Source organism: Rhipicephalus microplus, chromosome 4 (genome assembly GCF_043290135.1).
Source record: "Rhipicephalus microplus isolate Deutch F79 chromosome 4, USDA_Rmic, whole genome shotgun sequence".
NCBI lineage: Eukaryota > Metazoa > Arthropoda > Arachnida > Ixodida > Ixodidae > Rhipicephalus > Rhipicephalus microplus.
Window position 1 is genome coordinate 213149048 of NC_134703.1, and position 144179 is coordinate 213293226.

General features: G+C 45.1%; 2 protein-coding genes and 1 long non-coding RNA gene across 4 annotated transcripts; 1 reads left to right on the plus strand and 2 right to left on the minus strand.

The window, feature by feature from the left end:
- Positions 1-24230: 24230 nt before the first annotated feature.
- On the minus strand, positions 24231-102904 carry LOC119167577 (uncharacterized). Its single transcript, XR_012895062.1, has 6 exons — positions 102566-102904; positions 101967-102045; positions 96970-97165; positions 92872-92922; positions 82274-89407; positions 24231-28662 (listed from the first exon to the last, which is right to left on the minus strand). It is a non-coding gene; the product is annotated as an uncharacterized LOC119167577 (long non-coding RNA).
- Positions 102905-107844: 4940 nt separating this feature from the next.
- On the minus strand, positions 107845-111477 carry LOC119170822 (uncharacterized). Of its 2 annotated transcripts, XM_037422082.2 has the most exons (3): positions 110181-111477; positions 109531-109648; positions 107845-109178 (listed from the first exon to the last, which is right to left on the minus strand). In XM_037422082.2, exons 1-3 carry the CDS (start codon positions 111237-111239, stop codon positions 107911-107913), a joined length of 2445 nt encoding a protein of 814 aa, XP_037277979.2. In that variant the 5' UTR covers positions 111240-111477; the 3' UTR covers positions 107845-107910. The 2 variants fall into 2 exon arrangements, with proteins under 2 accessions (XP_037277979.2, XP_075750097.1); XM_075893982.1 differs by lacking the exon at positions 107845-109178 and having other exon boundaries at positions 109260-109648.
- A 132-nt stretch (positions 111478-111609) lies between these two features.
- Positions 111610-115716, plus strand: LOC119170823 (BEN domain-containing protein 5). The gene is made up of 11 exons (XM_037422084.2): positions 111610-111941; positions 111999-112138; positions 112233-112334; positions 112612-112867; positions 112984-113031; positions 113723-113761; positions 113847-113891; positions 113994-114071; positions 114156-114193; positions 114871-115090; positions 115559-115716. The coding sequence occupies exons 1-11, from the start codon at positions 111749-111751 to the stop codon at positions 115699-115701; spliced, it is 1302 nt and encodes a 433-aa protein (XP_037277981.1). The 5' UTR covers positions 111610-111748; the 3' UTR covers positions 115702-115716.
- The last annotated feature ends 28463 nt before the right edge of the window (positions 115717-144179 follow it).

Consider the following 144179-nt stretch of genomic DNA (forward strand, 5'->3'; position numbering starts at 1 on the left):
GCTTGGAGGCCAGTTGTGACCAAGTGGCGTTGATGGCAGACCTGAAGTCCTTTATCCGCGAGGAAATCGCGCGTCAGTTCTCGCTCCTGCCCTTTGCCCACCAACCTGGTGTTCAACAATCGGCTACTACCGTTCTCGCTCCCATCCGCCGAGCGATTGAACAGGAAATAGTGGAGGTAATGCCTGCGTACCACCCTCCACAGCCTCCGGCTCCTGCGCCCCTGAGTTACGCGCAAGTGGTCGCCAGGCCACCCCAAGTCGTTCCAGCAACCGCCCCTCTGACTTACGCCGAAGCTGCCACTCGACCTCCGTGCTTTGCAGCGGGTGTGCCCGCTACGTATGTTGACGTAACCCCTCAGCCTCAGCTTCAGTCTACCATGCAGCCACCGTTCCGTCCATCAGCCCTTGCGACATGGGTGAGACCTACCCCGGTGAACAGATGGCGCACACCCGACAACCGGCCCATCTGCTTTGCCTGCGGTTACGCCGGTCACGTGGCCCGTTATTGCCATCGCGTACAGCCGGCTCCAATTTCTTCACCTGTTGCTGGCCAACTCAGCCGTCCTTATCGCGAAGAACCGCCGTCTATACCACCTCGATCTCGCCAAGGTCCATCTCGAAGATCACCGTCTCCACGACGCCGTTCCCTGTCTCCCATGCGGCCAAGTGCGGCAGCTCATGAGCGGGAAAACTAGTCATCGCAGTCCCTGAGGCAAGGACTGCGACGCTATCGCAATGTGAAAGCCCTCAGAGCAGCCCCTCGAATGTCATTGACGTGCTTGTGGACGGTGTTTGTGCATCGGCTCTTATTGACACTGGAGCTGCCGTATCAGTTATGGACGAAAGCTCTGCCGCTTACTTCGAAAAGTGACGACGCCACTTTCTGGGTTATCCCTCCGTACTGCAAGTTTGCACCGGATTCATCCTACAGCAGGGTGCACAGCTCGCGTTGTCATCCAGGACGTTCTGTATGTCGCCCAGTTCATCATCATTCAGGCATGCTCTCATGACGTCATCCTGGGATGGGACTTTCTCTCCCGCCATGACGCCGTCATCCATTGTGCTGCCGCCGAAATTGAGCTCTCACCCTTCTCGCATTTGACGCCAGAAGACAGTCCCCCGACACTGAGCAAGATTCTAACGAAAGACGATACAACAGTGCCTCCAAACTCGACGACGGCTGTGTCTGTCTACTGCGCTGGTCTCTCCGACACCATTGGACTTGTTTCACCATCTGACCGTGCTTGCACCAGGAAAGGGTTGCTAGTACCTTTCGCGACCGTGCAGGTCAACCAGGGCAACACTGCTATTTTTGTAACCAACCCGTCCCCGTACGCTGTTACCTTGCTTCGAGGGGAATGTCTCGGCAGAGTGGAACCAGTCGACGACGCACAAGTCCTGGACGTACCCGATGACACGCGCGCTCCAGGTCGTGTACCATCAATGCTGTTTCCACTTCTGATTCGTCGTCTGCTGATGTATTTGGCCCCTCCATCGCTGACAACCTTACGGCCGTACAGCGTTCCCAACTTCTCGACTTGTTACAAGAATATCGTTCTTCTTTCAATGTCGGGCGAAGTTCTCTCGGTCGCACGTCCGTTGTTACGCATCGCATCGACACTGGTGCCCATCCACCTTTACGGCAACGTCCATATCACGTGTCGCCTGCTGAACGTCGAGTAATTAATGATGAGGTTGACGATATGCTCAGACGCGACGTTATTCGGCCCTCGGACAGTCCATGGGCGTCTCCTGTTGTTCTTGTTGCGAAGAAAGACGGTTCTTTGCGGTTTTGTGTGGACTACAGACGGCTCAATAAGATCACTCGCAAGGATGTTTATCCACTGCCACGCATCGATGACGCGATTGACAGCCTTCATGGAGCCGATTTTTTTTCTTCTCTCGATCTGCGCTCGGGGTACTGGCAAGTACCCATGGCTGACGACGCTCGACCAAAGACCGCCTTCATCACGCCAGACGGCTTGCACGAGTTCAACGTCATGCCGTTTGGTCTATGTAATGCACCTGCGACCTTTGAGCGCATGATGGACACCGTTCTGCGCAACTTGAAATGGCACACGTGCTTGTGTTACCTCGACGATGTCATTGTCTTTGCTCCGGATTTCTCCACGCATCTCCAACGTCTGAAAGAAGTTTTCGCACCTGTGAGCAATGCCGGCTTACAACTAAATCTGAAAAAGTGCCGCTTTGCAGCACGGCAACTCACCATACTGGGGTACGTCGTGTCCAAAGACGGCATTCTTCCTGATCCTGCCAAGCTTCAGGCCATGGCCGAATTCCCCAAACCTGCATCTGTCAAAGAACTGCGTAGTTTCGTGGGCCTGTGCTCATACTTCCGACGCTTCATACGAAATTTCGCCACGATCATATCACCGCTGACGAAGCTCCTTGGAAGCAACGGGCCCTTCAATTCGTGGTCATCCGAGTGCGACGAGCCGTTCGCGAAGCTCCGCCATTTGTTGACGTCGCCTCCCATTCTACGCCACTACGACCCTACAGCCCCAACGGAGGTGCACACGGACGCCAGCGGAGTAGGCCTCGGCGCTGTCCTGGCGCAGCGAAAACCCGGATTCCCTGAATACGTCGTAGCATATGCAAGCCGTACGCTCACGAGAGCCGAGAAAAACTACACTGTCACGGAGGAAGAGTGCCTGGCGATCGTCTGGGCTCTTACAAAGTTTCGACCTTATTTGTATGGTCACCCATTCGATGTCGTCACCGACCATCAGCACTATGCTGGCTTTCATCATTGAAGGATTCCTCAGGCCGTCTCGCCCGTTGGGCTCTTCGCTTACAAGACTACGATATTCGCGTGCTGTACCGCAACGGACGCCAGCATGCTGACGCCGACGCCCTCTCGCGCTCCCCTCTGCCTGAAGGTGATGTGCTCTGCTCAGTATCCTCGGCTGCTGTTTCTGCCATTGATGTTGACATCATCGCTACCGAACAGCGAAAGGATAATTGGATCGGCCCGCTCATCGACATGCTCTCTGATACATCCGCAACGCCATCCACGCGTGCCTTGCGTCGTCAAGCTCGCCATTTCGCCATTCGTGACGGCCTCCTACACCGACGCAATTACGACGCCGACGGCCGGCAGTGGTTACTCGTGATATCCCGCAGTCTGCGGTCAGAGATATGTGAATCCTTCCATTCTGATCCGCAATGAGCACACTCTGGGGTATTCAAAACCTATTATCGCATTCGACAACGCTACTTCTGGCGCGGGATGTACCGCTATGTGCAGCAGTTCGTTCGCTCTTGCCTCACTTACCAACGCCGTAAACCGTCAGCCCACATGTCGCACGCCAGTCTACAACCGTTACCTTGCCCTGACCGTCCCGTTGGGCGGGTAGGTATCGATTTGTATGGACCACTTCCTCTGACGTCGGATGGTAACCACTGGGCCATCTTTGCCGTTTACCATTTAACGCGATACGCCGGAACCGCCGCTCTCCCTGCGGCTGCTGCGCGCGATATTGCGTCCTTCCTGCTGCAACGATTTATACTGCGCCACGGACCACCCCAAGACTTCTCAGTGATCGAGGCCGTGTCTTCTTGTCGGAAGTCGTCGAAGCCATTCTGACGAAGTGCCATTCTGTCCACCGCGAAACTACTGCTTACCACCCACAGACGAATGGCCTCACCGAACGCTTCAACCGCACCCTCGGCGACATGCTTTCTATGTACGTCGCTGCCAACCACACTAATTGGGATTATATACTGCCCTTCGTCACCTATGCCTACAACACCGCCCCTCAGAGCACGACTGGTTTTTCACCTTTCTACTTGCTGTACGGAAGGCACCCGTCGCACACCATGGACACGATCCTCCCGTACACGCCGGATCCATCTGAGTGTGCACCTATTTCCGATACAGCCGGGCTTGCTGAAGAGTGTCGCGAGCTTGCCAAGACTTTTACGACGCAAGAGCAAGAGCGGCAGAAGAGTATTCGTGATGGCTCCACCACTTCTGAGCCCACGTTCCTTCCTGGTGCGCTTGTATGGCTCTCGATTCCGACCTCTGCAGCTGGCCTCTCTTCCAAACTGTGTCCCAAATACGAAGGCCCCTACCGTGTCATCGAGCGCACCTCACCCGTCAACTATCTGATCGAACCCGCTCAACAATCTTCGGACATGCGCCGCCGTGGGCGAGACATCGTCAACGGGGAGCGCCTGAAGGCTTATTATGACCCGCTCATAATAACAAGCTGTTAGGTCGCCAGGCGGCTCCCTCTTCGACCCAGGGGTAATTGTAGCGAAGCCTCCGAACTCTGAAATGGGTCGAACTCTTGAGTACCTTCTAGTGGGGCTACCCAACAAGGACGCCGCTCGCGCTGAGAGCCCGTGCTTGGCTGTGACTGTCGCCATTGTATATTCTCGCTCGTTGCCGGCTAATAAATGCCTTAACACTGGAAGAAATCTACAGGGGATCAACTGCTACCATAGTGCTTCATAAAGAAAGCAACAGAATACCAATCAAGAAGGGTGTAAGGCAGGGGGCACAATCTCCCCAATGCTATTTACCGCGTGCTTACAGGAGGTTTTCAGAAGCCTAGAATGGGAACAGTTAGGGATAGGAGTTAATGGAGAATACCTTAGTAACCGGCGCTTCGCCGATGACATTGCATTGGTGAGTAACTCAGGGGACCAATTGCAACTCATAATTACGGAGTTACACAAGGAGAGCAGAAAGGTGGGTCTTAAAATTAACCTGCAGAAAACGAAAGTAATGTACAACAAGCTTGGAAAGGAACAGCGCTTCGAGATAAGTAATAGTGCACTTGAAGTTGTAAAAGACTATGTCTACTTAGGGCAGGTAATAACCGCAGAGCCTCACCACGAGATTGAAGTAACTAGAAGAATAAGAATGGGGTGGAGCACATTCGGCAAGCACTCTCAAACTATGAGAGGTAGATTGCCATTATCCCTTAAGAGGAAGGTATATAACAGCTGTATCTTGCCGGTCCTTAGCTACGGAGCAGAAACCTGGAGACTCACAAAGAGGGTTCAGCTTAAATTGAGGACGACGCAGCGAGCAATGGAAAGAAAAATGGTAGGTGTAACCTTGAGAGACAAGAAGAGAGCGGAGTGGATTAGGGGACAAATGGGGGTTAAGGACGTCATAGTTGAAATAAAGAAGAGGAAATGGACATGGGCCGGGCATGTAGCGCGTAGACAGGATAACCGCTGGTCATTAAGAGTAACTAACTGGATTCCCAGAGAAGGAAAGCGGGTTAGGGGGAGACAGAAGGTTAGGTGGGCAGATGAAATTAAGAAGTTTGCGGGTATAAATTGGCAGCAGCAAGCACAGGACCGGGTTAACTGGCGAAACATGGGAGAGGCCTTTGTCCTGCAGTGGGCGTAGCCAGGCTGATGATGATGATGATGAATATCGAGAATGCAGATCAATAGGTGTAAGTACTTGGTCCCTTGTAAACAGTCAAGAGCATCGTCGATTCGTGGTAGCGGGTAGACACCAATCTTCGTAATCTTGTTTAAGCGGCGAGAATCCACACAAAATCGAACGGTGCCATTTTTTTCTTTACCAGTACTACAGGCGCTTTGAGAAGACTGTATGACTAGTTACGAAAGACAGCGACGCCAACACGGTCCTGAAGGTGTCACTGCTCCAAATTCCGCCGACACTGTCACCAGCCGTTTGGTAAGCGTGTGTTACTCAGCTTGCGACTGCTTCTGCGCAGAGTTGATAGGCAAGCGGGCATTACAACGGTGAGTTAAGGCAAAATTTATGTAGAGCATAGAAAAGAAGGCATTACAAATTCGGCACTGGGGCCGACAGTTTAGGGACTCCAAGAGCCGAGATGTCTTCTCTCGCACGCTGTTACGAGGCGCACCGCCGACGAGGTTACGATGGGTGCCACGAAACTCGCCGCTGCCAAGGACACCGGGCGCACCGACTGCGAAGGCGCTCGAACCGACGAGAGTCTTCTCTCACGCATAGGTCAGCTGCCCGCGACACACCGCAGGGCTTTTTTATAGGCACTGGGTGGACTCTTTGAGTAACCAAATGTCCAACCAGAAGCGCCGCTGGCCGTGATGTCGGAATCCTCCAATGGGGCTCGCCGCTGGGCCACATCATGCTCATCAAATCCGGAGCCGTTGCACATGGCTGCACCCAAGGACGAGTGACGCCGCCGCGCATTGCGTAAGACTCGCCAGACTGGAAGGCGCCAATTGCTTCAACGGGCTCGTGGGCTGAGGGAGCTCGATGTGCGTTGCGAGACAGACCGGCGCCGCCACTTGATGACGTCGGTGAGTCAATCGTGTCAGGCGAGCTCGATTGCTGGCCTTGGCACAGATTGCCTTTGCAGAGGCACTGACGTTCAGTGTGGACTCGCAGGCGTAACAGCACCCCCGCCGCCAGACAATGCGCCGGAAAGACGCGCTGCTATCACGTGGCTCAGATGTCGGGCGCGCTCGTTCACCAGGTCCCTCCAGGTTCGCCTCCAGGGCCATGGGGAGAATGCAGCTCCAGACTCCGTTCCGTGAACACATCCGATTCTGGAGGACGGATTCCAGCTATACTGGCTTGTCGCCCAAACTTGCCGGCAGCTTCACTCGTCTCTTCTGGCGATTTTCGGTTTCAGCACTTGTCGATGGTTCTGCAACTTCCCAAGAACGGTTCGACAACAGACAGCACACGACACAAGCAAGTGTCCTTGGTCAACCAACAGAACACCAGACGAAGTATAGTAAAACATATACCTAGCTACGTGTCTATCGGAATTTTGTTCCCTCTACATCAAGAGGCACATGTGGGACACAAGACTCTTAAAATGAGAACTCATATTTTTACACGTGCTACAACGTAAGGAAATGGAACCTAACTTTAAGTTGGCTCCTTGAGATCCCTCTGGACGAGAGCGCTCAGCTAAGGCCATGGTGAGGACAGAATTTTGCCCGAATCGCCAGCGAGAAACCGAAAGGTGGACAAGGTACTAGCTAAAGCGCACGGCTCAATGCGTCTGCATTAGCATTTAGCTTTCCTTTTTTTTTTGTAGCGAACGTCAAAAGTTGTGCTGTTGGAGTATCATGCTCCACCTCAGTAACCGGCCACTTTTAGGCGACATGTTATTTAACCAGGTTAGAGGACAGTGGTCTGTTACGACCACAAACCTCGAACCGGAGACATAAAAAGCTAGCTTTTGAACAGGGGAACAACGATACGGCTTGCTACGGATTGGCTCCTCGCAAATTAGCTCGATATCGCGTTCAATCACCGTCGCGTTTCCGGGACCGTCCGAAAACACGCTTTTAAACTCAGACACAATACATGCCAGGTCCTCCTTCTGGACTTCACTTAACCTAGGCTCTAGGTTCCACTGCTCCAAGATTACCTCCGATCCCTTTTCGATTACATCACTAGAACTCAAAAGTTCTGCTCCCTCTTCCTCTGAAGCAAACAGCAGATTTACGACCGCTTGACGTTGAACGTATTGTTTCACAAAGTTACTACATGCGGTAAATTTTGTTCGGCCGCCTTCCTAATTTCACTTCATAATTATTATCAGAAAAGCTTCAATATTACTTTGGCAGGCCCTTCCCAATGAACTTCAAGCTTGTTCCTTTTGGACGGCAACAGCAGCGTTACCTGACTACCTGCTTCAAATGTGCGTTTCTTCGCCGAATTGTCGTAGTACTCCTTCGACAACACTTGTGCAGCCTTCCTGTGGCTTTCCACAAGATCTTTCTTTCTTCCAAGGCTTTGAAGGAGGTTCAGAACATACGCAACTACATTAGGGTCCTCATCGAACCCCTCCGAGGACTCGCGTAGTATTCGCAATGGTTTTCTCAAACTCCTGCCATACACAAGCTCTGCCGGGCTAAAACTAGTGCTCTCATGAGGTCATGAGGAGCTGATTTCAAAGCGAACATAGCGGGAGGAATGCACGCTTCCCAGTCGCATTTGTGCTCGTAGCAAAGAGCTCTCAGTATACGTTTCAGAACAGAATGCATACGCTTTACCGGATTAGATTGCGGCTGATGGATCGAGCTGTGCCCTACCTTTATTCCGCATTTATCCAAAAAGGTAGAGGCAAGGAAGCTGGTGAAGACACTACCATTGTGGCATTATATTTCAAAAGGAAATTCAACGCGTGCAAATAGAGATAGCAGTGCATCCGCGTCATGAGGAGAATTGTGCTACTTAAATGGTATCGCGTCCGGAAATTTTGTGGCTACACAAAGGGCCGTCAGTATGTACCGACAACCTTGCCTTGACTCCGGCAATGACCCGGCGATATCAATTACTAGGCGCCGACAAGGTTCTGTGATGATCGGCACAAGCTATCAGGGTGATTTCACGAGAGATCGACACGGGTCCAAAAGTTGACATTTTAGATTTCATTGAGTATTTTATATTTCGTGCACCTCTCACCAGGTAGCCCGGAAGTCAACTTCGTTTTATTATTAACGGCATAACTTACGAGAAAAAAAATATCAAACTTCACCAACACGGAGGCACCGATTTCGTCACCTGTCATTTTCGAAAATTGCAGATGCTATAAAAACACAAATATTTTTGTTTCAAGGATGATATTTTTTACATGAAATGCATGCCTAATGAAGAATAAATTCATACAGTTTCAAGTTTGTAGACCTTAAGAAAAAAGCTTTTAAAAATGTCTAATTTTGCGGCAGTTTAAAGTAAGTTACGTATTCCCCTTTTTTTTTCTCCGAAAGTAATGCAAGCAGCAGTTTCAAACTTGACACGTTTTAAGGACATAGTGTGTTCATTGCGCATCTAATTTATTGCTGCCGTAGGGCAAATGTAAATATTTATATACTGCCTCAAAATTCTCACATTGGCAAAAGTGTACTTCACTGAAACTTGATTAATAAAAAAACCCATCTTCGATTTTTCTTAAAATCTCATAAATAGACAACCGAAGGCTATCATACAGTAATATAGAAAAACATGTTGCATTATTTTGTTTGAGCGACAATATTCGTGGTACAAATCAGAGCTTTTCGAGAATGCGCTCATAAGTTGAGAAATCGAGAAATCGGAACGGAAAAACGGCATTAAGCTTCAAACGCGAGTAAACGTGACCGCATTTGGTGAAGAAAGGCTATTTTAGCAGATAGGAGTAACTATTTTGAACACTATATTCTACAGTATCTGAATTCACTCTTATACGTAGAGCACTGAGACTTCTATTATGTGGTGCCTCTCCATCGCTGACACACAGATGGAGCTGCTGTGATGGCCATGTGTTTGCAACACGTTGGGTAAGAGAATTGAATGTTGAATGAGTTCATAAAAGATTCATAACAAATTTTTATCATTTGGCGCACGAAGACTGCCGCATTAGACTGAAGAACACGCTTTAGGGCAAGTTGTCATCCGTCGTCTGCTCTCCAGATGAATTGCTGTGCGCCGCATCTCGGAGGCAATGCTATAGATCACATGGTTCAAAGTACGGACAAAGATTACGCCTTCCGTAATTTTATCGACAAAAACATTGTGAAATTCATTTTAACATACTATACTTCAGTTTTGCATTCGCATTGTGGATACTTGTACTTGTCAGTCATGTTGTGCGGTGGTCTCTCGACCAACTTACGAGAGTGGAGCTCCAGGTCTGCTTGGGGATATCAGCAGCCTCCACCAGGCGTGATGATGTTTATTCAACCAGAGAAGTCGCTACAAGGTCGCAACCAAAAATGGCCGTACTGCAAGTCTGACAAATGCAGCACAGGTTCTCGCACAATCAGAGCGCAGGGCTTTTCGTGCTCTTCCGAAGGCGCATGCGCGTTGGTGCATATGCCCCACTACACAACGAATAATCTGTAATATTCACAAGGTGGAGGTGATCTCAACAAAACGATATACTATAGCCTCGAGGCTTTTTGAACATCGTAGGTATGGTTTGCGCTGTGCGTAGTGTAACGCGATAGTAACAAAACTTGAATAAAGGAACGTGGCCATGCCCCCATCTGAAAAAGGGAATGGCCTGATGCTTTAACAAAAGACGAAGGCTCAATAATAAACACAATAAACAGTAAGTACAAGCAACGAAGAACAGTAACAACAACAAAAGAAATTCCTCAGATTTGTGCATGAAATGGCTTGAGAGGTACGACATGGACGGCTTCAGGTCAAGCACGACGCCGTTGAGAGTTCGTAATGCCGTCAGTAACAACCTCGTTGTCGCGTGGGCCGACACCTCTAACTTTTATGTACAATCCAAAGTACCGTCGTGGAAGTTTTTCACTGAGCCCACATCGGCGTATCGGTTTCCACACGCAGACACGGTCTCCGGACTGGTACTCCATGAAGCTTCGTCGATGGTCATAATGACGGCTGTCAGCCGCCTGCTGATTCTTGATGCGCAGGCGGACGAGTTGACGAGCTTCTTCCGTGCGTTGAAGGTAGACGGTGCCATCGAGGTTTTCTTCATTAGCGACGTTTGGCAGCATTGCGTCAAGCGTCTTGTTGGCAAGAACAAAGGAGTGGTGCATAAGGATTAAGCTTAAGTGTTATGACTATGTGTAATGGGCTTAAAACGGGCTAAATGTATGGGTTTTACAAAGTCACGCAGTGTCAGCATCGCAGTGTCAGCATGTTGGCAAGAACAAAAGAGTGGTGCATAAGGATTAAACTTAAGTGTACTATGTGTAATGGGCTTAAAACTGGCTAAAACTATGGGTTTTACGAAGTCACGCAGAGTCAGCATCGGTCCTTCTCAGGACAAGGAGTGCGTTCTGCATGACATTTGGAAAAGAAGTCTCCACGGTTTTTCAAGGATTGAGAAAGGGCTGAGATTAGTGAGAACATGCGATAGAATGTACGAAGCCAACATCAGCTAAGAACTTTAAAACTATTTTTGTGGGAAACATGGGATCGTCACCAAGAAAAAATAAAGGGTGAGGTGGTATGTGACACTTGTATAGCTTTGGGAAGTGACGCAGTCTTTCTGGTTCAAGCTACGGACACATAATTAAAACGTGATCGACAGATAGCACATCACCACTTTTTCTACAACGCGGTGCTGGAGAGTTGCCTAAAAGGTGCGAATGTATTGCATGTGTATGACCGATCCTGAGCCTGCATAATGCAACCTCTTGATGCCTGTTACATTTTTCAAGAACATATATATATATATATATCTCCCTATTCTTGGCTTCACTGTGTGCAATTGGTTTTCAATAGCTGCGTTCCAATCCTGTTGTCATTGCCAACGCATTCGGTTCTGGTTAGCGACCTCAAGTCCTTATACCGGATGGTGACTACGTCTACTGATGGGCGGAGTGCAGTGGACTTCGCAAGTCGGTCCACTGCCTCATTGCCAGCAATGTTACAGTGTCCCAGAATCCAGCATAGCGTGTTTTTAGGCTTGGATCTGTAGGCTGACATGAGGCAGTTTAGAAGGGTATTAATCACTGGATTTTTATGTGTCTTTGCGGAAGACAGCGCAGTCACTGCACTGAGTGAATATGTGTATATGATGGAGGCTGGTTCTTTCTTCTTTTAAATGTGCCTTATAGCAAGCAGGATGCCATAGCACTCCGCAGTAAATATGCTGGTGTGCTCGTTTATTGTTGCAGATTAAGAGTATTCTGGACCATATGCAGCACATGCGACGGCCGAGGACTTGAAAGCATCAGTGTAGTACTCAGCACACCTGTATTTTGCCTGCAAGTACATAAAATGCTGATCGATTGCGACTGGGAGGCCATGCCTTCCTACCTCTAGGAATTAATAGTCACAATTAATAGCCCGCATTTTTCACGGTGCCACAGTGTCCTTGTGGGAGCTTAGTTTAAGATTGGAGACGGGTATATGCAGATTTTCGAAGCGTGAGTCCACGCTGATGGGATACTAGCGCAGCTGATGGTTGCTTCAAGAACAGGTGAGTGTTTGGTGTATCCTGCAATAGCTCGTGCGATGGGTGGTCTACAAGGGAAAGCACCATTCGTTGCATACTTGATGCTTGTGAATTGCCTCCCGTGAACACTTGGAGGCTGATGAGGGTTTTCAATCAATAAATCAGTTAATTATCATGTCATAAAAGGATATTACAGGGAGTGGTGACAGGTACAGGTGCCCTCTCAGTTGTCTGTGTCATCCGCGAAATCTGATAGAGGTTGACCTGTAGGATTTGGATCGTCTGTGTTGTCTCCGCGGGGTCTGATGGAGGCTGAACTGCGGGATTTCGAACGTTGGTGCAGCCTGCAGCTGCTTTGTGGGGGCCGAGATGTGCACGCATCAGCAAAGCTGTACTGCGTGCGCTCCATTGCTAGACGCCGCCCGGCCCCCCGGCGCGCTGCGTCAGCGTACGATCTCCTGGAAAAGAAAGAGACTTTCCTCCGGGCTTCAGAGAATGTGATGTTTTCCGTTACTTTTATCTGGATAATTTCCTTTTCCTTTTTGAAAATTTCACATGTCCGCGAGTATGCTGCTTGCGGCCGGTGACAATCAGGGCACTCTGTTTGCGTGAAAGTACAGCCCTTGGTCGCGTGCTTATGATTACCACATTTTGCACATGTTTGTTTTCCAAGACAGGTTTTCGACCCATGTCCGTATTTCTGGCATTTGTAGCACCTTCTAGGGTTGCATATGTAAGGGCGGACTTCGCAGTGGAGGAACGCAGCTTTCACAGATTCGGGTAGGATGAAGCGGTTAAATGTTAGAACTATATGGGGCGTCACCACTTCTTCATTGTTTTGCCTGATGCTGATCTGATGGATGGCGACTACACCTTCTTCTCAAAAGCCTCCAAGGAAGTCAGCTTCGGTTTCTCGCATCGGATCATATTGTGAAATGACGCCTTAAACAGTGCTAAGACTGCAGACGGCGGTGATGGAAACGTCCAGGGGGGCAAACTGCTTCTGTTTCAGAAAAGTGTTTGCGTGCTGTTTCCAGCTTACTTCAACAAGAAGATTACTGGATGACAGCTTATTTGCGTCGTACTTTTTGCCTATTAGGATGGCAAGGGTTCTAGCTATCAGGAAAACCGACAGTCCTGAAACAGACACGTTATCTGCAAGAGAGTGTATGACTAGAAAGCGTGGGAAAGTGGTCACAATCGGTTCCGGTTCGTTTAGAGCTTACGTCGCAGTGGTTCCTTTTCAAAGACCGATAATTGAGATGGGGGAAATGTTTTACCATGTGGAGCATTTGATGCTCGGTGGTGATAGTGGCCACCCAGCACCGAGCCCAACAGGGGGACGCTACTTGGTAGAACACTTGAAGGCGCCAGTCATACATCGCCACTATAACCAGATATAACTACCCAAGTTTGGGTAACTACACAAGGTTAACCCTTGCTGCCAGAAAATTTGGAAGGAAATGGAAGATAGAAGATGACAGGATACATATAAAAGTAAGAAATAAAGACGAATATGAGAGAGGAGAGAGGTAGGAAAAGGCGACTGCCGATTTCCTATTGGTGAGTCAGCCCAGGGGTGCCATTTACATGAAGCCAGGGCCAAAGGTGTGTGTTGCCTCGGCCGGCGGGCTTTATAGGTTCAATCATCTGGTGTCGGCTCAACCCCCAGGATCCCGTTTTCCCCGGACATGGCAAAGCAACACACGGCTAGACGTGGCAGTGAGTCGAACCCCCCTCCCCGTTTGCTCGGGTCTGTGGTGTCGCTACACACCAAATGCCTCCTTGCGCCGACACCCCGGCGGGGGATAGTATTTCTCTTGTATTCTCGCGAGTGTGCGGGAAAAATTGAGGTGGCGAGCCGTTGGGTTATCATGAAGGGCCGGCATAATTTCCGGTCGCATTGCCAAAGGCACGATCATAAGGTAGCTTGGTCAGGCAGGAGAGAAGTTTTTCTTCACGAGGACATGGTTCTTCAAAAAATGACGTCAGTCCTCCCCTGAAGAATTTTGTAACGACGCCGGTTCGGCCCTCGAGGTATTCTACTAGCCTTCTCAGTTCCGGGTCGCCTCGCTATCGCTCGGTGAAGTCGTCGGCACCTATGATTACCAAAAACTCATTATACTGGCCGTCCCATGGTGGTGGATTGACTAGGGCACGAGGGAGGCAGTCGGCGTCGGAGTGTCACCCTTACGTGGTGGTCTTGGCCTGCAAGCACAGAAACGAGGTGACTTGAAAAGAAATAATCTTTATTTGAGCGAACTTGTACCCATAAAGAACTGCGTGAAAAAATTGTCGGCCTCGAAACGGCCTGTGCAGTTTAGCGTCGGCGGAAGGAATGCCCGTGCTATCTTCACCCATACGCATCAGTTCCTCCCATGGTCCCACTGCTTATCAAAAGCATGCCCGGCACGCGAGTGACGGAACCCCATGCTACCGACGCCACACTGTAGATAAGCTAAGAGTGGTGCTGCGCAAAGTGGGCACCAACATAAACGCGCGTGCCAGTGTTCCCACGAAAGAGCATTGTCCCGATGCTACAATGTACTCAATACAAACGAAACTGGAAGCTTTCGTAACGATTGATTGATTGATTGATTGATTTATATGTGAGGTTTAACGTCCCAAAACCACCATATGATTATGAGAGACGCCGTAGTGGAGGGCTCCAAAAATTTCGACCACCTGGGGTTTTTTAACGTGCACCCAAATCTGAGAATATGGGCCTAACACATTCCCGCCTCCATCGGAAATGCAGCCACCACCGCCGGGACTCGATCCCGCGACCTGCAGGTCAGCAGCCGAGTACCTTAGCTGCTAGACCACCACGGCGGGGCACTTTCGTAACAAATAGTGTAGGAAAGAATATACACATTACAAAATATTGTCCGTGAGTCCACTAATGCTGGAAAAACTTTTTCATGCGCACGACAGGCACGACTTCAGAGCACGCCCAGCGTCGTTGAGATTGCGTAACCCCGTCAGATACAACTTCATACATGAACTGCCCCAGATGCCGTGTGATCTTGTAAGGTCCAAACTAGGGACGGAAGATCTCTTCGCTAAGACCGCGACGGGGAATTGTTGTCCATATAATTACATGATCCCCAGGTGCGAAATCTTGCTCACGGCGTCGCAAGTTGTAGTGTCGGGCATCGGCGTGTTGCTGCTTCTTCATGAGTGTTCGGGCAAGCTGGCGTGCTTCCTCTGCACGTTGTAGAAACCCAGCAACATCTTGGTCGACACCTTCTCATCATCGACGTGTGGCAGCACGGCGTCCAGCGTAGTCGTAGCGTCTCGGCCACGAGCAAGTTTGAAAGGCATCATATGCGTTGTCTCATGCTGCGCAGTGTTATACGCGAACGTACCGTTGGGGAGAACTTTATCCCACGCCTTGTACTCCACGTCCACGTATATAGCGAGAATATCGGCAAGCGACTTGTTGAAACGTTTCATGACGCTATTTGTGGTGGTAGGCTGTCGTACGACGATGACAGGTGTGGCTGAAACGCAATATCTGTAGTGTGAGCTCCACAGTGAACGCCATTTCCCTTTCGGTAATAAGGACTTCAGGTGCGCCATTACTGAGAACGATGTTCTCCACAAAGAATCTTGTGACCTCTAGTGCACTCCCTGACGGTGACGCTTTCGCTTCGACTTCAGGTAATTCTGTAGCCACCATTACCCATTTGTTCGCGTTGGACGACGTCGGGAACAGACCAAGCAGGTCCATACCAATTTCCTTAAAGGGCTTTGTTGGAGGGTCACTTGGGTGCAGGTGTAAAAGCCGGCCTAACAGGTGAGGTCTTGCGCCGTAGACAGTCGCGGCAGAATTTTGCACAGTGAGCCACGTCGCTGTTGAGACGTAGCCAGTAGTATTTTTCCCGAATTCTTGATAAAGTACGACGGAATCCAAGATGTCCCAGCCCTACACGCCGTTACCATGACAACCAATGCAATGCCGACCTATGGCTTATCACGAAGCCACTGTGAAGAAGGCTGACCTTTGGCGGACACTAAACCGGCGCCCGTTATGCTTCCACTGTGACGAAGCTGGCCACGTGCTCCGAACATGTCTTTACCGCCAAATGGGCCTACGAGGTTTTAGCGTCAATACTACCCGGCCTCTTCCAGGTCAGTCGCCGCATGAAATCGAGGCATATTAAAAAAAAATTGAAGGGCAATCGTAGTCCCGCCCACGGCCGGCTTCACTGCAATCACGCCACCCCAAGTCGCCACACTCATCGCGCTACTACGGAACAAGAGGGCGATCTCCAAGCCCTCTTCAGGGAAACTAACGATAGCAACATGCGGAGGTTACGCCACTTCCCAGCGAACCAAGCATGACCCTCCAACAGCAATGCCTCGAACCGTTGCCGCAGCGCGACAACCTGACGAAGTGACGCCACGATCCGAGGCTAGGTCTCTACGACTTAACACAGCCACAATGCCATAGTTCGAAACTTGGAATCGACGAAGCCGTGACCAGTGCAAGCGACGCACCACACAATCGATCACTACTCAACCTCGAAGCCGTACGCTAACTGCTGACCTAGAGGTCATGATCGACGGACGTCAAGTAACCGCGCTCGTTGACACTGGCACCGATTATTGAGTTGCAGCGCATCAGAGGACCGTTTGCAGCGCATCTGAGGAAAGACAGAACTGCGTGAGACGAACCACAAAATCGTTCGGCAGGAGGGCATCTCGTAATGCTGATTGGATGTTGCACCGCGCGACTGATTTTTCATGGTAATACGTACCTATTGAACTTGGTCATTCTGCAATAGTGCTCACGCGCCATCATGGTGATATTTGTTTTTTTTGGCGCAAGAGCTATTTGATGGCCAAAAAGCGCCAAAATATTGGACTAGAGATGTGGACAATGATTGTGAATAGCGGCTGTATAAGGACCTTAAAAATCCTCGCGCTAAGACGGGTAAAAAGATAAAAGTAATAAAATCATGACCATGTCATGAAATGTGTGTAGTGTTTATGGGTAACAAAAGTTTGTGATAATAAAAACGATGCTGCACATGTATGGCATCAGCACAAGTGCCTCGATCGTTCACACCCTTTCGTTCAAGGGCCTGGAGCCAAGTGCTTTATTCAGTGTAGCCACCGCAGCGGAGACCTCTCTGGAGAGGTCGTGCTGCGGAATGCATGGGTATATGACGCGAAAAGTATGAACGTCTCTCAAGAAAGCCAACAATGATTTATGCGTCAAAAGTGGTTCCTTAACGACGAACATTGCAGGGTGAAGTGGTACCTGTCGTTGGTAGGGTAACGAGTATTGTTGTCTTCTCAGTGCGTCTAATTCTTTACACTGGATTAGAATGTGAAGTATGGTGAGTGTTTCTCTGCATCTGTCACACAAAGGTGGATCGCCCCCAGACAAAAGAAATGAATGTGCTGTGCGTGTATGTCCTGTTCTTAACTTTGTCAGGCTTACTTCTGTGAGGCTTGATTTTCATACTGGCGGCCATTGACCAAGTTGCGGCTTGATGACATGCAATTTATTACCTGAGTTTGTGTGTCCCATGGGCTCTGCCAATATCTCCTGAGCTTTCGTTTTAGAAAAACTTTCAAGTCGAGGGCAGATATTGGTATCGATGTATTGGTAGCGGTTATGTTGGCGTATCCAGCTACCTAGTCCACCAAAACGTTGCCTTGTATTTCGCGGTGTCCTGGCACCCAAGACTAAAACATGCTGCTTGGATGTGTAAACTGTGTATAAGAGCGAATAAATCCAGACAAGAACAAGGTTTTTGTGCTTTTCAGAAGTTTTCAGAGCGTTTACTAGGCTTAGAGAATATGTATATATTACTCCCTTCTGTAGTTTTATTTGTTTAATGTGTTTTACGGCCCCAAGTATCGCAGAAGCTTCGCCGGTGAAAATGCTTGTATCAGAGTGCCGAACGCCAGCTTGCGAAAAGGATGGGCCGACGGCTGCGTTCGAGACAGAAGTGTCAGACTTTGAAGCATCCGTAAAGAATTCAGGAGATGTGTATTTATGTTGTAGTTCTAGGAAGTATGTCTGAATACGTGTAATCGGTGCGTGCTTCGTAACCTTCAAGAAAGACACATCGCAATCTATCGCCTGTCACTGCCATGGTGGCAGGCATACTGTGGGAGCCATCAAACGGTGTTCAAGTACCACACCGATTTCCTTCGCTAGGCCTCCCACACGGAGTGAGTGGGGCTGTTTCTTAGAAGGCCATTTCTGAAACACAGCAAGGCTAGACATGTCATTATTTGTGGATTGTGATGGGTGATCCTTGTCTGCGTTTACATTAGAATAATATTTAAAACAAATTTAACATCCCTGTAGGTGGAGCGACCATCCGTTCGATTCCACGTATACAGGCTTTCCACGGGGCTAGTGCGAAAAGCACCCGTAGAGAGGCGGATGCCTAGATGATGAACAGGATCAAGCATTTTTAGGGCAGTTGGTGTCGCAGACTGATATGCTATTGCCCCATAGTCTAGGCAGTACGTATGAGGCTTTTATACAAATTTACTGAACTTTTCCTGTCACTTGCCCATGTAGTGCGTGACAACACTTTTACAACATTCATGGCTTTTATACTGTGATGGTGTTTATTCGAGCAGAGAAGTCGCAACGAGGTTATTGCAACAAAAAATGGCCGTACAGAAAGTCTGGCAAAGGCGGCACAGACTCTCGCGCAATCAGAGCACGGGGCTTTTCGTTATCTTTCGAAGGCGCATACGCGTTGGTGCGTATATATGTTCTACTACAATACCCCTGGGGTGAAGAGTAGCCATACTAGTGACTCAGGTAGTAGGCACAATGAGGGGGTCGTAGTAGGGCTTGAGACGGTCGACGTGTACGGTCTCACGTCCTCGACGGCGCAAGTTTGGTGATTGTGTTAGTGGCTCGATGATGTAATTCACCGGGGAGATTGCGTCAATAACATGATACGGGCTATGGTACCGGGCCAGAAGTATAGAAGACAGGCCAGGAACGTGCGGGGGCACCCAAAGTCGCACAAGGGAGGCAGCACGAAACGTAGGAGATATGTGGGGAACGTCGTCATGTCGAGTCTTTTGTAGACCTTGAGCCTCACTTGTCAGAGACCAAGCCAACTGACGGCAGTCTTCAGCGTATCTGAAGACTTCGGAAAGGGGGGAGCACTCAGATGCATCAGGGCGGTACGGGAGTATAGTGTCGAGTGGGTGGGAAGGTTCGCGGCCGTACAGCAGAAAGAACAGAGAAAAACCTGTAGTCGCTTGCGTCGCGGTGTTATAAGCGAAGGTAACAAAAGGTAATACAGCGTCCCAGTTAGTGTGGTTGGAGGAGGTGTACATACTCAGCATGTCGCCAAGTGTGCGGTTAAAGCGCTCAGTGAGGCCATTTGTCTGTGAATGGTATGTGGTAGATTTCCGGTGGATGATAATGCATTCAGCGAGGATAGCTTGGATGGCCTCCGACAGGAACACTCGACCCCTATCGCTGAGTGATTCCCGCGGAGCACCATGGCGTAGAATGAAGCTGCAGAGAATGAAGAGTGCAACTTCGTGGGCGGACGCTGCCGGTAGAGCTGCAGTCTCAGCGTAGCGTGTCAGATGATCGGCGCCGACAATAATCCACCGGTTCCCAGAGCCACTATATGAGAGGGGGCCATAGAGGTCAATACGCACGCGGTCGAATGGGCGAGCTGGGCACGGGAGCGGCTGTAACATGCCAGGAAGGTGCCATGGAGGTGTCTTGTTCTTTTGGCAAGTGGTGCAAGACTGAACGTATTTCTGCACAAAGGGATACATTCCTCGCCATTAATATTGTTGGCGCAGCCTTTCATAGGTTTTCAGGACACCTGCGTGAGCACTTTGGGGATTTGCATGAAAATTCATGCAGATGTCAGAGCGCATATGAGTTGGGATAGCAAGGAGCCATTCCCGATCACCAGGCATGTAGTTGCGGCGTTACAGAATGTTGTCTCGTAAAAAAAAACTGGGCTGCTTGCCAGCGTAGTGCTCTCGTGGACGCGATAGCAGACAGATCGGTAAGATAGTCGACTAACAAGGCAAGGTATGGGTCTTTACGCTGCTCCGAAAGCATGTAACTGGTGTCGAGTGGTGACAAGGTGGTAAAACGGGTGACAGACAAGCCCGATCTGGTGTTAATGGCGATCGGGAAAGTGCATCGGCATCTGCATGCTTGCGACCGGAACAATATACGACACGGATGTCGTATTCCTGCAATCGAAGCACCCAACGCCCCAGTTGTCCGGACGGGTCTTTCAAAGTGGACAGCCAACATAGAGCGTGGTGGTCTGTGACCCCGTTGAAAGGACGGCCGTAAAGACATGGGCGAAACTTCATCAGCGCCCATATTATGGCCAAACGCTTTTTCTCTGTCATGGAGCGATTCAATTCAGACTTCTTGAGAGCGCGACTTGCATAAGCGACTACGTATTCGGTTTGGGTGCCTTTCCGTTGTGCCAAAACTGCATCAAGACCGACGCCACTTGCATCGGTGCGAATTTCTGTGGCAGCTGTGGGGTCGTAGTGGCGAAGAATATGTGGTGTGGTCAGCAGGCGACGCAGATGGTGAAATGCGTCGTCCCATGCAGGTGACCATGCAGATATACCTTTGCTGTTGGAAAGCAGACTCGTAAGAGGTGCGATGATGGTACGAAGTTGCGCATGAATCGACGAAATTAGGATCAGAGACCAATGAAACTTCTTAGGGCGTTCAGTGATGTGGGCATTGGGATGTCAGCGACAGCTCGAAGCTTATCGGGACCCGGAAGTACACCGTCTCTTGTGATTCGATGCCCCAAGATGGTTAGTTTTTGTGCTGCGAAGTGGCACTTCTTGGTGTTAAGTTGTAGGCCTGCAGAAGTTAGACACGTCAGAATCTCGTGGAGACGACCAAGATGTGTCGGGAAATCAGCTGAAAAGACTACGATGTCATCCAGGTAACACAAGTAAGTTTTTCACTTGTGGGCACGCAAGATGGTATCAATCATGTGCTCAAATGTCGCAGGCGCGTTGCAGAGCCCAAATGGCATGCCTTTAAACTCATATAGGACATCCGGCGTTACGAAGGCGGTTTTAGGGTGATCACATTCAGCCATTGGCACCTGCCAATACCTAGAGCGCAGATCTAATGATGTAAAGTGCTCGACGCCTTGTAAACAGTCAAGAGCACCGTCTATTCGTGGTAGCGGATAGACATCTTTCTTCGTGCTCTTGTTTAGGCGGCGATATCCACGCAAAATCGAACGGTGCCATCTTTTTTCTTTACCAGAACCACAGGTGATGACCAAGCGCTTTGAGAAGGCTGTATGACTCCACGTTTAAGCATGTCATCTGCTTGCTCCATTATGACGCGGCGCTCTTCGGCGGAAACGCGGTAAGGGCGCTTTCGCAGAGGCGAATGTGAGCCGGTGTCAATAGTATGAGTGACATTCGTGGTGCGGCCCAGAGCAGGCTCTTGAAAGTCGAAAAAAAGAGTGAAACTTGTTAAGGAGAGCAACAAGCTGGCGGCGATGCGAGGGGGGAAGGTCTGCGTCAATGCGTCAATAGCATTGTCAAAGGCTAACGAACTTGATGCCTCAGACGCATGAGTGATTGCGGCAATGTGACATGGGGTTTCGTCAGGGAGAATATCATCGATATGTTCGACAGGTTGTACATATCCCAAGGTTTGACCATGGAGTAAGCCAATGGGGTAGTTGCAGTGGTTGGTAACCAACATTACGGTTAAACCAGACGCGATTGTGAGAACGGCAAATGGGAAGACGATGCCCTTGCGTTCAGTAAAAACCGGAGTCGGCGTGAACACGACCGTGGCGTCAAGTTGCGCTACACATGAAAGGCTAATGGTGACTGGAGCTTCCGGAGCCAAGGTGATGTCGTCGTCAGCGATGAGTTTGCAGAGAAGAGGAGAATGGTCGGGCGATGGAAATTCACAAATTGGCACAAGGGACACTTCCGCACGGGAATAATCAATGATAGCTTCATGACGTGATAAGAAATCTCAACCCAGGATGAGGTCATGAGAGCAAGATGGTAGAACAAAAAATTGGACGATGTAAAACCTCTTGGATGATGACACGCACCGTACACACAGACGAGGGACCAATGCGTTGCGCGCTAGCAGTGGACAGCACCATGCCACAAAGAGATATGGTAACTTTCTTCAGTTTGCAACAAAGCTTTGCGTTCATCACAGAAACGGTGGCCCCAGCATACATTAACGCTAGTGACGCGACTCCCTCAACTTTGACATCAACAACATTTTGCGGCGAAACTGGAGGCCTTGATAATTGCGCAGAAGTCGCAGTTTTTGCCTCCGGAACTGCACTGATTAGTTTTCCTCCTCAGGAGGTGGTCGACGACGCATAGGCGATAGCGATCGGCGACGAGGGGATGGGAAACGAGCAGTTGATGGGCGGCGATCCGAGTCGGAGTGCCTCTGTTCATATGCAGACGTGGCGGCCTGCTGCGGCACGTAGGTAGGCGTTCCAAAGGAGGCGTACGCAGGTGTGGGACGGCGGTGGCGGAAGCGTGCAACGTGGCCAGCGATGCCACACGCGAAGCAGATAGGACGGTTGTCATGGGTGCGCCACTGATTAGATGGACGGAAAAAGCAAGGTGGGGGCCTGTATAACCGAGGCGATGCCGGAGGAGGTGTAGCTGATAAGGAGACTGGCTGCCATGGAGGCCGCGCGACCACAGCTGCGTAGAGAGGTGAAGGAGGCGCAGGTGGTGCGTAGCCGACGGTTGAGATATCAGGTGCTACTATAGTGCATGAGTAAGGGGCTGGCACTGTAGGGAGGACATCGCAAATTTCAGTGCGTATGGCCTGCTGAAGTGTCGAAGGCAGGCTTGTGGTGGGCGCGTCACTATGCGGCAGCAGGGAGAGCTGTCGGGCGACTTCCTCTCTGATGAAGTCTTTGATCTGGTTGGACAGGCTTTCTTAGCGAACATTGCATTTGCGAGTGCAACAGCCGAGATCGAATCTGGTGGTGGGACACTCTGTCGGGTGATAGAACGCTGACGGTGCAATTCATCGAAGTTCTGGCACAGGCTTACGAGGATTGCCACTGTGGTCGGGATTTTTGCTAGCAACATCTGGAATGCGCCATCCTCCATGCCCTTGAGAATCTGCCGAATTTTCTCTTCTTTAGGCATGGATGGGTTTACATGCCTGCAGAGGTCGGGCACATCCTCAATGTAACTAGTAAACGTCTCGCCAGGCTGTTGGGCTCGGTGGCGTAGACGCTGGTGAGCGTGGAGCTTGTGGACCTCTGGTTGGCCGAACGCTTCAGTCACGGGGGTCTTGAAGGAGGACCAGTTGGCGATGGTGGTTTCGCGGATGGTAAACCAAAGCTTAGCTACGTCTACCAAGTAAAAGATAACGTAGGCGAGCTTAGAGTCGTCGTACCACTTGTGGCTGGCACTTACGCGTTCGTACGATGAGAGACAGTCTTCGACGTCTTGTTCACCACTGCCGCTGAAGATTGGTGGGTCCCGTTGGCGGGTAGCGCCGGGGCAGGTAGACGGGACGGCCGATGGTGCTTGCTGGGCTGGGATGGGCTGGTTGGCGACTGCGTCAGTCAAGTTTCGCGGTGGTCTCTCGGCCAACTTGCAAGAGCGGAGCTCCAGGTCTGCTTGGGGATCTCAGCAGCCTCCACCAAATGTGATGTTTATTCGAGCAGAGAAGTCGCAACGAGGTTGCAACAAAAAATGACCGTACGGCAAGTCTGGCAAAGGCGGCACAGGCTCTCGCGCAATCAGAGCACGGGGCTTTTCGTTCTCTTCCGAAGGCGCATACGCGTTGGTGCGTATGCTCCACTACAATACACTTAATTTTTGAATACTTGATGTGTGGTATGAAGCTTAACTTAGGGTCCAATATTAGTCCTAAGAATTTCTGTTCAGTACTAACAGCAAGATGTTCCCTTATGAAACTGGCAACGCTCTGTAAGTGTACTGTATGGTTCCCCGAGGCAACATGAGGACGCACCCTGTATGTTTCCCAACTTTCGCAATTTCGCCGCCGCTTTTATGTTGCCTCAAGGCGTCATCCTGCATGTTTCCCATGTGTGAACATCCTGTATGTCTCCCAAACGTCGCGATTTGGCCACCGCCTTTATGTCGCCTCAAAGTGTCTGTCCTCTATGTTTCCCATCTGCGACCGTTCTGTATGTCTCCCAGCTGGTGCGATTTGGCCGCCGCTTTTATGTAACCTCAAATCCTCCGCCCTGGATTTGTCCTGTAAGTAGCCACCTTTTATGCAAACCAGAAATTAGGCCCGTTGCACTGTCTGCACGGTGCGGCATAATATGGCTGCTGTAATTGAAATGTACATGGACATGTATATGAAACTGTAAAATTATTGATTTATTATCAGTTATACTACGGTTTAGAGCATTTCACAGACAATATTCAAACAGGTAATGTACATTTGTTGGCGGCTGAAAAAAGATAGGATTAACAGATCAGCCTTATTCTCATAAAGATTTAGCACATCATTAACATATTAAAGGTTTTAATTTTTCAGCATCTTTCTAGGTAATACAGACTACTATTATTTCTCAAAAACACACTCTTCACAACAGTAACTTCTGATCACAAGGTAACTTTCAAGGCATTCGAAACGCTATGGGCTACTTAGAAAGGCTCTGCACACCCAAATAAGTCATTTCATGTACGATATGCAAAGTGTATCGCAGTGACTTGTTGGGCTTTACAGGCTATTAACAAATGTATGCAGCCTTACCGACTATAAAATAAGGAATAATCATAACTTCACAACTAACTCAGAATGCATGTGACAGTCATTCAATACTGCGAAAAATCAGGAATGCGATAAACATCAACACACACTACTCAGAGCTGCCGAAAAACATGTGCATGCTAGAATAAATAATTATATCGGTAAATTCGGAATGTGAAAAACACAACATTAGAGCATTAGCAGAGATGCCTGGTTGGCAACTAACTGCTCTGCTTAAAATGCATCATTGGAAGAAAGACCAGAGGCCACAACCAATGTACCCTTCACGTAATCCTTGACTGCTGAACTGAAGGCCGCAGAATGAAACCGAGGCTGTGGCCGCAATTTTGATCAAAGAAGGAATAATTGAGACATGTCTGCTTAGACATAGGTGTATTTTAACGAACCCCACGTGGTCGAAATTCCTCAAGCCCTTCAATACGACGTGCCGGATAATTGAAAACCGGAGCTTTAGGGAAAATGCCTATCTTTTCTTCGAGTCGCCGTCAAGCTTATTTCACATGAAACACGAACTAAGGGATGGAAAACATTTGAATCACATATTTATTGTGCCTATAAGTGCCTATTTTGATGTTCGTGCCTGTATGAGATTCTCAGTGCCTAAAAATGCCTTTTCACATTCGCCGAGTAAACGTTTTGCTTAAATGGGGTCTTCATATGGAGGAAAACAAGAAGCACTTCGTGTGGTAATATTAACGACAACACGTGCATAGCATGCTAGTTTTTTTTTGTTGATGCTTTCAGCTACTGGTAAGGTGCGACTATGGTTCGACGTAAGGTCGACACGCACATACACAGTGCTTTATCGGCGAAAACAGATCATAAGTAGACGCACTGCCACAGCCAACGTATATCTAGACTCAGCCAATGCACTCCGACGCATGTGACATTTACCAACTCTCCAATGAGATTGCATATTAAAGAAATTTTTACGTTAGTGGAGCTTGTACCCCAGCGAGGCTAGCACCTATAGCGTAGAAGGCCCCTCTAAAAGATTGCAGTCGCTTGGTTTGAGAGTAGTGCAGCATGGTTGCGTGAGCGTGGCTAGAGTGTACTGTTGCGAAGCGAGGAGAGGCTAATGCTAGTGAATACCCACTGCCCCTTGAAGATACCCGTCGCTCTAGGTTCGAGAGTAGTGCAGAATGTACGCTAATCAGCTGAAACTAAGCTAGCCTAGCACAGCAGACTACTGCCTACACGTAAGTTTTGTTGGCATTTATGTTTTTCATAACGGCAACTGTCGGAAGTCTGCCGAGCAATGCGGAATAAAGAGAAGCCATAAAATGACTTTCCCAGGCAATGAACCAGTGGATCACAGCGCTACACTGTCAATCCAGAAACCGTCCATGTGAAAAAACGGGGAGAATAAATTGGAAAGATCAACGATATTTTAAGTTTGATGTCCACTCTGAAGGATGCATGGGCATAACGCTTCCAAAATTGGTTATGCAATTGCCATTTTATTTAAATAATCACTGAATTCACGCGAATAACTTGTATTGTGTGCTTATTCCATGGGCACACAGATTCATTTTGTTATTCTTATATCCGCATCTGTGAACTCGCATGCACCTATTATACAGAATGCAGCCATATTTGAAAGCTTCACTGACACAAGCCACTTTCAACTTTATCGATTATACTGTATAGTATTCCGTAATTCAAACTTGTAGAGTAACATCATGCAATAAAGGTACGCACTAAGTGGTGGAAGTATGCATCAGGGACAGGATCGCTATCACGTCCAACGCTTAGAGAGAAGGCTAACGGATACCCTTTTTTTTTTCTTAGACGTGCAGGAAAGATATGCCTCGTCCCGAATAGAACCGTCATGACAGAGTTGCCTAATAGCTTGAATTTGCCTTGGAAAGAATCCCAGATTGTATGTGCTAAAGCAAGTGTCTAAAGCAGAATTGAAAGATGTGCTAGTTGGATATGCACGGCATAAGTGTCAGTTCAAGCGCACGAATAAACATAAAGGCCCGTCCTTTATGTTTATTTGTGCTCTTGGACTGACAGTTATACCAAGTGCCTAAAGTTTAGAGTTGTGCCGATTCAAATATTCTGGATGAAGTTAAGGCATAGAAATTGCTAGGCCACAAGCACGCCTCACTTACTTCAGTGGACGTCCAGCGTTCTTTTTTTGCTAAAAGCAATTACTGACTGAAAGCAAACACAATTCAAGGCCAAAAACCTTTTTATGACTCTGGTTTGTCAGTGATTTCATAGTCTTTCCCACAATGTCAAATTACCTAAGCTTGCACCTAAATTTGTTCAAATGATCGTGCTTCTTGCGATTCCTTTTCAAGGAAAATATAAATTTAGCTTTCCTAAAGCACAGAATTTTCCCGCTGTGTTTGTTAGGAGTTACACATTTGTCCTGAGCATGCTACTGAAGTAATTAGGAATTGTGCCAATATATGCCTAAACGATAGTTTTTAGCACCAATTTATGCCTAAATGGCAGTTTTAGGGCCTAATATAGGCACCCTAAAGCATTTATTTTTCCTGCCTCAAGTTCCGGTCTCTATTGATAATCATTACGGTTTTACCACAAGCTCAGCAAATATGGTTCTTATTGAACATTAAAAAAAAACAAAGCAAGCAGATATTACTATTTAGTTGAAAAAAATTCACCCCCTCCCAATCCATGGACTCAAGTTTCAGTATTCCAGAATGCCTTCTATCAGTTATCATTAACAATGCTCAACATGAGTATGTATCACTGTAAAATATCACACATGGTTAGGTATTGGCAAAATAGGTATGATGAAGTACGACAGTAGGAAATCACTTCATTGCATTTATAAAATGAACATCCCAAAGTCAATGAAATAACTAGGGTTATGTATTAAAATAAAATGTTCAGTGAAGGTTTCACTAAAAATGAAATAATTAATGTGCTACTTTTTTATCACAACACAAAAAGTGTTTTTAAATGGCTCGTTGCACACAAGGCATCAATTAAAACACGACATGCGAATCTGGAGAGCAACTCAGTACATCCTGAAAAAACTAAATATTTATTAAAGAGCTTAGTAAGTACCACTGACACATTCAGAAATGTGCTTTGTAGTTGAACTGAAATTCAGCTCCAAGAGCTGAAAAAACACTCTGCCAGATAAGTTTTGTCCAGAGGAACACAAAGAAAGCAAATAATGCTGTGAGTTGCCCCATCAAATAAGACTATTGAAATTTTAGTAACTGAAAGAAGCGGGTATGCCAGCATTGGAAAGTTGGAGGCAGTCATTTCTACACAGTCCCACTTGGAAAAATTCCTTCAGCATGTTCATGTTCCTAAATATCCCGTTTCAAAGTTTAATTTTGCTTTTCGTGATTACGCTATGCAAGGCAGGGAGGATCAGCAAAATATTATTCCCTGGGGAGACAAGCAGCCAGTTCTTGCTATCGCAACCAAAAGTAAAAGGGTAATCGCTATTATAGTGTTCACCCATGCCTTTGACCTATGGTCAGAAGAAATGCATGAATTACTTAAGGAAGTATGTCCTAGCTCTCACTGTGCTGGATACATAATGATGCAAGCCGCAACGGAACTTTGCAGCAAGATATCTGAGCACAGGCATGCTAGAATTCTTACAAGTTTAGGTATGTAAAAATGTGAGTGGCTCAAATATTTAACACATATGTGACCGCCTGCTGCAGTCACTAATAAGTTCAATAATTAATATTACTCAATGGCACTGCTGACAGTGATAATTATTGTCTAACATTGCGTCCCTTTGGATACATCGCTATCTGCAAAGATGGCTTTTCCACACATAACTTACAGCGGTGACTTCTTTTTTAAGGAAAAACAAAAAGGTTAATTTTGAGCACCCTGTGTGCGTGCTCCTTGAATACAGCTCCCACGTGGTTCTGTGAAGTTCTCTTTCCACAGAAAACAGAAACCACGTGCAGCTGCTGTGCACCAGCAGTCAAGTTTTCTACGAGCCGGCATTGATGACAGGCTAAATAGGACGTCTTCCACACTCTTCGTACGACGAGCATGTATACGCTGCGATGGAAACAAACAAAAAATTAGTGAAATGTGTCAGTTGGTAAAGCTTTCTTTGGCAGTCTTTTTAAAAGGAGCAGGAACAATGTATCTTAAAAGAGCAGGATGTACAAATGTTACAAGCGACACTTCCTCAATGATCTTGGCGAACACAGCTGCAACATTAGAAAAGAATATGCAAGTTTCACATTACAGGTATGTCACAAATATGCTTCAATAGCACTCCTGCATAATGCGTATACGTGCCAATTCATTGATACAACAGCACATACATGATTATATGCACTTTTATAAGTATCCATTGCACGTAACATATAAATTAAATTATGAATTTTATTTTGAACACAGCTAATGTAGCTTTCTTCCGGCTGCTTACATTGAGACGATTGTACCTATATTACCAGAAATTGGTTTCACTAAATTACCATGGTTTCCTGCTAAATAATGGCCATTGGTTTCAATAATTCGGGTTGGCAAAATAGGCAGTACTGCTCGCTCATTCCTCACATACCTTTTATCGCAAGCTTCGTTCTGAATGTATGAAAAAAAAAATGCAAATGCTAAGACATACAAGGCATCCATATTGAACTACATACCATCCCACCAAAGCATGCAAGCTTTTGCAACAATCACCGATAACCAGAATCATGGAAGCTATTAGCCGCGATTTAGCAATACACAATAAACATTACACGAGACTGATTTCCGACGTGGTGTAATTGCTTCAATGCAAACAGCTTAGGAACATGCAGTCTTTGTTCATGATTCTCATACAAACACAATATGCAATTTACATTTTAACAGCAGCATGTGCATGCCTTATGCATGCATATTGTGATGTATAACATTATCGCGAGTTTTGAGTGATAAATAAAATATTCGTTTCTGCAAACACCAGAGATCCTTTGTACAACTGTAGCGCATGCCTCGAAAATTTCCTTAAGCTTGTCATATGATGTGAAAACAATTAAAACAACACGCTGGCTACGATTGAAAGCTAATAAAATTGGCAGCATATCCACGGAGTGAATGATGGAGAGTGGGGCGAAGCATTCGTTCGTCAATTCTTTCTTGCTTCCGTCCGTCTTTGTGACCGTCCATGCGTCCATCCACCCGTCCGTGCGTGCGTCTGTTCGTGCGTCCGTCCCTGCGTTCGTCCATCCGTCCATCCATGCATCTGTCGGTGTGTGCGTTCGTCCATCTGTTCAACACTCCAAGTACCACCATCTCGCATCTTGTCATCATATATTCCCAATATAGAAGCACCACCATCCAGCGGACATTCCAAGGACTAAACGAGAGGTGGCACACGCACACATTCTTACGGCTTGCGCTTCGGGTCTACTTCCCACCTTCAACCACCTTGAGTTCACGGTATATACTAGTTCAGTGTATTCATGGCACTGCGGCTTACGCTCGCTAAACCCTTCTAAAACTAAGGAGGTTACACCCAGTGAGTATGATGTAGCAACCCTTTCTTGTCAGATAGCGCTCAATGTACATGCCAATGGCTGCTAATGGGGATCGCAGCGTGCGCGTTAACTAAAAGCCGAATGCTCCTGTCTCTCATTCCCCATTAGCAGCCATTGGCATGAACATTGAGCACTATTTTTTATTGTTCAACAACGCACAGAAGAAATCTCTCGCCGGCACCACTTTGGAAGTCAAAATGTTACACTTGTTACATACTACAACGGCTACGAGGGACGAACATGTGCCGCTGTAAGGAGCTTCGCCCCTAAAAGCACGACGTTTTGGCCTCCATACAGAAGCCTTGCTCACAAGTGACAAACATTGGGCCTTTATTCGTGGTCAGTGTGTGATTTTTTATTGTTATCATGTCTGTTGCTGACCACATGGGTTTAAGCTTGTCATATATTAGAAAATTTCATTGGAAGTGGCGGTCTAAACTGTTCTTATCGTTTGTACATATAAAAGTGTATAACGAGGTTGGAGCATCAGGGTTGGGCAAGGCGCACACAACATTTAATAAATTAAAACAAAATAACGAAATCCAAGCGTAGTGAAAAAAGCTGAATAAAAACAATTGTGCTCAACCGTATCGACTAATGATCGCATAAGGGCTCGCAACCGTATCGACTAATGATCGCACAGTTAAGGTACAGCGATTCGGTCACAATTTACCACAAAAGAATTGTTCGAAAATACACGTTTAATGAACGGCTCAGAATTCAAGAGTTCCGGCCGAATCAGGTAACCAATGTTGCGGGTGTATGCTGTAAGCTCGGATTTGACTAAACGGGCCGCGTGACTCCCTATACGTAAGTGCAAGCTTTGCGAGCGCTACCTAAGACGAAGCAACATGTTGCACGTGAACACTTCACTCGAGTAACACGGCAGTTCAAGGATGCGTGCCAGCACGGATGCATACACCTGCATACCTTCGGCTACCCGCCAGACTTCATGATAACAATTTAAAAAGGACGTACAGCATATGAAACTGTCTTAGACAGGTTCCCTCCTATATCGCACAATATGAATAGACATGCAAAAAAAATCAACAAACTAACAGATCCTAGCATACGCGCCCTAGAAGTGGTCAACGCTTAGAGCTAACAAACACCGTCTTCAGCCAAGAATTATTTAACCAAAATAGTGGCCCATCGCGAGGAGGGCCCCCTTCCTACACCACTGCAAACAGAGGCGGGCGCCACCACTACTCAGCTCAAATCTGCCACCGAATTCCCGCTGCGCACACATGCCCTGCTTCACACACTAAACCCTGCTTTAATCAGAAGAAAAAGCTCGCCTGCGCTTAACTTCGCGCAAGTTTACCTTCATCTTGATGAAATGATACACACAAACAGGTTCGGTACGTTAATAAACTTCACTTATCGTCCACATGTTACGAAAAACGTAGCACGGCATCGTTATCACGCTTTCAGTGTTAACAAAGCGCTGACAGCAGAAATGTGGTACATACTTGGTGAGTGCTGCACAATATGACGCGACACGTCCACGTTGGAGTATAGCTCATCTTCGTAATAAGCAGCACGTGCTGAACACAAAAAACAAACACAGAGCGCAAGCACACCTCACCACACGGCAAAAATTGACGCAAAATCGACCCTGTGAGGCGCCCCAAAGCCCCGATCAGCACGTCCAAACCGACCAGAACAAGTGTCATAGTTACAGCCCCGCAGACGTACACCGCATTTGCGCACTGGAAAAAAATGTTTGCATTTAAACATAAACAACACACGTAAATATATGGTACAAAACTACTTAAAGCACAAATATCTTCATTTTTTAGGAAAAAAATAAGAATTTCAGAGCGCGAAATTTGAAACGTCCGCTGGTAGTACATAGTGAACGCAAAAAAGAAAAAAAAACAGCAGCGGTCATAATCCCCACAAAACACTCGTGTCTTTTGAATTTCATGAACGCAATGTGGAACAAATGAACAGCAGTGGTTATAATCACCACAAAACACTGATGTCTTTTCAATAAAAAGTATACGATTGCTTGTTGATGCAGACATGTACACGTTAGATTTAATTGCAATGATTGATGGCCTTTATGAATAGGCGTGTGCACCGCGGAAGGGGGGTGCAAATTCACCTCATTTGTTGACCTGCCCCCCCCCCCCCCTTCAAAAAGATGTCAACCTAAATATACAGCTCATATGAAAAGAAGCCGTGTGACGCACCTCGAGCCACTGTAAACCAAATTACACCCATATAGGTGTTTTATAGTGTCTATAACTCACACCCCAACACCCCACGAAATGGGTGTATCAAGCAGGGCTACACCTATATGGTGGGGCGGATTTCCGAATTTACACCCTATGGCACAAACATTTTATCGGGTGGAAAGACAACTGTACACCCAAGTGGCCTTAAGGGCGTGAGGGTGTAAAAGTGAATGTACCCAAGTAATCTTAAGGGCATAAGGGTGTAATATTGCTATGACACCCTAACACCCTTAAAAAACAAAAGTAGTGTAAAGGTGTAATTGCTCAAACAGCAAAAAGGGTGTAGGGGTGTTCATGCTGAATAATGCCCCAACACCCATGCAAAAAATACCATAATTCAAAAGTTACCCCTTTCCAGTAAGCCCCTGTGGAAGCACGTGAAAGCTTACCCTTTAGCTAGACCTTTCATGTGCAGATGTCCTATTGTAGTGGCTCCTGCCACAGTGTGGTAATCCTGGCCTTAGCACAGCTTTTATGGTGCATATATGAAGCACGGCATATAACACGTAATCCTAGCTTAATGCAAAGGCATCACTCAAAATGAGCTGCCACACATAACACAACGTTCACAAAGTCATGCCATTGTGCAAAACGAAATCAAGCTTTATTTTATTAGGCACAGAGAACATACAGGATTCCGAGACAAATTGTACTTAAATCAAAAGCCTTTTTCAATTGTGCAAAGCAGAATACCATTTGCTACAAAAGAAGACCGGAAATCAGACGTCAATGGTACGGCATGGAGCTCTAACGACCAATGCATGCATATCAAAGTACAACAAAAGAGCCTTTATTTGCACTTAAAAATGAAGAACTAATTTTAACATGCTTCAATGCAGCCCAAAAGCACAGTGCAGTGAAGCATACAAACAGCAGGAATAGTAGTGCAATGCAGCATGCCTTGTTTCTCCAATATACTGAAATAATATATCAATGCACACTACAATTACCACAATGATACGCCACAGTTTGCATGTGTTGTGGCATGCCTTATGTATATTATGCAAGGCTAGTGGTATTCTAATGAATGTAATGACAAAACAGTCTTAAAATGGCATTTTCGTTTCACAATAACCCCTGTGTGTTCAGACATTCAGAATACTGGGAAAACAATAATACAGGAGTGAAAACAATAGGCAAAATTACAATAGCTTAACAGTGTCACTAGATACTAACCACGCAGAATAATTGATTTAAAGATGTAAAATATCAAGCGCATCACATAATATGTCCCCCTGAAACAATGCAACATCAAAGAACATAAAATGGGCACACAAAAGCAGGGTGAAAGAGTAACCACTTATAGCTAGCAGAGGTGGAGCAGCCAAGCTATCACCTGGAGCAATATTTTGGAGCATCATATCTTGTTTTTCTAGGGAGAAAATCTAAATTTGGAGCAGGTTTCAGGAAAAACAAACACAGCATTTTTGAGCTTGAAATTTCAAATTTACAGCATTGATTGATATGTGCAGTTTAACGTCCCCAAACCACCATATGGTTATGAGAAACGTCGTAGTGGAGGGCTCCGGAAATTTTAAACACCTGGGGTTCTTTAACGTGCACCCAAATCTGAGCAAACGGGCCTAATGCGTTTCTGCCTCCATCGGAAGTGCAGACACCGCAGCCATGATTCGATCCCACGACCTGGGGGTCAGCAGCCGAGTACCATAGCCCCTAGACCACCGCGGTGGGGCTCCAAATTTACAGTAGTACAACAAATTATACTGAATCACACACACAAAAAAGTATATGTAGAAATTATTTGACATACGCTAATTCATTCAAAATACACGAGAGTGCAGCTATTTCAACAAAAGCACTCTTGAACTATCCCACAGTACAAACAATGCTATCCTCCCTATATACGAATGCTCCTCGACTCGAATCTCATCCTTCACTTGTACTAGCTGAGCACAGCACCACCGCTTGTCTAAAAATGACGCTGCGTTTCTTGAGAATCGCAGCAGATTATCCCTGATATTGAGTGACTTGCTCTGCCTAGAGACTGCGCTGGAATCAATTTTCTCAAGTCAAGGTGAAGCATTTAGTGAAGGGACGTTCTAAAATACGGGTGTAAAACTCGCAGTAGCATTTGGTGAGCTTGTCCAACTGTTTGACAGGCGACCCAGAAATTCCAGATATTCGTAGAGGAGCTCAAGGGGGTGGCGAAAAGAAAAAAAGTGGCATACGATTTTCTTTATCGTCGCTTAAGGCTGCAAAAACCTCATAAATCACTCTGAAAGACGGCCAGCACTTATACTAGTACTCGTTATTGAATGGCATCTGCATGGCAGAGTAATATAGGGACAAAAATATTTTGTGTTCTGTAAATCAAAAAGCACTTTTTCGCAGAGCAAAAGCGTATTCTGGCAAAAGCGACTTAAAAAGCGTTACGGACGTCATAGAAAGGGGGGGGGTAGAACCTTCTTTTAAACCGTTCTACTTTTTTCTTTTGCTGTGAGGTTAGAATATAGTCAATTAAAAGTTATAATTACGGTTGGCACATCTGTATTAGATTGGATGATGATGACCCTGCCTCGATGGTTTAGTCGCCAAAGTACTCAGCTGCATTTTTCATGCAGGCGAAAATGCTGTAGGCCCATTTCCTTAGATTTGGGTCCACAAGAACCCCAGGCGGCCGAAATTTCTGGAGCCCTCCCCTAAAGCGTCTCATAATCAAATGGTGGCTTTAGGACATTAAACTGCACACATCAATCAATTGGATGGTGATGCGCAAACTTAAGTTGAATAATGGATCTTATGTTTCTTGATAAAATTAACAATACTGAGAAATAATTGAGGCTGGTTGGGCATTTTATAATGGTTTTGTGCAAAATTAGGAAATTGTATCCAATTGACACAATTGGCACGGCTGCTGTTCCCTTGAACATGCAAATATGAATACGAAAATATCATGTAATATTTTGCTACAGACATTAAACATGTGCTGTGAATAGACATGAATGCCTGAATTGAATAGTCAATTTCACGTCAAAACCACGACCGCACAAAGAAAACACATGAACAGGACGGGTGCTCACTAGCAGCTGTTTGTACCTTATATTCATAATATACTATATATTCATACGTACAACCTTAAAAAGGTGGCGAGCCGGCATGAAGTAATGATTGTGTTCGTGCCCCTCACAAACTAGCAAAATTGCGCCGGTGCATCGCTGAAAATCATGCTGAGCAGCTGAAAGGCTGTAAAAAGAAGCATGCGTGGCCATTCACTAAGTCTGCCACTGAAGTGGTTTACAAAATACCCCTATCGTGCAGAAAGGCACATGTTAGCCAGACGACGAGGCGCTGCGTCAATGATCGAGCGAGGGAACACGCCCTTACGGCAAAGAATAACGACGGTGCCCGTTCAAGAGCACATGTCACTTCATGTGGATTCACCCCAAGAGCCATTTTGATGGGCTTTCACAAAAGAAAAGGGGTATCAATTACGTTAGCCAAACTTCACTCATCATGTATGAGCTGGAAGCACGGTATCTAGCGATCATGTGTCCTATAGCGTGATTAGGTAAGGGACGGCCGGAGTAGGTTGCACAAGCGTTGACAAAAAGTGGGTTTATATCAGCCTATTTCCTCAAGAAATCAAAAAGTTGCAAATGAGTGCCCAATCCGTTTATGTGTTTTCTTCGTTTGTGTGGTCGTCATTTTGGCGCAAAATTGACTATTATTTAATGCAAACATGCACCAACTATCCCAACAGCAAGTTCTACTACATATTGATGCTACTGCTGCACATGTAAACAACAATAGCACGTGAAGTTAGTTCCCTTAGAACTGTAATAAAAGCGGCACTATACAGTGCCTCAGAGAAGGCACTTTCAGTATATTTTTTGGTAAATAAAGGGCTTAATAAGCATAGGACCTTTTTCTGTGTTCATGACACACTGTTAGGGTGATTTCATGCTAAACGCCCAGCCGTTTTGGCGACCATTTCAAATGCATTCGAAAAATATTGTGCTGATTAACTGTATTGAAAGCAGTGAAACGGTAGGATATTTCGGAGAGAAAAAATGTTTGGTCGCAAGGTTGCCGTCGGAACTTTCGGGGATGTCATTTATGTGTGTGAAAAAATTTATTTTAAAAGTACGTTCTATACCAAACTTGGTCTACATGTTGAGTAAAGGTTCTTGTGTAAGGTGTTTGAAGCTCAGTGATATTATTGCAACTATACTGGCACATAAGCTTCTAAGAATTTATCCAAAATGCGCTATGTTTGCAATTTCTTTATTGCAATACTGCAGTTTGTATGAATATCTGTGTAGTGAATACCTACTCCCCGCAAGGTATATTTTGAGAAAAAAATATTTGAGACTTATCAAGCTGGTAAACTTTATGAGAAAAAATCATAAATTGTACAAAATCATAATTTTTGATCATATTCAGATGCGATTTACGCCATGTGGTGGCTTAACTAAAAATTACCTTTATACATAAATTGAAAGCAAATAAACACTTCTTTTCATATACTATCATTGAATTTTTCGTTTTAAGGAAGAAAATATTTTTTTAGCATTCCCATTGGTGCCTATCTTCCCATTTCGTCATACGACAGCTGCCACCTTGAAATTTCCTATTTTCATCAATGGGAAAGTTCAGAACTTATTTTTTTCCTTAAAACAAAAAAATGTAATGATAACAATTGGCACATGAAAATACCTTTTTTTTCCTTTCGATTCAGGTTTGAAGGCCATATTTATTTGGACCACTCCACAGTGCAAATCGGTTCTCAATATAAACGAAAATGACGATTCTGCGAAACTCGTAATTTTTTCTCGTAATGTTTAGCAGCTTAAGAAGTCTCATAATATTATTTCCTCAAAATATACCTTTTGTGTAGTTAGTATTCATTAGTCAGACATTCATAACACATGTTGGCTAAGTTCTTGTAGGCGTAGTAGACGAAGAAAGTGCTTAACAGCGCAAATGACAAGAAAAAATGAGACGAGAACAGAGCCCTGAACAAACAACCAAAGCTTATTGCAAACCAACTGCAATATACAGAAAACAGAATCTGCACATAACCACGCATTATAAGCAGAATTGCACATACATGCACCATACGGCCTACCTTATCGACAACCGGTCATATAAGGGGACCCCAGATAACTAACTTCACAGCAGTTAAAAAAATTGAGGGTGCGCTAAGACAGGAAGCACCAAGTTCTTGAATATAGAAAGCTTCACTAATCTCGTGCTCGCGCCGATTTTTATATCCCCCGTAATCAAACACTTGTCAAGAATTGGCTGTCAACAAGACTTATTACAATGGTCTACCAAGTGGCTGGGAAGGAAACCTTTTAGAGAGTTAGCGTGCTCTCTCAACCGATCATTCATGCATCGCCCTGTTTGGCCGATGTCCACAGGTAAATAATATCTTGTAGAGAATAGCTAAAACACATTCAACATGGTGCATAGCGTGTTTCTTAGAGCATGCTTCTTTCTCAGGTCCTTCGCTGTTGACCCTGCGACATAGGCCAGCGAGCTTGTCGCGTGCGCACAACGCAACTCTTACACCTATTTTTCCAGCCACCTTCTTTAGCCTATGGGAAAATTCGTGTACGTAGGGAATAACAGCCTTGCTAGAATGAGGCTTGTTGAGTTAGCTCTTGATTTGTGTCTCATCAGGTAATCTTAGTGACGTTAGGAGAGTCTCGGCAATAGAAGTTAGCAGGGGATTAGAAAAGCTTGCTTGTTGAAGGCAGTGAACTTAGAACGAGAAACTGCACTCTATCTGGCGGTGACAAGAGTCAGTTAGAATTGCCTTTAGGCAGAAAAAAGCGATGCTTTGCTTGACAAGCTTAGAATTAGTAGACGTAAAAAGAACGCTTTTCCTTGAGAAAGGTTCGTACCGCCAATATACATGGTCAACCAAAAAACCATTTCCAAGTCAAGGCATCGTAACTTGTCGTCATGAATCGAACTCCGACTTTAATTCCAGTTGCATCATTTCACGCCAGAAAATGTCAAATATCTCACCGGTGCAGATGTGTGCAATGGCTCAAGTTTAGCACCGGTTCTTTGTGACTTTTTACTCGCGCGGTATGAAAGAAGTCTCATGGCTAACTTTGATCACACGAGTACAGTTAAAGTGTTCGACTACGTTGACGACTTTTTAGAGTTTTACCGCACCCATCAATCTGACCCTCGGCGAACCACCGATGAGATATTTGACGTTTTCGGGTGTGAAATGAAGAAACTAGAAATAACGTCGGAGTTTGTTTCTGACGACAAGCTACGATGTCTAGAATTAGAAATGCTTTTTTTTTGTTCATCATGTATGTTGGCGGTACGAGTCATTCTCAAGAAAGAACCTCCTTTTTACGTCCGCCCATTCTAAGCTGGTCAAGTGAAGCATCGCTTTTTCCTGCCTAAAGGCAATTTTAACTGGCTCTTGTCACCGCCAGATAGAGTGCAGTTTCTCGCTCCAAGCTCACTGCCTTCAACAAGGAGGCTTTTCTAATCCCGAGCTAACTTCCATTGCCGAGACTCTCCTAATGTCACTAACAGTGGTTGATAAGAGACAAAGCAACAGCTAACTCAACAAGCCTCATTCTAGCAAGGCTGTTATTCCCTACATACACGAAGTTTCCCAAATGCTAAAGAAGGTCACTGGCAAAATAGGTGTAAGAGTTGTGTTCTGCGCACGCGATAAACTCGCTGGGCTATGTCACAGGGTCAACAGCGAAGGACCTAAGAAAGAAGAATGCACTAAGAAACACGCTACGTGCCATCTTGAATGTGTTTTAGCGATTCTCTACAAGATATTTTTTTACTTTTGGGCACGGTTACATTGGCCAAACAGGGCGATGCATGAATGATCGGTGGAGGGGGTACGCTAACTCTCTAAAGGGTTTCCTTCCCAGCCACTTGGCAGACCATTGTAATAAGTCTTGTTGTCAGCCAATTCTCGACAAGTGTTTGATCACGGGGGATATAAAAATCAGCGCGAGCACGAGATTAGTGAAGCTTTCTATATTCAACAACTTGGTGCTTCCTGTGTTTGTGTACCCTCAATTTTTCTTAACTGCTGTGAAGTTAGTTATCTTGGGTCCATTTACATGACCGGTTGTTGATAAGGTAGGCTGTATGATGCATGTATGTGCGATTCTGCTTATTGTGATGGTTATGCGCAGATTCTGTTTTCTATATATTGCAGTTGGTTTGCAATAAACTTTGATTGTTTGTTCAGGGCTCTGTTCTCGTTTCTTCTTTCCCTTCTTGTCCTTTGCGCTGTTAAGAATTTTCTTTGTCTACCATACAGCACCAACCAGTCGTATCAAGCACATTGTTAGTTTTGGAGGCGTATGTGCCAGTGAAATTGCACTAATATTACTGCGCTTCAAACACTTTACACATGAACTTGTACTTAACATGTAGACAAATTTTGGTATCGAAGCAATGAGCAGTACTTTTAAACTACCTTCCCACAAACCACACTGAAACGATATTCCAGTAAGTTCAGAAGGCAACTACGTGACCGAAAATTTTTTTTCTTTTGAAATTATTTTACTGTTTCACTGTTTTCAATACAGTAAATCATCACAATTTTTTTTAATACATTTGAGATGGTCGCTACAATAGCTGGGATGTTTGGCGTGGATTGACCCATTAGTGGATCAACCTTTTAAGCTGGCGACATGTAGGCCATCTCCAGTTTTTCATACAACTGTAACATTATGCATATTACACAGTTTTCTACACGCACTGCTGTTGATCTGATGGCAAACTGATACTTATATTGAAAATATAAATAGGTATTTAGGACACATAGCTTGAGATGAAGCCTTTCCCATCAGAGGAATGTTCCTAAAATGTACAAGATATTTGGTGCACCCTATGAGTAGCGTCCACCACTGCTGCGACCCTTTGAGTGAGGTCGTGAGCCCGGAACAGCTGCTTTCAGGTTGTGATGAAAAGTGCACTGCATTGTCAGCACCCAGTCCATCGTAGAAGACGTAGTGTGCTTTCCTTTCAACATTCTGCATGTAAGAGATGCACAACATTCAACTAAGCATTTAAAAAATACTGGGAACAATCAGAACCTCACTATGATGTGTCATATAATAAAAAGCTCCAGCTTCTCCGCTTTCAGCTTTACCACTATTCACTTTTACGATTACAAGCATCTGTGCATATTAGTGTACGAATGCAAGTGCCATGTTTGAGTATAGTTTTTTCACCACCGTGGTGGTGGTGAAAAAGTGCTTCTCTCTTGAATCATGCACCTACCAAGAAGCTTGAAATATACTGGGAAGCTCAAATTTCAGCGTTTATACCAAGTTTTCTTGCTAAGCTAGAATACCCTAACCAATAGGCCACTACAATGGTTGATACAAAAAATTATATAAATCCATTCAGACAGAAAAGTAGCAATATTTATCATTTACTTTGAAGGATCGTTGTGTAGACATGTACACATCACAGATGTACAATCTACTGTGTGAAAATAGTGTAAAACATCGAGCAAGCCCCAATATGGAAGGATCAACAGCACTTACAATATGACAACTGCTGCTGGAAAAACAGCACTGTGTATTTGTGGAAGCTCACCTCTAAATTTCTTCTCCAGTTACATAAATTTGGTGTACTCGATAATTTTATGTCTTTCACAGGTTGCTTATTGGTCAACAAAATGATTACTTTAGGCCAAGAGTAAAACTGACTACTCTCAATAATAAATAAGACGTGCTAACCCTATTCTTCGAGTGCATGCATAAGCAGCTCATTCGCAGTTGAATTTTTTTAATTCATAAAAACAGCCATGCAACAGATAATGTATGAAAAGTAAGTTAAATATATGCTCAATAAGCTCCGAACTGTTGGACCATAAATATGTGTAATTTAAAAAATGCACGACATATTGGAGAAGTAGCTAACAGGAATATATGCACGGAGGGTTTATTAGTTGGATCAGTGTCCTTACATTCGTAAGGATGAAACCTGCACAGACAAAATGCATGAAACAGACAAGAGCTGTTAGGTCTGCCTGCTTTTATTTACAGCCACCTGTGTCGCCATCCTCATTTTGTTTTTCGCGAGCGTGTTCTTTAGTGGCTAACTATGCCTACACCATTATCATCTGTGCTGTATCAGTCTAACTGAAAGTTTTGTGTGCGTGTTTGTTGGTACACTTTGGCTAAGCTTTCATGTGTAACCACATCGCAAAACCCTACACCAAAATATACAGAAATATTCTATTCTACAATATTCTATGTGCCGCAGTACAATGGTGCAAAAATGCGAAAAGATGTGTGCAATTGAGTGTGGCTGTTCAATCCCTTATTGAAGCAGATCAATAGTTCTATATCCTGATTATTTACGATATACTAGTATAAATATAAACAAACCTAGCAAGGCATAAAAAGCGCGAATCACTGATTAAACAAGGTACATATAAATTCTTTGGTTAGCTGCACGATTTTTAACAAAACACGTCACGCCGCTGCAAAGCGCAGGCATCAAAGGGGTACTGATACAAAGTTTAAGTATTTTTCAATTGTTGCTTTAAATAGCGTATTTACTCGCATTAAAAACGCACCCCTATCTTCAGTCACTGAAATCTGGATTTTTTTTTTCTCCCGCGTAATAAACGCGCCCCATTTGTCCACTGCAGTCCCGCTAACTGACAACTGGCGCCTCTTTTACCGTTGATCTGCTTCGTTTTTATTATTATTATTATTATTATTAATATGCCATTTCTTTCGCCCACCTCGGCTCACTCAGCCCCCCCCCCCCCTTGTTTTCTCACCCGCTGCCGAATGCCGTAAGGTTTATCTGCGCGGGGCACATCCCCCCGTTTTCTTTAACCATGCCCCAAAGCGAGGTTCACGAACACTGCGACTGTTGAGACATCGCAGCTGATAAGCACACAGCGAGCGAAGGTCACGAAGCTACCGACGCCATGAGACGGTCGCTTCCTGCAATTACGAGTATCGCGGGCAAATCGGGAGTTGGCAGGCAGGCACGCACTTCTGCACTTCGTTGTTCGCATACACGAAAGCTTACCTTTTCAGCAATAGCACGAAGTCCAAAAGCGTTCTCCATGTAGCTCCCAGCGTACAGTCCGTTGATTGCTTGATCGGAAACTCTCTGCTTGCGGCGGGCACAAGCTTCAACGAAAGCCGTTGACAGAGGACACACACTCCGCCGCACCGAAGTTGTTCTGTACTAGCCGACACGCCACAGATTGCAGTGATACGTACTGTACCTACTGTAAGCACAAGTTAAACTGTGCAAGCCGTATAAGTACGCGTCCCTGACAAAGCAAGTGAATAGTAAAATAATAAACCACCGTCAGCCTGCAGCAAACCAGCACACGACATGTTACCACCCAACTCAAAGTCCGCCTGTTGACGATGGCGATGCGCAGTTGCCCCGAAACCTCAAAACCGAAACCGAAACCGAAACACATATCAGTACCGTTTTATGATATAATTTCCAAGATATGTCAAGCCTCCAAGATATAGTGTAATATTTCATGCTTGATAACATATTTCTTTGCTAGCAGAGCTTCAAAGTCTTTTTTTTTTTGCCACTGCCGTGTGCAGGTGGCGAATGGGTAGCCTTCGTAATGTACATTTTTTTTCCCCCGGGTGAGGCGTTATTGCGGCGTTGTTTCGACATTTCGGAGTCAAAATTTGTTACTTGCGGAACATAGATATAAATAAAAAGTTAAGGAAGGGTCACAAGGAGGTTTTTCCATATTTGACACATCTCCCACTCTTTTTATGTTCGTTTCAGGAGATATTTTTTAATTCAAAATGGGGCAAATCTAGAACCGAAACAAGCTCAACTAACGCTGCCTTGACATATACATACTATCAACGTTCTTCTAGAACAGTAATATTTATAAATAATGTTTTAATATTACTGTTTTAGAGGAAACGTGAACGTATGTATGAGCCAATTGAGTGTCATTTGAGCTTCTTTCGGGTCAGGATTTGGCCCATTTCGCAAAAAAAAAAAAAGAAAGCTTGCGATTCGGATCCGCACGTATGCAACTACAGGCAAAAATTTACATACAAATTGCGCCAGGCCCCCTTTTTTCCTCTTTCTGTTCCCTTGCACGCATAAATCCTAGCAACACCCCTGCTGTGCTATTAGCTTCTTTTAAATAACACTCTGCCAATCAGCAAGAACCGGGCGCTTTGCTTTTTTTACCGACAAAGTATGTAGGGCGCTTGCTTTTATTTCAAGTCTTAAATTTTGTGTGAGCATACCAATGTGCGATTATCAGTGCATTGTAACGTGACAGTAACAACTGTCAATTACAATGCTGCAATTAGTCAACTACTCTCCATCTTTGTGGCACGGGTACATTGCGCTAGTGTTGTCTACGATCGTTCACGTGTATATTATACGACGCGCAAGCGTGCATTTCTAGTAAATATAAAAAAAGCACTAAGTGCCCACAGAGTGGTGCGACCCATTGGAAGAGTTCACCCGTGCTTAGCGTATGTGCGCCAAGCTTGTCCTGCGGCGCAGCATGCGTGCACAGCAGCTGCATCAGAGTAAGCTTAGCCTGTTAATTGCAAACATGCCTAGTTCCGTGGCAATGCGAATACTACAAACATTCAATTTGAACTGACCCATGTTCATAAATCTAAATATAACTCACTGAATAAATCAGGGACTCGTGTATTGATGCGAAATACTTCAGTGTGAGGAAATATATGGACCCCCATTGTGAAAAATTGTCCCCGTATCTCCATGTTTCTGCAAATGTCGTCAAAAGAAGATAGTCTTGCGTGTGGAGAGAGTGAACAGGACATTTATTTGGTGTTCTGCGCAAGAAAGTCGGTGAGTGGTTGTCACAGAACGAGCGCTAAAAAAGAGCGCGCCGCCAAATCCTTGCGACAACGGGCGGCAGAAAGGCCGCGAGGTAAAAAGAGAAAAAAAAGAAAGCAAACATCGAGGGCTCCCGGGCGCGCGCTCTCCCCGCAGAAGCACGGCTTCGCAGACGAACCTCCTCGCCCCACATCGGCGGCCCAGCAAGCCCGCGATTTTTCCAGAAAGAAGTGGGCGGGGCCATACCGAGTTGACTCACCGGCCGGAGAGGGCCTTCCAACTGTCTCGCCCTCTTCCCAGCTTTCGCCGCGTATCGCGCCGACGAAATGACCAGAAATTTCTGGAAGGTGGCGCGGAAGGTATTTAATCGAGCGGCCGAGACGACAGAACAGGAGGTGACGGAAGTTAACGCCAGAGCGCGTAGGAATTCCGCCGTGGAGTCGGCGAAGGTTCTGCCCGTAGTGACAGAACAGGAGGAGACGGAAGTGAGCGCCAGAGTGCGTAGAGAGTCCGCCGTGTAGTCGGCGAAGTTTTGGTCCGTAGGGACGGCTCGAGCTACAGGCAAGAGCGTGAGTTTACCGCTATCGAGCGAAGACGCGGGCAACAGCTGCGTGTGTGAAGCCGACGGATTTCCGGCGAAGAAGTTGAAGTTTGAAGAGTGGCCAATTGAAGACGGGAGGTTTCCTGGAAGAGAAACTTCAGGGCTGCGGAACGACAACAACGCTGGACTTTGAGTGAGTGATTCTCGGAAGAGTATCATTCAGACTTTTGTTCCAAGGACTTTGGACTGAATAGGTTTTCTATCTCTTTAGTCCTTAAGTGTCTTGGTTGTTCAATGCATGTGACTGCATTGTAGTGCGTATTGTTGTCTGTGTCCGTTGTTTCAAGTGTGGTTGATTGTACTGTGTAGTACATTGTCTGTTTGGTGACGTATTGTATGTAACTATTGTGGAGTGTGCATACGTGTGTATTGTTTTTGATCTGCCGTTAATGAGAATATAATTTTGTTTGTTTATCAACTCTCGGCTCTGTCTTGTTCTTTGGGCCACAGCCGGCGTCCGCTGGCGCACCAATAAGGACCACTTCTAAATTGTCCACGCTTTCGTGGTGCGGTTCGGGGGGCCGATACTTCGGCTCTTGGAATTAGCCCGGCGATCGCCTCCCTAATAAACGGGACAGGTGTGACAATTAATCTGGCGTCCGCGACAGGACCTTTTGGTGCACAGTGTGTCCAAAGTAGTGAGAAAGAGCCTCGAGTTGTTGATAGTGCTATCGGAACGACTTGGTGTGTTGTTCAGTGTTCTCGTTAACGAGTGCAGGGGAGTGCTCCGATAGACTGATCTAGGCAGATACTTTTTGCACGCGGCAAGGTTTTATTTGCGAGACACCATGGATCTCGAAAAGTTAGTTGCTCTTGGTGAAAAGATGGGTCTTTCTGGCGCCGAACTACGGAAGTGGGTCACCCAGAGGGAAAAAGAAGAAAAAGCAGCCGAGCTGGAAAAAGAGAGGTTGGCGGTCGAAAGAGCCAAAGCGGAAAAAGAAGCTGAGTTGGAGAGAGAAAAGCTGGCAGCTGAAAGGGCGAGAGAAGAAAGAGAAGCAAAGGAGCGACAGCTGAAGGAAGAAAGAGAGCAGCAATTGAAGTTGGAGCTGGAGAGAGAGAGGTTGGCAGCTGAAAGGGCGAAAGAAGAAAGAGAGGAAAGGGAACGGCAGCGACAGCACGAGATAGAACTCGAGCGGCTCCGTTTGCAACAGCGAAGTGAAACTCCGGTCCAAGCTAGAGTGGAAAGCAGCGAACGAGAGGATCACGGCTTCCGCTTGAACCCAAGCAAGCTGCTCGTAGCGTTTGATGAAAGGAAGGACGACCTAGACGCGTACCTCCACCGATTTGAGACGATTGCGAAGAGCCAGAATTGGCCGGAACATCAATGGGCAACTGCTTTGAGTACTTGCTTGAGTGGTGAAGCGCTCAGTGTGTACGGTAGGCTGACGCCGACCGATGCAGCCAACTACGCAAAGGTGAAAGCGGCTTTGTTGAAGCGATTTAGATTTACCGTGGAAGGATTCCGGGACAGATTTCGGACAGGAAAGCCAGCTGATGGGGAGACGGCTACGCAGTATGCCGCCCGACTTTGCCATTATTTCGACAGATGGATTGAACTTTCAGGGACAGCGCAGGAGTACGATGAGCTTAGAGAGCTGCTAATTAGAGAACAATTTCTTACTAGTTGCCACCCAAGCCTGTCCCTGTACTTAAAAGAGAGGAAGGCTGACTCACTTGAAGACATGCTTGAATTGGCTGATCAATTCTTGGAAGCGCAAGGTGGCACTAATTTGGCCAAGGTAAAGAAGGAGGGTCCCGACGATTCGAAGAAATTGGCTCCCGAAGAAAAGAAGCGTGCACCAGAGAGCATTCCGCGATGTTTTCTGTGCAACCGAGTGGGTCATCGCGCGAAAAACTGTCGAACGATCTTTACGAGCCCTACGGTAGTGAAATGTTTTAAGTGTGGTCAGGCTGGGCACAAAGCAGATGCATGTCGGAACGGAGTGAGACAAACTCACCAGGTATCCTGTGTGCAAGCAGCACCGAAATCTGATAATAATGCCGTCACTGATGGATTCGTAGAGTTGAAGAATGGGGAGAAAATTCCTATTGTGGGGGCTGTAATGTCAAAACAGCCAACCGGTGTTATGGAGGGAATGCCAACGCTTCCTGGAAAGATTGCAGGCAAGAAGATTACGGTTCTAAGAGACACCGGTAGCTCCACGGTTATCGTGAGGAGAAATTTGGTACGGGAAAGAGAGTTGACAGGCAGAACGAAACCGGTTTGCCTAATTGACCGTACGGTCCGTATGCTTCCCGAAGCAGAAATTGAGGTTGAAACCCCGTACTTCAGCGGGAAGGTTACTGCGTTATGCATGACGACCCCCCTGTATGACCTTGTCATCGGAAACATCGACGGGGCGCGAGGGCCAAGTGATCCAGAATGTTTGGGAGAAGACCCGAAGATAGAGCCCTCGCCAACACAGCGGCCGCGAGATACAGTGGAGGAACATCCCGTGATGGATCTCACTAGAGCCCGAGGCGAAGTCGCGGCGCAAGAGACAGCGAAGGAGAAGACGATCGTGTCGAATACGTTCACGGGCCGAGCAACCGGACTTACGTCGGCACGACCTCAACCGACCGACAGTGTAAAGGAGACGGTGTTGGCCAGCCGGGCAAAATGTAGAGGCATTATCAAGCGGGTAAATAAACAGACAGGACCCGTCGAATGTAATGACGCGTTAACGGTGTCGGAAGAGACAACGATGGCTGAGACGACGCCTCAGATATCGTCGTTGGAAAGGGCTCGCCGGAAAAGAACGTGGAAGCACAAGAAGAGATCGAGCGAGCACCGCAAAAAGGGGCGCAAGCGCTGTTCGAAGTATTCAGGATAAGTGCTGAGGTCGAATCAGAATGTGTTTGGCAGTGTTGAGTGCCATATGTTGTGTTAACGTTGTGTTATCCTGTGTCACAAGTGTCGAAGTGTTGTGCTGTGATGTGATGTATAGTATTGTACCTTTGTTGTACTGAGAGAACTTTGTACATTTGTATTATTGGGAATGTGTGGTAGAGTGTTGTACTCATGTGCTTGTGGTTGTGTTTTCACGTGTTGTTTAATTGAATTACAATGTACAATTGTATTGCGTGATATATTGTGAATGTGACGTGTCACGAGCGACGGATTGTGTTACAGTCTGTGAGAATGTGTGGTGACTGTTCGCGCTCGTTTGTGTGGTTTTGAATATTATGAGATAATATTCTTAAAGTGGGGGGCAGTGTCACAGAACGAGCGCTAAAAAAGAGCGCGCCGCCAAATCCTTGCGACAACGGGCGGCAGAAAGGCCGCGAGGTAAAAAGAGAAAAAAAAGAAAGCAAACATCGAGGGCTCCCGGGCGCGCGCTCTCCCCGCAGAAGCACGGCTTCGCAGACGAACCTCCTCGCCCCACATCGGCGGCCCAGCAAGCCCGCGATTTTTCCAGAAAGAAGTGGGCGGGGCCATACCGAGTTGACTCACCGGCCGGAGAGGGCCTTCCAACTGTCTCGCCCTCTTCCCAGCTTTCGCCGCGTATCGCGCCGACGAAATGACCAGAAATTTCTGGAAGGTGGCGCGGAAGGTATTTAATCGAGCGGCCGAGACGACAGAACAGGAGGTGACGGAAGTTAACGCCAGAGCGCGTAGGAATTCCGCCGTGGAGTCGGCGAAGGTTCTGCCCGTAGTGACAGAACAGGAGGAGACGGAAGTGAGCGCCAGAGTGCGTAGAGAGTCCGCCGTGTAGTCGGCGAAGTTTTGGTCCGTAGGGACGGCTCGAGCTACAGGCAAGAGCGTGAGTTTACCGCTATCGAGCGAAGACGCGGGCAACAGCTGCGTGTGTGAAGCCGACGGATTTCCGGCGAAGAAGTTGAAGTTTGAAGAGTGGCCAATTGAAGACGGGAGGTTTCCTGGAAGAGAAACTTCAGGGCTGGGGAACGACAACAACGCTGGACTTTGAGTGAGTGATTCTCGGAAGAGTATCATTCAGACTTTTGTTCCAAGGACTTTGGACTGAATAGGTTTTCTATCTCTTTAGTCCTTAAGTGTCTTGGTTGTTCAATGCATGTGACTGCATTGTAGTGCGTATTGTTGTCTGTGTCCGTTGTTTCAAGTGTGGTTGATTGTACTGTGTAGTACATTGTCTGTTTGGTGACGTATTGTATGTAACTATTGTGGAGTGTGCATACGTGTGTATTGTTTTTGATCTGCCGTTAATGAGAATATAATTTTGTTTGTTTATCAACTCTCGGCTCTGTCTTGTTCTTTGGGCCACAGCCGGCGTCCGCTGGCGCACCAATAAGGACCACTTCTAAATTGTCCACGCTTTCGTGGTGCGGTTCGGGGGGCCGATACTTCGGCTCTTGGAATTAGCCCGGCGATCGCCTCCCTAATAAACGGGACAGGTGTGACAGTGGTATTCTGTAGGCACTGCGTTTGAGTGCCTCGAGTGTACAGCTAAGGCGAAAAAGAACATCAAATCATGTCGCACGTGAGACATGAGCGCCATCTGGCAGTCTTCCTAGAAAACAAAGCGTGTGGCTTTGATAGGGGTGTGCCCGCCCATCTCAGAGGTGATAAGGTGTAGAACGGAAGGCGACGGGTAGATTCCACCATCTTAGCAAAGCGTTGGAAACACTCCCTGTTCCGTGCAAGCATTGCATGGTCAGCGCAGCGTGATAAGCGCTACGGCCCTTAATATTACTAATGTATGCTTTTTCTACTAAAAGACGCACATGCAGAATATATACGTGTTGTTATGGTGCCACAGACATGCGCAATCATGGCTTTTTAATTGACGATTGCACAAGCATGAACGCTCAATCTTGAGCAACACTGGTGGGCGCTGCAGATGAGGTCGGCCATTTCAAGTACCAGATGCCGTATAGAGTGGACAAACCGACAATTGCACAGACAGACAGACAGACAGGCAGGCAGACCAAAATTTTTGCGTTGAAGGTCCCCAAAAAAGACTATCGTCTTTAATAAATCAGGACCTCTGGTACAAAAAACTTAGTGTGATTTCAAATGAGAAAGCGCGCACGATAGCCTGTCGAAAATCGTGTGTAATCGTTTCATGTTATGTTTAAGTGCAACATAATCTCTTTTACTGATGTCTCTGTGAGAATTAGGGAAGAATGGACATAAACGGCAGCAAAATATTTTTAGTAGGAATCCCAAAAAGTTAACCCATAAATTAAGTCATTGAACATGTGAGGAATCTTCTGAATATAATAAATAGGGGGTGGTTCAATAAATATAATACATAGCACGATATATTTTGGTGAATGAATTATGGGAAATTAAAACGAATGCCACAACATCGATCTTTTCACCAGACTTTTGGCATGCGGTTTGATTGCATCGGTTGAGATGTGATATGTATTGATGCTCTAAACTATATACATATATGATAGGTGTAACGTTCAAGGAAACACCCTTGGGTGTAATTTGCTAACATATACCTATAATACACCTAAAAATGAGAAATGGGCGTACAAAAGGTGGAATTGCAGAACTTACACCCATGCGGATAAGTTTGGCAGAAATAATAGGTGTAAGATGGGTGATTTATTCAAAAATCCACCCTTAAGGGTGTGAAATGATTTGCAGTGTATAGTACTGCTATAGGCTTTCTTTACAACGCGGAAAACATAACAGCGCTAGACGTATCGCACAGGAAACAATTTAGTCGGTGGTTTTTGAAAGTGCTCTACATATCTTAGTGTTCATATTACGGGTTTCCAGCACCTAATTAAAGAATAGATAAATAACAAATATAATAATTAGTATGGGGAGAAAAGACAAATCGCGTAAGTACCTACAGGCTAGTTTAAGTGTACGCATTTGGTTCAATTGCCAAGTAGTACGCGTTTGAGTCAAGTGTCTTTCATTTTCAAATCCTTGGCTCAATTTATGTAGGACACCTTGTATATGAGGTTGTATGTGTGTGCAGGGTGTGTGTGTGTCATAACGCGAAAGTGGGGGAGGGGGAATTTGGCACAGTCACTCACTCCTCTGGCCGTGGCACTGGTAAGAACTGTTCTTGTACTACCGCTTCTTACCTACGTGCGAACTAAGGTGCCCTTGCAGATAGCATATCTTTCGCTGCCAGGTAACATCCTGGAGTAAACATATAGGACACATCACAGAGGTAACAAGAAGAAATCCTTCCACAGGAAGAGGAAGGATTTTGTAAACATAAAGTAGTGTCCTGCAGGCAACATATAGGATGAGGAACCATATAGGTCATGTAGGACATTAGTAAGAAACAGACAGTACATTGCCAGGACATCACCATTTTCATACGGGTTGCCCATGCAGCTGAATATCAGGCCTCTCTTCCTGGAGAACAAGACACGCGTGCTGTTCTGTGCATTCAGCCGGAACGCGTTTTCTTTTGCCGAATTGGAGATCTTGTACAGACCAAGCTGAACCTGCCACTCACACATGGCCAAATTGCAACATCTGAAGCCAAGCTGGACGTCGTCGACATATGTACAAGATACCATACTGCGAAGGATGGACAAGCGCAAATATTTCAATTTGATAATTAAAAGTGTGCAGCTAAGTACACCACCTTTGGGCACGCCTGTTTCTTGGACAAATGTTTGTGGAAGAACACTGCCTACTGGAACACGGAATGTCCGGTTTGACGAGTAACTTTCGACTATAGTAAACATTCTGCAACGCACAAGGTGGGACAAGGCTCTTAGTATTCCTAAGCGCCATTTTGTATAATGTGCATTTTCAATATCGAGGAACACACAGAGAAAGTATTACTTATGAACAAACGCGTTTCTGATCTGTGCTTCGATACGAACAAGGTGGTCGGTGGTGGATTTACCCTCTTGAATCCGCACTGAAATGGGTTGAGCAAACTGTTCATTTCAAGGAAATGTACAAGTCGGCAGTTTATCACTTTTTCGAAAAGTTTGCACAAGCAGCTTGTCAGTGCAATAGGCCTATAATCGGAAACTGAAGAAAGGTCCTTGCCCTCTTTCAAAATGGGAATAACAATAGCCTCTTTCCAGGAAGTAGGGATAGCGCCTGAGAGCCAGATAGCATTGTACAAACAAAGTAAGTTTTTTTTTTGCGTTTAGATTGATAGGTTTCTTAGCCTTTCAACCCCACACAGTCAGAACCTGGGGCAGAGTCACTGCAGGAGTTTAGTGATGTTTGGAGCTCAGATAAGCTGATAGCTTGGTTGTATGCATTCTATTTAGTAAATTTGTGCTCGAGTTTACGCTTTTCCATTCTTGTCCTGTATTTTTGGAAAGCGTCAGTATACTGTGACGAGCTGGACATACGTTTGAAGTGCTCACCGAGGAAGTTCACCTGATCGTCCAAAGTATCCCCGCGTGTGTTTATGAGTGGGAGTGAGTGTACTTGTCTTCCTGCTACCCTACCAACCATGTTCCAGACTTTAGCTTTCTGTGTATACGAATTGATTCCTGAAACACTTCTGACAGCTTTTTCTTCTGGCCTGGCGACGCATTCTCTAGCCTTGAGACTTTATTTTCTTAAAGCTGTCAAGATTGTTCGCTGTCCGAGAGGTCCGAAGGAGCCTCCATTAGGGTGGGTTCACACTAAGCATTCCGGCCGCCGAAACTGCGCCGAATCAGATTCGGTGGTGGCGAAATCCGCCGAAAGGGCCCTCTCCGCGCTTATCACTTTCGTGCCTATTTCTGCAACGTCTGCCACCGAATAGGTCGCCGTGGACCCAGAGGAGCGCTAGTTAAACATTTTCGAAGAATGGCGGCCAAGCCCTAATCACTTTTCAAGTCGCAGTGCACGTAATTGAACGTTGTAACTAACGAGAGTTTAATCCCCTCTGGGCCTACATCACGTCCCTATTTCATGCAAGAGGTGACCGAGCTTGTTTTTGGCGTGAACTAACTTGTCGCGGTCTTGCAGAGCAAGACGAGCCTACCAACGCTGCTGGCGTCAGAGGTTTTTAGGGGCGAAGCTCCTTATAACGGCACCTGTTCGTCCCTCATAGCCGTTGTAGTATGTAACAAGTGTAAAATTTTGACTTCCAAGGTGGTTCCGGCGAGTGATTTCTTCTGTGCGTTGTTGAACAATAAAAAATAGTGCTCAATGTTCATGCCAATGGCTGCTAATGGGGAATGAGAGACAGGAGCATTCGGCTTTTAGTTAACTCGAATGTACTTTCGTGTACTCGAATGTTCTTCGAATACTAGGTACTAGGTACTAGGTACCTAGTACTAGGTACTCGGTACTAGGTACTAGGTACTCGAATAGTACTAGGTACTCGAATGTTCTTTCGTGTCTCTTGAAAAATGCCAAGAAAAAATATTATGATGACCAAATATCTAGTGAAAAAAACAACTCTAAAAGACAATGGCAACTATTAAACGATTTTCTAAATCGATCAATGCATAGTTCACCTTTGCAGACACTAATATATAAAGGCGTTACACATGATAACCCTGAAAGTGTTGCTGATGCTTTTAGTAATTATTTTTTCGAAATTTTTAGTGAAAAACATAGCAGTTCTTGCTGTAATCTGCGGCGTTGTAATCATTCTTTTTTTCTTTTCCCCGTGAGCCCTGATGATGTTTCTACAGCAATCAAAAGTCTCAAAGAAACCGGCCCTGGTATAGATAAAATCTCAGCACGACACTTAAAACTTGCAGTAGACATTATTTCTGAACCACTTTCCATAATTATAAACCTTGCGTTCAAGCATGGCAGTTTTCCTACTTCTCTAAAAATAGCTAAAGTCCTTCCGATCTTTAAAAAGGGTGACAAGCAATGTATTTCTAACTATCGCCCCATCTGTATTCTTTCTTCCCTGAGCAAGGTCATCGAAAAACTGTTAATAACTCGGCTAAACAAGTACCTTAATAAATTTAATATACTGAAGCCCTGTCAATTTGGCTTTCGCGCTGGAAGTTCTACTAACCTTGCTATTCTTTCCCTATCAGACTTCATCAAACACTCTATAGACGCAGGATTTGTAGTAGGGTCAGTTTTTTTAGACTTCACAAAGGCATTCGATACCATCAATCATCTCATTTTATCCAAGAAACTTGAATCATACGGTATTACAGGTCCATCCCTCAAATTTTTAAACAGTTACCTCCTTAACCGGAAGCATACTGTTTACATATCGGGCTCATTTTCTTCTACCAAAACAATAAATCAAGGGGTTCCTCAAGGGTCATTACTGGGTCCGTTACTTTTTTTACTTTACATTAATGACCTTCCTGACATTATTCACATGGCTCACTGCGTTTTATATGCTGATGATACTACCATTTCCATTGCTGATAGATGTATTGACAATGTCACTAATAAATTAAATGCTGTACTTTGTAGTGTGTCAAAATGGTGCCAGGAAAATTTCTTAATCATTAATCCAAATAAATCTAAGTTTATGGTTTTTAGATCAGCTCAACGCAAGTTAACTTCCTCACCACAGCTCACAGTTGACTCTCATTTGATTAATATCAGCAACAGTGTATCTTTTCTTGGCGTTCACCTCGACACTAACCTCAACTTCGCTCTCCATATTGCTCACATTAGAAAAACGGCAGCATTCGGCATTCGCGCGTTACTCAAAGCTCGCTCATATTTTTCTCATAAAGCACTCCTTTCACTTTACTTTGCATTCATTCATTCTCATATCACTTATGGCATCGCATCATGGGGGAATACTTACCAGTGTCATCTTTCATCCGTACAACATCTACAAAATCGAGCTATTCGCGCTATTTTTAACTGTTCTCGCGACAGTAGCGCCGCTCCCCTTCTTCAATGCAATAAAATCTTAACTGTTAACTATCTATTCAGGTTTAATCTAATTATGTTTTTGCATAATCAGATAAGAAATCAACTTTCTGCTAATTTAATTGATCCTAAAATGCTAGTTAATACTAACACAACCAGGTTCGCGGCTAATAATAACTTTTTACTTCCTAAGGTTCGTACTAACTATGGTAAATCATCTTCTCTCTTCTGTATCATCACCATATGGAATAATTTGCCAACTTCGCTAAAATGCAAAGTTTCTTTATTTTCATTTAAATATTTATTAAAAGAGTATCTGTTAAATAGTTGATCTATCATCTTGTTTGTGTTGTTTTGTGCTGTATTATTTGTTTTTTGATTCCATGCCTTTTTTGTTTTCATTCTGCTTTATATATTTTTGCTTTTACGATTCTAACAGCTGCTTGTGCTTTTATTATTTGTAATGATCATCGAGGGTCCCGTTGCAGTCTTGTACTTTGGGACCCTCTTCTGTATATTTTACTCCCTGTAACTTACTTTATGACATGATAATAAACTGATTGATTGATTGATTGATTGATTGAACGCGCACGCTGCGATCCCCATTAGCAGCCATTCGCATGTACATTGAGCACTATCTGACAGAAAAAGGTTGCTACGTTATACTCGCTGGGCGTAACCTCCTTGGTTTTAGAAAGGTTTAGCGAGCGTTGGGCCGCAGTGCTATTAATACAGTGAACTAGTATATACCATGAACTCGAGGTGGTTAAAGGTGGGAAGTAGACACGAAGCGCAAGCCGTAAGAAAGTGTGCGTGTGCCATCTCTCGTTTAGTCCTTGGAATGTCCGCTGGATGGCGCTGCTTTTATGGCATTCCATAAAAGCAGTTCAGGCTGTCAGTTCAGTTCAGGCTGTCAAGGTGGATGGACGTGTTTTTTGAGCGCTCCGGATCGACTGCGCAGATAAGTGTTGTTGCATGTTTTGAGCTTGTCTCTATAATTATAAGGCAGCGGTTGAAATCTTCGTAGCACTTATTTTATGGTACGGCTTTTTCGGGAGCAGTCACCAAGTATTTATTAGTTAGTGCGGGTGTGTGTGGGTTTGAATTTTTTTGTTGTTTTTTTTTCTTTTGCCACCCCGTTGGGGAGGTGCGCGTACATTGAACACGCAAATTTTTGTAGTAGAGCTTGGACTTTCTTTTTTTTTCGTAGTGCAGGGCTCAAGTTTAGTAATTATCGAGTATAGGGACAATTGGTGTCAGAAAGGCGTGGTTAAAAAGACTGTAAAGTGCTCAGGATGTGGAGTGGGTTTGAAAGTGGACCCAAGCGTAGAAGCGGATGGCGAAGAGGCTGACGCGAAGTGTAGGCAATGTGAGGTCGAGGAAAAAATGGAGAAAATGATGGTTGCCCAGAGTGAACTGCTGATGAGAATCGCCAAACTCGAGACTGCGTTGGCGACAGAGCAAGAAAAAAGGAGGGCAATGGGAGAAAGACTGAAGTCCGCCGAGGAAGTGCTAGCGAAGCTGAACAAAGAAGCGACCTACCGAGAGAACAGTAGGGAACCGGCAACCAGAACGGTGGAGAAGGAAAAGCAAGCAAGCTTGGAAAAAACAGGTTTAGCCGGTTCAACTGTCGCAAGGCCCAGCTTCAGCGAGGTAGTGGTGGGGCAGGAAGGGAACAAAAGAGCCGGCGTCACAGGTGCAAGTAGCCCCCAGGTGCAGAACGCTCCAGCGGAAAAGTCACAGCATGTGATAATCGCCAGGGACTCAAATTTAAATCGATGCACAGAAGCCATCAAACAGAGGGTAAGAGGTGACAAGAGGGTTGCAGTAGGGGCGTTCCCAGGACGCAAGCTGGAAGCAGTCATGAAGCAAACGAGCGCAAAGCTCAAAACGACAGCTGATAGACGCAACTTCGTGATAATTTCAGGCGGTTTAAACGATGTTCTAAATGAAGATGCAGCAGGACTAGCAGCCACACTGGCGAAAGGCGTCGATGACATGCGCGCCACTTCTCCTAAGGTGCAGGTAGTGATATGCACGATACCGGAGGTACCGGTGCGTGATAGCAACCTGCAAAGAGCGGTGGTCAACGCAAGCCAAGAGATATGGCGGATGAGTCGAGAGAAAGGCTTTGAGGTGGTGGAAATAAACAGAGAGGTGCATAGGTGGGGGGGTTTTCAACGAGACAGAATTCACTTCGATGGGCGGCTAGGTCATGAGGTGGGTTGGTGACTTGCAGGACGCGCAGTAGCTTTTTTGGGGGGCAAGCGAGCCCTTCGGGGTGCAGGATAGCTAGTAACGAGGAAAACAACCAGGGAGACTTTTCGACAGGTGGTATGGACAGATACGATTCCAAAGTGGCACCAATATCTAAGATACGTAGAGTCCGGGGCATAAATAGACGTAGCCACGAGCGCCGAGCCAATTCAGACATAGGGTATATTAACATGCAGGGTGGTAGGAACAGGCTGAAGTGGGACGAGATAGAAGAACAGCTAAGGGAAGAGAGGCCGATGGTATACGGTTTTGTAGAAACACATCTCAGGGACATGGAACAACCTCCGAACAATCCGGACTACGCGTGGGAGTATTGTAATAGAACAGAAGGCAGCAGAAAGGGGGGTGGTATTGGGGCATTCATTCATAAAAGTACAGACTGGCAAAGGGTCAAGCAGGAGTGCAAGGAACATTTATGGCTAAAAGGGAAAGTGGCAGGTCAAATGACACTCCTTGGTTTCGTGTACTTGTGGACGGGAGCAAAGGCCAGAGAGGAAAACCAGGCAATGGTAGAGTGTATATCAAAGGACATTCAGGAGTTAGGAAGAGAGTGCGAGATAATTATACTAGGAGACATGAATGCGCACATAGAAGATATAGATGGGTATACCAACCCGACAGGCAAAATGATCATGGATATGTGTGAAAGGCTTGATTTGATCATTTGCAACAGTACCGAGAAGTGTGAAGGGCAAATAACATGGGAGGTAGGAAGGCTTCAGTCGACGATAGATTATGCACTGATGTCACATAGGATGTATGATAAGCTCAGGGAAATGCACATAGATGAAGGTGGCTCCAGAAGTCTGGGTAGCGATCACAAACGTATCAAGCTAAGTTTTGGAAGAGCAGTGAAAGTGGGAAGGAGACAAGATGAGCAACTACAGGAAAATTTTTATCCAGAAAGGCAAATTGAAATAGCCACTAAACAAATTGAGAAAGTAATCACGGAGGATAATAAGACAGTGTGGACATACACGAATCTAATTAGACTCTTTGAGATAGAGCTTGCTAAGACGCGTGACAGGTCACCCCGGAAAAGAAGACACAAACCCAAAACTTGGTGGGATGAGGAAGTTAAGAGAGCCATAGCAAAACGTCAGGAAGCCTCTAGGGAACACAGACATGCTAAGCAGCGGGGTGAACCGACAGATGACGTGGAAAGAAAATGGGCAACCTTTCTAAGCTGTAGAAGGGATGCATCCCTTCTGATCAATGAAAAGATTAGAAGGAAGGGAGCTCAGTGGCTGGCAGAAGTACATAAAAAAGATAGAAAGGCAGCTGCGAAATTTTGGAACCATCTATACTCCCTAAGAAATGAGACGAGCCTAGAGCAGAACTTTATAACTACAGCCCAAGGTGCTAGGCTAGAAGGGGACGAAGCTATTGAATATATAAGAACAAGGGTGACAGAAAAATTTCAACAAAGAGGTACTTTATGCACCACAATAGACAAAGACGAATCAAGTGGTGCAATGGCTCCATTTTCACAACAAGAGTGGGAAAGGGCTGAGAAAAGGGTTCCTAGTAGTACATCAACAGGCCCAGATGGCATTCCAATTAGGCTGATAAAAACATTAGGTCCGAAGTCTAAGCAGGCTTTGAGAGAGGCAGTGAGTACAATAATAATCGATGGTGAAGTTCCCGATGGATGGAAACTTAGCAGGATGAGCATGATCTATAAAGGAAAGGGGGACAAAGCTGACATAAACAACTACCGTCCTATAACAGTGACATCAGTGGTCTACAGGCTGGCGATGCAGATTATAAAGGAAAGACTGCAGGCGTGCATAGAAGATGAGTGGGTGCTGGGGGAACTGCAGAATGGGTTTCGGAAACACAGGAGGTTGGAAGACAATCTGTTCTCACTGACGCAGTGCATCGAAATAGCAGAAAAAGAACACAGGCCCCTGTGGCTAGCATTTTTGGATATCAAGGGAGCGTACGATAGCGTGGTTCAAGAGGAATTGTGGGGAATACTGGAAACAGTAGGCGTGGAACATGTAGTCACTAATCTTTTAAAGGGTGTCTATAAAGGTAACAAGGTAGTTATAAAGTGGGAAAAACAGGTATCCAAGGCGGCAGAGGTAAAACGGGGGCTTAGGCAGGGGTGCCCCCTGTCACCCTTATTATTCATGATGTACCTACAAGGATTGGAGGCAAAATTAGAGGGAAGTGGACTGGGCTTCAACCTCTCTTTAGTCAAACAAGGAAAACTTATTGATCAGGCACTACCAGCATTAATGTACGCAGATGATATAGTGCTAATGGCCAACAACAAGGAAGATTTGCAGAGATTGATGGACATCTGCGGTAATGAGGGAGATAGGTTAGATTTTAGATTCAGTAGCGAAAAATCAGCAGTCATGATTTTCAATGACAACGAAGGTAGTGAGCTTAGAATACAGGAGATCACGCTAGAGATAACAGATAAATACAAATATCTGGGCGTATGGATAAGCAATGGGACCGAGTATCTGAGGGAACACGAAATATACGTGACGACTAAAGGTAACAGGAATGCAGCAGTCATGAAAAATAGGGCACTGTGGAATTACAACAGGTATGATGTTGTGAGAGGAATATGGAAAGGGGTCATGGTTCCTGGGCTGACGTTCAGCAATGCGGTCTTGTGCATGAGATCAGAAGTTCAAGCAAGATTAGAAATTAAGCAACGTGGAATAGGCTTGCTTTAGGAGTTCACGGGAATACACCAAATCAGGGAGTACAAGGTGATATGGGATGGACATCATTTGAGGGCAGGGAAGCTAGCAGCAAGATAAAATTTGAGAAGCGATTGAGAAAAATGGGGGAAGAGCGTTGGGCTAGGAAGGTTTTCAGCTACTTGTACATGAAGAATGTCGATACAAAATGGAGGAAGCGAATCAGGAAGTTGACTGGTAAATACTTAGAAAACAGCAGGTGGCCAAACCAAAAAGAACTATCGGTTAAGAAAAAAGTGAAGGAAACGGAGACTGACTTGTGGAGAATGGGCATGATTAAGAAGTCCGCACTAGAGATCTATCGAACTTTTAAGCAGGAAATTGCCAAGGAAAGGATCTATGATAATACTCGGGGTAGTTCTCTACTGTTTGAGGCCAGGACGGGAGTACTGCGAACCAAGATATATCGGGCCAAATACGAAGGGGTCGACACAGTATGCAGTGCGTGTGGAGAGGAAGAAGAAACTGCCGAACACTTGATAATGTTCTGTAAAGGGCTTCACCCTATAGTTCAGGATGATGGCGCAGAGTTTTTCAAAGCACTGGGAATTAGGGACAGCGAGGGCAAAATAGACTTTAAGCGGGTAGACTTAACTAGAAGGAGGTTATCTGATTGGTGGCTAAAGTCAAGGCACGAGTGAAAATTAAACCCTTCACTGCGAAGTACGAATCCTCAACTTCATTATTTAAAGGAAAAAAAGATAAATGTAATGGTTAGTTCAATAAGTATTACGGCTAGGTGGCGTTAGCCGCCGCCCGATCTAAAGGGTACAGCCACATCCATCCATCCATCCATCCATCCATCCATAGAAGCAGCTTCAGTTCAAGCTGTCACGGCGGATGGACGTGTTTTTTGAGCGCTCCGGATCGACTGCGCAGATAAGTGTTTTTGCATGTTTTGAGCTTGTTTTTATAATTATAAGGCAGCGGTTGAAATCTTCGTAGCACTTATTTTATGGTACGGCTTTTTTGGGGGCCAGTCACCAGGCATTTATTAGTTAGTGCGGGTGCGTGTGTTTTAAATTTTTTGTTGTTTTTTTTCTTTTGTTACACTGTGGGGAAGTTGCGCGAACATTTAACACGCAAATTTTTGTAGAAGAGCTTAGACTTTCTTTTTTTCGTTGTGCACGGCTCGAGTTTAGTAATTATCGAGTATAGGGACAATTAGTGTTAGAAAGACAAGGCTAAAGAGACTGTAAAGTGTTCAGGATGTGGAGAGGGTTTGAAAGTGGACCCAAGCGTAGAAGCGGATGGAGAAGAGGCTGACGCGAAGTGTAGGCAATGTGAGGTCGAGGAAAAAATGGAGAAAATGATGGTTGCCCAAAGTGAACTGCTGGTGAGAATCCATGAGGTCGAGACTGCGTTGGCGACAGAGCAAGAGAAAACGAGGGCAATGGGAGAAAGACTGAAGTCCGCCGAGGAAGCGCTAGCGAAGCTGAACAAAGAAGCGACCTACGGAGAGAACAGTAGGGAACCGGCAACCAGAACGGTGGAGAAGGAAAAGCAAGCAAGTTTGGAAAAAAACAGGTTTAGCCGGTTCAACTGTCGCAAGGCCCAGCTTCAGCGAGGTAGTGGTGGGGCTGGCAGGGAACAAAGCAGCCGGCGTCACAGGTGCAAGTAGCCCCCAGGTGCAGGACGCTTCAGCTGAAAAGTCAAAGCATGTGATAATTGCCAGCGACTCGAATTTAAATCGATGCACAGAAGCCATCAAAGAGAGGGTAAGAGGTGACAAGAGGGTTGCAGTAGGGGCGTTCCCAGGACGCAAGCTGGAAGCAGTCATGAGGCAAGCGAGCGCAAAACTCAGAACAACAGCTGATAGACGAAACCTCGTGATAATTTCAGGCGGTTTAAACGATGTTCTAAATGAAAATACAGCAGTACTAGCAGCCACACTGGCGAAAGGCGTCGATGACATGCGTGCCACTTCTCCTAAGGTACAGGTAGTGATATGCACGATACCGGAGGTACCGGTGCGTGATAGCAACCTGCAAAGAGCGGTTGTCAACGCGAACCAAGAGATATGGCGGATGAGTCGAGAGAAAGGCTTTGAGGTGGTGGAAATAAACAGAGAGGTGCATAGGTGGGGTTGTTTTCAACGAGACAGAATTCAATTCGATTGGCTGCTCGGTCATGAGGTGGGTTGGTGACTTGCAGGACGCGACGTAGCTTTTTTGGGAGGCAAGCGAGCCCTTCGGAGTGCAGGATAGCTAGTAACGAGGAAAACAACCAGGGAGACACTTCGATAGGTGGTATGGACAGATACGATTCCAAAGTGGCACCAATATCTAATATAGGTAGGGTCCAGGGCATAAATAGACGTAGCCACGAGCGCCGAGCCAATTCAGACATAGGGTATATTAACATGCAGGGTGGTAGGAACAGGCTGAAGTGGGAAGAGGTAGAAGAACAGCTAAGGGAAGAGAGGCCGATGGTATACGGTTTTGTAGAAACACATCTCAGGGACATGGAAAAACCTCCGAACAATCCGTACTACGCGGGGGAATATTGTATCAGAACAGAAGGCAGCAGAAAGGGGGTTGGTATTGGGGCATTCATTCATAAAAGTACAGACTGGCAAAGGGTCAAGCAGGAGTGCAAGGAACATTTATGGCTAAAAGGGAAAGTGGCAGGTCAAATGACACTCCTTGGTTTCGTGTACTTGCGGACGGGAGCAAAGGCCAGAGAGGAAAACCAGGCAATGGTAGAGTGTATATTAAAGGACATTCAGGAGTTAGGAAGGGAGTGCGAGATAATTATACTAGGAGACATGAATGCGCACATAGAAGATATAGATGGGTATACCGACCCGACAGGCAAAATGATCATGGATATGTGTGAAATGCTTGATTTGATCATTTGCAACAGTACCGAGAAGTGTGAAGGGCAAATAACATGGGAGGTAGGAAGGCTTCAGTCGACAATAGATTATGCGCTGATGTCACATAGGATGTATGATAAGCTCAGGGGAATGCACGTAGATGAAGGTGGCTCCAGAAGTCTGGGTAGTGATCACATACGTATCAAGCTAAGTTTTGGAAGAGCAGTGAAAGTGGGAAGGAGACAAGATGAGCAACTACAGGAAATTTTTTATCCAGAGAGGCAAATTGAAAAAGCTACTAAAGAAATTGAAAAAGTAATCACGGAGGATAATAAGACAGTGTGGACATACACGAATCTAATTAGACTCTTTGAGCTAGAGCTTGCTAAAACGCGTGACAAGTCACCCCGGAAAAGAAGACACAAACCGAAAACTTGGTGGGATGAGGAAGTTAAGAGAGCCATAGCAAAACGTCAGGAAGCCTCTAGGGAACACAGACATGCTAAGCAGCGGGGTGAACCGACAGATGACGTGGAAAAAAAATGGGCAACCTTTCTAAGCTGTAGAAGGGATGCATCCCTTCTGATCAATGAAAAGATTAGAAGGAAGGGAGCTCAGTGGCTGGCAGAAGTACATAAAAAAGATAGAAAGGCAGCTGCGAAATTTTGGAACCATCTATACTCCCTAAGAAATGAGACGAGCCTAGAGCAGAACTTTATAACTACAGCCCAAGGTGCTAGGCTAGAAGGGGACGAAGCTATTGAATATATAAGAACAAGGGTGACAGAAAAATTTCAACAAAGAGGTACTTTATGCACCACAATAGACAAAGACGAATCAAGTGGTGCAATGGCTCCATTTTCACAACAAGAGTGGGAAAGGGCTGAGAAAAGGGTTCCTAGTAGTACATCAACAGGCCCAGATGGCATTCCAATTAGGCTGATAAAAACATTAGGTCCGAAGTCTAAGCAGGCTTTGAGAGAGGCAGTGAGTACAATAATAATCGATGGTGAAGTTCCCGATGGATGGAAACTTAGCAGGATGAGCATGATCTATAAAGGAAAGGGGGACAAAGCTGACATAAACAACTACCGTCCTATAACAGTGACATCAGTGGTCTACAGGCTGGCGATGCAGATTATAAAGGAAAGACTGCAGGCGTGCATAGAAGATGAGTGGGTGCTGGGGGAACTGCAGAATGGGTTTCGGAAACACAGGAGGTTGGAAGACAATCTGTTCTCACTGACGCAGTGCATCGAAATAGCAGAAAAAGAACACAGGCCCCTGTGGCTAGCATTTTTGGATATCAAGGGAGCGTACGATAGCGTGGTTCAAGAGGAATTGTGGGGAATACTGGAAACAGTAGGCGTGGAACATGTAGTCACTAATCTTTTAAAGGGTGTCTATAAAGGTAACAAGGTAGTTATAAAGTGGGAAAAACAGGTATCCAAGGCGGCAGAGGTAAAACGGGGGCTTAGGCAGGGGTGCCCCCTGTCACCCTTATTATTCATGATGTACCTACAAGGATTGGAGGCAAAATTAGAGGGAAGTGGACTGGGCTTCAACCTCTCTTTAGTCAAACAAGGAAAACTTATTGATCAGGCACTACCAGCATTAATGTACGCAGATGATATAGTGCTAATGGCCAACAACAAGGAAGATTTGCAGAGATTGATGGACATCTGCGGTAATGAGGGAGATAGGTTAGATTTTAGATTCAGTAGCGAAAAATCAGCAGTCATGATTTTCAATGACAACGAAGGTAGTGAGCTTAGAATACAGGAGATCACGCTAGAGATAACAGATAAATACAAATATCTGGGCGTATGGATAAGCAATGGGACCGAGTATCTGAGGGAACACGAAATATACGTGACGACTAAAGGTAACAGGAATGCAGCAGTCATGAAAAATAGGGCACTGTGGAATTACAACAGGTATGATGTTGTGAGAGGAATATGGAAAGGGGTCATGGTTCCTGGGCTGACGTTCAGCAATGCGGTCTTGTGCATGAGATCAGAAGTTCAAGCAAGGTTAGAAATTAAGCAACGTGGAATAGGTAGGCTTGCTTTAGGAGCTCACGGGAATACACCAAATCAGGGAGTACAAGGTGATATGGGATGGACATCATTTGAGGGCAGGGAAGCTAGCAGCAAGATAAAATTTGAGAAGCGATTGAGAAAAATGGGGGAAGAGCGTTGGGCTAGGAAGGTTTTCAGCTACTTGTACATGAAGAATGTCGATACAAAATGGAGGAAGCGAATCAGGAAGTTGACTGGTAAATACTTAGAAAACAGCAGGTGGCCAAACCAAAAAGAACTATCGGTTAAGAAAAAAGTGAAGGAAACGGAGACTGACTTGTGGAGAATGGGCATGATTAAGAAGTCCGCACTAGAGATCTATCGAACTTTTAAGCAGGAAATTGCCAAGGAAAGGATCTATGATAATACTCGGGGTAGTTCTCTACTGTTTGAGGCCAGGACGGGAGTACTGCGAACCAAGATATATCGGGCCAAATACGAAGGGGTCGACACAGTATGCAGTGCGTGTGGAGAGGAAGAAGAAACTGCCGAACACTTGATAATGTTCTGTAAAGGGCTTCACCCTATAGTTCAGGATGATGGCGCAGAGTTTTTCAAAGCACTGGGATTTAGGGACAGCGAGGGCAAAATAGACTTTAAGCGGGTAGACTTAACTAGAAGGAGGTTATCTGATTGGTGGCTAAAGTCAAGGCACGAGTGAAAATTAAACCCTTCACTGCGAAGTACGAATCCTCAACTTCATTATTTAAAGGAAAAAAAGATAAATGTAATGGTTAGTTCAATAAGTATTACGGCTAGGTGGCGTTAGCCGCCGCCCGATCTAAAGGGTACAGCCACATCCATCCATCCATCCATCCATCCATCCATAGAAGCAGCTTCAGTTCAAGCTGTCACGGCGGATGGACGTGTTTTTTGAGCGCTCCGGATCGACTGCGCAGATAAGTGTTTTTGCATGTTTTGAGCTTGTTTTTATAATTATAAGGCAGCGGTTGAAATCTTCGTAGCACTTATTTTATGGTACGGCTTTTTTGGGGGCCAGTCACCAGGCATTTATTAGTTAGTGCGGGTGCGTGTGTTTTAAATTTTTTGTTGTTTTTTTTCTTTTGTTACACTGTGGGGAAGTTGCGCGAACATTTAACACGCAAATTTTTGTAGAAGAGCTTAGACTTTCTTTTTTTCGTTGTGCACGGCTCGAGTTTAGTAATTATCGAGTATAGGGACAATTAGTGTTAGAAAGACAAGGCTAAAGAGACTGTAAAGTGTTCAGGATGTGGAGAGGGTTTGAAAGTGGACCCAAGCGTAGAAGCGGATGGAGAAGAGGCTGACGCGAAGTGTAGGCAATGTGAGGTCGAGGAAAAAATGGAGAAAATGATGGTTGCCCAAAGTGAACTGCTGGTGAGAATCCATGAGGTCGAGACTGCGTTGGCGACAGAGCAAGAGAAAACGAGGGCAATGGGAGAAAGACTGAAGTCCGCCGAGGAAGCGCTAGCGAAGCTGAACAAAGAAGCGACCTACGGAGAGAACAGTAGGGAACCGGCAACCAGAACGGTGGAGAAGGAAAAGCAAGCAAGTTTGGAAAAAAACAGGTTTAGCCGGTTCAACTGTCGCAAGGCCCAGCTTCAGCGAGGTAGTGGTGGGGCTGGCAGGGAACAAAGCAGCCGGCGTCACAGGTGCAAGTAGCCCCCAGGTGCAGGACGCTTCAGCTGAAAAGTCAAAGCATGTGATAATTGCCAGCGACTCGAATTTAAATCGATGCACAGAAGCCATCAAAGAGAGGGTAAGAGGTGACAAGAGGGTTGCAGTAGGGGCGTTCCCAGGACGCAAGCTGGAAGCAGTCATGAGGCAAGCGAGCGCAAAACTCAGAACAACAGCTGATAGACGAAACCTCGTGATAATTTCAGGCGGTTTAAACGATGTTCTAAATGAAAATACAGCAGTACTAGCAGCCACACTGGCGAAAGGCGTCGATGACATGCGTGCCACTTCTCCTAAGGTACAGGTAGTGATATGCACGATACCGGAGGTACCGGTGCGTGATAGCAACCTGCAAAGAGCGGTTGTCAACGCGAACCAAGAGATATGGCGGATGAGTCGAGAGAAAGGCTTTGAGGTGGTGGAAATAAACAGAGAGGTGCATAGGTGGGGTTGTTTTCAACGAGACAGAATTCAATTCGATTGGCTGCTCGGTCATGAGGTGGGTTGGTGACTTGCAGGACGCGACGTAGCTTTTTTGGGAGGCAAGCGAGCCCTTCGGAGTGCAGGATAGCTAGTAACGAGGAAAACAACCAGGGAGACACTTCGATAGGTGGTATGGACAGATACGATTCCAAAGTGGCACCAATATCTAATATAGGTAGGGTCCAGGGCATAAATAGACGTAGCCACGAGCGCCGAGCCAATTCAGACATAGGGTATATTAACATGCAGGGTGGTAGGAACAGGCTGAAGTGGGAAGAGGTAGAAGAACAGCTAAGGGAAGAGAGGCCGATGGTATACGGTTTTGTAGAAACACATCTCAGGGACATGGAAAAACCTCCGAACAATCCGTACTACGCGGGGGAATATTGTATCAGAACAGAAGGCAGCAGAAAGGGGGTTGGTATTGGGGCATTCATTCATAAAAGTACAGACTGGCAAAGGGTCAAGCAGGAGTGCAAGGAACATTTATGGCTAAAAGGGAAAGTGGCAGGTCAAATGACACTCCTTGGTTTCGTGTACTTGCGGACGGGAGCAAAGGCCAGAGAGGAAAACCAGGCAATGGTAGAGTGTATATTAAAGGACATTCAGGAGTTAGGAAGGGAGTGCGAGATAATTATACTAGGAGACATGAATGCGCACATAGAAGATATAGATGGGTATACCGACCCGACAGGCAAAATGATCATGGATATGTGTGAAATGCTTGATTTGATCATTTGCAACAGTACCGAGAAGTGTGAAGGGCAAATAACATGGGAGGTAGGAAGGCTTCAGTCGACAATAGATTATGCGCTGATGTCACATAGGATGTATGATAAGCTCAGGGGAATGCACGTAGATGAAGGTGGCTCCAGAAGTCTGGGTAGTGATCACATACGTATCAAGCTAAGTTTTGGAAGAGCAGTGAAAGTGGGAAGGAGACAAGATGAGCAACTACAGGAAATTTTTTATCCAGAGAGGCAAATTGAAAAAGCTACTAAAGAAATTGAAAAAGTAATCACGGAGGATAATAAGACAGTGTGGACATACACGAATCTAATTAGACTCTTTGAGCTAGAGCTTGCTAAAACGCGTGACAAGTCACCCCGGAAAAGAAGACACAAACCGAAAAGTTGGTGGGATGAGGAAGTTAAGAGAGCCATAGTAAAATGTGAGGAAGCCTCTAGGGAACACAGACATGCTGAGCAGCGGGGTGAACCGACAGATGATGTTGAAAAAAATGGGAAACCTTTCTAAGCTGTAGAAGGAATGCGTCCCTTCTGATCAATGAAAAGATTAGAAGAAAGTGAGCTCAGTGGTTTGGCGGAAGTACATAAAAAAGATAGAAAGGCAGCTGCGAAATTTTGGAACCATCTAAACTCCCTAAGAAATGAGACAAGCCTAGAGCAGAGTTTTATAACTACAGTCAAAGGTGCTAGGCTAGAAGGGGACGAAGCTATTGAATATATAAGAACAAGGGTGACAGAAAAATTCCAACAAAGAAGTACTTTATGCACCACAATAGACAAGGACGAATGAAGTGGTGCAATGGCTCCATTTTCACAACGAGAGTGGGAAAGGGCTGAGAAGAGGGTTCCTAGTAGTACATCAACAGGCCCAGATGGCATTCCAATTATGCTGATAAGAACATTAGGTCCGAAGTCTAAGCAGGCTTTGAGAGAGGCAGTGAACAAAATAATAATCGATGGAGAAGTTCCCGATGGATGGAAACTTAGCAGGATGAGCATGATCTATAAAGGAAAGGGGGACAAAGCTGACATATACAACTACCGTCCAATAACAGTGACATCAGGGGTCTACAGGCTGTCGATAAAGATTATAAAGGAAAGACTGGAGGCATGGACAGAGGATGAGGGGGTGCTGGGGGAACTGCAGAATGGGTTTCGGAAACACAGGAGGTTGGAAGAAAATCTGTTCGCACTGTCGCAGTGCATCGAAATAGCAGAAAAGAAACACAGACCCCTGTGGCTAGCATTTTTGGATATCAAGGGAGCGTACGATAGCGTGGTTCAAGAGGAATTGTGGGGAATACTGGACACACTAGGCTTGGAAGATGTAGTCACTAATCTTTTAAAAGATATATATAAAGGTAACAAGGTAATTATAAAGTGGGAAAAACAGGTATCCAAGCCTGCAGAGGTAAAACGGGTGCTTAGGCAGGGGTGTCCCCTGTCACCCTTATTATTCATGATGTACCTCCAAGGATTAGAGGCCGAATTAGAGGGAAGTGGACTGGGCTTCAACCTCTTATTCGTCAAACAAGGAAAACTAATTGAACAGGCACTACCAGCATTGATGTACGCCGATGATATAGTGCTAATGGCCTACAACAAGGAAGATTTGCAGAGACTGGTGGACATCTGCGGTAATGAGGGAAATAGGTTAGATTTCAGATTCAGCAAGCAAAACAAAACAGCCTAATCACGTAACCACGGTTACTATGAAGTTATTTACTCAAGAAGCACGCAATATGCTATGTTTTCGGAGTTATTATAATATTTCCGAATAACGTGCGACGGTTGTGAAAATGATGAACTTACTTTGACATTTAACCAATACTTGTCTTTTACGGAGCCTGTTAATCCAGGTAACCTACTCACGTTTTTAAGCCACCACGTCTATTCGTGGTCATTTTAGGAGAAGCTGTGAAGGAAAGCTTGCCCGCAAGCATGGGTGTCCATTTTTTCTTTCGCACGAAATGTTGACGATCCCAGTCCATCGGCCTACACACGCACACGCACACAAGAACACTTCCCCGTCAGTCCACATTTGCCCCAAGTACAGCAAAGTAGACTCCTGAGAGCTGCGTAATTATCTTGTCTAAATTGTAGCAGTAGTTGAACACGAGATAAGAGGAAGAGGAATGAAAAGTGACGCGATCCACACTGTACCCATGACTCCGGCGAGCGAAGAAGGAACATTGGCACGGATGGATACACCGCAGGCTTGACAGTGTAAGCTACATTACTCTTAAGATCAATGATTTACGCGCTTTTAACTGGAACTAAATTTTCCTAATCCTATAGGAAACATAAGTGACGCAATATTATTACCATACGACTGAATGTTTGCGCAAACTATTTTCTTCGTCGTTACTGGAAATGGGCTGCAGCACTTTCTGGCTGCTGTGTCGACCAACGACCCTGGGCAGAAAACGTTCCCCGAATTTCTCACCCCTCCGACTGGCTCCTATGACCATTCCTTACCGCGCGCCTTCCTTGCAAACTTGCAAGCTGCGGTGCAATCAGATTTTTGGGACAATGGAGCTCCGCTACCCCTCGCGGGCCCAGAGAGCTGCAGGTGTATGAACTTTGCAACAGCCATTCGGTAAAGCTGTAATCACTGCTTCGTATACGCCGGCTATCAAGACACGTTCCAGCCAGGTTTTTGACTTATTTCTCAAGCATTTATAATATCATATTTTTCAATCAACCAATCATCAATCAATCATTGATTTAACGTATCCAAAAACAACCATAGGGTCTTTCGTGCTGGCGCACGCAAAAATAAAACAACAATAAGAAACAATACATTACAGAGTGTCTGCAGAAAGTCAAATCAATATAAAGAGCAATAACGCGTGGACAAAAAGTATTCAACGCACAATGAGAACAATAAATAAAAGAGAAGATATTCATGGAATCGGACTGAAAAATAATGCGGAATATATACAACTGTGCGGAAGGCTTCCTGAAAGACGGAAAAGGGAAGAATCTGTGCATGTGCAAATTTTCGTAAGGACAGGGAAACCCTCAGTGATAAAAAAATGACTATAGACAATAAAAAACATAGTGAATCCAGAAATTTGACGTTAGAGAGACTCAGCATTTTGTGAAGGATAGAGTGTGGGACGAAGCTGTCGGGTACAAACAATGGTCGATTCTCTCTGGATACCTTTCGCGGAATTTGAAAATTATTACAACCGAGAAGAGCAGAATATCTTACTCTGAACTAGCTTGTAAAGAAATAACAGCTCAGCGCAATTCTGTCGGCCGTTAAGTGATGACAAAGAATATTTTAGCAGTGTTAAAAAGAGTCTAGTGAAACTATGGGTGTAAATGCTTACGATATTTTCCAGGACTCGCTCAGTGGCGTTACTGCTGGAATTAGCAAGGTCATTCCAGATCATGTATGCATATGTACTCAAGTTGGGAAAGACATATCGCGGTGTTCAATTTGTAGAACGCTATTTGTAGAACGCTATTTGTAGAACGCTTGTTTTACAACAGCAACAACAACAACACACTCATATCATTCTCACATGGCCGAAAATATCTGGCCCATTGAAGCAAATGCTAAGGTCCTGGTGTCCATCAACCTCTAAACGCAAGTGTGTGATTGCACACTTCGGTGGGTACACGTACCGGCGTACATATTTTATAAGTAAATGCACCACAGTGTTAGTGTTGAAACGATGTGTTCGCAAGCAGTTTTAAATAATACGCGGCTTCACCGCGGGGGGCTGTTTACATAATGTAGAATTTGGCTTAGTCATCATGCAAGCCCTTATTCGCATAAAAATGTATCATACTAATTGTATTTGCAGGGTCATGTTTCGGCTGATTCTGACGAGGGCACGTGTGACCTCGACCTCGGATTCGGCAGCCTGCGTTAAAGGTTGCAATAAAGCTTCAGCATTTCAATACATGGTCCATTAAATGTGTATCATGTGTGAGTCAGTTGCACGCTTCTTAACGTCTGCTCGTTAAGTGTGCATGACGTGAGAGTTATTTGACACTCGCAAACGCTACGCCAAATAAATTGTTCACTAGTGCACTCATAAAATTTACGATAAATTAACTATATGCTCAGCCCCGAAGGTTTTACGTAGCCAAAGGAAACGCAAGATGCATTTTAGCAATAAATTAGTACGGCTTCCATCTTGAATTCAAGCATATAAATGCCTGCGAGTTGCATTCACATAAGTTATTTTTTTTCGAAGATACTTCCTTAAACATCGCACTGCGCATGATAATACAGAAAATGCAATCACAGATGTAGGTAAATAAGAATAACTGAAATCTCGTTAAATGAAGGGAAAATATAGCCATCAAAACCTTGCAATATTCAACAATTTTGTCCACTGATATGCAAGCTAAAAACGTATTGATATTGCCATTTCTTGCTGCCCCTCAAAACTATGCTTTAATGTGAACTTTATATAAGTTGAATATGCATGTCGTTTTCGCATAATAATATATAAAATTGCTGGATCATAAATGGAGGCTCGGGAGCTTCGATGCGTTTTGTGACCTGACACGATTCCTTCCTTGTAAAATATGTCTGCTTTTGTATACATTATTTACGTCGTAACAATTGCAACTTCTTGTTGCAAACCTAAATTTCATGGAAAACTTGTACAAGTTGAATTACGCGAATGCATGCACAGTTGCAACTATCACGTACACAAAGCTGACTGAAATTTGTGTTTGTTTTATTGCACTGCAAAAGGCTATATATATATATATATATATATATATATATATATATATATATATATATATATATATATATATATATATATATATATATATATATATATATATATATATATATATATATATATATATATATATATATATATATAAGATCTAACAGACAGTAATGCCAAGGAATGTACAGGGTAGTTATTAGAACCAATGGTGGTTAGAACCAAGAGTGGTTCCCACTCGTCGCTTGGCTTATAGATGGCGCTAACTGACACTCCTATTTCTAAATTCACATATAAACCCAAAAAAGTGGATGGTGGGAAGGCCGCTGTGGTAGCTCAGTGGTTAGAGCATCGAACGCGTTATTCGAAGGTCGTAGGTTCGATTCCTGCTCACGGCTGGTTATTTTTTCATCCACTTTTCTTTTTTCTTATTTACATTCCATTGGTTCTAATAACTACCCTGTACATTCCTTGGCATTGCTGTCTGTTAGATCTCATTAATATTGTGTCAAAGCACGGAAAAACGAGCCCTTAGGTATACACTTCTTGCCCTTATTATATATATATATATATATATATATATATATATATATATATATATATATATATATATATATATATATATATATATATATATATATATATATTTATATATATATATATATATATATATATATAATACTTTTGTTGTAGAAAACAAACAGGTTACGATGGTGTATGGATTGTTATATATGACAATCCATATAAATGTGTGTAATCGTGATGCTATATACACATGGTTCATCCCATAAAAGGGAGCACTTACACATACAAAGATCTACTTGATGTAGTGTATATGGTGTGTCCGTGCCTTATAAGTCCGAATTTGACACCTTATATGAACTAACAGCATCATATATTGCTGTATATATCCCCATATATGAATCGACCCCACCAGATTTACATCCATATATGGTAAACGGAGGCCACATATGCTGACATATATGCTTATATGTGGCCATATATCACTTATATACGTTCATTATTTGGTATTTTCGTAAGAAATGTCACTTTAAATTCAGCACAACGTTACGAGGTGGAGTTAAATTATGCCGTACGTGACTTCCGTGTCACGATTATCACGATTATCATGTTTGGATGTGTCTTTTACCTTCGTCATCTACTCACGTCAGGTCATACCAAATTTAGTATATGTGGAGCTAGCGAAACGGCCGCGAGCACGCTGTGAGCGTAGTATGTTGTCATGTTCCTACATGACACGCGTGTAGGATTATTGTGTTTTCACCAGTAATACATCGTCATTTATTGACCTCACGTAACACCAAATTTGGTATATGTGGAGCTAGAAAAACGACCACGAGCGCATCATGAAAGGTCCAATATACTCCAATGTAGCGTTGACGCTCGCGCATGCTAGGCACAGCAACGCTACGTTAGCAAAACGGGAGCACTCTATAGTCTAACGCCAGACATGACAGGCGCGAAATGCAACATGATGCATTTTGCACAGAAGCGTTACTCAGACAACACTGCGTCTCCCTATTTTTATGACAGAGGGATGCCGGACGCGCTGAAACGCGCATGCGTTAAAGGAACGCAGCGTGGCGCGCGCCTGTGAGTATATGGCAGGATGGGCGGTTGGCATGGCAACACCAGCGTGACGCGACGAAATGAACGCCCGTGAGCACGTGCACCATTTCACGTCTAAATGTATTGGCGCCTTGACGGTGGCGTGTAGGCATGTTCTCTCACGACATGGATCTCATTATTATGATGTTTGCACCAGACGCATACCTTCGTCATTCATTCGCGTCACGCAATACCGAATTCGGCATATGTGAAGCGAGTGACACGGTCGTGAGCGCATCATGAGGGTGGCACGTAGTCATGTTCTTACATGGCACGCATGTCGTGATAACCATGTTTGGATGTGTCATTTACCTATTTCGCCCGTTCGCGTTGCGTAATACTGAGTTTGGTACATGTAAAGCTAGCGAAACAGCCGCGAGCGCATCATAAACGTAGCATGTAGTCATGCTGTTACATGACACGCTTCTCATGTTTATCATGGTTGCACCAGTCACATACCATCGTCATCCATTCACGTACCGTAATACCCAATTTGGTATATATGACGCTAGCAAAATGGTCGTGAGTGCATCAGGAGCGTGACATGTAGTCATGTTGTGACATTACACACATGTTATTATTTTCATGTTAAGGTCTGTCGCTTGTGTTCGCCATGCAATCATGGCATACCATACCAGTTTTGCAGCATGCCACGTGAACGAAACCACCGCAAGAGCTTCAGCACCATAAAATGTAAATCATGACATTCATGACGTACATGTCATGATCTTCATGTTGTGACTAGTCAAATATGTTTCTTATACAGTCATGTTGTGCCATACCAAGTTTGGTATTGATACCGTTAGTTATGGAAGCGGCCAGGAGAGCTTAAAGTCGTAAGCGGATAGATAGATAGATAGATAGATAGATAGATAGATAGATAGATAGATAGATAGATAGATAGATAGATAGATAGATAGATAGATAGATAGATAGATACGAGCAAAGTCACCTAAGTTCACTAAGAAATGCTTCGCATTAAAAAACTCGGGTGACCTCAAACTGATCAGCTTGTTACTGCTGGGCAGGGAGTGGTGATCGTGCGCAAGGCAGCACACCTCTGATTCAGCCTGGCTCTGATGAGTGGGTCTTCAAGCATCCAGTTGGTAGTCTCTTCTTTGTCTTGCTGTTGGTCAAGCAGGGTAAGTTGGGCTTGTTTGCTGAAAGCAGCGCAGCTTGATTCGTGAGCGGGGCATTCCCAGAGGATATGCTCCGTCGTTGCTGGCTCGTGGCGGTAATCACAGTAGGGGTCGGAGTACTTTGTCGGGTGTATCTTGTGAAGAACCAGCATTATCGTGAAACTTCGTGTTTGCAATCTTCCGAGTGTGACCTCGTAAAGGCGGGTGGATCTTAGGGGTGGGGCATTGTGTTTTGTAGCTTCTTCTAGTTTGGCTCTTCATTGCCGCCGGTGTTGAAGTTTCGCTCGGTAGTTGCCTTCATGGTTCTCACCTCTGGTCATCGTTGCGGCCTGCTTCGAGCTCGCATCCCGAGTCGTTCCTTGCTATGATGCTGCATTGCTCGTAGATAAACTAGCTCATGTGCCGGTATAATTGTGTGTGCAGGAATTAAATTAACTCGTATACGGACTGAACATTCTTGAAGTTGGGCGGCATAGTGCAGGAAGTGCCTGGCGTACGCTGGTGGCTTTCTTCTAGTTTGGAGTGTTTGAAGCACTTGCTGCGAATTCGTGAAGATGTGAATAGCTTTTGGCGATGATCCCACTTGATTGTAATGGGCTAAAGCTTCCGAAATAGCGTACACTTCAGCTGCTTCGCGCAGTAAGCAGGATTGAGTAATAAAAAATGAGGACGCTTTCCCTTTTCTCAGGTTGAAAAATGCCCCTGTGTTGGAGACTTCTAGAGTGCATGAGGCATCCGTGTAGATTATATCTTCTTCGTTAGGTATAATTTTATGGTGTTCAATATGACACAGAGCGCAGTATGCCCTTCACTAATTGTCCGAGGCTTGGCTATATGTTTTGGAAACGGCCGATTGTCAGTCACGGTAATATCTTCGCATGGAAGAATGGTGGGCAGAATTTAAGGCAGGTCTTGGTTGTTTAGACCTATCTCGTTTCTGATGGCTCCTCCAGGGCGGTTAGCTTAAGGCGCTCGTTTTCAGCTTGCAGTGCAGGCTCTACATAGTCACGTAATAGAAGAAGTAGACCTGTTCAGTACGGGTCTTTGACTTTGGTGTATTTCAGTAGCCCTGTGGCGATTAGAATGAATGTTTTGTTGATGCGTTCAAGTTTTTAAAGCTGGGTCGCCGTCATTTGCAGGAAGGGCAGCTCATATAGGAAGGAGCCTTAAGTGGACGAGAGTTTGTGCGAGACTTTTAATTTGACCTTCGGATAGGCCTCAGGCGCAATTTGTCAACTTTCGCCGCACTCTTGTTGTCTGTTTCGTAGTGCACAACGCTTTTTCTACCAATTGAGTGCACTTGACATTTTCTTGATAGATTATGCCCAGTACCTTAATGTGCTTTTTGCGCTGTATGCTTGTGTTGCGTACAGTAAGTTGGATTTTAGCTCGAATAAATTGCTGCTTGCTGTTGTTTGTAGGTTTCAGAACAACTCTAAATTCTGTCTTTTCCGGTGAAACCAGGAGATCTTGGCTGATAAGGAAAGTGGTGATAACATCAATTGCCTTCTGGGGTTGGTGCAGTTGCGTAGAGATGTCTCACGTGTTACAACAAATTGTAACGTCGTCGGCATAGATTCCCACCGAGACTAACTGGACTTCATTTAGAACAAAGGCAAGTGGGTGCATTGTTATGTAAAACAGTGCTGTAGAAATAACGGCTGCCTGCGGAACCCCAATTTTGTTGGAGTATGATTGACTGGTGAAAAGAGCCTATTTTTATAGAAAAGGTCTTGTCCTTGAGAAAACTCCGGACATAATTATACAGCCTTCTACCAACAGGCAGTTCTGACAGCTATCTTAGAATAGTATCATGGGGCACCGAATTGCAAGCCTTCTTTACTTCAGTACCTACAATAGTGCTCGGTCAATAAGGTGAGGGGTTCTTTAGTACGCCCTCCTATAGGCACCGGAGTGTGTCTTGAGTAGACAGGTGAGATCTAAAGCCAGTTTGGGTCCAGTGATAGTGCTCCCCATTTTCTAGCATTTAGGTGAGGTGCTTGTTTACCATTCGCTCCATCACCTTTCCGATTACTGAAGTTAATGAAATGGGCCGAAGGTTGCTTGCAGTCGTCGGAGGTTTGTTCATATTAGGCAGTGGTATAACGTTTGAATGTTTCCATTCTTTAGGGAGATTGCCATCTTCCCATACTTGATTGATGATAGAAAGAAGAGGGGTTAGTTGGTCCTCTGTCAGGTGCTGTAATTGTTTGCAGGTAATCATATCAGGGCCCGAAGCTGTTTTACAATTTTACTCCTTCAGTGCTATTATAAGTTCTTGAATTGTGAAGGGATCATTCAATATTTCGTTGCTTCGTTTTTCCTCTGGCCACTTTGGATACTCCGGATGCCTTGCCGGTTGTGAGAAAAATGTGCTGGCGCATGTATCGGCGGTGGTTGATGCTGACGAATGAGAATCCAAACAGAGTTTTTCAGCTACTGTTCGAGTTTTTTCCCAGCCTTTCAATGATTTGACAATGTTTCATAGCATTTGATTATTTATCCGACCATGTAGTTGTTTGTAGCAATCCTGCCACTGCTGCATACGTAGCTTACATGCGTACTTCGATGCTTGTCTCGCAAGAAGATTAGGCTTCAGACCATTGCGAGCTGATTTTTCAGTCTTGTACGCATGTAAAGCAGCTATGCGTGCCTCCCACAAGTTAACGAGGTGCCTACCGGACGCAGGCCTTTGAGGAATGTTTTTGTAGGTTTTGTTTGCCTTCCTTGTCACTTCTCGTACATGTTTTGTGAATTCGTGAAAAGTAACCGTTTCAGGGCATCAATCATTATAAGACCAATACTTGTCTCAGTCAATGAAGGAGCACTCCTTTGACATAGTAAAAATTTCGCCCCAGGCAATCACAATTGATAAGTGGTCGCTGCCAATATTGTCGGGCCATAAGTTCCAGTGTGTACTTTTTGGCAAGTGCCTAACCCACGTCAGGTCTGGCGATGTATTATTCTCCCTTCTGGGGATACTCACAAAATTCTCCCTTTTGGAGATTCTTGTGAGTATCACCAGAAGACGCAAGGTGCGTTAAAAGTTCCCAGAATTAAGGTTGGACCTTCAGGGTATATTTTAATGAGGGGGAGCTCCATATTACTTGATTTGGGAGGGTTGTAGCAGTTTTATATTTCGTATGTCTTGCCTTCTAACTCAGTACGAGTCTGAATGCATGATAATGAAACTGAAAAAAGGAGTTTGTGGACCGCCGGAAACTTCTTCTTTGTATACGTAACACATCGACCAGATGAAACGCCAGCATAACCTGGAATTGGGCAATATTTACGCGTCTCCTGCACGCAGATACCGGGAGTTTTTTCGGGGGCATTTATGATGTAAAGAAAGTCATCAAATTTGTTGGGAAGGTTTCTCGTGTTCCACTGAATTATCAGAGGCATGATTCTGAATCTATCGTTTCTTCTTGATCTGCCCTGGCAATAGGCCTGACGCATTTGTTACCTTTACTCGACGTTTCTTGGTTTGAGTGCCTCAAGAATGTGTTGCATGGGCTGTAGCTGCGCAGCAAATTTATTTATTTATTTATTTATTTATTTATTTATTTATTTATTTATTTATTTATTTACATATACTGCCAATCCCAATTAGGGATTATTGCAGGAAGGGCACAAACATTGTGAAAGGGCGAGATTTATACAGAGGGTACTCACTGAATTATTATAATAACGAGTGAGACAAAGCCGACAGGAATACATTTGATGACTACATCTGTACCACTAAAATACATTCAGTAGCATAGGACATCAATTTTAACTAGTACTGAAAAAAATGAAAGTGAGCACTTCAAACAGTGGACAAGAAAAAAAACAGGGTTCGTCAGTTCTGAAGACAATAAATAACATTCGAGCAGAGATGAAAAAGTTTCCAATGATTGACTGTTTGTTATAATAATTGTCAAGTTATTCCACTCGCGAATTGCTAGTGGAAAAAAAGAATATTTCAGACAGTCCGTCCGGCACTGATATTCATTCAGTGTCTGAGAATGCTTTTGTCGTGTTGGCCTCGTTTCTTTAAATGACATATACTTTGAACTGGCTATGTTTAGCTGTTGGTGAACTAACTGATATAGGAATTTCTGACGTGCCAGTTTAGCGCGGTTTTTTATTGTTAAGAGACCTGCTTTTTTTTTAAAGTTCTGTGGGTGAGTCAGTTATTCTGTACTTGTTATAGACAAATCTTATCGCTTTTCGTTGTATTTGTTCTAGGGCATTTATGAGATTGTTTGTAAAGGGAAACCACGCGACGTTTGCATATTCTAAGACAGGTCTGATGAATGCTTTGTAGGCTAGAAGTTTCGTTTCAGGTGGCGGGGAAGCGAGACTTCTACGAAGGAAAAACAGCCGTTTTAATGCAGTTGATGTGGCATGACTAACATGGATATCCCATCTAAAATCTTGCGTTAAAGTTAAACCTAGATATTTGTGTTCAGTCACTATCGGAAGTGGAGAGTTATTTATAACGTAAACAAATTCATATACTTGCTTTTTTCTTGTTATCCTCAAGAGAGCAGATTTTTTAACATTCAGGGTCATTTGCCAAAGAGCCCACCACTTAGATATGAACTGCAAGTCATTGTTCCGTTTTACATGATCTTCTGGGGCGTTTATTTCCTGGTAAAGTATACAATCATCGGCGAAAAGCCTCACATTAACACCAATGCCAGCAGGTAAATCATTAATGAAGATCAAAAATAAAATGGGGGCCACTGCCCCCATTTAAACACTGCCCTGCAGTACACCTGACGTAACGTTGGCTATGGTAGAACTTTCGCGATTGACTTGCACATACTGTGTTCGGTTACTCAGATAATTGTCGATACAGTCAGTAAGTGGGCCTGCGCCTATCGTTGCTTCTAATTTTTTTATAAGTTTTTTGTGTGGCACCCGATCAAACGCCTTTGAGAAATCTAATAGAATTAAATCAGTTTGTTTTGTACAATCTACATTGAGGTAGATGTCGTGAATTAGTTCAACCAGTTGGGTAACTGTAGATAGTCCTTTGCGAAAACCGTGTTGTAGTGGCGATAAGATGTGATTCTGGTCAAGATACAACGTTAGATGTTTAAGAATAATGTGTTCCAGTAGTTTGCAAGTTGTGCTGGTTAGTGAAATGGGTCTCAAATTTGAAGGGTCAGCTTCGCTACCAGATTTATGAACAGCAGCTACTTTTGCGATTTTCCATTCTTGGGGGAGGAAACAGGTTGATATAGACTTATTGAAAAGTATACACAACTTTTGGCTACTTTTTGCTGAATGGCTACCCATTCAGCATATCGCCTAAGAAATTCATTTGGCAAGTTATTGGAACCGGCACCCTTCTTAGTATCTAATTTTAACGACAAATTAAGCACTCCGGACTCTGTCACAAAAAGTGGTTCAATATGTCGGGTGTTGCAAATGTCAACATGAGGCACATTTCCATCGTCAATCGTGAAAACAGATTGGAAATAGTTATTTAGCGAGTTTGCTTTATCTTTGCTTTCTTCCGGGGCCGCGGGCCTAATACGGTTTTTGGGATTAAGGTAGTTCCAGAACTTCTGGGGAGACGTTTTCAAAAAGCTGGGTAGTGTACTTGTAAAATAGTTTGCTTTGGACATTTTTATTTGGGATTTCATCTTAGTAATTGCTTGACCCAACTTATTCCGAATTTGCGGAGTAGATTTTGCCTTCAAAGTTTTTCTGAGGCGCTTTACTTTACGCTTGCATTGAATAATTTCACGCCTTATCCAGGGATTATGTTTGCGTGTTTTCTTTGTTTTGGATGGCACATAGTTAAGAACGCAATGTGTTACGACTGATTTGAATCTTGCCCATAGTATTTCCACATTTGTGCTTGAATCATTCGCAAGTAGTTCAAATGAAGCAAGTTCATGGAAAAGATAATCAAGTATACTGGTGTCATCGGCATGGTTAAAGTCAAGATAGGCAGAAAAGGAGTTGGACAGTATAGGGATGTCAACTATAGAAATGGAGCCCTGAATAACTTCGTAGTATGATATGCCCTCAAGAACTTCAACCTGTGCATTATCTCCAGGAAAATGATCGCTTAAGAACACCAAGTCTAGTATATTAGAACAGCCCCCTTGGATACGGGTAGGCTGTTTTACGATTTGGGACAGATTAAATGTCAACAAGATGTCAATGAGCGCACCCGTGCATGCGCTGTTGTGTTGCATTGTTCGCCAGTTTATATCGGGTAAGTTAAAGTCGCCGAGCAAAATTAGCCTGGCTCCGAGAACATACCGATGCATATACGTGTGCAATGCCTGCAAGCTATCCTTGTCTGAAGATGGGCTGCGATAAACGCAGCCAACAAATACTGGGCGAGAAGTGAAGAGAAGCTTGCAACATATTGCCTCGACTCCGATAACCTCAGGAAGTATTTCAAGGGAAAGCTCTTTTTTAAGTAGGATGGCCACTCCTCCCCCGCGTGTCTGCCTATCTTTACGAATGATGACGTAGTTGGGGGGTGTTACCTCAAAATCCTTTATCTCATTTGTCAGCCATGTTTCTGTCAAAGCCACGAAGTCAGGTTCAATTCCAAGAAGTAAGGATTCAAGCGGTACTAATTTTTGAAGCATGCTGCGGGTGTTTATGGTAAGAAGTGTTATTTCTTTCGTTGGCTGCGGCGTTGTGGCTCGCCTGATGCTTCCGCTTCGTCGTTTTTTTCATGGTTAATGGTGTGACGGCCAGCGCTTACGAGCACAATATTATTTGTATCGTCATCCCATTGGTATAGATCTTCATTCACTTTTAACTTGTCATAGACCAGAAATACTTTGTCTCCGGCTTCTTTTTTGGGTTTTTGCAATTTGCCAAAGCATTTTTCTGATGTATCTTACTCTATTTGAGAAGTCCTCTCCAACAGAGAAAGTGGTGCTCTTTAGTTTCGTGCAGTTTCTAAGAATGGTTACTTTGTCTCGGAAGTCGAGGAGTTTCAGCATCACTGGTCTAGGTTTTTGAGCGTTTTGTTTTCCTATCCTGTGGATTCTTTCTATTGGAACGGGTTTGATCTTTAGTATGTTCTTAAGTATCTGCTCACTTATGGTTTGTTCGAGGGTTTCGGGGTGCTCGTCTGCCTCCTCCGGTACGCCATACACAAGTAAGTTTGACCTTCTAGACTGGTTTTCTAAGTCGTCTATTTTTAACTCCAAGTATTGAACGGTGTTTTGAAGATTGGTTACTTGGAAGACACAGGACGTGATCTTGTTTTCCAGTAACGTTACTTGTTCAAGTTTTGCTTCAATAGATTTTAAACGTTCTTCTTTTATTTCTTTTATGTCATCTGCAACTACTTGAAGCTGTTTCATGATCTTGTTCATATCGGGTCCCGGGTTTGTTTCAATGTCGCCACTGAGCAACAGTAATTCCTTGATACAGGTACACATGTCACTCCATAGGGCACAAGTCTGCCTAGGGCACGGCAGCACTATTAGTTATAGGTAATTTCAGCGAATACATTTGTAATAACGCCTGCTCACCTGCGGTAGATAAACAAACGGGTTGAAGTGTTGCATCCTGGCAGTGCCGCCGTGCCCTATGGCTTCAGTCAAGGGGCGTCCAGTCTTTATACCACTCCAGTCTGCCAGCAGCGCCGTCTTCACGTTGTGGCGATCAGCGTCGGGGCATGAAGTCACGGCGCTCATATTGCTCATGCGACGCTCGTATTGCGCATGCTCGGGGGGAGTTCCCCTTGACTCAAGGTTAGAGCGTCTTTGGGAGCATTTTGTTCTTTCAATTGAATAATAACAGCTTTAAGTTCATAAATAGTTTTCTGTTGGTCACAGATAATTTGCAGATACTTTTTCTGGGAGTTTCGTAGTTCCGCTAATTTTTGCAAAACGCTTGGGTGCGTCTGTGGTGCAGGTGAGGTAATTGGTGGAGACTGCGCAATATGCACCTTAGGTTGTGTTGCCGACTGCGAGCGCGTCGGCGGTGTGAGTGTTAGTTGGTCGGTTGCAAGAGACGGAAAGTTCTGTTCCTCTGAGGCCCCACTCAAGCTTTCGAAGAGAGCGGACGTGCATTTCTTGCTCTCGCGTCTGTGAGAGACACTCTCGCGTCTCCTGCAACGCTCCCATTTTCTTTCGCGTAGGCTTTTTGCCTGTGCTTTAGCGTTTCCTCCCGCGTCCTTGCCGCGCCTGGTCACCCCCTACATGGAATACATGGTTGAAGGAACCACGATTTCGGCAGAAAACTGGTCGAACGGCTCTTGGCAGCCATCACCCGGTTTTCGCGCCCAAGAGAAGTGACGCCTTGAGCTCCGCCAGGCAACGCCGCACCTGAACGGTGCCCATGAAGCGACGCCCCCACGTAATGACCTGAAACCGCACCCGCCGCCCTTGCGAAGACATGGTCTACTACCTAAGATCCCGCCTGACGCCATCCACATGGGGCGGCCAAAAACGCCCGTCGAGCTTACGAAGCTGCTGCCATGGCAACTGTACGAAGCTCTGCTGAAGGCCGCGTCGCTACCGCACCAGCCGCCAGCGTCCCGCGACAAAGTGCGGGTTCACCCCACAAACAACACATTCACCCTTAGTGTGCGAGAATCCGTCCGAGCACAAGCCTACCTTCACATCACATCACTGCAGATTGAATTCCGGACCATCGAATTTCACATTTACGCCCCACCACCCGACTATGCATTTCGTGGCATCATGTTTAACGCCTACTACAGTTTTACTAATGCAGAAATCTTGAAGGACTTGCAAGAGAGCAACCCACCTATGCCTGTCGTGGATGGCCGTCGCATGGGATGGAGCAAACACGAACTCGTCACCATGCTCGGAGATTGTTTGCCACAATAGATCTTTTATCACGGCGTCTACATTCGCCTCTCCCCCTTTTACCCAAGAGTAGAAGCATGCTTTACCTGCCGCAAAGTGGGTCATTGAAGTGACGTTTGCCCTCATCCAAAACACAACCGCTGTGCGCGTTGTGGCGAGGAACACCCACCGATCCCACAGGGAACCTAACCGACATGTCGTGTCCGCTGCCTCGTTTGTAAGGGCGGTCACGCAACGAACAGTTCAAACTACAAATAACGTTCCGTTAAGAAGCCTAACCTGTCCGGCTACACACTGACGCAAGCACCCGATGAAGAGCCACACCTGCAGCATTCATCAATCCTTCGCACCAATCACTCACCATCCGAAGAACAGTGCACGCCTCTCGGCCAGCCGCAGCAGCAGAAACAAACCGACCATTCCGGACCCCGCAACCGTGGACGTTCCCAGTTGAGGTCCTGGTCCAGGCCCCGGTTTAAGTCCAGATCCAAGTCACGGTTCAAGTGACGGTCCAAGTCCCTATCGCGGTCCCATTCTGCTAGCTACCTCAACTCGTGCTCGCTCCTCTTTCATTTTCTCCCGGTTCGTCCAAGGAATTGTCACAGTCATCATCCGTGCCTAGTCCAAAAAGCTTGCCTGGTCCCAAAAATCCCCAGCGTCGCTCAAAGTATCACCGACGTCGTCGCAGAATTTACGAGTGAGGAAGTTGGTCAGGGAGAACTCCTCACCTAAGGCACAACTTTCCTCGCAGCAGTCTGAGCTCTCTAATGTCTCACATATGAAACCTCACACAACACATCCAGACATTACAAGAAAGCGAGACAAAACCCTTGAGTACCAGCCACGACCATGTCGGAACCGATGGAGGCCGTCTCTTCCCCATCCCAGCCGCAATCGCAGCCCCCGGGTAAGCGCAAAGCAAACACCTCCACCGCGTCGCTTCATGCTGAAACCGATATCGCTACGGTGGTCTCTAAAGCAGTATCTGCGGCTCTCACGACCCTAGACGCGAAATTCGAAGTCCGTTTCAACACTCTGCAGTAAGCCATTGCGGACACGAGCACCTCACTGAACGCCCTGAAGAGTTATACGGAGGCCACCTATACTTCACTGAATGCTCTCAAAAATTACACGGAGTCCACCACCGCCGAAATCCGTGCACGGCTCGAGCGCCGCGAGCATTCGTCCACGTTCGGCCAAACTGCCACGCTGCAGGTGGGCTCCAAGCCGGCAATGGCTAAATCATGGCGTGGCCCACACTGAACATATGGCAGCCACCTGAATCAGCTCGTACAGAAACTGCAAGCTGATCCGCAGGCAACAGAACCAGCCCCGGATGTTATCGCCTTGCAAGAGACGTCTACTCTCTCCACCCTCCCCGGTTACGTAGCCTACCATCAGCTTGATACGCATGCTTTCTCCTGCACATCCACGCTCCTTCACAGCAGCCTCGTAGATGTACAGCATGAATTGGAAGGAATGGACAATCAGCATCTGATCGTAGAGATTCTACCATGCAAATGCACAGGCAAGTCGCTCTTTGTCCTGAATGTGTACACTTCACCCCGTGAGAAAGCGGCAGACTTCTCTCGCTTTTTCACTGAGACGATCGCTGTCGTCGTAGACGCGCATCTGCTCTTGCTTGGCGACTTTAACGCATGACATCGCAATTGGGGCTACACGCACGCGGATCCGAATGACAGAAAGCCATGGTCGTTAGTACAAGACTTTCACCTTACCTTACTTAACGATCCGCAGCAGCCGCTCACACCAATAGGCAACAGTGTGTGCCATGACACATCGCCGAACCTAACACTGTGCGAGAACGTTACGCGAGCTACTTGGGACAACACGGGCCTTTTAGTGGGCAGTGATCACAACATCCCCATGGACAACAATTCAAACGCGCCTCAACAAGAAGCCAAAACCCACAGCTCACATTAGCGATTGGCCGAAATTTCGCCAGTTGCGTGAAAAACAAGCCTCCAACACCATTACGGATATCAATGAATGAATCGCTTCCATGCAAGAGCACGTGCAAGTCAAAACTTTGAAGTGGAGACTACCACCGACTTGCCCACAACCGACTATCGCCCCATCCACATGTGGGATTCACGCGCTGGCCTCATGCACGGGTGGCGCCGGCAGCGTCACAACAAGAAATTACGCCGCCGCATCGAAGCGCTAGCGCGTGGAATTGAGAACCACAGCCTCGCCCTGGCGAGACAGCAGTGGGGTCAGCTGTGAGACAGTCTCAGCGGGCAGATGAGCTCCACGAGAACGTGACACTTACTACGACACTTGCTCGATCCCTGCGTGTCCAAGTCGTCTGCGCAAAACAGCTTCACCGGCTGCTACATCATTACCCTGGCACGGACGCCGAGCTTCTCGAAAAGTTGGCTCGTCGTTACGCGAACCTCGCCCAGCCGAACGCGCTACCGGAGCGCTTTCCCACGTACAGCGGCAAACCAACCCCCAACAAGACGAAGCTACTACGAAGGCGGAAATCTACGCCACAATCGCAGAACGTCGGCGCCTGGTCCTGATGGCGTAAGGAACAAGTTCCTCCGAAATCTCGACGTGAAATCGGTGACTGCGCTCACGGGGTACGCTAACGAGTGCTGGCGCATCAGCCACATACCACAGGAGTGGAGACACGCGAGGCGCGTATGTATCCCCATACCACCCAATAAGATCAACATCGCCAACCTTCGCCCCCATATCGCTAACATCTTGTATTGGCAAGCTAATAGAATACGTTGTCATTGCGCGATTACGGACCTATGCTTAAGAAAATGACCTCCTCCCTCACTCAATGCTCGGTTTTTGTGCCCACTTATCGACGCAAGACGTGCCAGTGCAAATACAACATGACCTCCTTCGTACTTCACCGAAGACCGGCACTCGTGCCGTGCTTGGTCTAGATCTTCAAAGGAATTCGACTTGATGCGACACGAAGCCATCGCCCCAAACCTTGCCGCCATTGACCCGAGTGAACATACGTATAACTACATATGTGACTTCCTTTCAAACCGTACCGTTGAAGTATTGTCAGCCGGTGGCTCCGCCTCTAAACACCTCACACTTGGAGACAGAGACACCCCTCAAGGAGTGGTTTTTGCTCAATTTCTATCTAACCTTGCTATGCGCATGCTGCCTGCTTCACTCGATGAGATCCCGGGCCTTCGTCATGCCATTTATGCAGACGACGTCACGCTGTGAAGCTACGAATTCAGACAATCAGGTAAAAGAGACTCTCAAACGTGCGGCCGACGCCGTCATTAGCCATGCGACGCATGCAGCCCTCACGTGCTCAGAGAGCAATTCGGAGCTGTTGCTGCTTCGTCCTACCGACCACCATGGGAGCAAGTATCCTCCCCAACCGGCAATCTAAATCTATGTCAATGGTGTAGCCATACCACAAGTTCACCAAAAGCGTATTTTAGGCCTGTTCATTCAATCCAATCCACGGAACACCATTGCACTGGAACGCCTCACCATTGCCGTCACTCAAACAACCCGCCGCATTGCTCGCGTGTCCGCTCGAAAGCAAGGCATTAAAGAAAAAGAGCTACTTCAGTTTGTCCACGCCTTCGTCATATCTCGTCTCACGTACGCGTTTAAGTGCCAACCACTGGCACGCGTATGCTCGCGTCTACGCATCAAAAGCGTCCAATGCGTCTCTCGGCGTCGGCTTCGGAGGGACATACGCGAGCAGGCGCGAGGGATCAAGCCGGGCTTGATATTTCGCCTCGCGTACGCTACGTCACCACGCGTACAGCGGCGCCAACCAACCAGAGGCCGCGATGACTCCGAATGCTGTGCCTAATGGCCACCGCTTCGAAGGCACAACCGAGTGCTCAAAGCAAGCATGAAAACTACTCCAAACGTTCCTGAAAGAGCGCTTCGTAATCTAGAACGACAACGAAACGACGAACGACTGCGAGTGCTACCAGCGTGACCGCGGTTTCGTGCCAAGTTCGAGCGACGCCGACAAATCCAGCGAATGCCGGCCGGCTATGCTAGCGCCGGTCCCGTGTGCGATCGTCGGCCGAGCGAAATGAGCATGTCGGTGTTCTTGTGCTTTGATCTGTGACTTCCTGTGCTAAAAACGAGTGTACCCTACTGAAAAATCCTGTACAGATAGGACCCGTATCATACGATGTTATTGGATACAGGTGATACAGGGATTATGGGCCATATGGGGGATACAGGGATTACGGGCCATATGGGGGATACAGGGCTTATGGGGCATATGGGGTATATGGGCCATACAGGAGTTAAGGGTTCGTGGGTAATATAGGTGATAGGGGTCCGAGGAATTCTCCGGTCCTGCTGAAAATCATAATATAGTGCAAAAAAGAGAGAACAGTCACACAAAACCACACACCATATAATTTTAAGCAAGCATAAACTAGCCCCAAACAAGCCCTTCTACAGAACAACCCCGGTTACTTTGGGCAAGTAGTAAGGGTCATAAGTAATGTTTGTCTAAGCATGGTAATAAGGCTATACCAGTTTATAGTGTAAAAAATATGAATATGCCACAATGGGCAATTTAATGGTGCTTCGAAAGTACAGTAGACTAAACGGGTGGAAGTGTTGTATGTAGTGTAGTGTCGGGACATTTGAGAAAAACAAGACAAATATTTTTGCATCCTCGAATTTATTTATATGATTACTATAACTTACTAAATTCTTTACTTATTTGTTTAACTGTAAGTTAAAACATAAAGCAAAATACCATAAAGAGTACTGACACAAAATTTTGTGGCTAATATAGCCTGCGACATTGATTCCCTTGAACGTACATATATCTACAAATTGGATGAACAATTATAGCTCAGACGGCCAATTATATGAATATTAAAGTTTGCGTGCCTGATCCAGTGCTATATGCCGCATCTCGCATCATTGAATCACTGAAAGTGACCTGAAGCTGAGTCCCAACTTCCAGGTGCCACCATTGTTGCTGAGCTCAGAGTTGGCACAGCTACATTATTGACATCATAGTCGTTATTGCCTTTTGGCCACACTTGTGCTAGCAGGCTACTATTCAGCGACTGCTGTGTTCATGCCTAATGTAAACATGTGGAACGTGAGGATGCCTCAAGAAAATCTTTGCACCCGAACGAGAACGATCAACTTGACGACAACGAAATTGTGCTGCATATGCAGCAGCAAAACAATGTGAGCACATAACGCAGGCAGCACAGAAGTGCGTCAGTGTTCTGTGTGTAAGAAGGAAGAAGAACAATACGCCATGGTGGGCCGTCTCTTAAGCCAGAAGCGCCGAGCGGGAGCTGTTTGCCCCAGCGCCTTGATTACTGTGTCGGTTGTCACCGTCCACTTTCAATATTGATAGACCTGCTGTGCAAGTGCTACTTACACCTGGAAGCCCCGTTTTATGTGTACCATTTAGCACACTAGTTGGCATTTGTTGCATTCCGTGGCTCGTGTTCTTAGAGCTGTGCCAAGCTAAAACTAGTCTGTAATAAACAGACAGCAATTGTCCATCTGTCCCATGCTGCAGCAAGCAATCCACCACATTGTGACTAATAGGCTGTCAACAATGTTAATATTGCAAGACAAAAATTTGCGTCAGTACCTCTTTAGGCAATAATCACTAGCCACAACCTCCAAATTTCTCGCTGTCAGAGCCCCGTTCAGGGGCACTTGTTTGTCCTCTTGATGCACAAATACTCCAATGCGGGGCTACTATGAGGCTCTTGTTCTGAAGCTGAAGGACACTCCACAGGAGCTTTGTAGCCTCCTTGCATTACGACCGCAGCCAAGCCCACTGCTCCTTCTTCTGCCTCTCAAATGAACCTGCAGGAGAAAAATGTCTCTGTGATCCTTTTTTCTTGTGTGTGGGAGTTAACATCGTTACACTCACCCTCAAATTGTTGCTTTAACACTTAAAACTTACTAGCATAACTACTTCAAAAAATGAAGTTTCAATAGTGAAAATTGATCCACGAGGTTTCACAATTTTGAATTCAAACAGCTAAATAGAAGGCCTCACAGAAGAATATGCGTGGAGCTCTAGGCACGTGCATGAGTTGTGATCTGTGGCCTTAGCACAGCATTTAGAAGGGCACATGTCTTTCCTACTGAGAACGAAAAATGGGGTAAAAATTTGAAGTAAACAATAAGTAGGGGTACGCAAATATTCATATTTTTGAATATCTTTTGAATAATATTTGCTATTTGATTCAATTCGTACGGCAAATTTTGCTATTTGAACTATTATAACTTACCAGAGACAAAAAATAGGGTCAATGTCTGACTGAAAGGGACCCTCCAAATTTTTAATATGTTTCACCTCATCACACTCGTATTGCATGAAAGCTGCATTTCTGGCTCTGCTACGGTCGCAAATGTACTGACTCTAGAAAAGGCCGATTCTAACAAGGAGAAGATAGGTGTGGCAGAGACAAGGGCTTACTTATACTGCTTTTTGACCTGAAATTTGATCAACTCTTTGGCTGCATGAAATCGTCCATATGAACACATCTGTGCATATATAAATTCAATTGTGCATTGCCTTATTCTTTATAAGGCAACTACGAAACGCTACCCTACCAACACTTATCAATTTTGCGAAAAGGAAGACTTTCATCTCATAAGAATAAACTTTGGAAGCCTCTCCAACTTTTTCTAGAATTTCACATGAAGTACTTGAAAAAATTCTAGAAGTATTCGAGAAATTTCAGAAAAATATTCAATTTGCACACACTTCAATATTAGAATTCACTTTGGCACACATACTATAAAGTTCAAGAGAAGTGGGAAAACCAGAAATAGTTGAGCATTTTATCGCACACTCCTGCCACAGAGAATTATTTTTCTTGTTCTTCAAGCACTTTGATGATGTTGAAGCAGGCAAAACCATATAAAGCATAGCCAATTAAGGGCACACTTGCACCAGAGCGACCTTTTCCTCCTGTTCTTTGAGTGCCTTGACGGTAACATTTAATGTCCAGCAATTTAAGGCCTCGATCATCTACTGTCATCACTTAAATCTTTTTCAAATTGTTCTTATAAAGTGTAGCAGATGGCAGATATACAGGAATTAGGCATGCTAAAATGGGCATTTCTTTCACAAATTCAGTATAGTATACACAACACTCTCCATGAAGCAGTTTAAGTGGCCCAGCAACCCTTTTCGAGCATGGTGAGAAAATGCTGCCGAGGGTAGTCGAGGCACCTGAGAGCATGTGAGACAGACATGATGGGGCAACACACAGCCTGTAATTCATAATTTATTATCAGTCACCTGAAAAACGCTGTTTCCCCTAAACAAATAAGGCTCCAAATTCAACTGACTGCGCTTCAAGTGCAATGTGTACAACCGAAACCGGAGGCTGCCACATGCCCGTGCACATGTTCGTGATTACACTGAGAAGAAGCCCCATGTTTGAAGAAAAAAAAGGGGGGGGGGGATAAAAGAGCTCAACTTCAGGACGCACGTTGATAAATAGGCATAGCTTCTTGTCCCCCAGTCATCCCCTCCTGCGTGGCTTTGAGTGAGCTCACTCGAACGAAAGGTGAAAGAAAGCACGTAAAGTATGTGACGAATTCCTGTAGCTCCGCTAGTATTTCGCAGATTGCAAAATTTTTTGCAACAGACGATTTAGGATGAATTAAGTTTCTCTAATGAAGACATTTGATGATTACTTGGAAAGGCTTTTCAGGGCTTCTTCATTACAAGGCAATGCGAACATGTGCCTGTAACTTGAAGGTAGGAACTCTTCAACCTGATATGGTTTTGTTATGGCACAACGTAGTCATTATAATTCCAGCTTCCAGTTTTAAATTTAGTCGACCTGTTCCAAAACTTTACCCACTGTACAAACCACACCTTTATATCAGTAAATTATCCAAAAATGAAGAAAATACAATTATTATGTGAGCAAATACAGTACATGGATATAAAAAAGATAAGTGCAAGCTGCAGGAGTGTAAATGGCATATTCAGGCTGTATGAGGAATGTCGTGGAACTGGTAGAGATGAGTATTAATGCATCAATAGCAAACAAAAATATAAAAAAAGCAAAGCTGCCCACTTTGTTATTCATGAGGGCCAGAACTGTAAGCGGCAGTCCCCCCCCCCCCCCCCGGTGCTGCCCCCCAAAAAGCAAAAAAAGTGGATAGTTAAGTCAGCCATAAAATAAGGTGCTTCCACACAAGCATGCAACCACAGCTGACACAAATGAGCACTTAAACAGCATTAAAAAAGAAGCTCCCAAGCATAGCCCCTAATGAGCCCTTTGCAGCTACACGAGCTATCAACAGCTGTTTCGCTGAAGCATGCATGCTCCTGCACCCTCCTCTGAAAGAAGGCACCGCGCAATAGCCTGCATGCTTCACACCAAATGCTGGTGCAAAAGCCCCCCAAAAAAATGAGAACTCAGGACACAATGTCATGTAGAAGCTGCTACAGTGCTATGAAAAAAGCATGCAAGAAACTTATTCATTTCAAGGCTTTGCCTTTGTTTTGCTATGCATGGATGAGTCATGTCAATATTCCTCGAACCAGGGTGCAAATGGCAACTATTGGCACCCTTGTTCAAGAATCATAGCAATTGAGAATCGAGATTAGCAGTAACCTCTTTTGGATTCAATCTCACTTAACTTTACAAAACAAAACGCTGGTTAAAGCAAATGTGAGTGCTCCCAAGAGTGAAGGGTTTTTGTGCTGTTAGTGACCAATGACCAAGTCTGGTGAGTCAACTTACGAGTCCGTTAAAATATGATTATCTTTTTCACCTATAGTTTCAGTGCTCCATAAAAGCAATATATTGCATAATAGGTGCTCCAGCTGGCACCTTGCAGTGTCTCGTGGCAGTGTAGCGGCCTCCCTCCACATGAAATCGCGCCTTGAGCTCTCAGTTTTCACAGCTCACACATATCTCAATGCACAAGCATTTGTGCACCGACTCAATATTTATAGCTGAGAGGCCAGAACTACAAGAGGGGGGGAGTCGAGGTTCCTTGACATGCCCTCCTGTGAATTTCTTCCCGGGACATTCTCATAAAATATCTGAGGTGCCATCTCTTTGAATAGAGATTACCTTACTGGATTGCAGTCACTATATAAAGGTCTGAGGTTGAAAGGTTGTAACTGGAGCACCAATTATGCAACACATTGCTGTTAAGGAGCATTGAAACCATGTGTGAAAAAGATCATCAACTGGAGCACCAATTATGCAACACATTGCTGTTAAGGAGCATTGAAATCATGTGTGGAAAAGATCATCATATTTTAACGGACTCGGAAGTCTACTCACCAGACTTGTCAGACTTGCAATGAGCAGCGAGTCTGAGTCCACTAGTAAGGCCTAAGGAAAAAATATATTTCATGAGTGAGTGTGAATGATTCGCAGATTTCTTTTTAACCTATGCAGGGTGCTGCTCAATATAAGCACGCAGAGACAGGGTAAATGCAGAAGTGGTTCAGCTGGTAAGGCAATGTGTTATGATATAGAAGAGTTCTCCGGTTGTCCAGAGAAGTGTTACATTATTAAGTAGTACCATCGATCATCTTACATCGCTGCCGAGAAAACACTGACCAGAAAAAATTTGAAACAATGCAGTGTGATGTTTTGCATACAAAACAGCTCCTAATAGCACCTTAATAGGGCATCAGTCAGTCGGTCTATGATGAAGATTTTATAGATGATGCTGTGCAGTCACTGAGGAGGTGTTTTGAAAGAGAGTCTCGACACTGAGGAGTAACAAGTATTCACCGACTGCAGCAGGGGAGCTCCTGGTCAATACTGCAGTCTGCATGAAGGGACTAGTCGGGCTGGTGATGAAATCATTGCTTGAAGGATTGAATATTCTGGAGTGCCTGAGTTTCATGCTTGCGATGAGTAATACTTGATGATTGTCTCACCATCATTGTTAGACCCATTTGAGTTGTCAAGTGATTTAACTAGCCATTCATTTAGAATAAAATATTGCAATGGCAATTATATGAACACTTTCAACAGCTGCTACCATTGAACATAAGGGCGCAGTTATGAGTGCTGGTGCGTGCTATTTGGATAAATATCACTACACGGCTTGTTTACGTGGTGTGCTCTCAGCACTTTCTATTCGTTGAGACTACCGACAGCACAAAAACCCACTCACTCTCAGCAGCACTGACATTGACTTTAACCAGTGTTTCCTTTCGTGAAATGGAATCTGAAGAGTTAAGTGCTAATCTTTGTATAGCATTCCCATTTGCTCCTATTTCCTTCATTGCTTCGTGCTTGTAACAAAACTCTGAGCTAAGACTTTATCTTTGGACCCCAACCAGCATTTGCTGGCGTGCTAAAACAGGGGTACAACAGCCGAAATAGCATTTGGAGCAATTTTTGGAGCAGCAAAATGTTACTTTTGGAGCACTAAATTCCAAGTTCGGAGCTGGTTATGGAAAAAAAGAACATGCATTTTTATCATGACATAGCGAATTTGGAGCACTATAAAAAAAGGTGGCTTACATTTAGAGAAAAAACATGTATAAACAATTCAACATAATATAAATTATGTAGTGTGAGCATACTATTTACTACTATTTCAATGAAGGTAGTATTTTGAACCACCTCGCTAAGGAACCAATGATAAAGTCCATATTAGCGTTTACTGCACCTGTTAAATCAATTGACAAACTCTGAGAATTTCAATATCAATCTGCCGATATTGTGAGCTTGAAATTTGGAAGATTCGTAAAAACGAGAAGTAGAGGTGGTGAAAAAAAAAAATTGGCGCACAATTTAGTTTATTTCTGTAGAGAAGCATAAATGTCACACACTGCTTCAAATGATTGACAGTAGCTTATTTACACGTCAGTAATTATACTGGTACTCAGAATTTAATGGTGTACAAACGCATGAGTAACTGAGCAAGATGTGAAGTGTCCTAGTATCGCGAACAGCCCCTTGTAAATCTCAACACGCTTTTTCGCAGGCACCGGTCTAGTGCGGCAAAGGTGACTCAAGCAGCTTTAGAACGAAAGTCAACAAATTTTCTTACCGCTCACCACCCCCCTCCCACCCACCCTTTTCAGCATGGCTATGTGCCGCTTCGGCTACCTTGCAAGATGAGTTTGACCAGATAAAGTAACAACGGCGCACGCCCGTTGCCCCGGCGACGGTACTAGATATCTATCGCCAAGACCGTGGCAAGGACGCAGCTTCCAGCCAAAATTTGTTATTTGCCACTGCTAAGGTAATCAACACCGGCATTTACAGCACGTCGAAGCCTTATTAAGCCATATCCGCGTTTCTGGCAAGAGAACTTACATTTTCCGCGAAGGGTTGGTGCAACACATTTTTGTTTTAAAGTTCTGCCATCCCGCCGATACATATCTGTTGTGGTCAGCGGACCGATAGACATGCAGTGTTGTTACTTTATCAGATCGATCACGTCTCACGAGCATAGGGTGGGTGGCTAGATTATTTTAGGTATATTCTAGGCAGTTTACTTCGGGTTTGCGCGCTTTTAGTGATGGTGCAAAGCTGCAGGTGGCCGACATGGCCTGCACTGCTCACCGCAATTAGTACACCTGAAAAAAAATTGAGGCTGGCTGGGCATTTTGGCGCAGCGTGGTGAAATTTTAACAATTTCACGGGTTTGGCCCAGCTCGGTGCAACAATCGGGAATTGTATCAAATTGGCGCGATTGGCACAGCTGCTGCACCCCTGCTAAAAGGGCCTGACGTTAAACTGTTCAAGCTTTAGCAGTGCATTTTGGGGGATGTTAAGTCAGCCATTGGAGTCTACCCGGTCACTGCCTCCAATTAAGGGGTAGCGACAATAACTTTTCTGCTCTATGTATCTACTTTGCCATTATTGAATATGACAGCTCTGCGGGTGTATGTAAACACTGCCTTACTTCAGAGCACTGTGTTGATTAGAGAATACCGGCAAGTCCCAGACTTCCACGTATTTTTTACCCTATTGTAATCATTTTTGAGCATGTAATGATAGCAACCAGAAGTTTATACTAATTTGTTCAGAGCCTTGCGTTCTATTGACCGAACCAAAGTATGGTTTACTTTACTTAAAAAATTGCATTTTTTTGCTCCTGTACATGATTTTGGACATTTTGCACACTTTCTTTAAGATCAAATGAAAGTTATTCTAAAGGATCAAGTTCAGTTCAGTACACCACCATGTGTTGCTTGAGTACGTGCACAAACAATCAGCATGACATCTTTTGCCATTTTAAAGTTATCATACTAACATAACAAAAAATGCCATTTCGAGAAGATGGAGTTCTTCTTATGCAATAAAAATTGCACATTTTTTTTTCTGTGCTGACTTATTTTTTTTACTGTGCCACCTTATCTATTTCACTGTGTCTGACTTCGGTAAATGCTTAAACAACACTAGTTGGACAGCCTTTTCTTTTTGCTAAAGAATGCTAAACTTCATGCTTTTCGTCAATTTAGAAAGAAAATAAGCTACAAATATACCATTTATAAAAGGGCCATTTGCTTTCACGTCGCTTTTTCCAGTTGATTAAAAAAAGATACGCAGGATGAGGACAATACTGTAATATCTCAAGCAAGCGCCCCCACATAAGCAAGTTCCATCCTCTCTCTTTCAAGATATTTAAAACATGTACGAACAACTGAGCAAGCACTCCCCCCCCCCCCCCCCGCCTTTTTGCCATTTCTGTAGTTTCCTTCACTTAATTAATTTAGAAGCGCAACAAGGTTGCAGAATCATAGTGAATTCATGCATATTTATTAAAGTGTATCAGTTTCGTTGGAGGCACATGCGACTTTTTCACCATAATCTTGATTTTTTGATGCAAGACCGAGCAAGAACCCCCCCCCCCCCCTCCAATTCTCGTCACCTTCACCATAGTGGGAGCACTCGCTCAGGATTGCACGGTACACGAAAATTGTAGAAAAAGAATCTGCTTTCATATCTAGTAAACAATGAAAAAGTACTTTCTTCTAACGTTTGCTTACCCTGCTTCCTTCATACACAAAATTAATAACATAACCCTTACAAATATTATTTAGTTCTGCTCTTCTGTCAAATTTATGAACAGAATTCAGAACTTATGTGAACACCTGTATACTATACAATGTGCATATTTCTTGCTCTTACTTGCTTTGTACATAAGTTCGATTTATTTTCCTCACATTTTTGTGTATTCAAGTTCAACCCATTCCTGCATTGGCCCGAGAAGGGGCCTGCAATATTGTAAAATAAAATAAAAATAAGCTACTTTGAAATTCACATAAACTTGGTTCCCTACACTGACAGACACACGTAGTTTCAACCCTGTTCAAGAAGCATGAAGTTGGCAGACTTGTCAATTATTCTGCCCATTGAAAACATCAGTGCTATTGAAAGCTAAATTTCTTAACAGTACAAACTTGCCTGACAGCTTCTTCTTGAAGCATGTGAAGCCCTGTCAAGGTGAGGCATCATTGGGAAGGACTGTGGTAGCGGCTCAGAAGTTGTAATAATGGTTGTGATGCAGCAATGGCTGAAGTGAAATATAGGTCGTGGTGGTGGTAGCAGCAGCTGCAGTGTTTCTGCCGAAGGTGCCTGACCTGGAGGATATCACTGAAACCTAAGGGGTGACAGATAATAGGCATTAAGAAATCATGAAAAAGAATGTCCACTACATTACAGAAATTTGCAACTTAGAGTAATGAACAGCTGAGCTTGTTGGTAGAGATTTATGTTGGACTTCTGTGAACATAATAAGCGAGAAGCGTAGCATGTAAAGGGTGTGTCGTGGGTAGTACCTACATTCACAACATAGCTCAGGGGCTAAAGAGAGTGATAAACAGATACAACATAAATGCATTATGGCCACCAATAGACTAGGTACTAGGCGAGATATAATGTCATGCTGAAAAACATCGAGAGGGGACAAGAAGCTGGACTCACATTTGTTTCGTAAACACACCAAAAATTTTGTTGATTACCATACAGGCGTAAAGTAACATGTTCCTTTTAGCTTCGGCCATACCTACATAGGGAAGATGGGCCAGTGTTAACTATAGATGAATGAAAAAGAAGAGAGCGCGAACTACAGGCTCACCGAAAATTCTATCTTTAAATTGTCGAAGGTGTGTTGAAAGCACAGGCCGACCAAAAAAAAAATGTGAAGCTCACTCAATCGCAAAATGTATTTGCACATATGGCTCATTCAGATTATCATTTATGGCCCAATCCGAGTTTGAGTGACTCGGCTTGTGAGGGAGTTTGCCGACCTATGGCTGAGAGGGGTTCTGAAGTCTGCCATTCCTTTCCTCCAAAGCCTCTATTTGTTGCTCAATCCACTCGTTCCATTGTAAAAATTTTCTCTTTCTGGAGGAGGCTCAATCAAACAACTTTCTAATTGCCAGAGCCATCCTACAAGGCTCTTTTTCTTTCTTGAATCGCTGCCTTCTGCGACTTTTTTTTTTTTTTTTGGAGGGGTGGGGGGGGGGGTCTTGGGAGTGTATATAAAACCCAAAATATTACCACTCAGTAGAGACGCTCTAAATTCCATAAAATCCAGAGTAAGCACTCCTAACAGAGCAAGCACCTCCCTACTTTCTTGCTAAATAGAGGTGCTAAATAAGTAGCCTCTTCTCCTCTACCACCATCTTCACTGTTTTCATTTGCCGAGTGAATGCGAAATAAAGCCGTGGATGCATGGGCATTCAAGAAAGTGCTCAAGTAGACGCACAGATGTGCATTTTTTATTCTCAGTGATTCTTCCACTTCCACGTTAAATATTGACCGATGACTGAGCAAGAGCCTACTCTTCAAACCTTGTCGAATTATCATTCACTCTCCAGGAGCACTTGCTGAGAATTTTTCGATGAACACAACATACTACAAAGTCTGTACTTTCCAGTTACACGTACCTCAAGACTAGAGTTGCAGTAAGCCATGAATATTCACTTGAATATCATACTGTCTGCTGTGTTGCTGACCGCAACAGCTGCATGTGCTCCTTAATTTATAACTATGCAATAATTGCACATCATATTTGCAGACTGATGTTTATGCAGTGATTTAGCCACATGAATTTATGCAAATCATTACAAAATTAACTGCTTCATGAACGTAACAAACATGGAGTCAGCATGAGTATAACTTGAGAAGCTTGCTTTGGCATGTTGACACTCCGGAGATACATTTCAGCTCATAAAATACAATGCCTATATTTTTCAAACTCCAACTGGCCTCCGAATAAAAAGCAATTAAAATTTCATGATGCAACGCATATGTGTTGTACGATTTCTTTAGTGTGCCTGTCTATCTATGAGGTCACAGCTTTCAGTTCTTGACGCAAAACCCATGTAAGCATGCCTCGGATAAGTGTGAAATGTGTGCTAGAATTCAATTTCAGGGTGCTGAGCAGTGCAGTGCAGCTGAAATTCATCGAATATTGAGCAATGTGTACAGCACCACTTTCAATACATGACAGCAAGGCACTGCAATAGTGTAGGAAATTAGAAGCTTGATGTACAATATTTACAATGCAAACTGACTGGGAATGAAGCAAGTGTAAAAGTATGATTTTGTTGACTGAACGGATCAGATAATTCGGTAAAATCATGGGGTCAGAATTTTTGGGCTGAGTAATTCATTTCCCAAAATATTGCAGTCAGCTCAATACAGCACAGATGGTATACCATGGTTGGACACAGAGTGAGACTCTAGTGCTGCAAACTGCGTGCAGTCAGTTCCTAAAATGCTGACTGGTCATGAAAACAAAACGATAAACGGGTGCCATTTTGACATTTCTCTGGCACTACCATGATGTACTCCAGAACTGAAGGTGCAATACAAACAGAAGCATTCCGATGAGCGCAAAGAAATTCAAGTGAACCTTCTCCAAGAAAAAGTGCATGGCTGCTGTGTTTGGGGAGATAAATGGTGGTGTTTCCTTGATAAAATAGGTGAGGCTTAAACCCACAAAGACTCATGAGATTTGCCATCTGCATCGGCTCCTAGTTAAAGATATTCGTGACACGCTGTTTCGCTGGCCACGCTTTTGGAGATGTAGACAGGGCTTTTCTTTCGATTGTGCTGAAATCTAGTCATTTGCACAATCATAGTCGGCTGTGCAGCTGTCGAAAATAGTGCCAAACGGGAAAAAATGTTCAAATTCCCTTGGAACAAAGATAGAAAATTGAAGGAAATTTTGTGGAGAGACATGGTGAGTTGTATATGTCTACCGTAAGGTGAGTAATATTTATCGACAATCCTGCATGGATGGTTTCGTTTGACACATTCGGTATTTATGTACAGGCGCTCCAAGCAAAGATCCATGGCAGGTTGACTACGTGCCATCAACATATTGGCACGTCGAAAGAGAATCTAAGGCGCCAAGACTGAAGTACAAAAGTCGTTTGGATGTGTAGTTTTCATCAGCACAACCACAATCACTATCTACACAGCTACGACAAGCATACGGCATTTGTTTTGAAATGCACGGCCGCTATGCAACGTACAGCCAGCTCTGAGCCTGATACAGAAAACAGCAAGAAAGAGCAGCCAACAGCCGCACGATATCATGCCAGGGGTGACACCGTGGAATCCACGGCACCAATTGCAGTGATGTATACACAATTAGTAGTGGTTAAGAAGGTGACGACTTCGTACCAGTTGGAAAAAATGATGTGTCAGTAATGCTATGTAGACAAGAAAGGGCGCTCCACTATTCTATATATAGAACAGGTATACAATGTGTTGCTAGTGATTTCAACTGTTCCTCCAAGCATTCATTACGTAGTAAATTTATTCATACCTGATCTGGTGCACATGCGAGCAGGACAGGTAACAAGGCTTAACAAACACGGTGCCTGACTGTGAGGTGAGCGTCGCCTATAAAAAACGATGAAATGCCGAAACGCCTAAGAAGCTCGACTTTACTAAATAAAAGTCGATGTCATTCATGAACATTTGAACATTTTACCAGGCCGTCACCGCTGAACACGTAGTTTTAGTAACATATGATACTCATTGCACATGGTGAACGTTGATACAAGATACTATATATCCAACAATCTGAGACAGCGACAGAGTGTTTCAATTGCAAATGCAAAAACAGCTGAGCGCCCTCACTGAGGCAAACACGCAAAAATAAGCACATTAGTCGGTGATGTGCATTATTATGCAAGTGTAAAATTAGTTGAAAGACGTGACAACCAAGGCCACGCCACTTAAGAGAAAACACATAATTGTGATAGCACATACAGTCGGTTGTTTGCCACTTCAAATGAAAATATTATTTGGCAATCACAGCACATGCTTCTCTTTTGTGGTCAGTCGTAGGTGCGGCCATGCTATTGTGTGCTAGAAATTTGCAGCATATGCGTCGGGTTACCATGAAGAAAGCGAGTGACACGGATAAACGCCAATACTCAAGGAGTGATGCAGCACGCAGAGAGCCATTGAAATGGTAGCTGGTGCAGATGGCATGAATCCCATGAGCCTTTGCAAGTTTATGCCTCACTTATTCATGGGACATGGCATGACCCTCACTGCAGTATTGTAGGTCTAACTCTCAAATGTCTACAGAGCGCAATTAAGAATAAGCAAAGAGAGACATAAGACACTGTCTTTTTTTTTTTTTTCATGACAACAAGGGGCCATAGAGGAAGCAGCGGGAAGTTCAGTCGCCCAACACCATACAGCCTCAACTTAGCTATCTCTGATTGCCATATTTTTGCTAACATAAAATGCTGGCTAGGAGGCCTGTGCTTTCAACCAGTCCTGTTCTTCGCTCTGCTGCTTGATGCAGACTCGCTTACTGAACTTCTAGGCGGAGAGTAAAGGAAGTTACAAGGCAGACAGTTCTGATGAAGCCCTTGATCAACATTTGTTGTGCTGAATACTAAATCACTGAGACTCTTACATTACTAAGTCAAAAGTGTGGTTGCTAACTATTAGTGCTGTTCTTTTTCTTCGTAAGAATCATCCCGGCAAAACTGACGTATTTACGTGTGGTGCCAGTATTGTTACTAATTATTTCTGTACCATTCTCCTTTCTTGTAATTCCACTGCAGCTTGGGCTATGCTAGGCTGCAGTATTGTGAATAAATAAATTAATGAGTTGATGCTACACGCTGTCAAACGTCTGAATCAAAATGGCAAATATGTACAGATGTAGCTGGTATATGTACCTAAACGTTTCAAATTAAGCAGTCTTCATTTTCGCCCTGGTTACTATTTCACGACCGAACAGAACTTGAAAAAAAAAATTGCAACATAGAATAAGTGACCCTTGCCTAGCCAAGTAGCACAAATGTACATGAATGAGCGACTATTGTATAGACGTGCGGCTTGTGAAAGCAACCAGGACATTGGAAGTTAGCATTTTGTATATGTTGTTAAAATAAGTTTTACTATTAAACCACATTTACCTTCCAAGTTCTGACGTTCTTTTCACAGTCACTCTGGTAGAAAAGATTGTGTTGCACGGCGAGTCGTTTTTTTCTCCATCTGCACGAGGTCAGTAAAAATAGTTTAATCAGAGAACACATAAAGTTGGAGAGCAGGCTACTATAAATAACCACACAAATGAAAACGTAGAATGTGTGACTATTACATGCGAACAATGAATAAATGCAATGTAGTGCAGGTTTGCCATCAGGAATAGCGACGTCGACTTGTTCATATATTAATAACTCTACCAGTGTCACACCGGACATTTCCAGCCCCATCAGGGCCGACCCGAATGCGGTTTTTGATCGCGATCAACAGTGCCAGCTACAACTTAGGTCACTGTGCAGCCGCACATAATACATTTTGATCCAGATCGGTCATGATTGCGATCGAAAGATCCCACGGGACACGAGCGCGCGGTATCAGGTGCAGCATGCCAACATACACAACACACGGATAAAATGTGCCACATAAAAAATAAAACACACACGCACTCAAACATGTTTTCGTTGTGCCCTCCTTTGTTCGCCTAAACGCACGCCAGCGAAAACGTCATGGAAAATAAAATGACACTCACCTCAAAGAAGGTGGACATCCCTGTAATAGCAGCTCTTCTTGATGTCCTTACCCGGCTCACTTTGCCGATAATGGCCTTTTTTGCCATATCGGCAACGCTCAGCGATATGAAGCACTTCTCGAGGTTGTCCACAACGGCGCGGTAACCGTCTCCGCAAGTTTCACACCTGCCGCACAGTTCGAAGAGGCATAGAGGCTGCACACAGGAAACGTTTAAATACGGTAGCACAAAACAAGCAACAAACCCCTTCGCACAACCTGCAAGCGCCATATTGACGACGAATGACTCCGAAATGGGCTTGTCTTGGCCGCTTGTCGTTAACTGACTCTCCCGCAATTACAATGAAAAAAAAAAAAAAAAAAACTCGAAGCTGGCGAGAAAGAGCAAACTCATTGACACAATTTCAAATTCATAAACTCACGTTTTTTTGCACGCATAAAAAAGCATGTAGTAAGTTTGATTGGTCTCAATAGATTTTTTTTTTCACGCTACCAAAAATTTGTATTTTGGCTTCCGTAGTGCGGCTGTCAGGTGGTGTTGACTTATAGCTCGTAAACATCCGGTCGCGCAAAAATGCAAATGGCAGTTAAGCATTCTGCGATGATCCCGTTGATTCTCATCGACGCAGTAACAAACTGGACCTACCTTCAGCGGAGAGCATGTGGAAAAAAAAAAAGCTTTTTTGAACTTCACTAACCTTCCCAGCTGATTATTGTTCAGCAGCATGCCGTGACGGCATACGTTAACTGGCGTACATAAGCATACATAATCGCCAAAAGAACGCGACCAGTACACCCAACTTCGAGGAGACCAACAGAAAAAAAAAACACATAAAAAATAAAATTCGTCCGTGTTAATCTAGATTAACGACGAAAGCATAAAGCGCAGATCTGCGAGATGTTGACTATCTTTTGTTCAATACACTGAGTAATAGTAGAGATATTCTCGTCTGGGCCCTGTAATTAGTGTGTGGTGTTGTTTACAATTTTTTTCACGAACCGTAAGTGTTACATAGATGAGTATTCAGCTGACCTTACTGTATCTGTAAGCATTAATATATCCTTTATCTTGTATATGCATATGCCAGAATTCAGCGTAAGTAATAGTGTAAAAACAGCTGAGCTGTGGAGAATTATCTTTGGCTAAGTTGTAAATTATGCGTAAAGCTCTGTTTTGAATAAGGTGGAGCTTCTTTAAAGTGCTGCTAGTAGGAAGAACAATTAAAACGTGAGACAGCTTAACGCACGAGACTGGCCTGCACATCCCTCAGCAACTTTTATGTTAACCAAACTCCTAGAATTTTACATGGCTAGCACATTTTTTATGTTTCTAGAGCTGCAAGTCACTGATTCCTGTCATAGCGCATGCTTCACCCCGTGGCCAAAAAGTGATCCCTCTCGTATTAGCCACGACTATTTCTAGTGCACTTTTTCCAGTCACGCTCCATTTTTACTAACCAAAAATTCTACGAAGATTACGATATTACTTAACGCATATCCAACGCGCAGCCTCTTGTTGAAGCAATGCTAACTGCAGCCACATGCACTCCGCAGTTGTAGAAACATAACATTAATTCGCTACATGTTGCCACTAAAACTGCCAGCGCTCAAGCTTCACGCACACCACTATGTGCATTCAAGCAGCCGCGAACTAAGCGGAACGCCTACAGCCACTTTAGGACAATCGAAGCCTGCCACACTGCATGCGCACAAACTTCATTCATGAGGAACGAAAGCGAGGAGTGGGGAGACAGCCTGTGTGACTGAGGAAGCACACGAGGCTGCAGTCGCTCTTGATATCTACAGACTCCGCGCTTACTCTCTCGTCTTCGATCTATCGGTTACGCCTCCAACGCAGGCAGCGAAGCCGCATGACCGAGGAGCACACGCCTTGAGATCAGCTCTCTCACACAACTGTATTATCGGTGCCATAAGTGCATGGTCATAGGCAGGATTCTCTCTTGAGGGGTGAAAATGGCTGGTGTAGGGCGAAAGCACTGCCATAGCTTGGGTGGGTGCAAGTGCTAGTGAGGCTTGAGGGGGACAACTACTCCAATTTTTTCCCCTTACTGACACCCATGCATAAGTGTGCAAAACAAAATGAGTAATATATACTAACAGTCTTGTTAATAATAAGTTAAACAAGAAACAAACCAGTATGCTTCTCTATGTGACTCCTAGCTGGCGTAGGATCCAGTGTTTCTCATGAGTGCTAATTAATATTAACATGCTGTTGTCAAAGTGACGCATAAGAATTCACAAGTTATAAGACTCAATTGCCATCATATTACGGAAATTCAAGCTTGACACAAAGTATTTCTTGGTTTTGTTTTATGAGAGTAATACTTCCTTAAAGTAAATAAAGAGGGCTAACACTAGACACTTCTCTTCAATTATTTGAAGAATGAATTCTCTCTGCAGTTACACTATACCAACGTTTTCTTTAAACCATGCTTGCATGGCACTGCAAGATTACGTCCCTCAATAAAATTAGAGAGATGTCTTCAAATGACGTTTTCTAGGTCTTTAAAAAAACTCAAAACAGGCAAGCAGAAAATGCGCAAGTTTGTGTCACACAATTACTCAGATAACATATTTCAAACAATGCAAATTCGTGCACCACATCATTCGAACTGAAGAGCTAATGGTCAAAATACTCATGTCTTGCAAACAAAAGTGGCTCAAGTCGTTGTTTTGAGCTTCCATGCATTGCTTTGAATGGTTTATGAGTGTGTTTGGTGGCACAAGCTTTCTTCTTCCTGATACTTGGCTGGGCTATCACAGAGAAGGCGCACAATAGCATATGATTCTCCACGCTATGTTTTGTGCACTTCCATCTGAACCATTGAAAATGGCTTGTTGCACGCTTACGTGTACAGCATCATCCCCAATGGACAGCTATTTGTAACGATCACAGCACATGAGCATCTTGTGCACAAAGCAAAGCATGGAGCATTATTTGCTATTGTGCACCTTCTCTGTGATAGCACGGCCATGCGTCAGGAACAAGAAAGTTTGTGCCACTAAACACTCTTGTCAACTATTTTAAGCAATGAGTGGAAGCTCAAAACAACAACTTGAGCCACTCTTCTTTGCAAGACATAAGTACCGTGACCATTAGCTGTTCAGTTGGGATGATGCGGTACATGAATCCGTACAACAAGCTGTTTTCAAGGGTTCAGATAGAAGCACACAAAACAAAGTGTCGAAAATTATTTCCTCTTGTCCACCTTCTCAGTGATAGACACAGCCAAGTATCACAGACAAGAATTCTTGTGCCACAATAACATTCTCATGAACCATTTAAAGCGATACGTGGAAACTCAAAATGAAAAATTGAGCCTCCCCAGGTGAAAATTTCCTGCTGGTTTTCTGTTGGGAGTTGTTGGTTTTTGATGGAACCAGCAGTTAATCTGCTGGTTTCTTGCTGGTTGTACTGGTTCCAGCAGGGTGCCTACTGGTTTTCTGCTGGTTCCAGCAAAGTGCCTACTGGTTCTTACTGGTTTGCTGATGGTCCCAGCAAGCTACCTGCTGGTTGTACTGGTTCCAGCAGTGTGCCTACTGGTTTTCTGCTGGTTCCAGTGGGGTGCCTACTGGTTCTTTACTGGGACCAGTACCCTGTCTGCTGGCTCTACTGGTACCAGCAGGATGCTTGCTGGTTTTCTGTACTGGTTCAAGCAGGCTACTGGTTTCACCCTGGGATGCTGCTGGGACCATTAGGCAATACCGGACGGTTCTCAGCTGCTTGAACTGATTATAGTGGTGGTCCACTTCGTGGTTTCCTGAGAACTCTAACTAGCCGAAACATTCAATCATGAGGCTTGTATCTTCTGATTATAACTAAGACTTTACTGTACTTGAAAGTGGTGTGCCAATACATTGAGCAATTAAGATGTAGTATAGAGAAATATGACGTAGAGACTGTTTATACAGGTTTCAAAAAACAAAAGTCAAGGGAATTCAAGGCAGTGTCTTGGGTTTTCGAAGGACTAAAGAAGATATCCAAAGAATATTTTTGTGGGTGCTCTGCATTTCAACATTCTGACTAGTTCTAATAAGTTTATATTATAATGAACATAGTGCTTGTGATAGTGAAGCCTTTATTCCACAAGAAGTAGTTCACTACACACAAAAAATGTTCAGATTAGCTGCGGAGACTTTTTAAGCATAAACTAGGCTTTGCTTCGTTGGAGTATACTAACTTAACATGCTGCTCACATGATGGGGAAACCAATTTTGTGGCATAAATGCACGAGACATAGTGAAGCAGAGAGATAAGTCGAGAAAGAGACAATGTACGACAAGGTTGACGTACAGGTGGGGAAATGAACAATAAAAAATGTCGTGAAGAAAACAGTGCAACACCAGAAGGGAGCCAGCACCTAAGCCACAGTAGGTGTCTATCGCTTCATTAACAGTGTTTCATATTTTTAATGCCCTGAAGAACAAAGCATATTGGTGCTGAAATGAAGTTTGGTGAATCTACACTGCTGCCTAAGCACAAAGAAGCAGCTCATAGACAAATTCCTAGACTTTTAGGCTTCGAATATGTTCTTTTTTATTTCAATGGTTTTATTGTTATTTAATTTGGAAACATACATGTACAAAGGATACAGAGAAAAAAGGGAGGAATTTTGAAGAGTTGCATGCACCCTGAACACACAAGGTGTGTTCAAATATAAAGGGGTGCTCAAACGTTCCCAGGCTGCTACGCTTGTAATCTTATGACAGCACTGCCTGGGAACATTTGACCAACCCAGTGCACATTAAACCTTGTACTGTACAACAGCGCACACTTTCTCTTCTTTTTTTTATAATACAAAATGTTTACACCCAGAGACAGGGCTAAAGCTGGGCTTAAACAATGAGAATTGTCAATACTCACAATCATGAAGTTTATTAGTAATTCAAGAGGCACTCGACCGTATACAGCATGAATTTGCACAAATTGGCAATAGCTAAATCAATTGAAAATGGCATTTCTCACTTCCTCTAAAAACAACTGTTTCACTGCACAATCCACAAACATCTACACCTGCAGTTCACTGACATGTGGAGGTTCTTTTTAACAGCCCATTCATTTAACAGCTTGACATGCAATGACAATGCGGTGTACACATCTGAGGTTTCTACTCATATCATTGTAATTTAGAAGGTGGCTTGAGCAGTGAATTATTAATAAAGCCACAACACACAAGGAACAAAAAAAACTAATTTTACAGATGTGAAGTGTTTCTGACAAAAAGTACAAAAAGTAGGTATAAGAAGGTATTGGTGCGATTTTTATATGATGAGACCTTTTTATAGAATGATGAAACTAATTCAATGTTGCTCTTAAGCGTCCCTTTAACAACCACCAGAGAGCATTTTCAAAGAAATTCTCTGAAAAAAACACTTTCTATTGACCTCTACATAGTTGCAAGGGACAACACTGGCAGACAGCTCCACTAGCTGTTGGGAATTCGCATCCTCTGATTTCATTATGTGCTCAGTGCCAAATGCACGACGTGACAAGAATTTGTTTGACAGTGCAAAAATCCTTACATTTCCTGACGAATCCCTAATAGAAACAATGTGCTTCAACTTCAAGCACGTTCCCAAATATATTTGCAATACAGTGCTGTCACTTTTGTTCGGCCTTGAGTACTGCTCACTGTGAAACCGAACACCCGGTGATACAATCACTCGGTCATGTTCCATGACACGGCCCCTAACGATGTTGCCAACATGGTCCTGCACAAGGTGAAGCAGCTGGTCAGACACAGCTCGGGGTTTGCTGAGCAGTAAACCACCTTTACTATTTGATGGGCCAGCTTTTGTCAAAAACTTCAGAGTGCAAGGGCTAGCTGAAGCCTTTAGATACCTGAAGTTGCTGGCCATCATTAAGCGCTCTACAATCTGCAGTGGGGCACCTTTTGCTGATGTGACCAGCTGCTTAATTTGGCCAATGTTAGACTCAAAAGCAAAACATGAATGTGCCCAAAGAGGTCCTTGGTTCAGAACACTCTGAGCCATGTGCAACAATTGATGTACATTGAAAGTCATGTTTTTTTCTCCATAGAGAAACTGCATGTCGACAACAAACTTTACCAAGCAGTCTGTGCTTACAGAAATGTCACTGAGGGACACTGTGTCCTGCAGAAGAAGGGCAATACCTTTCACAAGCAATGCAAAATGTTTAAGATACTGCCGTGGAAGTAGGCCTTCCAGACAAGGCAATGAAAAATACAGTAGCCATTGCTGCCACTCCGAGGCTTTCCAATACTTTCTCAGAGAAACTGAGCGGGGAAGTCGTGGCATACAGCTATGCGGCTTTATAGAGCACAAACGTTGATCTAATACTGCCACAGTTTGTGGTGCCCCAATGTAATATTCCTCGCCTACATTAGAGAGCCAGTCCTCCGTCATCTGCCGTGCCACACCTAGAAGCACACAATGCATATAATCTGGAGTAAAGCCCCAGATTATATTAAAGTGCTGAAGATTAATCAAAGGCGTGATGCCTTTTGCTCCCTGTACTGGTCTTCCAGCTTCAGCAGCCTTGGCCATGATTTCCTTTGTGCCTTCTGCTGTCCTGTCAGGTGAAACAGTGTCCACAGGATACTTGACAGTTCCTGTTTGGCAATAGTAAGAAAAAAAAACAGAGAACCTCACAAATTTAGAAGTTTGTAAAATCTCGCACAGCTAAGCTTGATTGTAAATGGCACACTTGTTTTCAGTGATATTTCTGAGAATTTACTTCTAGAACACATTTAGAAAAACATACTATGTGCCAGAATTTGGAAACATAGAATCGCTACGACATAAAGCACATTTTTGCCTCTGAGATGAGAAATGGCAACCCCAGATACATTAAACAAGGTGAATGTTTACATAAAAATTGCTAAAAAAGAGAGAAACTCTGATCAACATATCTAGTCAGAAATCTGACTCCATGTTATGCAGTAATGCGACATCTTTACTAACCATTCACAGCTGCCCCTGGATGCAAGCACCATCCACAGCCATAATACCCATTAAACTGGGTTAGGTGCTGCATGGCTGCCCGTGCTGGTGCATCAGCGCTGCAGCTGAAGCAGTACACCTGCATGAGCAAGGACAAAAAAGGAAGCTGTTAGCCCTAACTACCCTCTGCAATGAAGTACAACAAAAAGGAAATGGATAGAGGGCTTGTTTTCTTTGCCAGACACAAGTCAATTATTGCAGTAGACATTGAGGACAAGGAAAAGATCGGGTGATGTTATTAACAGTTTTCAATTGATAACAATCCATTCAGAAGAAGCACTTTTCATGCTTTTGCATAAAGGGACATGATCTCCGTAAGTTGTAACAGTTACAGTAAACACAATGCAGTAAATACCACTTTGACACTTAGATAATTGACAGTATTTAGAGATAAAGTCGCACTAGAAAAGAATACACACAAAGATGAACTAGTGTGCCATCCTCCATGGTGTCATTATGCCCAAGTGGCCTGGATTTCATCATGACTGGAAGAAATTAGCTGGCACAACAATGTAGCCTCGTCTATGCATTGTAGCTCAGTGCAGCATTTACAACTAGAATGTCTTGAAGTCGTGTTGTTCAAGCAGCTTTAATAATTAAAAAAAAATTACCTTGGAATGCACAGTTTCGTTGCCTGCCTTCCATGTGATCCCACTGGTCGACAAACCGTCCATTTGTTCAACAAATGCGTTCAGTAGGAGAGTCATGTCGGGATGTTTCTGGCCATACCACAGAGCAGACACAAGCACATTTTTCTGCCTCATGTACACTGGGAGTTCATTCACCATCACTTGAACGGGCCACACAGAAAACTTCGATGACTTGAACACGGCGCTTCCATCACTGTTAACAGTGAGAGTGATATCATTTTTTGATGTCAATTCGCGCCTAAGTGCCCTGTATAAGGTGCCATCTATTATGTCTGTCATTTCATCTTTGTCGACAGACATACTCTCGTTTATTGAATTCAGTCTTTCGTGGAGTGCAGTGCTCGCATCATTCTCGGCAAGTAACGAAGACAGCAACTTTGCGATGGGCAGGGTTATGAAAAAGTGGCCATCGCGTAGCATCTGCGGCCCACTGTTACGTTGCCCGCATACGGTGCACGTTACCCGCACTGCATTCCGCGCTGCAAGGTCGCCACTTGTTACGGCAAGGAGCGTCATACAGTTTTCACAGTAGAAGTGTAACCGGGCGGCTTTTATTTCTGCCCCGACACTCTTCTTGAAAAGATATTTAGTAACTGGTATATCATGTCGTTCAAGTATGTGCATTATCAACTTTTGGAGTGCTTCGACTCCCTTCCAAGGGATGCCAAATTCGAGGACAAAATTGACAGTCAGTGCCAGCAAATCGTCACTAGAGAAGCTCCCTAAATCTCCCTGTGGCTCGTCTGTCATTTCTGCGCCAACGGAAGGCTGCGGCTCGTCACTTGGGGCCGCTTCATGTGCCGATTCAGAGTCACAGTCGCCTTCAACATCAGTCTGCGGAGGTTGCGTCAGTACGCGAAGTGCTGTCGGAGCAGTCGACCCGCCAGCGACATTTGTGTCCTGCTGCAGTCCACGACGTGATTGTTGCACGCTCGAGGCTGATCTTTCGAGATATGTTTTCGTTGAATACGGGATGGCGGAGGCGCTGCCTGGGTTTAGGTATTCCTTTCTACGAGGCATACTCCCTCAGTGCGGATCCACGCAAATATCGCACTGCAAACTCACCGAAAACCTTCTAAGTAATGAAGCCACACGTTGTGTTCACGCGCACAATCACGACAGTTCGCTCATAGTTCGCTCGGACTCGCACATTCTCCATGATCTCACACAATCAAACGACTTGGATTGGCTTGTACGGCGTTGAATTAGTTGGATTGCAACCCGGATTTCAAAAACACATATCTATTTAATTATATCTTAGTAAGTTTATACATTGTTTATAACATGAACAGTTTTTACACCTGTTTATAAGCTTATTTAAAGCATTTTTTATTTGTTTATAGGTGTATTTATTTATTTATTTTGTTCCGCACGCAGTTATTGGTATTGCCCAGTCTTGCCGCTAGGAGTTGTTATGGTGTTATTTTTAATGGACACGACACGTGCGCGACACGCGACTGCTACATTTTTTTCAGAGATTGGTGTGTGTGTGATGCCATTTAAGGCTTTGTTAAATCATCAGTACTACCATGTACGCTGTTGTTCGTTTCCTGGACGATCACGACAAACGGTTACACGTCATTCACGTGCATGACATCGAGAAGTTTGATCCCAAAGACACCAGCGACTACGACAACCGCTTTGTTTACAGCGCGTACTGGCGAGACCCCGTGGATGACACAAACACTGGTTTGTACAACACGCAAGTCTTGATGCTGGCAGGTATGTGTGGTATGTGAAATGTTACGGTTCCAATTTTATAGTCGTAATTTCTTACAGAAAGCGAAGATGACGCCCGCGCGAAAATGCGGGCCAAGAGGTTGGTGATACCAAAAATACCTATGCAAGAAACGACGTCAGATGATGATCCTGATGAGCTCGTGGAGTCCCAAACAAAAAGAAAAAAGGCTGAAAGAAAGGTTGCTATTTATGCTGCCTACATTTTGAAACGGCTGAAAACTTGCTGGTCTTGCATTGATCATCATCTGTAATTGTGCTTTCGACTTCTTTCAGAAACAAAAGAACGACAGAGCAAATGCTAAAAAAAACATGTATGACGAAATTCTTAAAAAGAATCTGGAAAAAGCGCACTCTGGGCGTAAACCTAGAGCACAGGTAAGTGTGCCATGGTCTTCATTAGTGCACTGTACTATAAAAGAAGCATTTTTTTTTACTGAAAGCAAAACCCTCATGAGACCCTTGAAGGCTACAGCTAGGGCACAATAAATAGACAGGGACAACAGAAGAAAGCACAAAGTGAAGCGCCGATACTTGTGTTGCTTCTGTTGTTCCTGTCTATTGTGCACAGTAGCCTTCAAGATGCAATACCAACTAGCCCACCAAGCCATCCTAGTGAATTCATGAAGTCATTTTTTGCATGATGAAATTTCAGCCAAGGAAAGGGACAGACACTCCGTCGGACAGCGGGTCCTCCGATAGTGATGAATTGTGCCCAAAAAGTGAAATTCTTCAAATGAAGAAGAAGAAAGACGTGTGGAAGGCGAGAACGAAGGCGCTGGTGGTTAAAGAGCTTGAGAAGGACAGAGACATGTGGAAATTGCGTGCTGAGGAGCTGCAGCACGACAACCAGTTTCTAAAGCAGCAGGTTGCAAGCCTGCAGAGATCCCTTGAAAGCAAGCTTTTCAAGCGTAAGAATGCTTTTTGCTCTGCATTATTTACTTGACAAAAGCTCCATGTATAATGATTACATGACAACTCATGTGCTACATAAAAACTTGTGCACCCTTTTTTTGTGTACATGCAGTTGCAGTAGAACAAGACCGGGTGCCTTGCAGTCGGGGCATGTTGTCAGGTTTGTTTCCCCATAAGAACTGCATACACCTATGCTCTTGAGTAAATGCATCAGTTCCATATTTCACTGGGACAGTAATATAGCATACTTTGACCTGTTTAATGAAGTCAGCTTTTTTATTATTTATTTATTCATATTTTGTCTAAGCAACTCGCTCAGTAGTATGTGCAAAGTAAAGGTTATAGAGATTTGGCTTTACTTGATGAACTTGCCGAACGAGTTCAAAGAGTGCTGCACTTTTTATTTGTTTTGAAAAAGTGCCCGCCAAACACAGCATGAATTAACTTTGGAGTGTAAGTTCAGCTGTTCTGCAGTAAGATGGCAGCTTCAGTCAGTATGTAATATAGAAGATGCTAGTGCCATGATAATGAAATGATGTTGGTTCTTTGAAAGTGGAGGTGGATAGATGAAAGTAAAGTTTGAACTGTAAAACAGAGTAGCCAATCGAGAAAACCTCGAACGAACAAAATTTTTCCTTGGTATGGTTTATCGCTATGTTACATTGTGATTTTTGGTTTGAAAGTCCGAAGTGAATTGACTTGGAGATGTGCACCTCATCGTAGCTTTTAGAAGCAGCCAATGCTCTAAGGCACGCTCTGACTAGCATGAAGCTTTAAACAAAAGCATCCAGATTTAACAGGCTTGAGGGGTTGAAATCTAAACTTTTACACCTGAATCATTTTTATTACAGCACATTCTGAGACAGATGAAGGAGAAAGCTTCGTCGGAAGTGAGTACTTTGCTTCTTTTATAATACTTCCCTGCATTTCAAAACTGGAGTGACAGTTACTGTCACTATATCTTTGTAACTTTAGATCTGTTGATTATGGACAACATGGCCTGCAGTGAACGTGTTCTCCGTAAGTAACAGCTCTGGTTTCATAGACAGTAAACTTTGTTTCAATTAGAGCAAGTTGTGCACCAAGATAAGCCATTTTTGAATAATTCTAAATGTTGCGTAGCACCGTGCTCATCTACTGCTGTAGAACCAGAGGAAAGGACAAGCACTGTTGGTGGAGAAAAGAACACTACACATCCAGGTCAGCTCAGATGTCACCTCAGATATTCTGACAATAATTTTTTTTTTTTTGTGCCATGACAAGGACCTGATATCTTTCTTGCAGGCCCAAATGGAGATTTCATTTATATGGAAGATGGCTCTGTAAGTAATTTGCTCGAAATTTAATGTCACTGTCTGCAGCTGCTTTTCATGCTTAACCGTTTTTTTTTCTATTGGTAGTCACAGCTACTCTATAGATCTAGGTGGTATAGTTAATTACGAAAGCTTTCTTAAAGCTTCTTGCTTGCAGCATGTTTACCATTTTTATTTTTTTAGCATGCTCAAGTCTTCAGTTTTACTCAGTGTACTTTTTGAGAGAAGTATGAATACCGTTGGGACCAGCACACAGTTTTTCTTTTTTATTATCAGCAATAGCAAGGTGTACAGTGCTGATCACACCTGTCTTGAGCACCTGAGCAGTGCTGTGTGGATGAAATATGGCAAAATTCTAAAGCAGATACTCAATTTCACTGATACTTCTTGCATTCATGTGCAGTTGAATATACTAGATGAACCGCACAGGCTCAAAAGCATTGTCTCTAACAGAGTAACCAATAACATTTTACTGCATTTGATTTGCAGCACACCACTTGTGCACCATAGACAAGTGTGATAGACTGTACATACTATTCATGTGCTACATCGTTGTGTTGTGCCAGGTGCATTGGTTAAACAATTTGTTAGTTTTGTTGTATGTTTAGCAGAAGTAACATGCAGCATTTTTTGTTTCATTGCTCCTTACAGTAGGGATTTTCCTCCATTATTTTGCTTTTTCACAGTTCCATTTGACGAAAGGCGTAACAATAAGTGGTGTGTGTGCAAAAAAAATATTTGGGAACAAGAAGGCTACCTTGGTGGTGAAGGATGCTGCCCACGCTATATGGGGAAGCAACGTTCTTGCATCTAGGAGCGTCACAGGGACCGTTGGCTCCAGGAAGAGAGCATTGGGGGAGCAGCCCAAGCAGCCGCTGACACCGGAGAAACTTCTTGTTGTGTCAGGTACAACTAGCATGAATAGTTTTCCACAGCGCATGCAGGAAGTCATCTTTACACAGCCTGGCAGCATGAACGAAAATGAAAGAGTGAAATTCATGCTGTTTGCTTTGCGAGTTGTCAAAACAAAATTTTGGTATATAGGGTGAACAGAAGTTGCACTTTGTACTGGAAATATGGAAAGATATCTCTGAGTTTGGGTTAAATTTGATGGGGTGCATGGTAGGCTCCTATGCTCAACTGACAATCTGTTGCACATGAAACTGTGCACCAAATTTAACTGCCATCAGCTGCCGAACAGGACAACTTGGGTTTTGTGGAGCTTGTGAAACTAAGTCATGCACATTCCTAATCCAGTGATGTCGGAGCTTTAGTGCTCAAACCCAAGCTCTGCCTCTATGGTGTGGCAGTTGTCGTTGCCGCAATCACTACTTTTTGTTGTCTAATGCTCAAAATCGACTCGTCTGTTTGTAGAAACACTCAAGCACTGGGGACAGCAGAAAGACGTCAACACTGCTGACACGGAAAAAAATCTGCCCAGGATCCTGGCTGAGAAGATCCAAGATCTCCTGAAATCGAAAGTGCGCAAGCAGATGTTTGACGATCAAGCACAATAAATTCTTAAACACTAAGGCTGTTTGTTTAACGCCCAATGCATGCTGTTAACTTGGCACAGGAATGTAGAACGTGCAAGTTACAATAAGCACTGACTTACTAATCGAATGGCACAACCATCTGGATAGCCATAAAAGTTATGTGCTTGTAACCCTAAAGTTGCTAAATTGGGCAGAAACATGCATTTGAGTTCGTTTGGGCACCACCTTGTTGATTGGGGGCGTCCTCCATCTCGGTGAGTAACAATTTTGTTGCATGTATGCAACCCTGAGCTGAAACCAGTAGCTGCTGGTTTCGGATACTGGTTTCAGTGACTGGTTCCATCAGCTACTGGTTCCATTACCTACTGGTTCCAATACCTACTGGTCCCATCACCTACTGGTCCCATCACCTACTGGTCCCATCAACTACGGGGAATGTGCTAATAAACCATCAATACTGGAACCAACAGAAAACCAACAGGAAATTTTCACCTGGGTCTTTTGTTTGCAAGACATGAGTACCATTGCGAATAGCTGTCCAATGGGCATGATGCTGTACATGCAAGCATATAAGAAGACGTTTTGAAAGGTTCAGATGGAAGCGCACAAAACAAAGCGTGGAGAATTATTTCCTCTTGTCCACCTTCTGAGTGATAAACACAGCCAAGTATCAAAGACGAGCATTCTTGTGCCACAAAAACACTCTCATGAACCATTTAAAGCAATACGTGGAAACTCAAAATGAAAAATTGAGCCCCTTTTGTTTGCAAGACAGGAGTACCATTGCGAATAGCTGTCCGATGGGCATGATGCTGTACATGCAAGCATATAACAAGACGTTTCGAAAGGTTCAGATGGAAGCGCACAAAACAAAGCGTGGAGAATTATTTCCTCTTGTCCACATTCTGAGTGATAAACACAGCCAAGTATCACAGACGAGCATTCTTGTGCCACAAAAACACTCTCATGAACCATTTCAAGCAATACGTGGAAACTCAAAATGAAAAATTGAGCCCCTTTTGTTTGCAAGACAGGAGTACCATTGCGAATAGCTGTTTGATGGGCATGATGCTGTACATGCAAGCATATAACAAGACGTTTCGAAAGGTTCAGATGGAAGCGCACAAAACAAAGCGTGGAGAATTATTTTCTCTTGTCCACATTCTGAGTGATAAACACAGCCAAGTATCACAGACGAGCATTCTTGTGCCACAAAAACACTCTCATGAACCATTTCAAGCAATACGTGGAAACTCAAAATGAAAAATTGAGCCCCTTTTGTTTGCAAGACAGGAGTACCATTGCGAATAGCTGTCCGATGGGCATGATGCTGTACATGCAAGCATATAACAAGACGTTTCGAAAGGTTCAGATGGAAGCGCACAAAACAAAGCGTGAAGAATTATTTCCTCTTGTCCACCTTCTGAGTGATAAACACAGCCAAGTATCACAGACAAGCATTCTTGTGCCACAAAAACACTCTCATGAACCATTTCAAGCAATACGTGGAAACTCAAAATGAAAAATTGAGCCCCTTTTGTTTGCAAGACATGAGTACCATTGCGAATAGCTGTCCAATGGGCATGGTGCTGTACATGCAAGCATATAACAAGACGTTTCGAAAGGTTCAGATGGAAGTGCACAAAACAAAGCGTGGAGAATTATTTCTTCTTGTCCATCTTCTGAGTGATAAACACAGCCAACTATCACAGACAAGCATTCTTGTGCCACAAAAACACTCTCATGAACCATTTCAAGCAATACCTGGAAACTCAAAATGAAAAATTGAGCCCATTTTGTTTGCAAGACATGAGTACCGTTGCAAATAGCTGTCCAATCGGCATGATGCTGTACATGCAAGCATACAACAAGCCGTTTTGAAAGGTTCAGATAGAAGCGCACAAAACAAAGCATGGAGAATTATTTCCTCTTGTCCACCTTCTGAGTGATAAACACTGCCAAGTATCACAGACAAGAATTCTTGTGCCACAATAACATTCTCATCAACCATTTAAAACAATACGTGGAAACTCAAAATGAAAAATTGAGCCCCTTTTGTTTCGAAGACATGAGTACTGTTGCAAATAGCTGTCCAATCGGCATGATGCTGTATATGCAAGCATACAACAAGCCGTTTTGAAAGGTTCAGATAGAAGCGCACAAAACAAAGCATGGAGAATTATTTTCTCTTGTCCACCTTCTGAGTGATAAACACTGCCAAGTATCACAGACAAGAATTCTTGTGCCACAATAACATTCTCGTCAACCATTTAAAGCAATACGTGGAAACTCAAAATGAAAAATTGAGCCCCTTTTGTTTGCAAGACATGAGTACCGTTGCAAATAGCTGTCCAATCGGCATGATGCTGTACATGCAAGCATATAACAAGACGTTTTGAAAGGTTCAGATGGAAGCGCACAAAAGAAAGCATGGAGAATTATTTTCTCTTGTCCACCTTCTGAGTGATAAACACAGCCAAGTATCACAGACAAGCATTCTTGTGCCGCAAAAACACTCTCATGAACCATTTTAAGCAATACATGGAAACTCAAAATGAAAAATTGAGCCCCTTTTATTTGCAAGACAAGAGTACTGTTACAAATAGCTGACCAATGGGGATGATGCTATACATGCAAGCATACAACAAGCCGTTTTGAAAGGTTCAGTCAAAAGCGCACAAAACAAATCGTGGAGAAATATTTGCTAATGTACACCTTCTCAGTGATAGCCCAGCCAAGTATCACGAAGAGGAAAACTTGTGCCACTAAACACTCTTGCCAACCTTTTCAAGTAATGCATGGAAGCTCAAAACAACAACTTCAGCAACTCTTGTTTGGAAGACATGAGTATCGTGACCATTAGCTGTTGAGTTGGAATGATGTGATATATGAATGCGTACAACAAGAAGTTTTCAAAGGTTCAGATGAAATCACACGAAACAAAATCTTGAGAACTATTTGCTCCTATTTAGCTTTTGAGCAATAAACACAGCCAAGTACATTTTACGAGCAAGCAAGCTTGTGCCACCCAAACACTTATTCAACTATTTAAAGTAATGTGTTGAAAGTTAAACTGTATATTTGAATCAATTTTGTTGTAAGACAGGAGTAGCATTAGAAATACTTAGTTGGCCAGTGGTAAAGATACTTTGATGCAGACGTACAATAAGCCATTTTCAAAGGCTCAGATGGAAGCACACCAAACGAAATTTTATAATTATTTGCTCTTATTCTGATTCTGAGGAATAAACACAGTCAAGTACCGTTCACAAGTGAGCAAGCTTGTGCGAAGCCAACCAAACTCTCAGATCGACCGTTTTGAGCAGTGCATGGAAAATTGATCTGAATATTGGATGTAGTTTTCTTTCAACAATACCAGTATTGCAAAACCTTTTTAATGTGTTTGTATGTAATTATTTTGTACTTGTACAGATTAAAGACTTCATCGATATCTTTCATTGTGTGTGTTTAGACCAGAGAGCGCAATTGCTATGTCATAACAGAGACGCCTTGCCTCTAGACTGTGTCGTGTGCACTTTTTCCTCGAAGTCCAAGCTTCGTAGAGCTCATTCGCACTCTTCCTTGGCAGTCCTGCATGGCCCCTTGTGCTTTGTGCCTTGGTTCAATGACAGAGCACGTGAGCGAGGCTTGGTATATCTCTCCTGAATATAAGGAATAATTGTCTTTTATCTTCTTGTGTATGTTCATATAATAGAAAATTACTCACTCACTATTTTCTGTTAGAGATTTCTCATAGAAAGATTATTCATTGCACAAATACAACATTTAAAATATTCTTTTTTTTTCTTAAATTGAACAGCAATATTTGTGCAAATATAACACGTGTACAACTAAGGTGATCAAATGAAATAAAGTTCTTTGGTAATTATCTGATATACTTATCTGTTATACTTTTGCACATATTTGCATCTCATGATATGAACTAGTTAAAATTGGTTATTTCTTGAGGTTGTGTACAGCCTACTAATGGAGCTGAAAAACTTAGTATTTTAGCCCTTTAAACACACAAAAAAACAAAAGTGTTATGCATGCCTAGGTATTTGGTCTAATAAGTTTACTGATGTACTACATTGACTATCAAGGTTGACATTGAGCCCTATCAAGTCCTATGTATGGCCCCCATTCAGCCCCATTAGCTCCTATATTGTGCTAGATGAGAGTCCTACATACCAAACCCATAATGCCTGCATAGCTCCTACATACCCCTATATGTCCTGCCCAGGTCCCATTCAGCTCCTACATACCACCATATAGCTCCTGTATAAGACCCATCTACCCCCATTTGGCTCCTGTACAGCTCCTGTATTAGCTCCTGTAACCCCTGTATTGAAGCATACGGGTCCTGTATGGAATTATATAGGTTTTTTCAGTAGGGTACACACTTCGGAGGTTCGAAGGTTTGAGCGTGAGCCCTCGCCTACCGCGGAGGCAATTCAGATCGGTGTCATCTGCATCCAGCGCAGGCCTCTACCATCTAGTTCGTATGAACCAGCACATGCGAGGCACATCGGCTGAAAAAACTCTACGGTAGTTTCCGTCGCAACATAGACACCATATACGACGCCCGAAATATCGCGTAGTTCATACGGAGGAGTTTTTATCTGCACTGTGTTTGTGTTTGTTTTCAACATCAGTATTCATCATCGCTGAAAGCGAACCTCGCACTAGCCAACACATTTCCGTGATGTGAAAACGTACGTACTTATATAAGTGTATTCGCGAATTGTATGACGCGGAAACATTCGTTGGCTTCGGTGCTAATCGTTTTCGTGTGTTGCCAAGCTAATAACAAGCGTGCGCTGGTTGGTAGCAGTGAGATGTGACTTCGTGTCGGGTACCAGCGACGCTGACACATTGAGCTGTCAGCGGTCTCATTTCCATTCACGTACAAGACAGAAACTCGAGCGTGCGTTGCTGTGGTGATCGAAAAAGAAAGTTGCATGATTAAGTGCTGCTGGTATTGCCTGCTATTTCACTTCTCGCTTCTTCTGCTTCTGTGCCACGCTCAGTAGCACATACGTTGTTTGGAGGCATTCTAACACACACATTCTTAATTTGTAGTTCATTCTGATACTCATAGCTATAGGCATACAATGGCGCTTTTCCGTCGTTTTACAGTTTACTATAACATAACGGGCGTTCTGTTTACAGCTGGACAGATAACTGAAAACCTTGTGAGAAGCATCTGATTTGAAATCAGCTGCACGATGACACGATTGTTGGAAGAGAAGATCACCACATGTATGCACAGAATGAATGAAGGTGCACTAGTATGGTACTGCACTTTGTATAAAAGAAATGTAAAAAGTACCTCATGTGACTTATGAGACCTTTCAGAGCTGTGCATGTATTTATCTGTTCCTCCAGACTGTAATGAGCTGAAGATATTCGATGGTTCCGAACATTAAATATTTGTATGTGTTTGCAAGGAGTCTTTCATTTCTGTTCAGTTTTTTAGTATATGCATTAACTTGGATTATATATATGCATGCACTTAAGCATATTCAGTTTAGTTCTGTTGGAAAACTTGCCAAAACTTCTGTACGGTGCTCTGGTGCAATCCTTTGATCGGTATCTGCCCCTTCAAAAATTTTTGGCATGCTTTATTGCATTATAGGGTATTTTGACAATTGATGACATGTGAAAGCCACAGTGCTTGGCTGTAATCTCAAAACCAATGTCGGTCTCATCAAAAAGTGTCAGATGCATTTTGTAGTTGTTAAAGGATATTTAAACTACCAGCAAAGTGCTGAAGTCTTCAACACAGCACTGATCCGTAATCACCACCCAGCTTAGATGTCATTTGTAGAGCTCTCCAACACGTTCAAATAAAGTTATCAAACACTGGATTGATCTACTTGGTTTGATTCCTAATACCAGTGTGTCTGACTTTTTGGAGGCACTTGTATTATAATAATGTCCTATTTCTCTCATTTATTACAGGGGTGCACTCAAGGGTAGTGATATTTGTTTACTTTGGCACACTTAATGTGATACTACTGTTTAAATTCTTTCATTTTGTATATATGTACGCCACTTTTGCAGTAGCCTCACAGTGAGCAGCTGTATTTGAATATAAATAAATATACCATCCGAAAGTGTTCAACGCTGTACTCGGTTCCAATCTGGTCGCTAATATCTGTTGCATCATGATGTGTCGGGTGTGTTTTATTACATTGGAGAACATTTTGGCTGCCTTCCATGAAGGGTTCAGTTCCAGTATTATGACCGATATCTGTGACTTCATGAAGAGTTGGGCGTCATTTATCGTTTTAGAGAATACTTTGACTAAAGACAACGTCCAGAAGTCTTCCACACAGGGTTCAGTTCCAATATTATTACCGATATCTGTGACTTCATGAACAGTTGGGTGTCGTCTGCCATTTTAGAGAATACTTTGAATAAAGACAATGCCCAGAAGGCTTGCATTAAGGTTTCAGTTCTAATAATATGACCGATATCTGTGACTTCATGAACAGTTGGGTGTCGTCTGTCGTTTTAGAGAATACTTTGACTAAAGACAACGTCCAGACGTCTTGCATTAAGGTTTCAGCTCTAATATTATGACCGATATCTGTGACTTCATGAACAGTTGGGTGTCGTTTGTCACTTTAGAGAATACTTTGACTAAAGACAACGTCCAGAAGGCTTGCATTAAGGTTTCAGTTCTAATATTATGACCGCTATCTGTGACTTCATGAACAGTTGGGTGTCGTTTGTCATTTTAGAGAATACTTTTACTAAAGACAACGTCCAGACGTCTTGCATTAAGGTTTCAGTTCTAATATTATGACCGATATCTGTGACTTCATCAACAATTGGGTGTCGTTTGTCATTTTAGAGAATACTTTGACTAAAGACAACGTCCAGAAGGCTTGCATTAAGGTTTCAGTTCTAATATTATGACCGATATCTGTGACTTCATGAACAGTTGGGTGTCTTTTGTCGTTTTAGAGAATACTTTGACTAAAGACAACGTCCAGAAGGCTTGCATTAAGGTTTCAGTTCTAATATTATGACCAATATATGTGACTTTATGAACAGTTGGATGTCGTTTTAGAGAATACTTTGACTGAAGACAACGTCCAGCAGTCTTCCATACAGGGTTCAGTTCCAATATTATGACCAATATATGTGACTTCATGAACAGTTGGGTGTCGTTTTAGAGAATACTTTGACTGAAGACAACGTCCAGCAGTCTTCCATACAGGGTTCAGTTTCAATAATATGACCGATATCTGTGACTTCATGAACAGCTGTGTGTCGTTTGTCGTTTTAGAGAATACTTTGACTAAAGACAACGTCCAGAAGTCTTCCATACAGGGGTCAGTTGCAATATTATGACCGATATTTGTCACATCATGAAGTGTCAGACACAGTTAGTTGCATTAGAGCACATTTCGACTATGGAAATTCCCAAAGGCATTCTACGCAGTATTTGGTTCCTATCTTATTGCCAATATCAGTTGTATCAATAAGAACCAGGTGTACTTTATTGCATTAGAGGATATTTCGAACACACACATCAGCCGAAAACTTGCTACTCTGGCCTCAATTGTAGTCTTATGACTGACTTAAATCTGTCAGATCATGAAGGTGCAGGCGTGATTATTAAGTTGACTGATGTAAAATATGTTGTGTAAAAATACTGGAGGTACCAGCTTATGCAAGATATTGTTAGTAACTTTGGTAGTGCAGGTATAGAAACCCGGTGGTTTGTAAACCTGATCAGGATGGCAGTCACGCCTCATTCACTGCAGAGAGGAGGGGGGGGGGAGAGCTCAATGTCAACTCCATATATTAACATAATAGGAAAGGGGTGCTAAGTCAGCCCTGTGGAGGGGCACTGGGACAAACTTTTGCCCCCCCCCCCCCTCCTTAAGGAGAACCCTGCACACGCCTATGATAGACGTACAGTATGCTAGACGCGAATGTTCATTCGCGGGAGCGGCGCACGCACCGATGTTGATTTCTGGTGCATACCGCTGAAGTTACTTTGGGCACTGAAATGTCAATTACTTCTAAAATAGTCTAAACTGTGGTGGTTGAAGCACTATCAACTTGTTAACGTGTTCTCATATCCTCTAAAACATACATTCCCGCTCCAGTTGAGAACGTGCCGTTCTGTGCTGAACTTGGACAGTTCTAAGCCAAAAAATCAAGCAACATTGTGCATCGGCCTTAGACGCGTGGGCGTGAACACGGTCGACGCGTGCCAGTAGTTGCGCGCCCTTTTCCTCCACAGGCGCGACTAGACGCTTTTGACGCGTAGGCGCCTGCATACGCGTGCCAGTAATTGGCACTTTACCATACCAGCGCCTACTGGAATGCGAGAGGCACAAACTGGACCAACTCATTCGCAACGTGTACAAGACGGCTCTTGGACTCATTCGCGCGACCTCTACGTCGCATCTTCACAGCCTCGGCATCCATAACACTGTGAACGAACTCATCGAAGCGCATCGCACAGCACAGATTCAGAGACTTCACGGTAGCAAGACCGGCCGCTGGATACTTGCTCGCATAGGACTCACCGCCTCGTCATCGGGCAAAGACCCGGTCTCTATAGCTCCGACTTTACGTCGACGTTTTCTCATCAAACAACTGCCGAAAAACATGTTTCCAGGACACCACGACGGTAAACGGCAAGCACGAGCCCAAGCCTTACATGACAGCTACGCCTAGCGGCCCGATGTGGCCTATGTGGACGCGGCCTGCTACCCTTCTCAACAAGGCGCGTACGCTCTTAGCGTAATAACTAGTCGCACCCTCATCAACACCGACGCAATCTTGCGAGTAGCCGGCTTTGTCCGTGCCCTCCACCCCGCCGAAGCCGAGGAAGCGGCCATAGCCCTCGCGTTGTCCTCCCGGTTCACTACGGTCCTCAGCGACTCGAAAACCGCTATCTCCCATTTCACTCGTTGTATCGTTGCTCCCCGTACCTTATGGCTCCTTGAGTCCCTCGCCTACCTCGAAGGCGAGTATCCGCCTCTCATATCTCTTATATGGGTCCCGGCGCACGCAGCAAACTCGGAGAACGAGGCCGCCCACCAACAAGATCGAAAATTCGTCAACCAAGTTGTGGGCCCTGCCATGAACCCAGAGAACACGAGCGAGCCCCTCATATCCAATCACGAAATCGCTCAGCAATATCGCCTCAAACATCGAACGAAATCGCCCCCGCATCCCAAACTCACGAAACTACAAGAAATCACATGGCGCCCACCTGACATGGAAGCAGCTGTGTACAATAAACAAGGAACCTCCTCTAGGACATGCCTTGTGAAGAAGCAGCCCTGAGTGATACACGTGTTATGAGGTACCTACCATTACATATATGTATAAACTACTGCTGTTTACCAGTTATAGTTTATTTGTTTACTTTGGAAAATTTTATGCATTGATTATGCTTTGATTTCATGCATTGTCATCTGGTGATGTTACTTGTTTTTCCAGACTGCCATGCCACGACAGGATGACTACCCGCGAATGTCCACTCTGCAAGCACTTTGAAAGATCTGAATGTCCACAACAACAGGTCATCTCGAACCTCACACATGCAATGCTGTATTTGTGAATGTTTTACCGCGCATATCGAGGAGGGGTGCTTTAGATGGGCCACAAGCATTGGTTGTCTATAGTGGCATGGAATCTACACTTCAATAATGTTGAAACTGTAACACTATTAAATGTTTCGACCCTGTTGAGCTCAACAACACACTATTTGATCCCAGCCACAGTGGCCATATTTCGATGCGGGTGAAATGCTAAGACGCTTGTGTGCTTAAGGGTTTGTTTGATTCGCCTGCACCACATGATCCATTTTACAAAGTGCTGCACCTCATCATTCGTTTCAGTGGCGCAGCAATGGCATCTTCTAAATCATGCCATTAATTTCAAAAAGCGCAGGACAAGTACAGCACCAAAACTAGTTCAGGACTTTCTTGTACCTTCTGCACCGACAGAGTTGGTTTGGTGCAGCCGCACGCACAGCTGCACAAACAACATAGCATTCGAAGTAGGTATTGCACCCACCTCTACAAATGTGGCGTGTTTTGCCAAGATGTTTGCACCTCAATAAATTAAGTGAACAAAAATAAAGATTCTACCTTGTCGGCACCTTGACATTCACTTGTGATGCCGCACTGCTAAACTCGTGCTGTACAAGTTCTGAACTCGTGCACAGCTGTGAACCAGTTCTGATTGGGGCAGGTGAACTAAGCTGACGCTTAAAAGATGGCTTGAAATATGAAAAAAAAAACTGTTAACATAAGGTGTCAGAGCAAATGTTTCGACAAGTAGTCTTGTCTCCTGTGAGGCTACAATGTCATTTGTTTGAACCCCTGGAAGCCAGAATCGATCTAATTTTGCCCACTACTGTACGACTCACGATCACTTCATAGATTGCATGTGAATCGTTAGAAATTATTAATTGTAAAATGAACAACCCCACAGTAAGGGGCATTAACAGGCTTTCTGACATTTAGTTGTGCCTTGTGACAGTTTACGAAGAACACCCAGATTTGTTTTGTCTTAACTGTGTTTAGCTCATACAAGTTTACAAAAAGATGCGCCAAAGCTCATAACGCATTATGAGCTCATAAGGCTGCACTCAAAGCTTTAGCTTTGCAGATATGTTCAATGGGCTCCTAAAATAATAAATCATAATGGTGATGAGCGCTTGCTGCACAGCTTCCGCAAAAACGTGAATGCTGTCGTGAAGAGCAAGATTGTGTTCATTGCACATTGCATGTCATACTGTTTTTTTTTTCACATGGCAGAGAAACATCCCGAATTTCTTCGAGCCCATCTGCTTTTGTTTAAATTAAGTTGTCATAACTATAGTGTCTACCACTACGTAGTGAAATTCTGTGCATTACGGTCATGAAAAAAATCTACGAAACTGCACAGGTAGTTGAAACATAAATTATCTTGACTTATTCACACCCACACTGCAAGATAATACGTATTTCAAGTCCTAACCTCTAAAAGTAGCAGGGAGAAAACAACTTCAGTTTTCAAGCAAAAGTATACTGAAAAAGCAAGCACAATAACAGGTTTGTAATAAATGTGACCTTTATTGATTCAGTATTCGGACAGATTCACATCATGTACCACCATTTGATTTCAGGAGTGACTGCTTGCAAGAAAGTGCTCAAGTTCTATTGATGTGTCTGTGCAAAAGAGTTTGTGCTCAGAGCTGAGCAGATAGTGTACTATAAGAGCACGAACAAAGATGTATAAACAACAAAATTGTACAATGCATGCCTAAAGCTGATTTTCTTAGAATTTGGCATTTTCGATCTGTAAGCACACACCTCACAACTCTGTTCCTTTAGTATGCATGTTCGCTGCCTACGCAGCAGACCCGTCATTACCTGCGACGAGAAATCTAGCTGTAGTTACTGTGTAACTTAACTCCAACAATAAATGTAGCAAGCCTGAAGTATTTTTAGGCCCATCACCTAAATACATATTACCTTTGATAAGGGCTCACGGCTGAGAAATAAAACTTGTGCCTACCCTGTCGACAGGACGTGACATTGCACGATTGTGAAGTACTCAATGTAGCATCGCAGAGCGAAAAATTTTCAGAAGTGCCCGCATCCGCAATTGCTTATTTAACAAATTTAACAAAACTACATTGCTCTCACTGCGCGAGCTATCTATCGGCAATGTACAAGTTTCCTTCCCGATTCCACATAATGCATTCACTTCACTTCAAAATCAACACTACAGGGCAAGCACCGCATCTTACGGCAGAATTGGACCCTTGTCCTGAAGCCACGCTATTCAACTCCAACGCAATGAGAGCGACGTTCATTCAGCGATCTCGATGTTCACTTATATGCATATGCTTGTTAGCTTTCAAGAGTCTTAACCCATGGGTTGAAAGCTGTCCCTATGTATGAGTGACTTGATTTGTTCGGACCCCACCATATACATTGATTGTACTGGCTTGGACACTCGCAATAAACGATGCAAACCTTACTTCATTAACGTTTTTTTTTGCCAGTCGAGGCCAGCTAGGTCACCTGGCGATAATTACAGACGTGAAGCGCGATTTAGCAACGAAAAAAAAACCCAGAGAAAGCGAGCAGCGCGAACCAGCCACGCCCCCCACCCCCACCTGCAGCAAAAAATGCGTCTGTTTATTGATAATTATAGTACTACCAGCGATATCTCGCCTCGTGGTATTACAGTTAAGTACGCCGCTGCTACGTATTTGCATGTTATTTTGATACAACAGCCTGAAGGTACAGTTTCCGTTCTCTAAACTGGTAGGTGTTCTGTGGTGCCGCCTTCAAACGCACTCGTTGCCGTGCTCGCGGGGATACGCACACATTTACCCCGATATGTTCACTCCGCAGTGCTCAAAATGTGGCTCCGTAACCTCCCTCTCTCATATACTACGGTACTGCAGCGAGGATGCATCCCCGCCTGATCTCCTCACCACTCCTTCGTCCGAGGCATGGGAAAGAGTCCTCCGAGATACGAGCCTAGAAGTAAAACTCCGGCCCATACAGCAAGCTGATGCATGGCGGCCAGGTACGGCCTCATCACTATTCCTCTGTGAAATTTTTTCACTTAAATTAAGTTGTTTCTCTCTCTCTCTCTGTTCCTCTGACGGTTGAGTCTCCTGGGTCTTTTTGCCTGATGCGCAGCGGTTTGGTGAAGAATAGGGTGCCGCTACCTTGTGTGGTTTGTTCACTTGCTTACGAAGAGCGGCAGTAGCTGCTGCTACTTTTTGACAGTCGGCCGAGCGCGAGTCATGGGGTCCACTGCATTGTATGCATTTCGGAGTACAGACAAAATCCTCCAAATGTTTCGTATGTCATTTGTGCAAACTCCTGGGTCCCGTTTCAGTGCTGTGCAAACGTCAGCTCTGTGTCCTATGCCTAAGCAGTTCAAGCATGACTTTATCTTGGGTCTGTATTTGTGCACAGGGAAACGTACTGATTCAAAAGCCACGTATTCCGGTAGGTTTGAACTATTGAACGTGATTAGTGCTGTGTTAGACGACCCGAAGGGCCACGCTGACACGATTTCGCGAGTTGAACTTGTCAGGCCTTGCATTAACTGCTCTTCAGTTAATCCTTTGATTCTGTGAATGACGCCTCGTATGCGCCCTTCACCGAGCGCACCATGTACTATTGTATGTATATGTATTATTATGCACGATTTGATCGTCAATGATCAGATGGTCCAGGTTCAGCAGTAGATGTGCAGTTTTCTCTGTGTAGCAATCAACTACTGCTAGGTTAGATTTGGTGAGAAGTAATGATTGATTGATTAAAACTTTATTTTCGTCCTGAGAAGACGTAGGGGAGACCCCGCGCCACCCGGCCGATCCCACGTTGGGACCGTCAAGCCGAGCTTGGCGGCCCGTTCACGGGCATGCTGGACGGCCAGGGTTTGATCCTTAAGTTAGGGGCTGCGTAAGAGCGCAGCCCACCTGTCGTCACTGAGGGCGGGGCCGATGGCTTCACATTCACACAACACATGATTGAATGCGGCTAACAGTCCACAAGCGGGGCAATCCGCACTTGGATACCGTTCAGGGTAGATGGCATGAAGAACCGCAGGGTTAGGATACGCACTTTCTTGCAATAGTCTTAGGGTGACTGCCTGCGCCATGCACAAGGCCGGGTGTGGGAGACGGAATACCCTTCTTGACAGATAGAAGTGCTTTGTTATTTCGTTGAACGTAAGTAAGGGTTCCCAGCGAGGCAGAGCGACTGTGTAGGCGGCGTGGTCAGTGAGTCCTCGCGCGGTCTCGTGTGCGCCCTCGTTCGGGTTAGAGGTAGAGCCCTCAATCGACCCCAAGTGAGCGGGAAACCAAGTGAAAAAAATGGGGCGTGATACTCTTGACACTTTGGAGAATGCGGAGGGCCTGAGGGGCTACCATCCCGGTTTCGTAGGCTTTGATAGCCGCCTTGGAGTCGCTGTATATTGACTCTCTGCGACTATCTAGCATAGCCAGCGCGATTGCAACCTGTTCAGCTATCACGAGCTTCGATTTGCGTACTGTGGAAGTATGACCGCCTTATTTGAGGAAGACTTAGACGGAGTCTATACGCAAACTGGTACGGCAGAATCTGGGAGGTGTTAAATGCGTTAGGCCTCAACATTATGGTCTCAAATAAGGTCTGTGGCTCTGGGGAGGTTGGTGACATGGGTCGCGGGAGTTTTCGGTGCTGGACTACAGTCCAGCTTTCCTGGTCGTCCATAGTTGTATTGTTAAGACGCTTATTGGCGGACACTCGTTGATGATCCACGAGAGCGACAGTCAATGTGGGGACCGACTCTCTGCACGAGCTGCTCTTCTTCTTATGAAAAGGGCGACCCACTAGAAGGCACTGGAGAGGACGACCCACTGTGCGAAGGCTTTGCCACAACTACCCCGGGTACGAAAAGGGAGCCGCCTGGCGACCTAACAGGTGGTTACAATGAGCGGGTCATGGTAGGCCTTGAGGCGCTCCACGTTAACAATGTGGCGTCCTCTACGGCGCATTTCCGAAGATGGTTCGATTGGTTCAATCAAGTAGTTGACAGGGGAAGTGCATTTGACGACACGGTAGGGGCCTTCGTATTTGGGCAATAGTTTTGAAGATAGGCCAGTTGCAGTGGTAGGGATCGAGAGCCAGACCAGTGCTCCAGGGAGGAACGTGGGCGCAGTAGTGCTGGTGTCAGCGCGAATGCTTTTTTGCCGCTCTTGATCGTGCGCAGTAAAGGTCTTTGCAAGCTCTCGACACTCTTCAGAAAGCTTGGCTGTAGCAGAAATAGGCACCCACTCAGACGGATCTGGCTTGTACGGAAGTATCGTGTCGATGGTATGCGACGGGTTCCTTCCATGTAATAAAAAGAACGGTGAAAAGACAGTGGTGCTCTGCGGGGCGGTATTATATGCGTAGGTGACGAAGGGTAGAATGGAATCCCAATTTGTGTGATTGGCGGCGACGTACTTGGAGAGCATGTCGCCGAGCGTACGGTTGAAGCGTTCGGTGAGGCCATTCGTCTGCGGGTGGTAAGCAGCAGTTTTGCGGTGAACAACGTTGCACTCTTTAAGAATGGCTTCAACGACTTCAGACGGGAAGACGCGGCCTCGGTCACTGAAGCCCCGTGTACATGGACACGACGGGGGCGGGCTGAGTTGAGTGGCGGGTTCAGCTTACCTCGACGCGCCCGAGTTTATATGAACTCGCACGGACGAGTTGAGGTGAGCGGTGATCGCAGCGACGCTTTGCGTCGAGGCGAGCCGAAAGCCCGTCTTCCGGTACCGGTTTCCGCTCCTCCAAGCCTGCGCTCTTGCCGCTGTGGGCTGCGGTTGTTTACGCAGTTGTCGCTCCGACACCGCGATGGATGTCTTGGTATTTTTCTCAGTTTGCACCAGCTGTACTTTATGGTTGTGTTGGTGTCTCGGCTAACACTGCACAACGCGATGGCAGCAGTGGTTCTCTTGCGGCACAGCGCTCGCCGCAGGCGTATCCGCAGCCTGACGCACCGTCCCCTGTTCACCCCAAGCAAGGCCCCAAGCAGTCGGTCGCCAAGCTGAAGGCTCATTTTGTCAAACCACTTCCACTTTGACGGCTCCCCGCCACTTTTGCATAGGAGCAGGCGTTCCTGCGGCCAAAAAAGTCATTAGAAATTAAAGCGCCTGAAAACTTTTCGAATCAAAGTGAACAGGGAGGTACTTACAGCCGTGAAGCGTTTCTTCAAATTCTTCCAACAGGTCCTTATTTGCTCCCACGTCCACGTCAGGCCCTGTTCCTTGAAACATCTTTCCAGGTCCATGAATATGTCCTTATTTTTTTGCCGCTTGCTATCGAGCAAATCACTCAGTTTTTTCTCGTTGACTAAAGCTAGTAACGTCGTTATTTCATCATCTGTCTACATGGTGCGTGGAGCCCGTGAGGATGTCATCGTGCCTAGCACGCGCGTACCGGCCGACAGATAAAGAGCAACGTCGGAGTGATGGGGACAGGGGAAGCGGAGACCGCGACGGGCGGGAGAGGTCACGAGCCGTCAACTCAGCACGACCGGTTATACATGCCCTTTCTGAGCGCGGCGAGTTCGGTGAACCTACCCTCTGTCTCCGGGTCGACGGGACTCGCCGCGACGACTCTCCGCTCCGACGCGCCCGCTTATACATGGGGAGGGCGAGTCCAGAAAACCTGTTTATTTCGACTCAACGTGCCCTCGTCGGGTCAATGTAAACGGGCCTTGAGCAGTTCCTGGGGTGGACCGTGTCGCAAAATGAATCGTTGGAGCAGAAAGGAGGCCACATCGCTCGCTGTAGCCACGGAAAGAGCGGCCGTTTCGGCGTATCACGTGAGGTGGTCCACAGCGACAATGGCCCAGCGGTTACCAGCCGACGTCAGTGGAAGTGGCCCATACAAATCGATGCCAACGGACCCAAAGGGCCTGGCAGGGCAAGGTAGAGGTTGCAGACCTACCGGTGACAGGTGCGTTGAAGCTTTTTGGCGCTGACAATCTATGCAGGAACGAACGAATTTACGCACGTAGCGGTACATGCCGCGCCAAATGTACCGTTGGCGGATGCGGTGGTAAGTCTTCGATACCCCGGAGTGCGCACATTTCGGATCGGAATGAAAGAACTCGCATATGTAAGAGCGCGTACTGCGAGGTATGACTAGTAGCCACTGGCGGTCGTCACCGTTGTAATTGCGCCTGTGGAGGAGGTCGTTGCGAACGGCGAAATGGTGGGCTTGACGACGCAACGCGTGAGTGGATAGAGTGGATGGATCAGCCAGCAAGTCTATCAGTGAGGCGATCCATTGATCCTTGAGCTGTTCAGTGGCAATGATATGAATGCTAATGGAAGAAATTGCAAGGTGAGACGCTGAGTTGTGAGCATTGTCGTCAGGCTAGGGAGAGCGTGACAGGTCGTCGGCGTCAGCATGTTGCCTTCCATTTCGGTACGGCACGCGGATGTCGTAGTCTTGCAGGCGAAGTGCCCACCGGGCGAGACGGCCTGAGGGATCTTTCAATGACGACAACCAGCATAGTGCGTGATGGTCGGTGACGACATCAAATGGGCGAACATACAAATAAGGTCGGAACTTTGTAAGGGCCCAGACGATTGCCAAATATTCCTTCTCGATGACGGTGTAATTAGTCTCGGCCTTAGTAAGCATACGGCTTGCATACGACATGACATATTCCGGGAACCCGGGTTTGCACTGCGCAACGACAGCGCCAAGGCCGACACCACTGGCATCCGTGTGTACCTCTGTACGGGCGGTAGAGTCATAGCGGCGGACTATGGGAGGCGACATCAACAAACGACGGAGCGTTGTGAAAGCGTCGTCGCACTGTGATGACCACAAATGGAGAGGCCCGTTACTTCCGTGGAGCTTCGTCAGCGGCGATATGATAGTCGCGAAGTTTCGAATGAAGCGCCGAAAGTAGAAACACAGCCCTACGAAACTGCGCAGTTCCTTGACGGATGTCGGCTTGGGTAACTCGGCCACGGACTGAAGCTAAGCTGGATCAGGGAGAATTCCGTCCTTGGACACGACGTAGCCGAGTATTGTCAGCTGCCGAGCTGCAAATCGGCACTTCTTTAGGTTCAGTTGCAGACTGGCGTCACTCAGACGCGTTAAAACATGCCGTAAGCGTTGAAGATGCGTCGAGAAGTCCGGTGCGAAAACGACGACGATATCGAGGTAGCACAGGCACGTGTGCCATTTAAGGTCACGCAGAACAGTATCCATCATTTCCTCAAAGGTGGCGGGCGCATTGCACAGCCCAAACGGCATGGCGTTGAATTCGTACAAGCCGTCGGGGGTGACAAAAGCGGTCTTCGGTCGAGCGTCCTCAGCCATAGGTACTTGCTAGTACCCTGAGCGCAAATCGAGGGATGAAAAGAATTCTGCTCCTTGCAGTCTGTCAATCGCATCATCTACCCGCGGTAGTGGGTACAAGTCCTTACGAGTGATCTTGTTGAGGCGTATGTAGTCCACACAGAACCGCACAGAACCGTCCTTCTTCGTGACGAGAATGACAAGAGACGCCCAGGGGCTGCTAGAGGGTCGAATAACATCACGACGAAGCAAGTCGTTGACATGCTCGTTGATTACATGGCGTTCTGTGGGAGATACGCGATATGGACGTTGCCGCAGTGGTGGCTGTGTGCCTGTGTCGATGCGATGCGTAACGGTGGATGTGCGGCCGAGAGAAGGTTGGGCGACATCAAAAGAAGACCGGAGTTCTTCCAACAGGCCCAGAAGTTGGGAACACTGGCCTGGCGTAAGGTTGTCTGTAATGGAGGGACCGAATACATCATCAGATGATGAAGCAGATGTTGAAACAGCACTAAGCGTACTGAACAGTGCATGTCATCGGGTTGATCCATAACTTGTTCGTCTTCGATGGGTTCCACGCTGCCGAGACGTTCCCCTCACACCAACGTAACGCTGTACGGGGATGAGTTCACTACAAAAATAGTGGTGCTGCCGTGAGTGAGTTGCACGGTCGCGAAAGGAACCAGCAAGCTTTTTCTGAGGAAAACACGATGAGATGGCGAGAGGAGTTCAGCGGTGTCAGAAAGGCTTGCGCAGTAGACCGACACCGTCGCGGACGAGTTTGCAGGCACTTGTGTGTCATCTCTGACGAATAACTTGCTTGCAGCAGATGGACTGTCGGCCGGCGTCAAAGAAGAGAATTGTGTGAGTTCTATTTCAGCTGGTGCGCAATGAATGACGGCGTCATGGCGGGAGAGAAAATCCCATCCTAGGATGACGTCGTGAGAGCATAAAGGAATTATGATGAATTCCTCCGCATTCATCATGTCCTGAATCATAAGGCGGGCTGTGCACATCGCCGTAGGGTGAACGCTTTGGGCGCTGGCTGTACGGAGGGAGAGCCCAGAAAGTGGCGTGGTCATTTTGCGCAGTAATCGGCTAAGTTTTGCGTCCATGACGGATACGGCAGCTCCAGTATCTACAAGAGAAGGTGCACGAACGCCATCCACAAGTACGTCTATCACGTTCGATGGGCTTTCCTGAGGGCTTCCGCAGTTCGACAGTGTCGCAGCCCTTGCCTCATGGACTGCGACGACTAGTTTTCCTGGTCGCCCTCGAGTGGACGTGGCCGCATCGGGGACAGTGAGCGACGTCAAGGAGATGGTGAACGGCGGGTAGACGGAGCGGGGCGGGACGACGGTCACATAAGCGGCGGTTGGTCATAAGAGTGGCTTGATTGGCTTGGAAAGTTCGAGGCGACCTGCGGTTGCTGCACACGATTGCAATAGCGTGCTACATAACCGACGCGACCACAAGCAAAGCAGATGGGGCGATTGTCAGCAGTGCGCCATCTGTTCGCGGGTCCCATCCATGTCGTAGAACGCGATGGGCGAGCCGGCTGCTGATATGAGTGCATGGTGGGCGGCACTCGGGGCACGTGGGTGACGTTGGCGTATGTAGGCGACACAGTTTCTCCGAATGCCTGGGGCCTCGCGGGGGTTTCGGTGTAACTTAGAGGGCAAGCCACAGAAATCGGTGGGGGCAGCCTGGCTACAACTTGGGCATAGCTGAGTGGCGCAGATACAGGAGGCGGCTGATGGTATTCAGGAACGAACTCTGCAATTTCCTGCTGAATGGCTCGGCGGAGCGGAGGTAAAAGTGTACTTGATGGCTGCTGAGCATGTTGCGGCGGAGCAAAAGCCAGTAAAGAGACCTGGCGGGCAACTACCTCACGCACGAATGACTTGATTTCGGCGAGCAAGCTTGTGTGGTCAGGAACTGCTGACAAAGCCAAAAGACCATCATCACGTAGTGGTGGTCGACGGGTCATCAAGCGCTGCCGCCGCAGCTCGTCGTAACTCTCGCATATTGTAATGACTTCTGCCACAGTGTGAAGGTTCTTGGCCAGGAGCATGGTGAAGGCATCGTCGGCGACGCCTTTTAGAACATGCGTGATTTTGTCAGCCTCCGACATGTTCAGGTCGACTTTCTTGCACAAGTCAAGGATGTCCTCGATGTAACTTGTGAAGGACTCGCCGGTCTGCTGTGCTCGTTCACGTAAACGCTGTTTAGCTTGCAGTTTACGAATGGCAGGACGGCCGAACACGTCGACGACAGCGGTCTTAAAAGCGGACCAAGTCAAAAAATCAGATGCGTGGTTGTTGTACCACATTCCGGCCACACCCACGAGGTAGAAAAACAGTTTACCGAGTTTAGCTGCCTCGTCCCAATTATTGGGGACGCTCACGCGTTCGTACATGGCGAGCCAGTCCTCGACGTCGGTGCCATCCGCGCCGGTGAAGACAGGAGGGTCGCAGATGCGGGGGACACCGGGACATGGCGTCGGCGTAGGAGGGAGCGTTTGCCGAGCGGCGTCCTGGTGCATGGTAGAAAGCACGGTACGGGATCGAAGCTCCAAGGGCATCGAATGCGAACCGAAGATGTTTGAAGGGCACAGCACTTTCAGCACTCTCCACCAAACTGTTAAGACGTTTATTGGCGGACACTCGTTGATGATCCACGACAGCGACAGTCAATGCGGGGACCGACTCTCTGCACGAGCTGCTCTTCTTTTTATGAAAAGGGCGACCCACTAGAAGGCACTGGAGAGGACGACCCACTGTTCTAAGGCTTTGCCACAGTATGCTCGGATGCCACATGACGCTCAGCAAAAAGATGCGGGCTTATTTGGTTTCCTGCGTTAGTGGGACCATTTGGTGGTGTGTCGCTCGGTAGCCCTGACCGGGATGATCCCTTGATGGTGGGGTCTACTGGCTGGCTGTTAGAAGCGTCATCCCGTCAGCTGAGGGGTTTCGATCTTGACGGTGCGATCATCTCTACTCTTTTGTGGGCTCCCCTAAAACGGGAGCCACCTCGGTGATGAGCGGAACAAGAGAACCATTGACAGACGCCAGAAGCGTTCGTTGCAGCAGCGCCCTGCGACAACCTTCCAGCTCGTCGGTCGAGACGTTTCTCGGATTTGCGAGTAGATGCGAGTATTAAATGCTCCTGATTTAAAAACAGAAGAGGCGCTCTTTGGTCAAACGAATGGAGCGCCATACGTGGGGAAGTTAACATTAGAGAGATGTAATCCTGGGTACCCAAGAGGCCTGTGTAACCAGGACGATGGGGCGGCGGTAGTGCGCATGCGCAAAGCCCCAGGCACATGCATCGCTAGGTCTGCGTCCGTGGCGCGGCCATAAACATTGCTGCCACCACTGGCCTCCTAGCGGAGATAAGCTGTCAGTGGTGCACGCACATGCTGGCGCAACATGTTACCTACGACGTCACTCACGTTTACGGCGAGCCAAGCCGAGTCTAGCAAAGCTACCCTCCCGACTCCCAAGTAAAAAGGAGGTAAAGTTCACACAGCATGGCTCGGTCACCTTCCAAAATGCCGCCTCTGGCGAAAGAGCGCCGCGCAAGGCTTGACTTTACGACGAAGGTGAACATTTTTGTGTTGCGTCAAGTGCTTCCCGTGTACCCGTTTAAACGTGGTTAGAAATGGGCCGTCAGTGTACGCCGGTGGCGTTTCTGAGATACGTGGTAGCCCGAAGTCTTCGGGAACGCCTCGATTTGTTGCTCACGCAGTTCGCGGTAGAGGCTTCAGTCGCAACTGTGGCAAATACAAAAAAAAGTTTTTGTCTCGAATTATTACCTTTGTCATGATAATTAAGAATGCTTTCGTGAAAGTAATTCATTTCATGTCACTGAGACACGGCGATTGGCAAGACAACGTATCATTTTAGAACAAGGCTCCAACGCCAGTCGCTATGATCTCAAGCGGAGAGATGTACAGTAAAACTCCGCAGGAAGAGTGTGGGTGTGGACGCCTGTACGCGCACCTGGCCTATAGGAAGAACTGATGCGGTGCTGTTTCGGCCCTTACAAAGTACTTCGCCGCTTAGGCACGCTAAACTGCGAAGTAATTCCTGAAGGGCAAATGTGCTCAAGCCGACGCAGGAATCGCCCAGAAGTCGTACATGTAGTACGAATGCAACCGTACTACGAAAGGCACTGAACGAGACAACTGATAAATGTGCTCAAGTGTCTGATCAATACTCCTGTGCAAAACTGTTCGACGTCAGCGTACGCACCGGGACGATGCGTTTCGAGAGGGGCACTAATGCCACGTGTTGTTAGGCACCTACTGAAGTCTTGCGCCGCTTCCTGCTCTTGTGAATTCTGCGAGACCAACTGACAAGCCAAACGCGCTAAGCTAAACGAGCCATGAAACGCTCGCTGCACGTGTCACCACACCACGCGCTGGAAAAAGAAGGCTGGCGGTTTTTCAAAGAAGCGGCACGTGACGAGGCGCAAAAGAAGAGGTTGACGAGGTTTTTCACTAGCGAGCTCAGGACAACTTTTGTGTATTGAGTTGACGGGCACAAGTTCACCATAAATAAATAGCTCTTTTAGCTTCCGGCGTTGTATTGGTTCGTTACAAAATGTTTAATTTAACAATGTAAATGGTAAAAATAAAAAATACTTACGTGACAAGACGTAACGGCGCTGCGAGTCTAGTCAAGACGATATATAGCGTCCGGCAGATATATGCGGAAGAAAAGGCGAGGCTTTAGGACTTGGATTTAGAGCAACAAAATGTAAATAATGATATTCAATGAACACGAAGACCAGGCGGTCTCAATACTGGGCCAAGAAATACCGAGGGTAAGCAAGTACAAGTTCCTCGGAGTATTGGTAAATGACGGATAATGGTATATGGAGGTGAAGGAAAGAACATCGGCAGCAATGGGAAACAGGAAAAATGCTCCAATGAGGAAGCACAGAGCCTTATGGGGATAAAATAGGCACGAAAGGCTTCGAAGTCTGTGCAAAGACGTATTGGTTCCAAGGCTTGCATTTGGGAAGTTGCTGGTGTGCATAAAATCAGAGGTGCAATCAGGAATGGATGTAAATCAAAAGACTGTGGGACGCCTCGCGTTGCGCCCTCACGGGAAGACGACGAACGAGGCTGTACAGGAAGATATATGAAATCGACAGGCTTTGAAGTAAATAACTCAGAGCAAAATTAGATTCGAAGAAATGCTTTGGAAAATGAAGGTGAGGGGATGGGCAGGGAAAGTGTTTTTGTATTTGTATAGAAAAAGCGTGGACACAAGTTGGAGAAAAAGAGCTAGGACGCTCACCAGTAAATATAGAGGTGGAAGTGTGGGCGACATGGTAACAAAAAGCATCAAACGAAAAGTCAGAGATGAGGAGAGGATTTATTGGATGTCAGCAATGCAAGAGATGCCGGCTCATAGTAACAACCGAAATGGCAAGAACAAAATAAGGCGAGAGAGGTTTGATGATAATTCAAGGGGAAGCGAATTACTGTTCAAAGCAAGGTCGGGTTGTCTTAGAACGCGTAGTCATAAAGCGAGATTCATTAAATAAGAAGAGCAGTAAACATGCCGTGGGGACGCTAAAGAAAGAATGGAACATGTTCTGATTAAATGGGGCAATATCCACCCAGGTATACGTGTGGGTACAAGCCTACATGAGGTTTTGGTTTTTAGAGACAAACAGGGACACTACAATACGTCCGCGATAGAAGCAAGTGAGAGATGGTTAGAGTATTGCTGGCCGAAGAATAGAGATAAACGACAAAAATAGTAAAAAATGAGGTCATTCTACCTGAAGAGGCATAAAGATGGAACCTAAGTTTTTATTTTCCTTTGTTATAATAAGAGTGATTTATTCGAAGTAGTTAAGATATTTGGCACACATAAAAACAAAGTTTTTTTTTCAATTTTTTGCTTGCGAGTCAGGTGGCACACATGTCACCGCCCTGTTATAAAGGCAACACTCAGAGCATCCATGCATGCAACCTTCGTGCGGCTCGTGCTTGCGTGCACACCGCATTAAAGAATTCTGGTTGGGTACGCAATGCCGCGTGCCCCGAGCCCGCGGGGGCTGAAGGGCTTTCGTATTCAGCCCTAACACTCTCTGTTATACGAGACCCAGGTCAGAGTACCTCGTAGTACGCGTGACGTCTGTATCGTCTCGCTCGCGATGCATGACGCCTTGGGGACCCACGCTAGTTTTCAATTTTCACGAAATGGGTTCTGCGCATGCTCCCAGGGTGGGTCATAAACATCTTGGGCCCTTAGTCTCTTTGGGGCGTCAATTTTCAAACTGATCGGGGACCCAAGGCAGTGGGTCTCCTAGCTGCGTTGCGTAGGTTGCACTCGTGTTAGGAGGAGCAGCACAGTTCGAGAACTGGGCCAAACGCAGGTAGCCTTGGTTCAAACGGACAGAGCACCGCAAGCAGCAAAATTCAAATTATGTGATATACAGGCTATACTGCGTCGTGGACAACGCTTCATCTGCATCGTTTCACTGGTGTCGCAAGACGCCTTGGGGACCCACGCTAGTTTTCGATTTTGGGTCTTGGGACAACGCAAGCGCAAGAGCCCATGAATGCATTAGGTTCTGTGCACGCGCCCTCATCACTCACAAATTAATTGGTTCCCCAAGCTCATTGGAGCTCCAATTCTCGAAGTTTGATAAAATACAGCGTGCGGAATGAACCCCATCCCTGCGTCGCCTGCGAAGAAGTATAGCGTCTGACGCAAGGAGTGGGCATTTTCTTCCCCCACATCACGAGAGAGTAAAGAAAGGGACCATTTTTCGTACGCCTTTATAAGGCAGTTTCTAAATTGCGAAAAAAAATAGCACGATCGTTGCGTGATAGAAAACACGAGCAAACTTCTGTGAGATCTGCATAACGCAGTGATAATTGGTACCTATGAATAGCTAGCCGATATAATTCAGACGCACATATAGCATGTGGTGCGCAGTGGCGAGAGATATTGCTGGTTCGAAACCTCGGCGGGGTCAGATAATTTACTTTAGATGCATTTTTTGGGCCTTGTTTACATTGTAACGGGCTAGTAAAAGGCAGAGAAGAGAAGGAGAGGAAGACGAAGAGTCTTGGCAAGATCGCAGTGCGCTATCGCGAACGACCATCGCTCACCAACCGACTCTGCCGCCCGTACTCACTCTGTTCCTTTTCGAGTTCCTGTTCAGCTGTCTTCGGCGTCTGGGTGCACCCTTCCGGGGTGTGAGGCCAATGCGGGCGGTGCTGACTTGAGCTCAGCTGACTGATGTCTGTCGCGTCTCCCGGCCAGGCAAACTCTGCCTGGTCGGCATCCCTCACTAATGATAATTTACCCATTGATCTTTTCTTGCGCAGCGGTCTCAGCAGCATTCCGGTGGCTCTGGTCCCAACAAATGGGGCTTCTATTCACATGAAAAAAAAAAACCCAAAACACCCAGGAAGAGCTACGGAAGGTGACCGAACACTTCCAACTCATCACCAAGGTGCGACAGTTTGGTCGTGGAGGCATTCTGTGCTGTTCCCCGGATCAGGCCTGCGTATCAGATCTGCTAAAATGCACAACGTTTGCCTCACTCCCGAAGAGCCCTTTTGTTCATCCTCCCTTGGCCTGTGTGAAGGGTTTGGTTCATGGGGTAGACTTGAGCCTGTCTCCATCCGAAATTCTAGAGATGTTTTCTGCTGCAGGCACGGTGGCAGTTTTTCGCTGTTCATGTAGCGCTGACAAAAATAAGATCCTAACAGAGTCGGTGATAGTTACCTTTGCTGGAACTACTAGACAAACAGAGATCAAAGCGTAGCCACTAATATATCGGGTCGAAATGTTAACTCCGCATCCACTGCAGTGCCACAGATGCTGGCGTTTTGGGCTTAGCATAAAGGGTTGCCGATCAGTAAAGCAGTGTCAAATGTGTGCAGGACAACACAACTCTAAAGAATGCACAACTCAGGAAAGGTTTTGCTGTCTCTGCGGTGGCCCTCACCCATCTGATGATGGCACATGCCCTGCGAGACCTCAGGAGATTCAAATTATGGAAATATTTGAGCAAAAACGTTGTTCAAGACGCGAAGCTCGAATCGCCATCGCAGAGCGCTCTCGTGGGTACGCAGTAGCTGCAATCAGTAATAACCATGTCATGGACTCGTCACTCTCAGACGTGATAGCCTCGACCATTGAGAAAACAATGACGAAGCTATTAGAGAACCTTTTTGTGACGCTGATGGAGTCATTTGCTCAAATAGTAAATGCACAAATCGCTCAAGTCCTCATGAATGTTAATCATCCACATGCAGCCTCTATGCTTTCTTCAGCTAAAGAGGTGAATGCCGGATCTGTAAAAACAGGGCCTTCTAAGCCCAGCCAACCGATAACAACATCTGTGGAAGAGTTATATTCATCAAGAGCTGGTTCATCAAACTGCGGCCGTAAAACAATTCCCATTGAACATCTGGATTGGAGCTCTGATTCAGGTTCGCAGGACACACAAATGGAATTCGACACAAAGAAAATGAAACGGCGGGCGTCGCCACGAGAAAATGGAACTCCAGTGAGTCCTAAAGGGAAAAGTCAAAAAGATCAGAAAGAAATGGCATCAAAAGAGGATTTTTTGAAAGATACCTTATTGCAGAAGGCAGTGAATGCTGCTGGCATATCCTCAAAATAGGTGAATTAAGAATCTTGCAGTGGAATTGCCGGTCAATTTTTTCCGCAACTACTGATTCATTTTGCCTTTGTAATCAGCATTCCCCAGATGTTATAGAGTTGCAAGAAACTTGGCTTTCTAAAGAAAAAACCTTTCATTTTAAAAACTACCGAACATTTTGCTTAGACCGCCCCTCTCGAGGAGGTGGTTTAGCAGTGCTTATCTCTTCAAAAATTGCAAATCGGGCAAAAGTTACAGGTCATATAATGATTTTAGAAAGTGAAATTTTAACATTACATATCGCTCTTCCAGGACACATTCCCTTTTCCTAAGTAAACGCTTATTTTCCGTCAGGTGTTCCAAATTCTAGTGTTTTAGATACCGTAATTTCATCTTGCAGAAAAGACATATTAATGGTAGGAGACTTCAATTCTCATCACACTTCGTCGGAATACAGAACAGATGTAAGTGGAAAGCGCTTGGGGGATATTGTTGCTAAAAATAATTTAACATGCATTAACCAGCAAACCCCATGTTTGTATGCAATCAGTCTCATTCTGCGATTGATCTGACTTTCTGTAGTCCTAGCCTCTGTATTTCTACTTGGTCTACTGTAAAGTCGGGTACAAATAGCGATCATTTTCCTATATTGTTTGAATTTGTATGTCCCGCGACTTCAATCATCAGGCAGCCCACTTCTCACATCAATTTTAAAACATTTGAACAGACACTACGAGTGGCTTTGTCAAAACGAACCGAGGTAAATAAAGAGCGAAATGTTATCAATATTAAGGATGTTATAAAACAATCTTTAAATAAAGCTAAATTCACAGTTCAGGTCTCCAAACAACTACCTTTGAATCATTGGTGTAACTCTGATTGTTCCCGTCATTACAGGCTACGAAAAGCAGCGTGACGAAAACTGCTCTATAATCAGTGCCTTAGAAACTGGAGCGAATACAAATACGCGGCTGCAATTTTTAAGCGAACAGTTGCCGCTGCGAAGGATAACTATGATAGCCAACGTTCCGAGTTCCTTTCAAAGCCTGGCCACAGGAAATCAGTTTTCAACTTCCTTAAAGCTAAAAAAGTAATCCCGCCATCAACAAACCTCGAATCGATAGTTTCAACGCCACATGAGTTGCCTACTTTTCTGGAAAATATTGCTCAAGGGCTCGAAAGCCACTTCACGGCTGCTAACTTTTACCACTCGCCGTGCCCTGTTAACAGCGATGACTTTAAAGAGGTTACAGCGTCGGAAATAGCACAAGTAGTGAAATTATTACCCAATTCTGCTCCAGGTCTCGGTGGAATAACTGCATCGGTAATAAAAATAATTCATAAAGTATCACCTCAAGATTTACTTGCAATAGTTAACCACTCCATTAGACATTCGTGGATTCCGCCTGACAGGAGAGTCGCGAAAATGATTCCTTTATAAACATGAAGGTGGGTTTACTTTGGATAACATTAGCCCTATTTCACTCACATCTAATTTGGTAAAACTAATTGAAAGACTCCTACACAATAGAATAGACAACTGGTTGGACGAAAATGCAATTTTAAGCCCATGCCAAATTGGATTCAGGCGTGGCTGCTCCATTTGGTGTGCCCATGTTGATCTGGAAAGCAGGATACAACTAGCTCGTTCTAAGAAACAGGTTTCCGCCTTAGTAACTTTAGATATTGCAAAGGCTTATGACAGTGTGGAACACATTAAACTAATAAATTCGCTAACGCACATCGGGTTACCGAATTACTTCGTGGCATGGATTTACTCCTTTCTAAAAGATAGAGAATTCTATTGCTCTCAATCTGGCATGTCGTCTTCAAATTTTAAACTAGAGGTCTCCCCCAAGGATCGGTTCTTTCACCATTATTATTTAATATTTTATTGCGCAAAATTCCAGTACAACAGGATGTACAGGTGTATGTATACGCTGACGACATAGCATTTTTTGCCACAGCTACAGATATGCATACATTATATCAGATGCTACAGTT

Coding starts and splice junctions, on each gene's coding strand:
- LOC119170823 (XM_037422084.2), top strand. CDS start 111,749: ATGTACGCTGTTGTTCGTTTCCTGGACGATCACGACAAACGGTTACAC. Junction 114,072..114,155: donor AAAGAACACTACACATCCAG/GTCAGCTCAGAT, acceptor TCTTTCTTGCAG/GCCCAAATGGAGATTTCATT. Junction 115,091..115,558: donor GAAACTTCTTGTTGTGTCAG/GTACAACTAGCA, acceptor GTCTGTTTGTAG/AAACACTCAAGCACTGGGGA.
- LOC119170822 (XM_037422082.2), bottom strand. CDS start 111,239: ATGCCTCGTAGAAAGGAATACCTAAACCCAGGCAGCGCCTCCGCCATC. Junction 109,649..110,180: donor ACGAAACTGTGCATTCCAAG/GTAATTTTTTTT, acceptor TTGCTCATGCAG/GTGTACTGCTTCAGCTGCAG. Junction 109,179..109,530: donor TCCAGGGGCAGCTGTGAATG/GTTAGTAAAGAT, acceptor ATTGCCAAACAG/GAACTGTCAAGTATCCTGTG.